This window comes from Rhinolophus sinicus, linkage group LG12 (genome assembly GCF_036562045.2).
Source record: "Rhinolophus sinicus isolate RSC01 linkage group LG12, ASM3656204v1, whole genome shotgun sequence".
Taxonomy (NCBI): Eukaryota; Metazoa; Chordata; class Mammalia; order Chiroptera; family Rhinolophidae; genus Rhinolophus; species Rhinolophus sinicus.
In genome coordinates, this window is record NC_133761.1 from 36,533,323 (window position 1) to 36,677,501 (window position 144,179).

The 144,179-nt window shown below is 37.8% G+C and overlaps 3 protein-coding genes across 9 annotated transcripts; 1 reads left to right on the top strand and 2 right to left on the bottom strand.

The window, feature by feature from the left end:
- Positions 1-15,505: 15,505 nt before the first annotated feature.
- Positions 15,506-21,916, bottom strand: LOC141567806 (uncharacterized). Its single transcript, XM_074316322.1, has 3 exons — positions 21,849-21,916; positions 21,475-21,763; positions 15,506-21,307 (listed from the first exon to the last, which is right to left on the bottom strand). The coding sequence occupies exons 1-3, from the start codon at positions 21,914-21,916 to the stop codon at positions 21,047-21,049; spliced, it is 618 nt and encodes a 205-aa protein (XP_074172423.1). The 3' UTR covers positions 15,506-21,046.
- Positions 21,763-35,696, top strand: CCNE2 (cyclin E2). Of its 6 annotated transcripts, none has more exons than XM_074316846.1 (12): positions 21,763-21,781; positions 23,194-23,233; positions 23,331-23,427; positions 23,508-23,564; positions 24,538-24,689; positions 25,553-25,688; positions 27,705-27,851; positions 29,652-29,747; positions 30,930-31,064; positions 33,023-33,134; positions 33,607-33,764; positions 34,166-34,428. In XM_074316846.1, exons 2-12 carry the CDS (start codon positions 23,220-23,222, stop codon positions 34,277-34,279), a joined length of 1,218 nt encoding a protein of 405 aa, XP_074172947.1. In that variant the 5' UTR covers positions 21,763-21,781; positions 23,194-23,219; the 3' UTR covers positions 34,280-34,428. The 6 variants fall into 6 exon arrangements, with proteins under 6 accessions (XP_074172947.1, XP_074172946.1, XP_019568910.2 ...); XM_074316845.1 differs by lacking the exon at positions 21,763-21,781 and adding an exon at positions 21,951-21,994; XM_019713351.2 differs by lacking the exon at positions 21,763-21,781 and adding an exon at positions 22,190-22,276 and having other exon boundaries at positions 34,166-35,696.
- Positions 35,590-83,772, bottom strand: INTS8 (integrator complex subunit 8). 2 transcript variants are annotated; one of them, XM_074316844.1, is made up of 28 exons: positions 83,485-83,749; positions 82,606-82,699; positions 82,057-82,231; positions 80,324-80,464; positions 79,944-80,015; positions 79,033-79,084; positions 77,652-77,834; positions 74,144-74,251; positions 72,067-72,222; positions 69,838-69,938; positions 68,360-68,501; positions 66,399-66,469; positions 65,847-66,022; positions 64,551-64,684; positions 62,584-62,694; positions 58,468-58,669; positions 54,994-55,115; positions 50,598-50,782; positions 50,164-50,197; positions 49,458-49,514; positions 49,318-49,379; positions 43,289-43,407; positions 41,868-41,971; positions 41,022-41,072; positions 39,444-39,517; positions 39,300-39,364; positions 39,134-39,177; positions 35,590-35,786 (listed from the first exon to the last, which is right to left on the bottom strand). In XM_074316844.1, exons 4-28 carry the CDS (start codon positions 80,440-80,442, stop codon positions 35,670-35,672), a joined length of 2,661 nt encoding a protein of 886 aa, XP_074172945.1. In that variant the 5' UTR covers positions 80,443-80,464; positions 82,057-82,231; positions 82,606-82,699; positions 83,485-83,749; the 3' UTR covers positions 35,590-35,669. The 2 variants fall into 2 exon arrangements, with proteins under 2 accessions (XP_074172945.1, XP_019568908.2); XM_019713349.2 differs by lacking the exon at positions 82,606-82,699 and having other exon boundaries at positions 83,485-83,772.
- Between the last annotated feature and the right edge of the window lie 60,407 nt (positions 83,773-144,179).

Here is a 144,179-nt window from a genome sequence, read left to right on the forward strand (position 1 = left end):
AAAAGACTAATGTATTTTATATTTGTAAAGCAAAGTGAATAAACTTAAGAATTATTTCTTGCATACCTTATCATAAAATTGGATTGGTAAAACATTAATGCATGAGGTCATAATACTTAGGGGAGGACTTGACAAAGAGTGAGATATTAGTTTCATGTTTCAACTAAAATTTTTGCCCTTTTTTTTAAAAAAACACAATTTATAATTCTTCTTTGACGTTTTCTACAATCTCTATAGTGCTGACATACTACATTTTGAGACAGGTTACTTAGCATGTTGCTAGGTAGACAGGGGGGTCCCGGTGGAATAAACAAAAAAGCATCCATATCCTGAGACTCCAGGCCCTGGAATGTCTCCTTCACTCCAGGACAGAGATGTGAAAATACGCCTTGAGGTTAGTAGATAATCTCAAATCCCTTCTGGCCAGACAAAGGAGCAGATCTGATAGATAAGAATGGATTGGTTCATTAATCCCTTCAGGGTGAACAAACGGGACAAATCTAATAGATGAATTTCATTAAAAGGCTCCAGCTTCCTTCCCCAAGCAGGTAAGGGAAGGTATAAAAGTAAAAGCCTTTTGCCTTAGCCAGTGAGCACCCCATTCGGGACCCCCTCCCACTCGGGAGCTGCAACCTCTTCTCCTGCCTTTAATAAACTATCCTTTTTTTAAAACTTTTTGCCTCTCCCTGGTCCGTGTGTCCATACTTTGGCTTCACGAGACACGATCCCAGCCCACACCCAGAAACTGCCAGCAGATCCAACATCATTTACATCAATTTTCTTCTTAGAGATTCTTTGTGGTTGTATTTTTTATTTTAAAACCTGTTTTGGGAAGTACCATTGCTAGTACACTAATTGGTAATTCAACCACATGGTTATTACACAAAAATAATCCACTTAAGACCCAAAACTTTATGTATTTTACTGTCATTTTAGCAGAACTCACTTCTATTTCTGTTTTTCATTGTTATATTGGGGGAAATATACTAGTCTGAAAACTGGGAAAAACGGATTCTAGTTGTATACCATAGCAATGCCTGTGTTGTACTTGAAATTCCAGTGTGTTAAAATACACTGGGGATATAGGCTAACGGAAAGGTGCTGGTAAATGGCTTTGCAGCTCTCACAGGAGGATACCCTGGTGTAGGCAGAAACCAGAGGACTTCAATCCTTAGGTTATTATACTGGGTTACTTTTTATTTTAGTAACTTATAAGTTGATACAACACTGTTCAGTGATTTGTCTTCTAAGTTTATCCTTTGTGACTGTTTTTGTTTTTTAATAGGTAGAATAAGCTAAAATTGGGCTGACTCTAGTAATTCCTTTAAATGTAATTACTAAATAAACTTCAGTGGCTGACAGAATGACAGCTGGGATGTAAGAGCAACTGGGTCATTTATGAGGTGTTAAAGGCAGGGCACTGGCCTTTCCTTCTCAGACTAGTGGACAATGGCTCTATTAATGAAGTTTTTTGCTATTGGGTGGTACTGATCCCACAGGATAAGGCCCTGGCTTGCCTCTGTGTTATTTGTTGTGCTGGGACCACCTCAGACTCAGTGTTAAATTGCTATTGAGAAACAGCAGAGGGAAAAGTATTGCATCAGGCTCTAAGAAAGTGCACGAAGCTTTATTTCTTCCCTTTTCTATACCATCTTGCTACTTCCCTCAGCTACTCAATGACCTTCAAACTCACCACACTTGTCTTCACTGCTTATGTTGTACACACCATTTCTGCTTACATGCCACTGACTAGAGTTCAGTCAGTGGCCCCTCTCCTACCTGCAAAGGAGAATGGGAAATTTAGTTTTTATTTCAGTTAAATAAAGAGATCTGTTCCTGATGAAAAGGGAGAGCACAGATATCAGGGAGGGGGTTCCTTAGCAATCTCCTCTACCCACCCACTATAATCCCACTCATCCTACAAAGTCTAGTACAGGCATCACTTGTTGTTAGGGTCATCCTGTTCCTTCCCTAATTCTTCCGGGGCAAACTCTTAATCACTGATTCCTCTGAAAGTCCCACTTTCACTTCTACTTGCTTTTTGCCTTATGAGTCCATGATCTGTGTACCTATTCAGCTCTCATTCTAAATTGTAAGTCCTGAACCATGGACACCAAGACTCACCTTTGTATGTGTGAATTCACATGTTATTCACTTATGTACTTTAAAGGACTGTACATTTATTTTTGTGCACAGAGCCTGGGACATATGTGGCAGTTTGTAGCCTAAGGCCCTTGGAATTCTGGTAAAACTGATAAAAAGAATCTGTGCTGCTCTCAAAATGTGTATTTAAACTACAATATACATTAAACCAATAAATTTTATGCATAACCTGATTTAGTAAACAAGTGAAGATCTTTGTTGTTTCTATAAATGATATCATTTCAGTGGTTAAGCTACATATCCACGTGAATCAGAACCAGTTTGGCAGTTGTATATATATATAGCTCCAAGGCTAAATGCGTCTCTGACTTAAAAAAAAAAAAAGAGTCACTGTCCTAGGTGCTCAGGAAACATTTCTTAATCAATGTATCAGGGAACTGATACTTCTTTCATTACATAAAAACTTTTCTTCCAAAAATTAGTTCTACGTTCCTTACTTGCAATTCTGAAATCTGGAAATCTCTTAAAACCAAAAGTTATTCCACAAGTTTGGCACAAAACTTATTCTGTAGCAAAACTTGGGCTTGAATTGACCTAAGAGTCAGCTGTGTCACAGCATTCCTCCCAAAGTATCGCTGAGTACTGGTGTTTTGTTGCTTTGTTGTTGTTCTTTCGTAACCATGAAAAAGTCAAATAGAGTCAAAAATACCTTCTGGTAATAGTGAAAAGATAAAAAGAAGAAAAGAAGAAAAGAAGCATCTCTCATAAACAATAGTATAGAGACTAAAGTTATTACAGAAGCTTGATCCTGGTGTCTGTGAGGCCATTTACTGAAGATTATGGAGTCGAATCATTACTATATATAATTTAAAAAGAAATTGTATAAGTTTTATATTGATGATGAACAAGAATTAATAAAAAATAAGAAAACTTGCATAGGGCAAAAATTTAAGATCTTGACCATTTTTTTTGTTGAATGAATTTAACAAGAGATGAATGCATAACTAGAATATAACTAGAATATGAGGTCAGATAATTAAGTTAACGAACTTGTTGAAATGATGTTGCTAAGCTTTTTTGGTATCAGAGAGATTATTCATTATGAATTTGTACCAACTGGACAGTTAGCCAAGTTTACTATTTGGAACTACTGAAAAGGCTGCGTGAAAAAGTTAGATGACCTGAACTTTTCGTCAACAATTCATGGCTCTTGCATCATGACAATGCACCAGCTCACTCGGCACTGTCTGTGAAGGAGTTTGTAGCCAGTAAATAACTGTATTGGAACACCCTCCCTACGCACCTGATCTGGCCCCCAATGACTTCTTTCTTTACCCAAAGATAAAGGAAATATTGAAAGGAAGACATTTGATGACATTCAGGACATCAAGGGTAATATGACGACAGCTCTGATGGCCATTTCAGAAAAAGAGTTCCAAAATTGCTTTGAAGGGTGGACTAGGTGCTGGCCTCGGTGCACACCTTCCCAAGGGGAGTGCTTTGAAGGTGACTGTAGTGATATTCAGCAATGAGGTATGTAGCAGTTTTTCTAGGATGAGTTCATCAATTTAATTGGCAGACCACATATACCGTACCATGAAGAATGGAACCTTTACGGTATTGTGTGAGCATTCATTAGCCTGGCTATAGAAGTGAATAAGGGTCATTGTGTAAAATAATCTGAAAATCAAGTGGAAAAACTTCTAATGATCAGGAAACATTAGAAAGTTAAAATTATGGATTTGATAAAATCATATCTGATAAAAACCTTATTCTTAAGCAAACTGACAATGCTGATGAGTGAACATCCCCAGGTAGGGGAGTGTGGGGTGTGGCCACATTAGATAAAATTGTCAGTGATTGGAAAGAGCTACAGCCAAGATTTTGGAAAGGTATACATAATTTGCCTGGGTTACTATGCCAGTAAGACATGAGTAGCCTGAGAAACACTCTGTAACATCCATCAGGATTTCACCTCAGCAGTGGGAGCTCAGGGTGGGCAGGCTGATTAGGAAGCTCAGTGAGGTTTTACTGTTTCTAGAGAAGAGCTCAACATGCCCATCCTGAACGTCTTGTGATGCCAATATGGAATTTTATCCTTCATAAAGAAGTAAAAGCAACTAAAAATTGAGCTAGGTGCTTGCTTGCTGCAGGGCACAAGAGCCTCAGAATCAAAACTTTTCCTGGAGAAGTTCAGTCTCAGTGATGCCATTAATACAGTTATAAGTCTTGGAATGATGTTTGTAAATCAATATTAAAAATGCTTGGCATTGATATGATGCGTAACTACACACTAATCATGAAAAAAAAATCAGACATACTCAAATTGAGAGACATTTTACAAAATACCGGACCTCAAAAGTTTCAAGGTCCTGAAAAACAAGGAAAGACTGAGAAACTTCTAGAGACTAAGGAGACATGATGACCAAATGTAATGGGTATTCTGAATTGGATCCTAGAACAGAAAAAAAGGTCATTAGTGGAAAAACTGGTGAAACCTGATAAAGTATGAACTTCAGTTAATAGTATTATATACATTTGTTAATTTCTTAGTTTTGACAAATGTACCATGGTTATTTAACATTAGTGCAAGGTATATGGAAACTCTGTACTACTTACTTTTGCAACTTTTATGTAAATCTAAGATTATTTCAAAATTAAAAGTTTATTTTTTAATATGCTTGGCATAAACTATTGTTTACAGTGATATTTGAAACTGAATCTACAAATAAAGACCGAAGGATCTCATATCATTGATGAGAAGACCACCTTATGCCAAAGGTTTATCAGCTAAAAGTATAAAACTGACATTAATATTCCACACTGTCAGTAATGCTGTTGTGTATGTCTTGAGTGGGGAAATTGAAGTGTTGTGTTTTTTTAAAAGATTTTGTGTGGACATATTATTTATTGTGGCAAAATATCTATAACATAAAAATTTACCATCTTAACCATTTTTAAGTGTACAGTTCAGTAGTATAAAAATACAAGGTGTGATCGAAAACTTAGGTTAATGCTGCTGTCAAGTGCCATCCAAAGGAAAGGCAGGGATCTTCAATGTGGGAAGCGGTGCTTCGAACCTTAGTGACAGTGTATGACAAGTTTCAACTTGTTCGGGGCAGTCAGTCAGGTGTGAGCTATGGTTGAGAGAAGGTGTGTTTTAAAGTGTGTCATAAACCACCCTCCATCATGACAATGCTTCGTGTCAAACATCGCTTCTGGTACAGCAATTTCTGTCAAATAAAGACATTGTGGTGTGTCCTCATCCACGTTATTCACAGGATGTGGCACCGTGCGACTTCTGACTCTTCCCCAAAGTTAAAATGATTCAGGACATCGAGGTAGCCACGACAGTGCAACTAAAGACACTCACAAAAGAGGACATCCAGAACAGCCTCCGAAACTGGCAAGAATGATGGAATAAGTGTATTCGAAGCAAGAGGGAGTATTTTGGGGGGAATTAATGGCAATGTGTCTTTTACTGTAATAAACTGTTTTCATTTAAACATTCACCATATTTTGTGATCATACCTCATATATTCATATTGTTGTGCAACCATCACCATCATCAATTCCCATAATTCTTCATCATGAAAAAGTGAAACTCTGTACTTATAGATAATAACTTCCAATTATTCCCTTCCCCACTCCCTGGCAAACACCATTACAATTTTTGTCTTTGTGATATTGACTACTATAAGTAGCTTGTATAAGTAGGATCATACAGTATTAGCCTTTTTTGTGACTGGCTTATTTCACTTAGCATGATGTCCTCAAGGTTCATCCATGTTGTGGCATTTGCTAAATTTCCTTCTTTTTAAAGGCTGAATAATATTCTAGTGTATGTATATTGTATGAATACATTTTACTTATGCATTCATCAGTCGATGGACACTTGGGTTGCCTTCATGTTTTAGCTATTGTGAATAATACTGCTATGAAAATGGGTGTACAAATATCTCTTTGAGACTCTGCTTTCAATCCTTTTGAGTATATACACAGAAGTGAAATTGCTGGGTTATATGGTAATTCTATTTTAAATTTTTTGAGGAACTGCTATACTCTTTTTCCAGTGAGTATACCATTTTATATTCCCACCAATGGTACACAAGGGTTCCAATTTCTCCACATACTTGACAACACTTATTTTTTGTTTTTTTTAAATAGTAGCCTTCCTAATGGGTGTGTGAAATGGCTTTAAATAATCATGAAGATAATAGTGATGATGAAGATAAAATTGTAAATGCAGGTGGAAAAAAGATCCCAAGATGAAATGGTGAAAATGTGTGATCAGTCAGTGACTGGTCTTGAACCATGAACATTTGTCAAGAAATGTGAGTTTATGGTGGTTTTCATAATTAAAGAGGGACTGCTTATGGAAACCTAAATTAATGGACAATTTGTCACAGGAAAAGTACTTAAAAAGGGTCCCTGTAAGAGGCTGTCCTTAATCCTGCTCCTGCAGTCATCAGATGCCATCCCTGGCTAGCTGCTGGTGATAGACACTGAGGTTCCTCTCCTCTGGGACACTCAAGCAACCAGAGGTAATAGGTGTTCATGGTTTGTGTACGTACAATCATCTTTAGGTGGATTCAAATATGCATATAGCTAAATATTTATAAAATGTTTTCTTTGTATATACTGTAGTAGTTTTATTTCTACCTGTATTTAATCCATTTCATTTAGCGGTTTATTATTATTTAAATAAACTACATACTACTTGTCCTACTGAATGTGTCACTGTAGAAATATTAATATGTTTGATTATGGTATGCTGCCTTAAACACTGTTGGAGTTGTTACATAACATACAGTATGTATACATACTATCTTTCAAGAAATCTGAAAAGTTCTGAATTCCAAAACTCACCAGGCCCCAAAGATTTTTGGGTTATAGATTGTTGACCTTACGTTAGTCAAAAAGCAAAAATATAATTGTAGAAATTCATTCCATTGTTCCAGACTAAGATCCTTTTTGAACAATTTCTAATGCCTATTACACTTGGCTATGCAGATTTCTAACTATAGGCAGCTACTCTATCTTTCTCTGATAGGATAAAGACCTTTGCTATATTTTGGCACTAATATACAAACAAAACTTACTTTTGAAGCAGCAAACTGAAACTTAATCATCTCTGGTAGTAATACTACTAGACTTTATCACACTTAATAAGGGGGCTTTACAAGATTGTATGAAGTATGAATTATTTTCTCCCTAACAATTCAACATCATCATTATGAAGATCAGTAATGAAGATCATTGTGAAAACCAGGCCTGGCGCCAGCCCATCTGGCTTCCTATGTTCTTGGGTTTGCATTTCAGTCTTCCATAAACCCTGGGCCCAGACCAGGCTGTCCCTCTTGACTGCTCTCAGGTGCCTGCCATAGCATCCTCGTTAATGTGCCAGGGCTGGTAAAGTTTGTTTGGGTTTTCTGAATAAGAATAAATGATCCCACAAGAGCTTGAACTTTAGACATCTATTTTGGCTATTCAGAGGCCCTCTTCCTTCCTTCCTACTTCTCAGCTGGGTTACTTAGAACTGAGATACCAGGCAAATAATCCCTAAAGGACCAAGGCACAACTATACATTAATTTTTACTTTGTCTCTGTGAGGATTAAGGGGGGAAACAGAGATTATCTCCTGGATATTTTTTTCCGGAGAGACACTAATCCACCTCTTTGGTAGGCCAGTGCCAAGTTGAGAACATCAGGGTAACGCACACCAATAGCACAGCCAACACATTTTGCATGTGTTTTAATATTCTACTCCAAATTGCTTGTGTAGAAGGAAAAAGAAACTAACATTTATAGAAGGATTACACTGTGCTACATGCTTTGTGTACTTTACTTCCTTTAATCAAACATCACGAGGTAGGTATTACCCCTTTTACAGATGAGGACTGAGCTTAAGTAATTTACCAAACCTCTCACAACTACTATTAAGTGATAGAAACTAGACTATAACCCATCTGGCTATCTCTCAAACCCATTCTCTCAAATATTTTTCACTTAAAAAAACCCCACAATATCAATACATACTAGTGTAATCAAGTCAAACAATACAGATATGTTAATGTCTCGTTCTCCATCCCAATCTACTCTCAAGGTGAAAAATTTTATTAGCTGAGATAGTATCCTGCCACTTCTTTCTACATGTTCATATAATCACACACTTACAAAGATTTACTTATTTTTCTCAAAAGTAAAATTATTCCATTAATCTTACTCTGCAACTTTTATCACTATATTCATGTAATATATTCATAGACAGCTTTCCAAGTCCACACATGTAGTCCTAACTCATTTAAAAAAAATAATTGCACAATATATTCTATATTACAAACTATGATTTATTCAACACTTCCTGATAGAAATTCAAATTGTTTTCAGGTTTTTCCATTTATAAACAAAGCTGTAGTAAACTTTCTTAAACATATAACTTTACAAACTGGAACCTTGATTTTCCCAGGATAAATGAATAAAGATGACATTACTGAATATAATCTCTTTTTTTTTAATAGACAGGAAGTTGCATTCTCAGAAGGTATGGCAATTCATATTTCAGCAGTAATATCTGAGAGCTCATTTTCTCACCCTCTGTCAGCACAAAATATTATCAATCTCCATAATTTTTTGCCTATTTGATGGTTTTTTCATTGCATTTCTTTGATTACTGGTAAAATGTAGGTTTCTGCTCTTCTGTTGTCAGGTTTTTAAAGAATGACATGTGAAGCCAAACAATGGGATTTATCTTCTTTAAGTACTGGTAAAGTCATTCCTACTGGGCAGAGGTGAGATTCTGTTAGATTCTGCACAATGTGAACCCTCCTTGGTTAGCCAGCGGGGTCTACACCAGGGAGCATCAGAGAAAGAAAGTAAAACAAAACTGGGCTCTGAGTTGTGAACACTTCAAAATCAGTAAATAAATGGAGAGTGAAGTGGGGTTATTTTTATTAGCTTTCAAACCCAGAGGCCTTTATCAAAACTAGATCTCATAGAGGGAGGGTGTAGGGAACCTTGGCTTGATGCCTCTTCCACAACCTTCATCCCTCACCTGGTAAATAACAGAGAGGGGAAAAAAAGGGCAAAAAGAGGGAGAGAGAGGATCAAATACATGGTGATGGAAGGAGAACTGACTCTGGGTGGTGAACATACAATGGGATTTATAGATGATGTAATACAGAATTGTACACCTGAAATCTATGTAACTTTACTAACAATTGTCACACCAATAAACTTTAATTTAAAAAAAAGGGGGAGAGAGAGAAAAACCAAGTTTCTGTTAGCAAGAGCCACAATCCTATTAGAAAGGGCCTGGGCTTTCAGGAGCCTCTGGTGCAGGAAAGCAGAGGTCAGCTTGGTTTCCCGAAGGTTCAATCCATTTTCCCAAGCTGAGAGTGAACTCTGAGGCAAGAAATGGAGAAGCAAGTTTCAGTGTAATTACTTCTTGCTGGAGGTGTGTCACAGAAACTCTCCAAAATTTATTTTCCTATTTTGAAAAATGGAGGAGTTTGGAATTTGTGATATGTAAGACCACTTCCAACTCTTAGATTCTATACTTCCAATTATAAAATGTTGATAGTTTTCTATCAATTTTGTCTCATCTTTAATGGGTTTCCATGAGAAAGTAAGATCATAAAATTTGGAATCAAGTCTTGGGTTCAGATCCCAACCTGCAAGCTATGCAATCTGAGACAAACCCTTTGATGCCTCTGAGCCTTTTCCTCATCTACAAAACTGACAAAATAAACCTCATAGGGATGTTGCAAGATTCAAGTGAGGGCATATTTGTGAAAGTACTTTTATAAACTCTAAAGGTGTTAACACAAGTGTAGCATAGCATTCTTACTAAATTTTACTAAATCTCATTTCCATTTCTTTGCTCAATTTAAACTTTACTAATTAAATACTTTAATCATTCAATCCATGAATATTGACAGTGTCTCCTGTTGTAGGCACTAGAGATACCTTAGTGAATAAAACACTGGAGGTCACTGACATCACAGAACTTGGACTTGAAAATGTTCTTTTTCTTTTTAATTAAAGTTTATTGGGGTGACAATTGTTAGTAACGTTACATAGGTTTCAGGTGTACAATTCTGTAATACATCATCTATATATCACATTGTATGTTCACCATCCAGAGTCAGTTCTCCTTCCATCACCATATATTTGATCACTTTTACCCTCATCTATCATCCCCCTCTCCCCTTACCCTCTGGTAACCACTAAACTATTGTCTGTGTCTATGAGTTTTTGTTTCTTCATTTGTTTGTCTTATTCCTTTGTTGTTTTCAGTTTTATATACCACATATCAGTGAAATAATATAGTTCTCAACTTTTTCTTTGTTGAGAAATAGAATAATAATCTCAAGGTCCATCCATGTTTTCGCAAATGGCACTATTTCATCTTTTATTATGTCAGAACAGTATTCCATTGTGTATATATACCACATCTTCTTTATCCAATCATCTATCAAAGGACACTTTGGTTGTTTCCATGTCTTGGCCACTATAAATAAAGCTGCAATGAACATCAGAGCACATATATCTTTACAGATAAATATTTTCAGATTTTTTGGGTAGATACCCAGGAGAGGAATTGCTGTGTCATATGATAATTCTATTCTTAATTTTTTAAAGAACTCATATAACTCAACAACAAAAAAAAAAACAATTCAATTGAAAAATGGGCAGAGGACTTGAATAGACATTTCTCCAAAGAAGACATACAAATGGCCAACAGACAAGAAAAAATGCTCAACATCACTAATCATCAGAGAAATATAAATAAAAACCACAATGAGATATCACCTCACACCAATAAAATGGCTATCATCAACAAGACAAATAATAACAAGTGTTGGAGAGGCTGTGGAGAAAGCCCTCATATACTGTTGGTGGGAATGCAGATTGGTGCAGCTGCTATGGAAGGCAGTGTGGAGGTTCCTCAGAAAATGTTCTTTTGACACCTGCATATGATAAGGAAATCTAGACATAAAAATATTTTAGCAAGATTCATAAAAGGCAAGTAAGCTGTATCCAGTATTGTAGAAATATGAATTCAATAAATATGTTGGAGTTTCTCCTACGGCCCCATACATAAAGACCAAGCACTATTTTAGGTATTGGGAGACTGAGCATTGAACAAGATAGACCCAGATAGGCTGTCTGCAGCTTACACTACACTCTATCAGAAAGGTTGCATCATTCAGACTATTGCTAATTACGTATGTATTGCTAATTATATATGGAAGACACAGTCAAAAAAAGTGTGAGAGTTAGGAAACATAGTTCTGAACCCAGAGTTTCTGTGCTCTTCTCTTGGCAACACTCAGTTTCCCTTTATCAGGCATTATAAACTCTGACATGCTCTCATCATGCCTCATTTCTCATTCCAGTTATTCCACTTGGACAAGTTAATTTAGCGTTTACCAAATAGTGAGATGTCTGAACATAGGGGATAACATAGCTATTTCTCAGCTGTGATCAGTTGTTATGACTTAATTAGATTTTCAAACAGCATGTATACATTCTGCAAAAGTATGATTCAGCTTTACGCATTTTTTCAGGCTCCTTTGAATCTACCCTGTGACTCACTTAATATAAGGACTGTCACAGCCAATAATAGATTATCAGTCTCCATCTCACCTGTCAAGTATTTGTCATTATGCATCCAGCTGTACATTCAACAACTGCAGATTCTTTTGTATAAGGTGTGTAGGTGCCAGGAAGCATTTACAATCACATTTGAAAACTTAAAAGAGAAACGCAAATAACTCAAAAACAGTATAAGTAGATGCCACGTGGTTAAATGAGATATAGTAGTACCAAGAAAAGAGACATCACTTCTAACTTGAATAACTAGGGCTAAGGAAGAGGCAGCTCTGATGACAGTGTACTTTGCGCCAGGCACAATCCTGGACAACATACATTGCTTCTCTCACTAAATGTAGCTTTATTTATAGCTTTTGCTGTAAAGATGTTGCTTCATTGCAGCTTTTTTTTACGGTGGCCAAGATATGGAAACAACCAAAGTGTCCTTCGATAGGTGATTGGATAAAGAAGATGTGGTATATATACACAATGGAATACTGTTCTGCCATAAGATATGGAAGGCTTCATGAAGGACTTGGAGTCTAAGACAAGCCCTTTGGTGGGAAGAATTAAGAAAGGCAGAAATGGAGTTTCAATTAATATTTATTGACTGCCTATCCTTGGCTATGCACAATGAATGCTAGGTACTAGGCACCCAATGGTGAACCAGTGCAGGTCTTGCAGTAAAGGGCTTTCAGTGGTGGATACAGGCAAATAAACAGTCAATTACAATTATCATAAAGTATAATGAACGTCACAGCAGTCAGTTGCACATGACAAAAAAGTTTCTTCAACTAAACTATGACGGACTGTCTTATATTACTAGGAACCTCAGGGTGGATCCAGGACTTAAACAAGGAAACTTTCTCTCTCCGCTCTGTGTCACCATATCCTTTCATTTTACAGATGGGGTGTTCCTCCAGATGAACATTCTTTGACACAGTGACCCGAGTCAAGAGGCAGGATTCTTTGCAAGCTCTAGTGCAGGAAGGCTCAGGGACGGACTCTGGCCCTGTTTGGACCAGTTAGCTTTCCCTGAAACTGCTGCCCAGAGAAGGGGCACCATGATTAATAAGCTCAGTTTATGAACGTATCCCTTTTGGTGGGTGGTGGGTACGTTCTGATATCAGAAGAAAAAGAGGGAAAGTACATGTGGGTCACCAGAAACAATGGCTAACACAAGGGGCCCTGAAGGGACCAATGCAGTCATGGGAAACAGCAGGGACACAGAGAAAGGGATGTGCATGAGTTCCTGGGATGGTAGTAGATTAGTTTGGCTGAAGCATTGGTCACCACTAAGAACAGAGAGTAAAACCAAGAACAGACTGTGGAAGGCTTTGAATGCTTGGCTAAGGACTCTAGACCAGCCTGATGGGAAGGTGGTAACAACTTTATTCAGAATTTTTCAATTTTCCTGAAAACCAGAGCAAGAAGAACAAAGGTATTAAACACCTACAAATTTACATCTTCAGTGAAACAAGGCAGTGAGAAAGTTCACAAATTTCATATTGTGTGTAGTGTCACCTCTGAACCAGCACAGTAAATAATGTGTGGTTTACCAGGTGCCATGGTAAAGATCAGAAATTGCACAAGAGTCCAGGTGGTGCGGGTCCCAGCAATCCCCAGGGAAAACTCAATGCCAGGCAGAGAGGATTCGGTGGGAACGGCTGTGAGCAGGACTAAGAAGGGAGAGGGCAGGAACAGTGAGAAAGGAACAAATAAATCCAGTAAGTGCCTGGAGGACTCACAGGTGCAGCTTAGGAAAGAAAGAGGAGCACGCTGGCAGGAAGAGGCAGGAAGACTTAGATTCAGTGGCTGGGGAAGGAACCAAGGAAGCTCCAGCCTAGTTGTAGGAGCCCAGCTGAGCTAAGTCAGGATCTATTCAGAGACTACACCCACGCGCCATGTAGTAAAGTATACATACTTGTAAGGACAGAAGAGGGAACCGTTGGGCTGAGACGCAAGGAAAGCTTCCTTACTCCCATCACAGGATTCTCTTGCTAATAGTTGTTTACAAAAATCCAACTCATTCAAAAATAAATAAGAAGTTTTAACTCAACATCCAATCGAAGTCACTGTAAGAAAAACTGATACAAAGGTACCATCAGAAAAATAAATCTACAAAGGAGGAAAACTTCCCTGCAGACTACAAAAACTCGTCAGAGATATGTGGTCACAAAGCAGAAGAAAGTTTTAACCCAATATCCTATTATGAATTTTTAATAACGTAACAGGGCAGTAGCAGCTGTGCAGGAAGCTGACAAAGCAGAAATAAAGAACTCAAGGAAGGGATGGTTAGGCAACAGAAGGTGCCAGACAACAGGACGACACAAAACAGAAACGGGTAGATTTAGAAAATAAGTGTAAGAAAAATACAGAAAGCTTTCAGAAATAAAAACCAAGTTACAAGAAACACAAGAGAGTGAAAACACTGTAAGGGATGCTGAGGAAGACACAGAAATAAAAGTGAAGATAAAACAGAAATGAATAAAAATCGTTAGAGATGAAGTGATGGAGAAGACAGACAAAGGAAATTGTACAAATGTAAAGTCAGTGTCCCTGAAGAAAAAACCCAAAGGAATGGGTACAAAACAAGTATTTTTATGTATAGTTCAATTTTAACTGGGGGTTAGAACTAGAATTGGAGGGAGAACTTGGCCCAGATCAGACCTAAGTTTAGGAAGTAGGTGGGGAAAGAAGGCCAGGAAGTTATCTGCAAGGCTGTAGTAACCCAGAGCTGGTCAGAGATGCTGCCTGCCAGGACCCTCCTCTCTGAAGTCTCTAAGGAGCTTCTCCTGAACTGTGGCAGCCACAAGAGGGAGACTCAGAAGTGGGGGTGAGCAACTCTGCTCCCCACATCCTGGTTCAGCCCAGTCTCAATTACCTACAGAAGTGGAGGGCAGGGGCAAAGTGAGTAAGTGAAATAAATACTTCAAAAGAGCCTTAGACAATTTTGCAATCAGAGAAACAAAAACTTCAGAGATTAATATAATGAACATGTATCTATCACCCAACTTTAAAAAATCTTAACATTTTACCATATTTGCTTCATAAGCTTTTAAGGAAATACAACTTTACTGATATAGTTGAAGCCTATTATGAGTCCCTCTGATCCCATTCATCTCCCTCCTCCCCATCCTGAGATACCATCCTGAAATTGATTATTTTTGCAAAGCAAGCTTTAAAACTGTTACTACATACTGAATGTTTTGATGTGAATTTTGCTTCCTCCCACATTGTTTTTGAAATTTATCCATGTTTATACACATAGCTCCACTTCATTTTAACTACTGCATTGCATTCCATAATGACTATATCACAGTGTATTTACCCATTCTTTTATTGGTGGACCTTTGGAAAAAGGTCTGACAGTTGTTGTTTTTTAATATATAAAACTAAAACATATACGTATCCTATGGCCCAGCAATTCTACTCTTAGGTATATACCCAAAAGAAATGAATATATCCACAAAAAGAACGTTCACACACAAGAATGTTCACAGCACCTTTATTCATAAAAGCTAAAAACTGAAAAATAAACTGTCCTATACATACAATGGAATAGTACTCAGCAATAAAAAGGAACAAAGTACTGATACATGCAACAGCATGGATGAAAGTCAAAAACATTGTATTAAGTGAAAGAAACTGGACACAAAAGGGTATATATGTATGATTCCATAAATCCATACATAGGTATGATATATGTGTGTGTGTGTATATATATATATATATATATATATATTTTTTTTTTTTTTTTTTTTTTTTTCTCTAGTATAGAACTAGTGAAATCAATCTATAGTGGAAAAAAATCAGAACAGTGGCTGCTTCTAGGAAGGTCGAAGTGGGGATTAACTGAAAAAGAAAACTTTCTGGGAGTGAAAGTAATGTTCTACAAATTGACAGGAGTTTGTCTTACACAATGTATTCATTAAGAATGTATATTTGGTGGCTCAAGCGGTTAGAGCTCCATTCTCCTAACTCCAAAGGCTGCTGGTTCAATTCCCACATGGGCCAGTGGGCTCTCAACCACAAGGTTGCCAGCCCGGTTCCGCAAGGGATGGAGCTGAGCTAGCCCTCCACAACTAAGACTGAAAGGACAACAACTTGACTTGGAAAAAAGTCCTGGAAGTACACTCTGTTCCCCAATAAAGTCCTGTTCCCCTTCCCTAATAAAATCTTTAAAAAAAAAAAATCCTTTCTAATCCTTGCTGAATATTTAAGTTTTCATAATAAAATGTAGAGGAAATTTTTTATCATTTAACCTGTCCAAATACAACTCTTGATTTCATCCTGCCCTGAAGCCACTCCTCCCTTCATCTTCCCTGTGCATCTATTTGCTCACCTTTGAGTTGTCTCTGTTTCATACATCTAATCCACTAGCACACACTTTCAGCTCTACCCTCAACATATATCCTGAATGCAGCCGCTTCTCATCAACCAGAGAACCCCATCCTGTTCCAGGCCACCATCATCTTCCACCTGGATTGCACTAGTCTACTAACTGCTTTCCCTGCTGGTGTCTGTTCTCCACACAGCAGTCACACGAATCATTTAAAATGCTCCATCTCACTGCCTCTCCTTCCACTCTCTGCCTTCCTCACTATATTCCAGCCATACTGACCTCCTTACTGTTCATTAAACATGCCAAAGTCTTCTGGACTTACTGTTCCCCTGCCTGGAATGTTCTTCCCTCTTATTTGCATGGCTTGTTCTCCCACTGTACAATTCTCTGCTCAAATGTCACACTAGAGAGGTCTTCCACGAACATCTAATACAGCACTTCCCATCACATCCCTTATGCTGCTTTTATTTTTCTTCTTAGTTCTTATTACTATTTGACATATGTTGGTTTTCTATGTCCCTCCCACTACAATTAAGCTCTGAGGGGGCAAGAATTTTCGTCACTTCACTACTGTGTCTTAGTGTTTGCTGAATTACTGACAACTAGATAAAATATCACCTGAGTCCTTCCCAGATCCCTCCACACCCCCTACAGCTAAAGTAGTCCCTCTATCCTATTACCCTATTTCATCTTTTCCATAATGCTTAATGATAATTATTTGTTACACATTTATTCTTTTCCCCACCCTAATAGAATGTAAGCTTTTATGGACAGGCCCATATTTTAACTGCCATATCCCCTCGCAGTTAACAAGCACAGTGACTGGCTCAGAGCAGGCCGATCAACCATACACCCTCCTACTTATTTCAACCTTCACCCAGAGATTCTGGATTTCCAGCACTGCCATGTCCGCACTGTGGAGTATCGGGAACCCTGAGGGAGCTGGACGGACCATCTCTAGGATGAGCTCTAGCTCTCACATCCTCAGATGCCTTCCTTCTCAAGCCTCCCGCCCTCCTGCGATGGCGGCCATGAGCAGCTTCCGCAAAGCCAGGTGCTCTCTGCCTCGACTCCTCGGTGCTCCTGGAGTCCCAGAGGCCAGGAACTGCTCTGACTCTAGAGTGCAGCGCTCAGCAGTGACCCCACTGAGGCCTCCAAAACGTCATTGCAAAGTCCTTTCAAGAGAGTATTCCCTGGAGTCTGGTTAATCAGGGCCGCCTCCACTGAGCACACCTCTACTGCACCCTCTATTCCTCCCACAACAGGGACTGTGGTCCGCCAGGCCCAAGGCCAGGCGTGAGAGTCCCAGCGGGGAAAGTCCCAGCCCCTGATGTTTCCCCCGCAGCCTGGTAAGGGCAGTGGTAGAAGCAAGCATGGCCGGGAGGGGAATGATAGGGGAGGAAAGGGTATAAAAGAGCGCCCTACCTCAATGCAGGGCAGGGCAGGGCAGGGCAGTTTTCTAGAGGTAGCCGTGTTTATTTGAGTATTATTGGATGTATTAGAGTTAGTTGTGGGGAAGCAGTGGGGGTGGTGAGAATAGGAGGTACAGGTGCAAAGGTCCAAGAGAGAAGGGCAGAGGTATGGAGAACAGCATGCAGTTGGACTTCCCAGGTGCAAGAGGCTTTGTGTTAAGTTAAAGGGGTTGGCCTTTAACCCAAGGTGATCCATAGCAGGGTGGTGGCAGAGTGGCAGATCTGTGCTTCAGAGAGCCTTGGCAATACCTTGGCAATACCTTGCAGATTAGAAGAGGCAACACATGTCAGGAAAACCAGTTAGGAGATTACTGCACTAATTGAAGAAAGATTGGATTCCTGAACTAGGGCAGAGGGGGAAAAAAAGAGGATTCTTCTGGAAATAAGGTAGTAATGGAAGGCAGCACAGCACAGGGGTGGCAGAGTCAGACTCCACTATGGGTCTTGAGCAAATTATGTTTTGCCTCACCTTCCTCATCTGTAAAGTGGGGATGACAGTAAATAGCACCTGTCTCATAGTGTTGGTGAAGGTTTACAGGAGTTCATACAAGGTAAAAGTTTAGAGTAGAGCTTAGCACATTTTACTCAGAAATGCTAACTATAATTATGGAACTCAGAAAAAAGGGATGACTCCCAGTATTCTTGTTTGGAAACTGGATCTGTAGTTCTCAAAGTTTAGACCTCCGGGGGTCCCAAAGACCTTTTTACGTGGACCACAAGGTCAAAACTATTTTCACAATAAAATTATTTGTGTTTTTCACTGTGTTGCTGTGATGATGCAAATGCACTGGTGCTTAAAATCGTTGGTGCCCTAGCATAAATCAAGATGATAGCTCCAAACTATACTAGTAGTCATTGTATTAGGTTGGTGCAAAAGTAATTGCGGTTTAAAAGGTTAAAAATAATAGCAAAAACTGCAATTATTTTTGCACCTAATACTATCACTCACCATGAAAAAAAAAAAGCCAATTTACTGAAAAATGTTTTTGATGAGGCGATAAAAGGAATAATCTAATGGATAATCTAGTATTAAAATTTGGAAGAATTAGATGTGTTTTGACTAAGATGGATAATAAGCAAGTTTAATTAAATGAAAAAAATATCTCCCATGCAGAAAAATTCTAAATAAATTATGTAGATACTTCACCCTAAAGGAGGAGGAGCATAACTCCCCACTCCCCAGGTGTGGGCAGCACAGTGACTTCCTTCAAAGAGTATAGTATGAAAAAAGGGGGAGGAATAACTTTACAAAGGAGAAACCTGACAAACACTACCAGGTGACCAAGGTCAACATCAACAGTCATAAACCATAATGACAGTATGTACCCTTGATATGAAGTGATGAAATGGCACTTTACCTCTGTAATCTTCCTTCAAAACCATAAACTCAATCTAACCATGAGAAAAACATCAGACAAATTCCAGTAGAAGGGCATCCTACAAAATACTTGACCAGGACTCCGCAAAACTGTCAAGGACATCAAAAACAAGGGAAGTCTGAGAAACGGTCACAGCCAAGAGGAACCTTAAGGAGACATGACTTCTAAGTGTGATGTTTGGATCCTGCAGCAGTAAAAAGACAGGGTAAAACTAAGAATCTGGGGTTCCCCCCCCTTTCTTCTGAAAATGAAAGCACTGTAGAGGCCAATACCATGGTATTTTAACTTTGCATGCATGTGGGGAAAATATACTGTAGAAAATGCCAAAATTTCTAAAATTATTACAAGTAAAAAGGAATTTCACCCATTTCAAAGTAAGTGAATTTTAAAACTGGGATAAGTGGGGAAAAGAGAGCTGAAAATGAACATAAAAAAATATGAAACAAAGATATATTCAATGCCTAAAATAGGTACCCAAAAGGATGACTACATGAACAAAATTCTGGGAAGCAGCAATTTCATAAATGAACTCTGTTTCATTCAGGATCCTTAAAATTACTTCTTAATTTCTATGGTATAAACTAGCAACAGGTGGGCAGGAGAGCGAAGAGCTACCACTGAGCACCTGTGCTCTGTAACAGGTACACAACTAAGAAAGGGTCTCTATATACATTGTCAAATGTAATCTCTTAAACAACCCTTGAAATGAGTATCTTGTTACAGCTTTTCTAAAGGAAACCCAGAGGGATCTGGTAAATTGCAGCAGAGCGGGATCGGAACCTCAGTTCACCTGACAGGTAAGCCCATGTTCTGTTTAGTTCCACTTGACCATTGACCAGATACTTGTAATATGGCAGAAGTCACCCTGTTGGTTTCCACACAAAGCAATCTTGGGAGTGTTTCTCATTTCTGCTTTACTGTGATTGCACTCTGTTCACTTCATAGTCAAGGGCATTGACCAAAGTACATTTCTAATTAGTGTTTTGTTTTTAAGTAATTTACTAGTTAGCCCAATGCTGGGCATTCAATACTCCAAGATTAATCCTACAAATGTTTTTAGTATATTTTGGTGTTTAGTATCGTGTTTCTCCCAAAATAAGACCTAGCTGGACAAGCAGCTCTAATGCATCTTTTAGCGCAAAAATTAATATAAGACCTGGTATTATATTATATTAGACTTGGTATTATATTAGACCTGATATTATATTATTCCTGGTATTATATTATATTGCATTATATTATATTATGTTAAAGACCCAGTCTTATAGTAAAATAAGACCGGGTCTTATATTAATTTTTGCTCCAAAAGACGCATTAGAGCTGATTGTCCGGCTAGCTCTTATTTTCGGGGAAACACAGTATATTTTGATTATCAAACTCATTCATTCAGGTCACCAGTTCTGCTTATGCTTGGCTAACACACGCTTGTTAGAAGACCACCCTTTTCTTTTCTTACAATCATGCTGTTAGCTCTCTAAGTTTTACACCGTAACAGCGTTTTGAGGTGACTGCTGAAGGGAGGCAACTCCTCCCCCAAAGAGAGAGCCGTCGTAAGCATTACAAATGGTATGAAGTTTCTTGGGACTGTCAAGATTTTGAGTCTCTTCTGATTCTATGGGCAAGACTCTTACATTTCCTCATGCGTAATTGTGGGAGAAAAACAATTACTTTGCTGGCGTCACAAGACTATTGTAAGAAGCGAAAAGTGTGAAAAACGACTCTTTTCTGGCCCGAAAACACGAACAGCACTCATTTCTAGGCTCTGAGGCCTGCACAGGCTGCACCAGCACAAAAGGCGCAGGGAAGGGACACCGGATGGATGGGTCCTGGCCGCCGCCTCCTGGTGCATCTCGGGAAGGGCTCCCGTCTCGGCCGCGACGCCGGGCCAACGGGAGTAGCTCCGTCTCCCGGCCCTCTCCCGTGGCTCACTCGGGGCTAGCGCAGAGAGACAAACAAGGCTGGCCCGCGTTTGGGCGGGGCTGCATGGGTTCAAGGAGACTCCTGTACCCCGGGGCTCTTTGTTCCATTAGAACAAGGCCCTCGCCCCACTGCTCCAGCCGCAAAACCTGTTCTTGGAGTATCATCGATATGTCCTCTTGGAGATGTCCAGTCTTGGAGCGCGGGCGTTAATAGAGGCAGCGAGGGGACTCCTAAATTTCGATAGGGGGAAAGGGAAGAGAATGCGTCGGACCCGCCTCCTCCTTTTCTGAAGCGGGCTGCTGCCTTCCGCGAGGGCCGCTCGCGCGGGCTCCGCTGGGCCTGCTGGCGGCGGCGGGGCGGGGCGGGCTGGTCCCCCGAGCCTGCACGTGGTGGGGCCGTTCTTTCCGCCGGGCCCCGCACCGGGAGAGGCACCGCACTCGTGGGGAACGTGGAATGCCATCCCTGGCTCCGCTCCAGAGGGGTGTTATATCCTTGGGGGCCCGGGAATTAGAGATTGAGAGAAGGGAGGGCGCGGGATAGCGCGAGCGTTTCCTGTACAGAGTGGAAAGCCGCCCGGCAGGGGCAGGGTGGCGAGGTGCGGAGTGGCCCACCAACGGGGAGGGTGAGCAGAGAGCGGGAAAATAGGGTTGATCCGTACCTCGGTCAGCAGTCTGGAACAAAATGAAAGATAGACATCCCTGAGCATGGCAGCGCTGGGATAGGGGACACAGCCGGCCTCCCGGGCCCCAGGAGCCCAATGGGGGACGCGCGGGGACACACGTGGCTCGCAGCGCTCCTGGCTGTGTTTACATTCTACCGCCTCTCCACGTTGTGCTGCCGTCCTCGCCTCCCATTGGCCAGCTCGCCAGCCGGAGCTGCGCTCCTCCCGCAGGGGCGGGGCCGCCTGGTCCCCGCGCCCAGAAGGAAAGAACCGAGTTCCTTGAGGCCTTGGCGGGACAGCCAGGGTGCGCCACAGGATGGCCACTTTCTAGCTACTCTATGCTTGCCCAAGCCACCTCCAGTTGGCCGTACGCCAGGGCTGAGCCACGGCCTGATATCCTCGGGATCCGGGAGTTCAGGGCGGGAGGGGATACGAACATATTGGCGGGAGGTGCGGAAGCCGAGCGACAGGGAGCCGCACCACGGGGGAGGAGCTTCTGAGAGACTCCCTCCCGCGGGTGGGCTTCATAGACTGGGAAGTGCAGGGCAGGTGGCAGCGGACCAATGGCCTGGGAGAGCGCGTCCTACGGCCCCTAGGGGTGGGCTGGTGCGGACACAGGCAGGGCGGGTACACGGGCCTGCGGGGTGAGCGCGCGGGCGCGCGGGGGAGGGGAGTGCGCTGGCCTGAGGTGTCAGTCTGAAGCGCATGCGTGCGGGGCGGGACTGGCCCGGCCTATATATTGGGTTGGCGCCGGCGCCAGCTGAGTGCGAGCGGTAGCGGGTCTGGCGCTGAGGACACTGTACGTAGGGCGGGATGCGGGAGGAAAGAAAGCCCCCCACGCCGGGCTGATCCATCCCGCGGGCGGGAGCCTGAGGGAGGAAAAGTGGGAAGGCTGTAAACTAGGTGGCTGGGGGTTGGGGTGGCTGGGTCCCCCGCGTTCGGTCCCTGTCAGGACCCTTGGCAGGGGGCCGGGAAATCAGCGAGAGATGGAGGCTACCCCTAAATGGGAGGCCACGGAAATGCCCCTCATCCTAGGGGCTTCTCCCTTCCACCCCCATTTGGGGAGCTATCCCGCAGGAGAGAGGTTGGGTGTCTGGGTCCCCTACACAGGGAGAAAAGTTTCCTAACCAGCAGTTTCCCTCTGTCATTAACTCCCTTTTTTTCACTGCCACCCCCTATCTGGAGCATGGATCCCCCTCCAAGAAAGGAGGGAAAGGAGGGAAGGAGGGAAAGGAGACTGAAGGACGTGACACAAGTCTCAGTTCCCTCCGCCCCCTGCTTCCCCGCCACCGCCGCTCTCCAAATTGGCGCGGAACCGGCTTCTCCACGGCATTCGCCTCCAAACCTCCTCTCTCCGCGACTGATCCAGGATGGGAGAGGGAAAGTGGGGGCGCTACCCAAGCTCACTCAGGGTAGGGTGGAGGATGCAAAGACCCATTTGGGGGAGATCTGCCTCCCTGCGCGTTCAGGGTGCTGTGATGTGCTTTGTAAATATTTGAAGACACTGGCGTCCCGGTTGTACAATAAGTTGAGGAAATGCAAGCATGTGTCCAAAATTAATACTATGAACTAATACAGTGTCGAAGACACCTTGGTAGAATAGCTCAGGCCATATCCTGAGGGGCTTAGTTGTAACCTCTGAATCGCGTCTAATTTTGGCATTTGGAGAATATGGATTACAAAGTATTTGACTCCGGTTTCCTCTTTCCCTTCCAGAGGTTTCATATACCTGAAAGAAGAAAATGTCAAGACGCAGGTAACATTATTTGGTTTGGAGATGTTTCGTAGTTAGCTGCTACCTTTGAGACGCACGACTTACTAATTAAACTTGCTTTTTAAAAAATTCATCATAGTAGCCGTTTACAAGCTAAGCAGCACCCCCAGCCCAACCTGACGGAGTCCCCCCAAGAAGCCCAGATAATTCAGGCTAAGAAGAGCAAAACAACCCAGGTGAGTTAAGGGGAGAGAAGGAGAAGAGGAAATTCCTTGCGGGGTCCTTAGTATAACCAATAGTCTTTTCTATTTTCCAGGATTTAAAAAAAAGAAAAGAAGAGAATGTCACCAAGAAACATCAGTATGAGATTAGGGTAATGCAGAACTGTGCTGGGTGGATTTAGGGAAAACAAATGCAGAACGAATAAGAATAAATTTGTTATTGCTTTGCAGTAGTAAGATTCCTCTGACACTTTTACTTTTGATGCCCCTAGAGGTCAGCAGGAAGGCGCTTAACTTTGGGTGGTTTGTATGGGCCTGAATCCTACTACATACAGCTGCAGAGTAAGTTAGCCTTGAAGCAGCTGGTTCCTCTTTGTAAATTCCCTCCCTCTTGGAGCTGCCCACTGCACCGGGGCCCCCTTAATCTGTCCAATGGTCTGCTCTTTGTTCCCTCTCTGACTATAGTGGAGGGTTCTAATAGCTGCTCCTTGGAGCATAAGTAGGATGTGAAGTCACTGAAAGACTGGCACCCAGCCTTTTGCTACCTATTCTTCCTATGTGTTGTACAGAAAACACTTTAGTGACAGTGGTTCTCTTTGAAACCAGCACTGATTGGGGAAAGGGTCCTTTAATCGTATTTAAGTAATTGATTCCACTTGCTTCCGTCTTTAAGGGATTGCCTGCAAGTAATCTAAGTATGGGAGCAGGCTTAAGGCGGTGGGTGGGGGGGAGGAGAAGATCTTATAAAACCAGGTGCTCTTACTACTTGCTAAATACAGAGAGAGAATTTCAATTTTATAATTTTGAAAGTGATTAGTATCTGACTGCAGATGCGTTTTGTTATTCCTCCCCTCCCCCAATACCTAATGTCTTGTAGTTCCAGAATTATGTTTTATTATCTAAAACATCCTATTACTTTTTATGAAGATTGATATGAGCTATATGGCTTATTTATAAAATAAAAATGTTAACTTAAACTAGATTGTCAGCAATGTTAGCTAACGATGGTGTTTGGGAAAAATTATAGACTGTTTAGAAATATTAGCTTCCATTTATGAAAGATCCAAGACAAAAGCTGGTTGTCTATTGCACTAATATATGTTCTTTTTATTTTTTAAATGACAGAATTGTTGGCCACCTGTATTATCTGGGGGCATCAGTCCTTGCATTATCATTGAAACACCCCACAAAGAAATAGGAACAAGTGACTTCTCCAGATTTACAAATTACAGATTTAAAAATCTTTTTATTAATCCTTCACCTTTGCCTGATTTAAGGTAAGAAAAATTTCAGTAATTTAATGTCAAAGATTAAAATTGTACTGATTTCATATGTGACACTACTTGGAGTTATTTTTTTGCCTTCCTTGTGAGATAGACAAATTTATAAAAATTGCTTTCTTTACTAATATTTAAGCATATATTATCTGAGTAGTGCTATTTACAAATGATATGGAAATTTAAAACATTGCTTTCTATAAAGTTATTTTCATTGCTTGCTATAGGCCTTATCTGAAGATGGAAGATTTTAACACGTTCAAACAGCATTTTCATTTGCTTAGTATGGTTTATACCTCTTTTTTCTAGTTAATGACTATGACTAAGAGATGCAGCTTATATAAAACGTCCAGTGTAGTAATTTATATTTGGCTTTAACAAGCAAATTAATGGACATTTAAACTCGCCAATCTTCCCCTTCCCCCCACTCTCCTACCTTACCCACATTGTAGGTGACTACTATTGATGACCGACCTATTTGGAGATGATTGAGATTTGTCTCGACTGGCATCATGTTTTAAATACTTACCATTTTTCAGTATTGCTCTTGAGAAAACACGGTTATCTTAAACAGGAATTTTTATTAAATTATAAATAAATGGGGACTCGAAACCACTCTTGAAATCTCAATTTAGATTATCGTAGTCCAAGTATAAATTTCAGGCTTCTACTTTTTCATGCTAAAGAAATGGTTTCTAAAAGTTAAGGTAGCAATTTTTTCCTAATTTAGTTTAAGAGCTTCTCCTTCTAAGTTCTAATTGAAAGTTGGATTTCAAAGTCTTAGAGTTCTTTTCTATGCAAAACAGATAACTTGTGTATTGTGTAGATCACACAAATTATTTCTTTTTACCCCCTTTCCATAGCTGGGGATGTTCAAAGGATGTCTGGCTAAACATGTTAAAGAAAGAGACCCGATATATTCATGACAAACATTTTGAAGTTTTGCATTCTGACTTGGAACCACAGATGAGGTCAATACTTCTAGACTGGCTTTTAGAGGTATGTTGCAGCAATACAAATTTCCTGTCTCTGTATGATGGAAAATATTTAGACATAAATGTGTTTTCAATGTGCCTTTCTGGTATACTATCCATTGCCAGAAGCCATCTTTTTGGGAGTACTTTGGTTGATACCAAAATGGGAAATAACTGTCTAATTTATAAGAGTAAAATCAGGACACAGCCATTACGTCCCATAAAATCCAAACTCAATTTAGAATTCTTGGTATTTGGGTATTGCTGTGTACCAGGCACCATTCTAGGTGCTGAGAATAGTCAAGATGAACAGAATATATAATTCACAAGATTTTGAATTTGTGCTATGCAAAGTGAAGAACCAGGACTATGCTTCATGGCCTTCAGAAGTCCTTTTCTGCATCACCAAAATCAAATTATAATGTGGAATCCTGACTTCTATGTCCGAAACAGTAAGGAGGCTTTGAATATTAAGCCCTCTAGGCTCCATGTGGCTTCCCCTTATTATATACCCCTATTCCTTTCAGAAATACACTGTATCACTAATCGAAGGGAATAATATCAACCCTGCGGTCCCTAAAGATGTGTGCCAGAACTTTCTCCTTTGTTTAGGCCCATTCCCTTTCTCTGGATTTTAATTCTAAAAGTCTCTAGAATTATTGAGGAAATGATCACTTGTGTTGATGACAAACTGATTTTTCTCTAACCCTTGAATATTTGCTTTGTAGTTTCCCTATCTCTAAGATAGATAGAGATGATGTATTCTAAAGGAGAAAGACTAGACTTTTTGGTGGAGTAACACATGGCAGAGTAGATCTCAGAAGCTATTCAGAAAAGTTTTTAAGACTACAAAATGTCCTTTTGAGTTAGGTCATCTTAATTTCTTATTCTGATTAGAAAGGAAGATTATATTTCAATCATGTGGGTATAAGAAGGTAGTTGGGTTTTGACCTAAGTGTCTAGTGGTCTGGGAAGCAACTTAAGCACAATTATGTTGATTTTATTTTTCTGTTTACATTAGATTTTTACCCAGTGGTTATTTGTCAAATTTATTCCTGTTTTCCCTTAAATATATGATTATATATGCAAAACCTTATAGAATATAATAAATCCAACAGTGTTAAACTCTACTTTGTCTTAGTATATACTTTCAGTCTAGGAATGCAAAAATGGTTCAACATTTGAAAATCTGTTTATTACCTTAACAGTTTAAAAGATAAAAATCATGAGTTCTCAATAGTGTAAAAGGTATTTTTTGAAATTCAATATCTATTCATGATTTTAAAGTATCTAGTAAACTAGGAGTAGGAGATTTCCTTAACAGATTGTTTATTAGAAATGCATGTATCTCTATCCCTGTTTCCTTATCTTCAAAATGGGGATAATGGCCCCTACACTTCATGGAGTTATTTTGGGAATTAAAAACTTTTCCTATAATCAGTGTGGAAATGACAGATACTATTTATTATTAATAATAGTGAAACATTAGTGGAATTCCCATTATAATCAGAAACAAGAGATGTGATATTTTGTCTATCGCCAACATTATTCAGTTTTCTTCTATAATCTTAGCCAATGCAGTAAAACATGAAAAATTAATGAGGTAAAAACATTGAAAGGAACACCATTGACATTTTTTTAGTTAAATGTCTACCGAAAATGATGAAGAGAATCAACTGATACTATTCAAATTAGTAAGAATATAAACTGGCATGAAAATGTACCCATTTATCAGCAATATACAATTAGGAAATTAGTAGAAGAAAGTTCTTATTCATAGTAAAAGTGTAAATGTATATGGGAATAAATACATCAAATCCATGTAGGAAAAAGCTATAAAATAAGACTTAAGTGAGGACAGCAATAGATTTGTTTATCCTATATTTGTGTATGTATTCCCCACATCCTAATCTTAGCTGTGGTATCCTAGAAAGCAAAGTTGGGCTTACAAAAGGATTCTAACGTCTAGTATGCTAAGAGATAACTTTCTAATTTGGAAATATTCATGGAATAATATTTAAATCTTTGGATTCTTCTCTAGGTATGTGAAGTATACACACTTCATAGGGAAACATTTTATCTTGCCCAAGACTTTTTTGATAGATTTATGTTGACACAAAAGGATATAAATAAAAATATGCTTCAACTCATTGGAATTACCTCATTATTCATTGCTTCTAAACTTGAGGTAAGTTCTCAAAGTTTATCCAGAGACATATTTACCTCAAACACTTTTTAAATCAACACTTTAATTCCAGAAAATATTACTACTTTAATATTAACTGCTTAGGAAAGATGAGTGGTTTTTTTCAGTACATTTTCTGAACATTATGATTTGGATGCAAGGGTAAATATCATAGTTCCCTTTTAGTATCTAAGTCTATTATAAGTCTCAGGTTTACATTCTGGAATTTGTATCTAGGTGAAATGTTCCATGGCTCATTCTGCCAAACAAATTATCCCATTGCTGTCCCTATACACATACTTATGGCACCTGGATTCAATAGAATGGTCTTTGAAAACTAATCAGTCAAATTAAATAAATGCTTTACTGCGTTAGAATAATGGTCTATATCCAGCCTAATACAGGTAACTGCCGTATACCATGGCACTTCTATAACACGGTTTCACTCTAACACGGTTCGAGAATTGGGGAAAACCCTCGTATAACATGGCATCCTAGAACACGGTTTCACTTTAATATGGTTTGAGAATTAGAGAAATCCCCGAACAACATGGAACATAAGAACTTTTAAAAGCAAAAGATATCGCATTTGAAATTTTTCATTCGAGTGTGGCTGTCGTATCAATTTGATTGCAGAATTTTAATTTATTAGAATTTTAAATTCATTTTGTTTGTGGAGTATTAGGTTCAGAAGACGAAGGTATCTTGTCAAAAAGAAAACGCCCTCGGATAATGGTGCTTAGTGATGACGAAGAAAATATTAATACATATTAATGTTACACTTTTGGTGAAAATTGCTTTAATAAAGATATTTCTCTTAATTATAAAAATAGTATGTTTTTTTAATTCTTGGAACCTAACCCCTTTTCGTACTAGTTCTTTGTTTCGTATAACACGGATTCACATAATGGCATTTTTTAGGAAACTAACAACTGTGTTATATGGGGGTTACCTGTATTTCTGTATCTGATGATGGTGCCAGGATAGAAGGCATCTCCTTTCCTGCCTGAGATTTTCCTTCACATAGTCTCGATCTACTTAAACAATGCATTATTTCATTAGAAACTTCATCTGAAATTTTTGAAGTCTGTATTGTTTTGAGTGTAGGAGAGGGACTGTGAACCATGCATTAATTTCCTTAAGTGTATTTTTCTTCCAGATTTCTTTTCAGCTTTAAGGGCTATCCCCAAATTCTGCCAAATTTGGTGAATACATTTGTATTCGGTCTATCCTTACCTGAAATCATACTGTTTCAGATCTCTTTTTAGACTGAAATCTTGATCTTTAGCCTGTTCCCATCTGTGGCAGGCACCTCTTCTCCTTTGATCATTATAGTTGTTCTCTGGACGGTTAAGGCAGACCTTTCATCAGCCAAACTGCACAAAGTATTTTGTGATTAACCATACTTTTGTGTTAGGGTAAAGGAAATGTTTTCAGTTTCTAGAACTTAATTTGTTGAGTGTCATTCTAGTCTGACCAATATACTAGGTAATCTTAAAACAAGTTTGACTTTTTGTGTTTTAACTGAAATGACTAGTTAAAATACTCGTTTATTACTAAAATTCAAAATCAATTCTATGAAAATAAGTCTCGACCTAGTTGACTAATTTAGGCCTAGATATGAAAAATATCTTTAAATGTAATGTTTTGCTTTGGCTACTGTGGAATTATTTTACTAAGATTTATAATCACTTTGTTAAGCTGTCCTTAAAAGTGAAGACTGTGTGTGGTTTGTATATCATTCTTTGTTTTAATCTCAATTTCAACTGTGCTTAACATTAATTTTAAAAATCCATTTTAAAGGAAATCTATGCTCCTAAGCTCCAAGAGTTTGCTTATGTCACTGATGGTGCTTGCAGTGAAGAGGACATCTTAAGGATGGAACTCATTATATTAAAGGTAATATATTATTTCTAGTTACAATTTAATGACTCAGTAATTATTACTCAGTCTCAGACTACAATTAAGTAAAACTGAGGTTTTAGTATTAGGATCCAGGCTAAGAGGCTAATGCAAAATATTGCCATGGTATGGATGGGAGAATTTACTTAACATGTAAACTATTTTTCTGTATCTTTCAAGTTTCCTATATTGAGAATATACCACTTTATTAATTTAAAAGTGATTAGGATTAACACTTTCAAAACATATAGGTAGTAGTTAGCATAGCATGTTTATTTAATTCCAACAATGATTCTCAAATCTTATTTTCCCCTTCTTCCAGCAGATAATGAGATTTCACTGCTTTTTAAATTTTTTCTATATGCAGAGAAAGAGCTCTGAATAGAAGGGTGGAGAAGAATAAAGATGTTTAATAAGGCCTTCAGTTAAAAAGTGAATATAAGCTACTAGAAAGTATGTTATTAAATTTGGATATCATAGGTTTATAAATAGGGCATACAAGAAAACCTAATCAGTATGACTTTCATTTAGAAATTGATATACGTTATAAATTTATAATTTACATGTTATATTTACAAACTGTAACGTTCACGTAACTCTTACAATGGGATCTTGTTGGCATGTTGATATTGTTCTATTAAAATTATCCAGATTCAGACTTTTATGTAAAGGGAAGATTGAATTCTCTGGGCAGCTCTACAGGCATTAAGACTCTCTTCTCTCCTAATTATTTTATACATCTTATAAATGGTAGTCTCATGGCTTCATGGAGGGAAAGATACAAATTAGAATTTGTTTTTTGTTTTGTTTTTAACTTTTACATTTTTGACTAGAAGTCATTGGAGATCACAGAAAAAAGCTTAAGATTTGGAAGACCAGGGGCTGTAAGAAATGTAAAAAGTAGGAATGAATAGGCTCAATGAACTTTGTAAATAAAGACAACTAGAGAATAATAAAGGGATCTATATCAATAATAGACTGTAAAACACAAGCAGCTTTAGATTGTGATGTATCTAAAAATATCTTTAATAAAAATAAAAGAGGTCAGAATAATAAAACACCTAAGAAAAAAGCCTAAAAGCAGAAAACATTTCTTAAATGACTAGTTTAAAATGTAGCTGTATAATGTGGTATGTATATACCTACATTTATTAACCGGCATTTTAATTTCATTAACAGGCTTTAAAATGGGAACTTTGTCCTGTAACAATCATCTCCTGGCTAAATCTCTTCCTCCAAGTTGATGCTCTTAAAGATGCTCCTAAAGTTCTTCTACCTCAGTATTCTCAGGAAAAGTTCATTCAGATAGCTCAGGTATTGACATTATTATTGAATATATGCTAATGTTATTGTTAATTACAGGTTTTGTTGAGTGTATTTATAGTCTTAAATAGGCTATACAACAAAACTAAAGCATATTTAATTAAATTCAGACTTTGACTAGAACAAAATTTCTGGTGCATAAAATTCTGTCCCCAATATTTACGTTGCTTAATAGTTCTAGAAAACAAGTTTTTAAACTATGAATTTAAATAAATTGAGTACTTTTCATTCTTTAGGAGTCCAAAATAATTAAATACTTCTTTTTCATATAAAATGGGGGAAAGTATTTATAAGCCAATTATCTCCCAGCTTTATAAAGATGAAATTATTCTGCATGATTATCATACTCTTAATATTTGAATACACAGGGTACCTATTTTACTTATTAGAATTAAAATCACATCAGTTACATTTTTAAAAAAATTTAAGTTCAAACCAAGTTTTCCTAGACCAGCATCTAATAGCTATGCTAACAAAGTAATTAAACAAAGAAGGTACCACTCGTGTCTGTCTACTTCTCATAGTATCTTAAGGCTGCTGTTAACTGCCATATATAAGTGAAGAAAATCTACATTCTTATTCTGTGTAGGATGTTAAAATCTTACTATGGAATTGAAGGAATTATGGTAGGAATTGAAGGATGAGTTTTAAGTAACTTAGGTTGAAATTTAACTTGTTTTAAATTTAGTAAACATATTATGAACACTAAAACTAAATAACCAGTAAATACATTGGAATTGTTTCATTCTGCAAAACTTTTTAATGCTTATTAATATTTTTTGTCAGAATTCCCAGCATCCCAAGTTGTCATAAGCAGCTATCTCGTATACCCTTTTGACAGAGGGCAAGTCTTTGATAAGTTGATAAACAATGTAGGCAGTTTCTAGAGGTGTAATAATTCATTTTCAACCCTTCTACTCATTTTTCTACCTTCAGGACCAACGGGGGCAAACATAATTTAAATTTTATTCCACTAGACAGATACCCGCTCAGGCCTTTGAAGTCTAGCCCTTTTACCGTGTTTCCCCGAAAATAAGACCTAGCCAGACAATCAACTCTACGTCTTTTGGAGCAAAAATTAATATAAGACCCAGTTTTATTTTACTATCATTTAAGACCGGGTCTTATAGTAAAATAAGACCGGGTCTTATATTAGTTTTTGCTCCAAAAGATTCATTAGAGCTGATTGTCCGTCTAGCTAGGTCTTATTTTCTGGAAAACATGGTACACCATTCCACTGCGCCTTGTTCAGCTCTCTCATTGCCTGGATTATGCTGCCTCTTAACTAACCTCATTGTTTAGAAACATGTCCCCTTTTTGTGTGTCTGCTTCACCATAGTCTAATGGATGGTTCTTATAATGTAACTTTCCTGATTTAAAATTTTCCAGTAATTTCAATAATCAGTCAGAACTCTCAACTTCTTAAAGACCCTTTATGATCCAATCTAGGCTGTGCCTCTCCAGCTACCCTTTTTTAAAAGTAAAGAATGAAGGTACTCCTTGCTTCGTATTTTTTTACTATAGGTGTTCTGAACTACTTGAGTTCTAAGGTAAAGTAATACTTTCTCACTTGCTTTTGTGAATGTTATTTCCTATACCTGGCACAATCTATATACCTCCCAATCTTCCTGGCTACCTTGTCTTTAAGATTCATTTAAGCAGCAGCATTCTTCCGTTTTCCCTACTTTGGATTAGTGCCCTTCCTACTCGTACATTACACTGCATTTAACAATCCTGTCTATTCACTTTTGACCTATAATCCTAAGACTCAACTTCCTTCAGGGTGGTGGCTTATTTATCTTTGAATCCCTTTAGTTTTTAGCAATTCTTAGCATCTGGTCCATATGTATCAAGAACACCATAAAATGTTAGTTGACTGATATTTAGTAGCGACATGTAGTAGTTACCCTTCTCCTGAATACTTGTACTTTTGCTTTCTCCTTTATTAGCTTTTAGATCTGTGTATTCTGGCCATTGATTCATTAGAGTTCCAGTACAGAATACTGGCTGCTGCTGCCTTGTGCCATTTTACCTCTATTGAAGTTGTTAAGAAAGCTTCAGGTAAGACATTCTTTCAACTTCTTACCTGCTCACAACCTTTAAAGAAACTTAAATTTATGAACTTTTGCATCCTGCTAAACAGGAATTTAAAATTTTAATGGAAAAAAATTTAGCAGTTTAGTGATTACCTTCCTTTCTGTTAGATGTACTTTCTAATCCTCAGTGTAGATCCACAAACAAAAAGTGAGGTCAAATGGAATTTAAATCCACACCAAGTTAGTCAACAGGATTACAGCTCTGCTTTCAGTTCTTTGGATTTTGACAATTTTAGTTTCGTATGTAGAAGGTACTGGTTAAGAAACTGTTTTTCTCCCTCAAAACAGTCACATTATAAATATAGTTTGAGAGTGATTTTTTCTTTTTATAAATGAGTTTTAAAATAACCTTAAATTTGGAAGCAGGAACAAATACATTAGGCATGTGTTAGACAGCTTCTGATGTAACCTTCACATTTGCAAACTTTTCTGTCTAGGTTTGGAATGGGAGAACATTTCTGAATGTGTAGACTGGATGGTGCCTTTTGTCAGTGTAGTAAAAAGTACTACTCCAGTGAAGCTGAAGATTTTTAAGAAAATTTCTATGGAGGACAGACACAATATCCAGACACATACAAATTATCTGGCTATGCTGGTATGTTTCTTGAGTTTTGGGTCTTACTGTGTAGTAAGTCACTGAAACTGACAAAATGATGCTATAGAATACTTCGGGCAGTTATATAAGACTCTAAGGAGACAGAAAATTTCTAATGGGCACAATGATTTCAGAATGCAAAAAAGTTAATAAAATAACTTTGAAGTCAAAGCAAGATTTGTGAAATTTCTCAAGTTGTCCAAGTTTTAAAATCTAGTTATAGCAGTTCCAATTGCTGAACCTCTTGAATATGATTGGTCAGTTACAATGACATAAAAGAGACTTATATTAGGCCTAAGTAGCCTTGAATTAGTACCCAAAAGTCTGTTTTGACTTTATTTTACTATATCAATGCTTTGTATTTAGCTGTTAATCGCTGCATTATTTCTTCCTATGTACAGGATGAAGTAAATTATGTGAACACCTTCAGGAAGGGGGAACAGTTGTCACCAGTGTGCAATGGAGGCATTATGACACCACCGAACAGCACTGAAAAACCACCAGGAAAACACTAACGTTAACTAGGCAAACAAGTTGCAATTGACCAAGTATTAAGTAGAATTTCATAGAACTGAACTATTACAAGTTTTACAGGAAAATAGTGCTGTGACTGTCATAACCAATTCAGAAATTTCACTGCCATTTTTTGACTTAAAAAAACCACTTAAAATTGGCACTAAGGAATAAATTAATTTCATTCCTGTTAGCTATTTAAAGAAACAACAGGGTTTGTTTACAAAGATGCATTCCCCAGGTGAATGGATAGAAGCCAGCCATGATTTACGCCATAAAAATTTTTTGATCTAGTGTTACTATGTTTATCTTGATAAACTAGGAATTTTATCATTGAAGTTTTGGACTAGATAAGTGCTACTTTAAAGGGTACATTATCAGAGTGCTTTGAATCTAGTTTTTAGATTCTCAAAATTCATATACTCTTGACTAGTGCAATTTGGTTTTTGAACATAAAATTTAAACTTGTTTACAAAGATTTAGTTTTGTAATAAGGTGACTAATTTATCAACAGCTGCTGTAAAAAGCTATTATAAAACTTGAATTTTTACAAATGGTGAACTTTAATGTTTTTTTAATTAGTTTATTTGCCTTACCATAACATTTTTAATCAGTAAGGCTTAGATGAACATGGTGTTAAACTATGCTCTAAACAGTGGGAATACCAAAGAAATTATAAACCAAATAAATGCTGTGGCTCCTACTTGGGGCTTTGACATATAGGTTGCTTTACAGTAACTTTTTTGTACATCACAATTTGGGTGCAAAACTTAAGTACTCTTTCAAACTATTTATATGAAAAAGTCACTTTATTACTGTAAGGCATCCCTAAGATTTTTTTTTTTTTTTTTTTTTTTTTTAAATTTAGTGTGACTAGGGCTTTATTTATGTTTGCGAAATTGTTAAGGTCCTTTTTCAATTCCTACATGAGTTAAGGACAGTGTCAAAGTGATTAAGCTTAACACTTGACCTAAACTATTTTCTTAAGGCGGAAAAGTATTAAATGTATACTGACTCCCAGAAATCTATTTATTAAAAAAACAAAATAAACTTGACATAATACAGACTAATTTCTACATAAATATTTGTTTTTAAATAATGAAATTTCAGCCTTACAGTGGATTTAATTAGAAAACAAATTATACTAGAGTGCCAGTTTATTGTTACTGGACATGTGAATCTCTTCTTTCTTTGAATAAATTATAAATTTAAGCTATTGTTATGATATGAAGTCTTCTGCGTAGTTTTTGTTTTTAAACTAATGTTTCAGTATTTTGTCTGCAAAGAAAACACCACTAAATGTGTATATATGTATTATATAAACGTAATCTTTTAATACTGCTTATTTTTAGCCCATTGTTTAAAAAATAAAAGTTGAAAAATTTTAACTGCTTAAAAATAAAGTTTTGCCATTGCTTGGAGAAACTTTTTTTTCCTTCTCTGCGCTGCTAGCTGTAACACTTCTTCTGGGTTGCTTGTGTTCAATTCTGTCTGGCCGATGGCTTTGATCTTCCAAAACAGAAAAGTGGTGTTATTAGAGGTCTGGTCAAAAATAAAGTCTTGCTAGTATACATGGTACAAAACTACCTACATGGTAACAATGATGAAGTTAGTTTAATGATTAAGTTTAATGATTAACAAACTAATTGCATATGCTAAGAGGTATGGAAAAAATTAACTTAAGACTGACTAGAACCACTCTTAAGGGAAAGATCAATTGCTGAACTACAGCTTACATAATTACCGTCAGTAGCATAAAGTACCTTCATGTAAGTTTATTTCACTAAAATATCAGTAAATAAACTACATGTAATTTGACACATGATGTTTTTATAGTTAAGGCTTCTATAAAAATAGTTTGAAAAAAATCTGAATTCATGTTTCAGGGCTTCACTATTTAATATGCAAAAACAGCTAGTTGCCCAGTACTTTATCATTTAGTGACTCACTTCTTTCATGATTGCAAAGAAGTATCTCAGACTACTAAAAATCCATAGTATTCTTCCACGGAGTGTTTCGTGACAGCATATTTTAGAATTACCTTTAGATTAAAAGGTAATCTACCTCTAGGTTTTTGGTTTTTTTTTAAATGAGAACTTAGACTATTCTGGTGTGTAGCTTGAAGAGAGAAGATTATCCAGAAATCACTTAGGGAGTAGGAAGAATTGCTAAATGATGCTATTTCAGTATGAAGGAAAACGTGGGAAAACCTGGTAGTGGGGTATAACTAAGTTATTCCAAGCAAAATATCCTGAAGACGACTAGCTATAAAAGTACTAAATATACAACAGAAGTTGGAATATAAGCTAGATATTTGAGAGAAATGATACATCCTACACAGGTAGTAGTCAAAACCATGAGTCAATGAGGAAAGGGTAAGGCAATCAGAAAATAACCTAAGGACTTGGGAAAACCAAGTAAGGGGTACACAGGGAGCTATCCGCAAAGAAGAAAAGGCAGAACAGTCATGAAAAAGGAAAAAAGTGATGTTGGGGAAGAGAAAGGAATAAAAAATTTCAAGAAGGGAGGAGATGTAAACAATAAAAGAAGGATTAAAAAGTATCCAATGGCTTTGGCATTTGGTGACCCGGAAGAAAAGTTAAGAGTGGTGATGGCAGAAGTCAAATTGCACTTGAAGAGCTTCGACACACTAAGCAGAGAAGGGATGAAGGAGGAGGAGGCACAGTCAAGAACAGTTTTTATTTAGGATGAAAAAGTTAATAGGCTATGGGAGAAGCTGACAATATAGGAGATGAGATAACTAATTAAAAGGTCACTAAAGGAACAATCAAAAGTAAGAACCTGCCTTCATCAAGGAGCAGCATGACCTTTTACTGACTAAAAGAGTGAGCTTAATGATGAGTAAAATTGAGGGTTATTTTAAAGGCAGAAAGCAGGACTTGAAACAGGAATTTGAAGCCGGCACTCACAGGGCCACAATTCCCAAGACTGTAACTTCTATTAGGATAGGAGCTGGTCAGTCTTTTCTGATCTATTCCAAACAGAGGCAAGGAAGTTACTGAAAATGGAAATGGGAGAAAGGATGGGCTTAACAGGAGGAAAGTCTACAAATAGCCCCTGAAAAGAACATTTTACCTACTGGTAGGTAAAACAAAAGATGAGGGGTCAGCTACAGTTGGGAATCATGGTTTGGTGATGGTACCAGTTTATATAGTTGTAGGCCTTTTCCGATCAGGACTCACTGCCTCAGATCAAAAAAGATTTTTGAACTCATTCACAGTTAGGACTTTTCTAGGTGAAGTGAAGGACAAAAACGCAAAGATAACTGAAAATATTGATCAAACAGTAGTTCTGACAGTCAATCATAAATAGCTGGGGTTCCCAAATCTGGTTTGTTAACAGACCTACCTAAGAAATTAAAAATTAGATTCTAGGGCCTCATCTCAGACCGACTGAATCAGATTTCTGAGGTTCACAGAGTGGTATTTGATGTACTCTTGGTGAGTAGGGAAGGAAGGGAAGCTGGGAAGGGCTGAGAGTCTAGGGAAAAATTGGCCATGAACTTGAACATCACACTGATCACAAGGAACATGGAAGCCAAGAAATAAGAGACAGATTCTTAGAACAATTGTGACTGACAGTAACACATGGCTGTGATACTGAGTGGCTGATGCAGGGTAAGGATGACATTGAACTTATAAAACTCGGGGTGCTGGATACATGGATCACAGATCTTTTGATGCATGTAGAGGAATAACCAGGAAGTTGCTTGAGTAAGGGAGTAAGGAGGTAGGTAAAAGCTTCGTAGGAGAAAGGGCTTAAAAAATGATACAAGGAGAGATGGTTTGGAAATAGCATCATGGAACTAGGAAATCTTCACTACTGCGTTTCAGCCCTGGATAAATTGGAAATATGGGAGAATGAGTAGCCTCAAATCAAGTGGATCTAGCTTCATGTTCTTATTCCTTTCTATTGTTTTGTTTTTGAAGATGCTACTATCCTCTAACTGATGGCTATACAATTTGGTCCAAGTACAAAGCTTTAAAAGACACTTAATAAACAGCATATACCTTTATAAACATGAGTGAAGAGAAAGTATCTATGGTGATACTGATGCAGCAAATGTTAGGCAAGTAAAAATGGCCATAAAATCTGTAATGTTTTGGCTCATAAGTCAAATTTCAATAAACAATTCATCTATTCTGTAACTATCGAGCATCTATCATGTGCCAAGCACCATTCTAAGTATCAGCTATGACAAAACCAAGTCGCTACCCTCATGGGGAAATAGCCAATAAATAAGTAAATACGTAGTATGTCAGATGTAGGTATGGAGAAAAATTTTTATAGGGAAATGAGAATAAGAGTATTAGAGGGAAAAGGGGGAAAGACATTGCAATTTCATAATATGGTCAGGAAAGGATGATTACTAAGAAGGTAATATTTGAGGAAAGACCTGAGAGAAGTTAAAGAATGTTCCTGGAAAGGAAAATTTCAAAAGTCCTTCAAGGTGATGAATGTTCTTGATGTATTCGAGGAAGAGTAGGAGTACTAGTGTAGCAGAAGTTAGGAAGGGGGAGTCAGATAGGCAGCTAGAAGTCAGGTCATATGTGGTCTTATAGGCACTGTATGGACTTCAGCGTTGTGTGAGGTGGGAAACCATTTAAACGTCTGGAGCAGAGAGATGACACGATCTAACATTTCAATATGGAATAAACTAGATGACTAGATGTAAAAGCTCTATGATCAAAATAGGATCTTTTAAAAAGTAAACACTGATAACCAAATTTTGGCAGTAATTAGGCACACAAAATCTTTTTGATTGGTCCAAATCTTAATGGTTCAATATTAGGGTAATTAAGTACATCATTGAAGAAAGGCATAAAATAACTTACTGCAATTTGTCTTTTATCTGTTTCTCCTCTTTTATGATGAAGATCTAAATAAATCAGTTAAGAATAATAAATGTGATACTATTAGATACTATTTAATACATCATATTAAATACTTCTTTAATTTACAGAAATAAAACTAATATCACATATGTTGATGAAAGGATACAAGTCAGGTATTCCAAAATGGTAACATCCCATATGTAGTCATAGTAGGAGTCCATAGCATCATGACTGAAAAACAGAATTCGGTTACTTCCTCTTTCTTAAGTAGAAAAATTTCAACTTCATTTTATTTTAAAATCATTCATACCTGTTTTGTTCCTGCAGTGATTTAAAGGCTGTTTTGTAATCAATTTCTCTGAGGAACTGACATAAAATTGCCACCTACATAAACAAAGATTTGAAAATGATTTCATGTAACTAGTGTCAACTATGACTCTCTTGGGTTTTTTTTTGGGGGGGGTAATTTTTAATGCTTCTTATATCAAGAAAATATCACTCAAGAGGCTTTGCAGATCACACTGTGTGAATCAGCTTGTATTGATGGACTTTGTTCAAATTTAATTGCAAAAACTTTTACACAAGTGTCTGTCTGCCTTTTCTTCATTGGTGATCTAAATCCTAAATTTTCAGAGCTTTATTTGGCAAAAAGCCAGGTCAGAAAAACTGAAGGGAATGGAAAACTGCCAACCAAGTGTCATGACATTCAAGGACATACAGAACACATGATTAAACCTTTTACAGCTGGCAAACACAGAGAAGTTCATTTTGGAAAAATTTAGGTTGCCAGTCTGCTTAACACAGAAAACAGATCCACTGCGATCAAGTTATGGAGATCATGATGCCGATTTCTTTTTTAAATATTTAAAAATTTTTAATATAATTCACATACCATAAAATTCATCCTTTTAGAGTGCAAAATTCAGTGGTTTTCAGTATATTCACCAAGTTGTACAATCATCACTATCAAATTCCAAAATACTTTCATTATTGTCCCTCATGTACTCCCCCACAAAACTGCATACCCGTTGACAGTCACTCTCCTCCCCCAAGTCTCTGGAAACCACTAATCTCCATTCTGATTCCACAGATTTGCCTATGCTGGACATTTCATATGAATGGCAGCATATAATAGCCTCTCGTATCTGGCTTTTTTCACTCAACATAACACTTGCAAGATTCATCCCTGTCACAGCATGTATCAATACTTCACTGCTTTTGATGGCTGAACAATATTTCATTGTATGTATATACCAAATTTTGTTTATCCATTCATCAGCTGATGAACAGTTGGGTTGTTTCTACTTTTTGGCTATTATAAATAATGCTGCTGTGAACATTCATGTACAAATTTTTCACGGACATATGTTTTCTATCATCTTGGTTATATACCTAGGAGAATTGCTGAGTGATATGGTAATTCTATTTTTAATTTTTTGAGGAACTGCCAAACTGTTTTCCAAAATGGTTGCCCCATTTTATATTCCTACCAGCATATGAGGGTTCCAATTTCTCTACATCTTCACCAACACGTTACTGTCTGTCTTTGAATTACAGCCATCCTAGTGAGTGTGAAGTGGTATGTATCTCACTGTGGTGTTGATTTTCCCTAATAACTAATGTATATATCTACTCTTATACATAAAAAAACATACTTGAGCATGCTTCTTTTCCATTTGGAAGGTTCAAAGATCAATGTTTTCTAACTCACACTTTCATTTTAGTTAAAATTCTATAAACTACTGAAAAAAACAATATGCCGAATTCTAAATACCATAAACTTAAACAATTATAAGGAAAATAAAAGCTACTTCCCAGTGCAATGCTTTATGTTTATTATAAACTCTAATACACATGAAAATATATCATTATAATATGATAAACTAACCTGTGTGTGGCAATTCAGCAAAGAACAGCACTTCATCATTCTTTTTATTACCTATAAAAATAATTCTATTTTTAAAATGATTATTGAAAAAACTAAAAACTAATTTAAAAAACTAATAAATTATTTAAAAAATTAACATCAACTGTCGCAAATGTATATTCTGATGTGGGATGTCTACAGGGGGAGGTTGAGTATGCACACGGATTGTGCATTTTTACAAAACTCCCAACCATAGCAGAATATATATTTGTTTTTTAAATAATTAATAAATACAATTTATTAACTAAAAAAATAGTTACTAAAAAATTTAAAATCTTATTTCAAAAGCCATAAGTATTTAAAAAAATGCTACTTCTTTTAAATTATGATACTGGTGGTCTAAACCAGAGGAAAGAGCAATGCATATCGACAGAAATTAATAAAATTCAAGATTTAGGAGGGAGAGTCAATACACCTTGAAGGCTGATTGGAATGTTGATAGGAGGGTCGGGTCAGTCAAGAAAAGAGGATGGCACTCAGTATTTGGGCTTAGTCAACTCAAATGGTTAAAGAAAGGTGTCTGGTATTGTGACGGGGTTTTTTGCAGGGCGGACAGGTGGTCACCAGAAGGGGAGACTGGTAAGGCAAGGGGCTGAAATTAGTTTTGGACAGGCTGAGTTTCAAGTGTTTTGGAAAATCAAAGCAGCAATGACTGTGGGCATTAGAAATATGGAGAGCGATCTAGTCTCCAGCAATCAGTTTTGAGAGTTACCATCACAAACGGAAATGAACACACTCACCCAAAAGTGACTCAGGAAGAACATTTAAAGGTAGACAAGACAAAAAAAAAAGCCAACAAAAACTTACTTGGTCTGTGTAAACATCAGGGGGTACAGCCTTATTAAAGAAATCAGAACACACAGCTCCAGCCTGGAGGTAATAGTGAAGAGCTGCCGAATACTGATTTGTTGCTGGAGTAGAAAACAGAGATAAAGAATTACCTACCATTGGATCTATCGATTAAAAAGAAAAGACAGGGCCTCTTTTGTGAAGTTAGGTATTTGTGAGTTGATAAAAGTAGATTCAAATCACAGACCTAGGGATAAAACTTAACCAGGACAACACTGAAAAAAAATTGCCTTTATTTTTTCAATCACTTTGAAGAAGCAATATAATAGATTCTTTGCTTTCTAAAACTGATTACACAAAAATTTAGCTCAGATTTCTTGACAAACGTATTAGTACAGAATTTAGTATTTGGAGGTATTTTCCAAATGTTCACTAGAAACGTATCTTAACTTTCTGAGGCAGTTTATAATCAGTAAATCTATTCTAAATATAGATATTAAGAACTTAATAATAAATCCTTTTGGGGGTTGGGGTGAAAATGAGCATTAAAACTGGCAACTGTCTGCTTCAAAAATAATCTGAGAGACAGCAGGATTAATGTAGGTGAGGGTACAGATGAAATGAGACTGGCCGTGAATTAATTACTGTTAGAGCTGGGTGGCAAATACAGGTGGGTTCATTATACCATTCTCTCTACTCTTATATTTTGAACTTTCTCTTTTAAAAAATAAACTCCTTAAAAACTGATCATGAAATGATACCAGTCAAAAATTTTATTTGATCTTTATAGTAACAGAAATATTCTAATCAAGTTGGAAATTATCACAGAAAATAGGGGGAAGAGTATCAATGTATTTCCAGGAATGAAAATAATTATCAAGTGTGCCTGGACACATGGGGATGTAAGGTACAGCATAGGGAACATAGTAATATTGTGACAGCATAGAATGGTGTCAGATGGTTGCTGGATTTATGGTGACCATTTCTTTGGGTATATAAATGTTGAATAACTATTGTGTATACCTGAAAGTAGTATTATATGTTAGCTATATTTTAATTAAAATTTTTTTTTTAAAAAAGAGTGCCTGGACAGATTTCAGAATCTTTAAATAGCAATTCTGCGAGCTAACCTTTAACCTTTTCTTAAGAATGTTTTACCAACTTACTAAATGAACATTCACTATTTAAAAACAAACAAAACAGAAAAAAATGGTAGTCAATATAAAATTAAAAGCATCGGAACCAAAGGCTCTACCGAGAAAAATGCATACATATAATTAGTTTTACTCTCTTACTTTTATTTAGGAAGAAGAGTTAGATAATGCCAAAAAAAGACTTAGGTTTAATAAAGTACTGTAATAAAATGTGTAATGTATTTTATTTTCCATTCTAAAAGTGTTACAAAAGCAAAACACAAAGCAACCATACATCTCACTTACCAAAATAAATGTCTGCCTGAATTGTTAACCAGGAATGGTTGTTTGGATTTATGCTGAGGGCATACTGAACTAGCTCTTTTACCGTGATTGCGACAGCTTCAAAGTCAACTGACTGGAGGCTAAAGAAAAGACAATGAAAATTAATCTCTATTTTAAGAGAACTTCAAGTTCCATACACATATTTATTAAAAACAAAAAGACACAGCCAAAATTTAGGTGACCATAAATATAATGCTAACCATTACTAGGATTAAATATATAAAAACTATCAAAACTACATCTGATAAAGTGTGATAAGCTAACTTTTTACAAGGGGTTGAAAACAACCGGATTTGTTTCCTCTTTTTTTTCTTTTCCAAAATGCCAAAAAAAGTTGACTAGACCGTTCTAAAAAAGTATCTTTAGATATTTTACAATATAAAGTATATAAATGTGGTAGGATAAACCCCTATCTCTGCTTTTTATGCACAATTTACAGGTAACAAAATTAAAGAAACAAACTCATAAAATTTCCCCAATTAATTTTTACGTTATCTAGAAGAAACCACAAAAAACAAGGGCTCACAGATTTAATGCAATCCCCATCAAAATCCCAATGGCATTTTTTAAAGAAATAGAACAAAAAATCATCAGATTTGTTTGGAACCACAAAAGACCGCGAATAGCCAAAGCAATCTTAATAGCTTGTTTGTGATGCTGGAGGTATCACAATCCCTGACTTTAGCTTGTACTACAGGGCAACAATAATCAAAACAGCATGGTATTCGCAGAAAAACAGACACCAGCTGACCAGTGAAATAGAACTGAGAACTCAGAAATAAAACCACATAAATATGGACAGATAATTTTTGACAAAGAAACAAAAAACATACAATGGAGAAGAGACAGCCTCTTCAATAAATGGTGCTGGGAGAACTGGAAAGCCACATGCAAAAGAATGAAACTGGACTGCTATCTGTCACCATGTACCAAAATTAATTCAAAAGGAATCAAAGACTTAAGCATAAGACCTGAAACAATAAACCGCATAGAAGAAAACACAGGTACTAAACTTATGGACCTTGGGTTCAAATAGCATTTTATGAATTTGATTCCAAAGGCAATGGAAGTAAAAGCTAAAATAAATGAATGGCACTATATCAAACTTAAAAGCTTCTGCACAGCAAAAGAAACCATCGACAAAATAAAGAAGCAACCAACTGAATGGGAGATTTTTGCAAACAGTGCCTCCGATAAGGGACTAATATCCAAAATATACAAGAACTCATGCAACTCAACAACAAAAAACAAAGAACCCAATTGAAAAATGGGCAGAGGACCTGGAGAGACATTTCTCCAAAGAGGACATACAAATGGCAAATAGACATATGAAAAAATGCTCAACATCACTAATCATCAGAGAAATGCAAATCAAAACCACAATGAGATATCACCTCACCCCAGTTAGAATGGCTATCATCAACAAGACAAATAGTAACAAATGTTGGAGAGGCTGTAGAGAAAAAGGAACCCTCATACACTGTTGGTGGGAATGCAGACTGGTGCAGCCGTTACGGAAGGCAGTGTGGAGGTTCCTCAAAAAATTATGAATAGAATTGCCATATGACCCAGCAATCCCTCTCCTGGGTATCTACCCAAAAAATCTGAAAACATTTATCCCTAAAGATACAAGTGCTCCAATGTTCACTGCAGCTTTATTTACGGTGGCCAAGACATGGAAACAACCAAAATGTCCTTCGATCGATGAATGGATAAAGAAATTGTGGAATATATATATACACAATGAAATATTATTCGCTGGTAAGAAAAGATGAAGTAGGACCATTTGTGACAACATGGATGGATCTTGAGATTATAATGCTAAGCAAAATAAGTCAGACAGAAAAAACAGAGAACCATATGATTTCACTGATTATGTGGTATATAAACCAGAAACAACAGAAGAACAAGACAAACAAATGAGAAACAAAAACTCATAGACACAGACAACAGTTTAGTGGTTACCAGAGGGTAAGGGGGGAGGAGGGTGGTAGATGAGGGTAAAGGGGATCAAATATATGGTGATGGAAGAAGAACTGACTCTGGGTGATGAACACACAATGGGATTTGTAGATGATGTAATACAGAATTGTACACCTGAAATCTATGTAACTTTACTAACAATTGTCACCTCAATAAACTTTAATTAAAATAAAGAAAAAGAAAAAAACACAGAACAACAAGGGCTCAAACACTAACAGTACTGCTATGTGGCCTTAAATCCAGCCTGTGGCTTCTTGTAAGAGTGACTCGCTCCCCTTCGTTAGTTTCACTGGCCATCACGGGATTAGGAGCTGGATGTGGCAAGGGTACGCCTTCAGTGCATTTGACAGCAGTAAGAGAATCAAAAAAAGGGTAGGGAAACAGGCCAGCTGCTCTGAGTCTGGTTAAACCTGGAAGTCTTGAGATACAGAATTAGAAGATGAAATGGAAGATAAAAGCCAGGCCAGCACCCAAGTTACACAGCTGATGGCTCCCACTCCCTGGAGTAAGGCACAATGGTAGAGAACACAGGCTCTGGATGCAGACACACATGAGGTTCAAGTACTGGCTCTATCATTTACAAGATGAACTTGGACAAAATACCTCTGTCCTGAGGGGTTAGACTATACCAAATATCACTGCTCTAAGTATATTGTGTTTCCCAAAAAATAAGACCTAGCTGGACAATCAGCTCTAATGTGTCTTTTGGAGCAAAAATAAATAATAAAAGTCATAGTAAAGACCAGGTCTTATATAAGACCTAATATAATAATATTAGAATAGAATACCAGGTATAATATAATACCTGGTCTAATATAATATGATATAATACCGTCTTATGTAAGACCAGGTCTTACATTAATTTTTGCTCCAAAAGACACATTACAGCTGATTGTCCGGCTACGTCTTATTTTCGGGGAAACAGGGTAGTGGGAAAGGAATTATGGTATTATGAGCAAAGACCCAATTATTTATTTAAAACTAAATGAGTTAATCTGGTTTATGATTTTGTAGAAATTTTAAAAATGCTATCAAGTCTAAGAATTCTATCTACATACAATCAATTTTGGTAATACTTTACCCATGCTATTCTCACACTATTCTTGGAGTCAATAAAGCCTCTTGCCCAAGAAAATACTTCTTCTGGTCAAATGTTTAGTCATATTTTATTTTCTCTTGAATTACATTCAAGTAATTTTACCATGAACATAATAGTTAAGCCTACTTCCATGTTTCCCCGAAAATAAGACCTAGCCGGACAATCAGCTGTAATGTGTTTTGGAGCAAAAATTAATGTAAGACCCGGTCTTATCCCTGGGTATTATATTATGTAAGACCGGGTATTATATTATATATTATACCCAGTATTTATTATTATATTATATTATATTATATTATATTATATTATATTATATTATATTATATTATATTATATTATATTATATTTATTATATTTATTATATTTATTATACTATATTATACTATATTATACTATACTGGGACTTGCATATAATTTTTGCTCCAAAAGACACATTACAGCTCATCGGCTGGCTAGGTCTTATTTTTGGGGAAGCACGGTATGTGCCAGTCCTTATTCCAAAAATTTAGTTTAGAAAATGTATTAACTTGCTTAATCCTCACAATTCTGAGGTAGGTATTATTCATATACCCACTTTACAGATGAGGAAACTGGCACAGAAAGCAACTTATCCAAGCTCATATACCTGATAACTGGAGTAGCTGGGACTCAAACCCTACAAGTCTGGCTCAGAACCTCTACAGTAAACCATTCTTTTTGTTCATTTTAATAAACACACACTGAAAATCAATCATTAGTTTACAGCTTAAAATTAGGCCAAAGTATTAGGTTGGTGTAAAAGTAATTGCTGTTTAAAAGGTTAAAAATAACCCCAAAAACTGCAATTACCTTTGCACCAACTTAGTAACACTACAGAGGTATTACAACCACCAACTAAAAAGGCAAAATGGTCTCTATCTGATTCTTGAACTATCTAATAAACTAATGTTATATAAAAATCTGCAGTCAAAAAGCTGTGAAGTGGGGCCGGCCCGGTGGCTCAGGCGGTTAGAGCTCCATGCTCCTAACTCTGAAGACTGCCGGTTCGATTCCCACTTGGGCCAGTGGGCTCTCAACCACAAGGTTGCCAGTTTAATTCCTCGAGTCCCACAAGGGATGGTGGGCTCTGCCCCCTGCAACTAAGATTGAACACAGCACCTTGAGCTGAGCTGCCTCCCAGATGGCTCAGTTGGTTGGAGCGCATCCTCTCAACCACGAGGTTGCAGGTTCGACTCCCGCAAGGAATGGTGGGCTGTGCCCCCTGCAACTAGCAACGGCAACTGGACCTGGAGCTGAGCTGCGCCCTCCACAACTAGGACTGAAAGAACAACTTGAAGCTGAATGGCACCCTCCACAACTAAGACTGAAAGGACAACAACTTGACTTGGAAAAAAGTCCTGGAAGTACACACTATTCCCCAATAAAGTTCTGTTCCCCTTCCCCAATAAAAATCTTAAAAAACAAAACAAAGCAAAAAAAAACCGCTGTGAAGTGTGCACATTTGCTTCATGAAGCATGGTGCTCCTTTGGGGAAAAAGCCTCAGTAGGTGGAGGGAAGGGTCACTCACCCATTTTTGACCATTCAATCCCTATATGAAATATAGAACTGCTTCTAATCTCGAAGACTGAGATGGAAGCAAATTACTCTCATTCTATTGCCTGTTCCCCTACCTACTGAAATCTTTTCTTCTTCAAAGATGTCACTAAAAGCAATAAAGGCCTAGGACCTGCCCTTCAGGCACAAAGTTAAGACAACTAGGGGAGAGGGAGAGAAGGAAAAATAACTTCTGGGGCCAGCCCGGTGGCTCAGGTGGTTGGAGCTCCATGCTTCTAATGCTGAAGGCTGCCAGTTGGATTCCCACATGTGCCAGTGGGTTCTCAACCACAAGGTTGCTGGTTCGACTGACTCCTCGACTCCCACAAGGGATGGGGGGCTCCGCCCCCTGCAACTAATATTGAACACGGTACCCTGAGCAGAGCTGCCACTGACTCAGTAGGTTGGAGCGCATCCTCTCAACCACAAGGTTGCCCATTCGACTCCCGCAAGGGATGGTGGGCTGTGCCCCCTGCAACTAACAACGGCAACTGGACCTGGAGCTGAACTGCGCCCTCCACAAGTAAGATTGAAAGGACAACAACTTGACTTGGAAAAAGACCTGGAAGTACACACTGTTACGCAATAAAGTCCTGTTCCCCTTCCCCAATAAAATCTTTTAAAAAAAAGAAAAGTAACTTCTGTGAGTAAACAAATGGACATGGATTCTCCTGAATGAGAAGTATCAATGCTATGTGTGGGAAGAGGAAAATGTAAAAGGTTTCTTATTCCAGAAAAAGTACACTTTCTTCTTCCCTAAAAAAATTCCCATCATCTTATTGTGAGTCTCAGGTGATAAAAGTAAGGATGAAGATTTCTCCCATCCAAGTAGTAACCAGGCCCAACCCTGCTTAGCTTCAGAGATCAGGCGCATTCAGGGTGGTATGGCTGTAGACAGGAGAAGATGTCATGAAGTAATTAAAGAGCTTCTTAATTAAAGGCAACTAAAAGGGATTGGGAGTCTCTGATAATCAGTGTTAGAAGAGACCCACAAAGAATTACAAAAAATAATTTTCAAATAGGTATTTGCAAAAGAGATAAGATGCTGGAAACTTGACAGAAAGTCATTCTTTCGTTAGTCTTGATTTTTTAATTATACCCTGTGACATGTAATCAGGACTAGAGATCTTCTGTTCTACTAAGGCTGGTAAACCTTAGCTCTTAAGAGTTATGCCTTATCCACATTTTTTGGAAGAGAATTACTATAATAAAAACAAAGTTAGCTATAGAATCTTAACAGATTGTAGATTTTTAATTAAATTATTCAAGGTTACATCATTCTCAATGGTTCTAAATACATAAATAATTTAATAAAATGTAAGCCAGAATACTTACTTGGGGATGGAGGATGGCCAAATAGAAATGTGTTCAGCTGTAATATCATTCACAATGTCCTCCTTTAAAAAAAAAAAAAAGTGTGATTTAAAAGGAAATTGCAAAGATTTTTTTTTTTAATGAAGTTATGAAATACTGACCCGAACATTGTGAAGTTTCACAAAGAGTGACAAAATAATAGTCAAAACCAATGGCTCCTATAGGAAAGAAAACACAGAATCCTTAAATATTATATATATATATTTTTAAATATTTCTCCCATCAACCTCAGGGATACCAAGTATTTTCTTTCAAAAGAGTTCTTACCCTTTTGAAATTTACATCTACTTTAGAGCACACTAAAGATCAGCTGTATTTCTAATTTCATGAAAGAAATTACGGCATATAACTTACACAAAAATTATCATTCTTAGGGTCTGGTTTATAATGCTCAAATCCTTACATGACTTTTGAAATTGAGTAAATAGATCTCTTTCCAACTAGTACTTCCAGCTACAACAAAAAAATTGATTTATTATTCCTTAAAGTAATAAAGGATGGAATTTGGGTCATGGCCAATAAATAAACATGACATTAATCCTATCAAACAAAATTAAAGCTAGGCTTCACACACCTAGCCCTATTATGAAGACTTCTTTACAATTTAAAAAATACCTGTTCCATTCAGTAGAACATGGTTAGAATAACGCAAAATAAATTTCTCCATTCAGACTATCCCATCCTCAACACTAAAGCACATTAATAGATCACCTAAATAATCATCACTTAAGCATTCAATAGTTTTTAGTCATATTCTACAAAAATCAGCAACAGCAATTAATTAGATCAACTTTTAATAAAACATACCCGTAATTTTTTGATAAAAGAAAGCAGTTCATTCCTACAAAAAAAACAAAAAATTGTATATACATTTAATATCAGAAATTAAAAATAAAACTAAGAATGTAAATTATAGGTGGTTTATTCCTAACTCTCCAGTTCTGAATGTATGAAAGAGTACAATATTCTACTGTCATGCTAATGTAATAAAAATTTTTCCCTATTCTAATTACATGTGACATCCTCAGTACTATCCAACCATATATATTAATCATATGATTAACAGTCTCATAACATATAAAAAGAAGGTATTTCCGAAGGTGGTCATGTTAGACAAGACCATCAGATATCAGCACCAGAGAATTCTTACATTATCCATCTTTATGGTATATAAGAATAATGGTAGATGTTCTTGAAATAGTACAATTATAATAACAAAAAATAAACTGATCAAAACATACCGATACATTATACCTAATGTAGATTCCCTCTGCTTTATTAAACTAACTCTGCCATCATTTCCCCGTTTGTGTTGACTGGACACACTACAGATCTGAACAACAACTTCCCAAAGGTCTTTAGCACTCCGTCTACTTTCTTTAGGGCCTGGAAGTTCTTTGATTGTAGCTGCCAAAAGCTGTCCAAGCTATAATACGAAAAACAAACAGGAAATATGTAAGAGATAATCTGTAATGTTACACGTTAGTTCTGCTATTACGGCACACTTAAAGAAAGATGGATAATTGCCCAATATACCAAGAACAGTCATTTTATGCTGTGCCTTCTATCCAACAACTGAGGAATTTAGAGCTCACTGTCTACTGACATATTTGAATCTGATCAGGGAAGTGAATTCTTTAGTTTTACCAAATTACAAACCTCATTATGTCTAAACAATTAAAATCTAATGAGAACAAATTGATAGAACACAAAGAGGTATGTAAGTGGAAAAAAAATTCAAGTTGCCAATTGTACACAGTATGATCCTGCTTTAAAAAAAAAGTGTCATGAAATGTATACACCACAACGTTAACTGTGGTAAAAGCCCAGAGATGAGATCTACATAGCGCTTAAATGTTATACACACACACACTTTAATCATTTAAAAATTTTTCTTGGCCAGCCCAGTGGCTCAGGCGGTTGGAGCTCCATGCCCCTAACGCTGAAGGCTGTCAGTTCGATTCCCACATGGGCCAGTGGGCTCTCAACCACAAGGTTACCGGTTCGACTCCTGCAAGGGATGGTGGGCTATGTCCCCTGCAACTAACAGCGGCAACTGGACCTGGGGCTGAACTGCACCCTCCACAATTATGATTGAAAGGACAAAAACTTGACTTGGAAAAAAATCCTGGAAGTACATCCTGTTCCCCAATAAAAGTCCTATTCCCCTTCCCTAATAAAAAATCTTTAAAAAAAAAATTTTCTTTCTTAATGAAAAAATAAGGGAAAAAACATAAATATTAAAGTTGGCAGAGTAAGAGAACAAAACTTAGAGCAACTTTTCTCTGGAGGCAGAATTAAAGGACAGATTCCTGAAAACCTTTTAGGAGTGATCCAAATTAAAGCAGCCTTAAGGCCCAAAGATGTAGAAAGGCCCAAAATGTAGAGAAAAAAATCAGACTTATACCAAATTCAGCATTTCTTTCCCTCTATAATTTCAAAGCAAGAGAGACCCCTTTATCCTTTGTTCCTATTAAATCTTACACATCGTTGCTCTTTTAGAGGGTGAGGTGGCAAGGATAATCTCAAGTCCATTAGGAAACCCCAGTTCCCTAACTGGACCTAGAAAATGTTAATCATGGGGTCCCATTGCTTCTTAAGGTGGCTTAAGAAAGAGGCAGTATTATAACAAAGATGAAAATTGGTGCTTTTCCCCCAAATTCTTTCGTAATAAAAAACTTCAAACACAAAAAAATTGAAAGAATAGTTCAATAAATACCCGTACACTTGACTTATTTTGAATATTCTGCCATATTTGTTTTATATGTATCTACACATACTGTTCATTAATTAAAGTAAGTTGCAGACACAAGATTTCACTCCTAAACACTTCAATATGTATCTTCTAAAGACAAGGACAGTCTCCTACATAACACAACTCCATGATCATACCTAAGAAAATTTACAAGAATACTGGTGCTTCCTAAACCTAGTGAAAATTATGTAAAAACCCTGGCTATGCTATAAAGGATATCAGAGGTCCACGGTCTAGTAGAACATTTCATCCTGCATGCTTACTGAACACAGTCTCTTCTCTGACGAGGATCACTATATATGCAGTTACTTACTGCAGTACAATGCAAGGCTATTGTAGCTCCTTGTCTCAAATTCATTTCTGTCATCAGGAATCACATACTTAGTTGAAGGTCACTACATTAAGTAAATTTACTTAATTAAAAATGAGAATTTTCAGGTCTTAGACCCCAAGTCAACTGAATTTCACATACATTCCTGAGCATCTAGTAAAGCACTGAGAATGCAAAAATTAACTGTTTTCAAGAAGATCACTGTTTTAGAGGGAAGACAGACAGGTGAACAAATAATTTATTATACAGTATAAGCACAACAAAATACGTCCACAGTACAACAGTAGCAGGACCAGTACAAGAGCACAAAGGCAACAAGAGGAGAAAGTGATTTATTTGTTGCGGAGAAAGGAATATAGGAAAGCTTCAAAGAAACCACACAAACAGGCAGGGTATCCAGCTAAGTCAACAAACAGCACGTGCATGAATGCACAAACATGAGACAGCATGGTGTGTATAGGGACCTGCGAGTACTCCTGGCAGTGCCGGCACAAAGCTGGCATGACAAGGAGCAGGGGAGAGGAGAGGAAACTGGAGAAGGAGAAGCTCTCACACTTTAAAATGTTATATAGTCCATATTAAACACTTGGGTCTTTATCCCCTACTATTACTGCTATTACCACCAGCCCCTCTTCCTCCTCCTAGTCTTTTTTAATCCAGGTGCCCATACATCCTGTGTACTTTCCAATGCACTACACTGCTTCCCATCCCGATCCAAAGGGGAGACTGGACAGGTCTGTATTATTTCAAAAGGATATATTTTAGTCACATGCTTAAGATTTCTTTTTTTTGTGATTATATAATCAATATTCAAATGAAGAAAATAAGTAACAGAATGGAAAATAAAATTAAAATCAGCTAATATTCCACTACCCAGAGATAATAACTCTTAAAATCCTAATATCCTTCCAGACTTTCTCCTACAGACCAAATTCAAAGTTTATTAACTACTCCAAATTGTATTATTTCCAAAACACAATCCCTTACTTTAGACTTCTTTCTCTGATTCCTTTTTTCTTGACATTAACAAGGGAGCAATGGGCCACCTAGGAATGGGAACACACAAAACCCTAACCCAGATGAGACAACGAGCTGCCTCAGGGACTCTTCAGTAAGGTCATCACAAATCCTTCCTCCTTTCGGGCTGGATCAGAGGGCACTACAGGAAGCAGTGAGATAACCTAGACCAAGGTTAGGAAACCTACAACACAATATCCTGTGCCTTTCCACATTGTAGGCCTTCAAACATGCACCCATCTCTCCTGGGGCGCAGCTCCACAGAATTCACAGCTAAGGAAAGTGAAGAAAGAAACTGTACTGCCTTAACACTAAGCAACAAGCTACAGTTCTAAGTGGAAATTATGGTCTTGGAACAAAATGATTCTCTCATCTGCGCGTTTACTAAAGACTAAGGGGACACTGATGGGCATAAACCCACAAGTACCCTAGATATTAGGAACTCATGTCACAGGAAGTTCACCAGAAAAACAGGTATCATCCAATGTCTGAAATTCCAAAAAGAAGGATTTAAGTATGATCATAAATGTTTATGAACAATTGTAAAGAAGACAAAAAGGAGGAAAAAACAAAAGAAATCAGTAAGTCTTCAAAGGGTTGAAATGAAATGAGCTCAGTTTTTAAAAGGACATACACGAAATAAAGAGGAAGAAACAAATAATCAAAGACAAATGTAAAAAACTGATACAGTCTTTTAAGAGTTCCCAGGTAACCATCCAATTAAGGGACTATATACTAAACATGAGATGAGGGTAGATGAAGAGTAACAAAAGGTGATACAAACAATAAGAAAGGAATAAGGAAACCTGAAGGAACAAATGTATGCAAAAAAATGTTACATTACTAAAAGTTTTGTTTTGTTTTAACTACAAGACCAGAAAGGGGAGAAAAGCCCACTACCTATTTAGGGTATACATAATATTAACACATGAAAGATATAATTTTAGGGACAACCTCCAGTCTCTCTCTATTTTTGATGTTTTCTTCACCCGGAAGCATTTTCAGTTGCATAGGAACAATATCATTAAGAAAGGAGATACTATCAGTTCACTGAACTTTCACATGGGTATAATTACTGACAACGAACATGTATACTAGTAAGAATCAGGCACATCAAATTCAAAGAAATAAATAGGCTCTAAAGGGTAAGGTGAAGTGCACCCCTGACTGATCCGTCAGTTCACACCAGTAATGTCTGTGTATTCCAGAGCTTAAAACTAGAGTCTGATTTTATCATTTACAGCAACAAAAGCTAACTCATCTCTCACAAGCTTAGGATTATACCAGAATTTTATCTGTTAACTACATAATTTTTGCTTGCATTCTCATGAACTATAGGGTATTAGAAAAAAATATTTAGGAAGGGCAAACTCAAGTACCTGAATTATCAAAACCTATACTTCTAACTACAAACAAGTATTTGTCTCATCTTACAGTGAATCATAGAAAATGGACAAGTTCCGATTGTAGTATAGATCAAAAAATTGGTACAATTATTTCATTCTAATAATTCTTTTATTTAAACACAAATTACCTTTACATATGGGTTGCTCTGAAGCAGAAATGCAGGAACTTGCAGTGTAAGGTATTCATTTTCCTTCCAGTTTAACATAAAAGCAACACACTCCTCAGCAATAACTTGACGAAGAGGAATATCTAAAAAGCAAAGAAGAAAATAGCTGGAATTACCATCACAACATTAAAATGAGAACAAAGCAAAATTTGCTCAGATTTCAAACATATTGAAAACAAGTTACAGATGAAAATTAGAAAAATACTAACATTTTATGCTTTTCTCTAGAAAGTTTAAAGTTTCCCAACAATAGACTGCCATGGTCCCTACTATTAATCAACAAAAGTATCCACCTAAGAACACCTTAGATGCCCAACACTCTTACTTGTGGACATTTATAATTCAAATGAGCAGAGAATAAACACACAAATGAAACAAGTACAAAATGGCATGGTATAAACTTTTAGTACATTTAGAGGACAGAAACAGCTAAAACCATACAATAAAACTACATTCTGAGTTAATATATCATTTTTAATATTTTTTTCTGACTGAAATGTAATAAATATTCCTATGAGACAAGTCATTCACTTTCAAAAAATGTTTACTGTACCAGAAACAATTTTAAATAAAAATATTAGAATTGTTTTGAACATTATTTCCTTTGAATAAAATTAAATATACCTTAATATTAAATATGCTGTGAATTTTTATAGCTCAAAGTATGGAATTAGGCTTTAATGCACAGCAGCAAAAAAGAAACCCCCATGAATGCTAAATAACAATGTTAAGACTTAAAATGGGAAGAGCTACTAAACTTAAGTAGCTGTATTTTTCAGTCTTTCTAAAAACACTGTGCTTGTGCCTACTTAATTTATGTCTCACCTTAATAAAAAAAATCTGGTATGACAAAAGCAGCCCAAGAACAGATCAAAATGAAATAAAAATACATTATCTGCATCATCTTCTTGAAGGAATGAAGACAGAAGTAAAATTAGTATCCCAAATGCATGCATGTCATTGAGTTCTATACAATTTACCAAAGGAAGGCCACACAACAATTGGCTCCAAGGTTTCATTTATTTACCAGGCACTTCTCATCAGTAATATGGCAATGGCTCTTAAAGATGAATCAGAGCCTAGAGAGTGGAGTACTGATACAGCCTGAGAGGCAGTGTTTTGGAGAGTAAACTTCCCTGTAAGCACCTGCAATACAATTATTCCTTATCAAAAAGTACAAGTCATAGGCAGTAACAGGCAGCCAGAGTAGGTCTAACATTCTATTTTGTTGAACTCCAAGGAACATTAACAAGGACATGTGTCTCAACAGAAAGCTACCTTTTAAAATAAAGGTATTAAAACTTGGGGGCTCTCTCCCAAAAGACATGGTTTTAGAATAATTAATCTGTAGCTCTTATTTCTATTTTAACTATAAGGTGGGATCTGTTGTTAGTTAAGATCACTTATTCCTGATAGAAAAGCCAGGTCAACACTGTGTTCCATAGAGGGCATGCATCTAACTCATTCAAACTTAGCCCATTATCACCAGGGAATAATTTTTTTTCCTTCAAAACGGAAGGAGAAGGTGGCCAAGACACCTTTTTACACTGCTCCCCCAATTCTGACCCATGGAGGCACCATCCTACCAACAGCTCCTCTCTCAGTGGTACTGGCGCGCAGAGTTGTAAGAGCATCAGAGCCAGAGATCTATGCTGAACTCAGGTAACAGTATGTAATTGAGGCTCGAAGTCAAAGACAAGGAACTGTGTCTGTAGGGAAAAAATCATTTCCTTGTTCCTCCTAACAATACATTACACCCTTTCCTTCTCATTTTAAATACCATTTATAGCATAAACTATGGGTCAAATGGCTGAAAACTTCATAACCTAGGAATTTAAACAAATTATGGGCAGAGCTATGAGACTTAAACAAAAAAAAGAAAAGAAAAAAGTGATATGAACCCTAAACTACTGACATGCCAAAAAGGTAGTATAAATAGACCACAATTATTTAGACATTTCCAGCCATTTCAGAGTAAGAGCATAGGCTTAAGTTGCACTCAAATCACAGTCGTCTCTGTTGTCTCTAACTGCATGACTTTGGCCAAATTCTTTATCCTCTCTGCACCTCAGTTTCTTGATTTACAAAATGGGGATAATTAAGTAAGTAGCTACTTCACAGAGCTGCTGTGAGGACTAAATGAGTTATGCATCTAAAGCTCTTAAACATTATCTGACATGTAGTTAGCACTCAATAAATGTTCGGGTTTTTCAATTCTTTTTGCTTTTAATTTTAGAATAACTAGGTATAAAAAAAACCTTCTACCTTTAAAAAGAACACATATACACAGTGGCATGTGTCAATTATAATAGTTGGTGCCAGCATATTATCAGATCAAGTCTTCTTATGATACTGAAGGGCACTGATGCATTAAAGCTCAAAGATATTCAATCAACAGAGTGCTAAGAAGTTGTAATTTCTACTAGAAATCAGAATGTAACAACAAACTCATTCAAAAGACCCCAGAGGGCCAGCAGCTATTTCTGTTTTGGCACATTATTAGCACCTTCCTTTACACTTCAATTTTACTCTTTACAACATTAAATGTGTACAATATGATTTAATTGCTCTAAGTACTTCTATTAAAACACGTGAAATTAAGAAGCTACTTTAAGCAAGATTTACATGTAACACAGATAATTTATATAAGCCACTTTTCATAAGATATTTACATTTGAATTGGACACACAAAGCTCTGTTCCCAAAGTGACCACAAGTGAGTTCCTGACCCAGTGGAAATTATTTTGAGGGCTTTTTCTGATGGTAATGGGGAAATAAACCTTCAACCTGTACCTTCAAGGACATTTTGATTCTTTTAACAGAGAATCTTCAAATTGCAATACAGTTTCTGTAGTGTAGTGTCCCCTTAAAATTCATGTTCACCTGAACCGAACCTCAAAATGTGACCTGATTTAGAAATGGGGTCTTTGCAGATTATTTCGTTAAGATAAGGTCATACTGATTTAGGGCAGACCCTAAATCCAATGACTGGAGCCTTGCAAGAGGAAACACACACGTACACGCATGTCACATAAAGGAGGCAAAGGCTGGAGTGATGCACCTACAAGTTAAGGAATGCCAAAGATTGCTGGAAGCCACCTGAAGCTAGGAAAAGAACAAGGATTCTCCCCTAGAACCTCCAGACGGTGCATGGCTCTGCAGACACTGTGATTTCAGACATCTAGTCTCCAGAAATGTTAGAAAATGAATTTCTCTTGTTTTAAATTGCCTAGTTTGTAGTACTTTATTATAGCAATCTTAGGAAATGAAGTTTCCTACATTTTCTCCAGTGTTCTCAAATGAAGCCCACATCTGAATGTTTTAGGAGAGAAATAACTTTTTACAGATGGTAAGAAGTAAATGTTCATTTAGATTTTTCACCACAATTATATGAGTACTGAATTTCTGAAAGGTAGCTTTATGCAACAGTCTTACCGGGAAGCCTCATTTCCAGATATCCCCGCACCCTACTAATAAGATCAGAAGGCGGTCTCTCTCCTGACTGCCCTGTCCCAGCTTCATGTGTATGAATATCCAAAAGCAGCATCTCATTCAGCATGACCTGACGAAGTTTTGGTGAGAACTCTGTTACCAACTCCAAACAAGCAGCAAATAGCTGTTTAGCATGGAAAAAGTCCTATAAAAAGAAATAACAGAATAACCTGGATCACCTTTCCTCTGGAGTCAAAAAACATACATATTTATGAGTACAGGGCAAAGAGGATTAAAGGTTAACACTGGTTACCTCGGGGAATGAGATTAAATTATCTTGTTCTTTATTTATCTCTATATTGATTTATTCCAATAAATACTAATTCTTTTGTAATTTTTAAAAAAGTCAATAATCAATATAAAATACATGCCATATTACTAAACAAGTTTTACACAAATTGTAAAATAACAAAAATTAAAGCTTTTACTAAATTATACATATTATATACATATATTACATATAGGTGTAAAATTCTATGACAAGTACCCTTCTCCATCAACCTAGGTATTCAGAATTAGACCTTGCATCCTTCAACAAGGTTTCACAATCTAAAATCTTTGCACACGTTATTAATCTATATTAATTGGCTAATAAATTAAATCAGCTACAACCCAAGCCCTTTCCTACACATCTCCTAATTTTTCCAAAGAGTAATCTTCGATTATCTCTCTCTCTTCACAGGCTTCCTTCACTCCTATAATCTGGCTTCTATCCCCCATCATGAAGAAGAAACAGCTCTCACTGAAATAACTGTTTTCTAATTGTCCAATCTACCGAACACTTTTCAGTTACCTTACTGGACTTAAGGGACTGCACCCCAGTGCTGTCCACTCCCTTTTTCTTGACATTCTCTATTCCCTTGGCTATTATGACTCCGCATGGATCTGGTCTTCATATTCACCATACCAGGTTTTCTTGGACTCAATGCTACATCCCCTAAACTCTGTATATGCTCCCTGAGTAATTTCTGATGACTCTCCAATCTGTATCTCCAGCCCAGACCACTCCCCAAGCTTCAGGCTCATGTTTCCAATTGCAGGCCCAAATTAAACATTGTAAAAATGAACTCATAATCCGCCCATCAAAAATGTTTTTCTCTACACATGCACATGTTGGCACTCCCATCTGTTCTCCAACACCCAAAGCAGAAACCTGACAATCATACTCGATTCTTTTCTCCCTCTTGCCTTCCACAGCAAATCAGTTAGCAATCAATTCTCGATTTTACCTCCTAAAGATTTCTCTAATATGTTCTCTTCTATCATTTCTAACCCTTGTGCCACTTACTACCTGTATGATCTTAGCCAATTTAATACCTTTGAGTCTTTCATACCTCCGTAAAACTGAGATAACACCTTTCAATTTGTTTTTTTTTAAAGAAAAACGCACATGAATATTGCACAAGTCTCTGAGCCCAATGTTAGTTATTTTAAGACTAGAAGGCGCAAAGTTCCCAATGACATGACTCTCTATTATAAACTTTTCAATAACTTAAACAATTGTCTACAGCTTTACTGTGCAATATGGTAGCCACTAGCTACATGTGGCTATTGAGCACATGAATTAAGACCAGTCCAAACTGGTAGGTGCTATAAGTGTTAAAATACTCACTGGATTTTGAGTGAAAACTTAGCACACACACTTTTTTAAAAAAAGGAAAATATGTCCATTTTTAGAGTTTACATGTTTAAAAGATAGTTTAGATATATTGGGTTAAAATATATTAAAATCTATTTCACCTTTTTTGTACTTCTAAAAATGTGGCTACTAGAAAATTATACATTACACATGTAGTTTGCATGGTATTTCCCTTGGACAGTGTCGGTCTAGAACAGCAGTTCTCAAACATTAGCATGCATCAGAATTACCTGGAGAACTTATTAAAACAGACTGCTGGGCCCATCCCGTTTCTGATTTAGTAGATCTAGGATAAGGTCCAACAGTTTGCATTTCTAATTTAAGTTCCCAAATATCGAGTATCACCAAAGCTGCTGGTGTAAGGACCATAGTTTGAGAACCATTCGTTTAGATCGCAGTCTTCAAAAGTCTTTGCTTACTTCCCTCTTAAAACAGTTTTATGTAAAAATTCACTTCTCTATATAAATTTTTAAGTTGAGAAGCATAATTTTTCTTAGCCAAAGTTTAAGGAGATGCTCAAGTGTAGTGTAAGCACTGGGTTTTTGAATAATGAATTATACTTTGTTCCTATTTTAAAACATACATCCAACAAAATGTGCAAGATTTGTGTGCTGAAAGTTATAAAACATTGATGAGAGAAATCAAATACATAAATAAATGAAGAGCTATACTATGTTCATGGACTGAAACACTCAATATTGTTATCAGCTGTCCCCAAATTGATTTGTATATTCATTGCAATCTGAATCAAAATCCTAGCAAGCTTTTTGTAATACGCATTGAAAAGCTGATTCTAAAATTCACATAAAAAAGCAAAGGACCTAGAATTGCCAAACTGTTTTTGAAGTACCGCTGGACCCTCAATTAATGTCCTCTTGTTATAAAGTTGATGACAAAAAAAATCAATTCCTGGTCTGGACCACTGTCTGTGTGGAGTTTGTCCATTCTGCCTGTGTCTGTCTGTATTTTCCCTGGTACTTGGTTTCCTCCCAGATTCCAAAGACATGCACATGTTGGGTTAATTGACAGGTGTTAATTGTCCCAGTCTGAGTAAGTGTGTGGGTATAAGTGAGCCCTGCGAAGGAAGGATATCCTGTTCAGGCATGGTTCCGACCTTATACCTTGAGCTGCCAAGATAGACTCCAGCCACCTGTGAACATGAACTGAAATACACAGGTTGGAAAATAATTTTTACTTGTTTTTATTAATTTTTCCCAAATGTATATATGGCTCGCATTTATTTCAATGTTTAATATTAGAAGTGCTTTGAGACTTTATTTAGAAGTTTGGTGATGTTTTTGTGACCAAAAATATGCCATAAGAACTTAACTCTCATGCATATCAATGATCTTATGGTAAAACTGGTTTCGTTACAGGTCCTTGAGTTTCGAGTTGCAATTTCTGAACCTACTAATAACGTTACATAGGATCTTTCTGTACAATAAAACTGAAGAACTTACAGCAGTTGGTTTTAAAACTTACTACGAAGCTAGATTATGGCTCCTTCCTGCCTCTTTTTAAAAGTAAGCTTCAAAAAGGATGACTGTGAAAAGGGAATGAAATGATGATGGGGAAACATGACATGTAAACCGTAAGAGTATTTTCAGGCAGATCAATTTTAGGAAAGAGTATAAAGAGAAATTGAAAAGTTGGGAACTACTTTTCTTAGAACTATGACATCCACATCTTGGACTTCTAGTTAGGAGATTGCTGGCCTAGAAAAACCAGCCACCTTAACAAAGCTTACAAGGGTCTCTGAAGACTGGGTCTTACCTCCCATCTAGCCTCATATCCTGCCTCACCTCACATAACAAGTAACATTAGCATATTGTTAATATTATTAGCATATTGCTTCCAATTTACTCATATACCATCCTGTATCTTACCTTTGAGCTTTTTCTCATGGTATCATCCTTCTTACCTAGGTAATTTATTTAAGCCTCAGGTTTAACTTAGGATCTTCACCTTCCAAATGTTATCTTCAACCTTCCTATAGAATTTACTGTACTATTAGTTATGCAATTATACTATATCATTTAACATATCCCTTTTGCCTCAACTTCCCAAATAGACTGCAAACGCCTTATGTAAAATAAACCACAAAATTTCAAGGGATTTTATTTCGTTTTTATAGCTTGGAACACAATCTTTACTAAGTGAATCCTAAAAAAATACAAATAATGACTTTTCATGTTATCTAGATATTTAAAAAGGAATAGAGCAGTATCTGTATGTCCAAGACCAGTTTGGTGTAGTTATGAGGGTAAGTAAAAAGAACAAAATACTTTTTCAAATATCGGTACAGGCCTATGACTATAATTTTAAGATCAGGAAAATATAACAGATTCTGATTCCTGGCTTTCATGCTAAAATTAGTAAAGCATATTCTTAACCAGTAGTTGACGTATACTTTTACTCACCTTAACAGTACTGCAGTGTAAACCTTTGGCCATAAGAATGTAAACCAAATCTCTTGTTAAATTGTCTTTAATTCCCAGGATAACACCACTATAGACAGCAGGTACTTCCCACTAGAAGAAAAAAATATAAATATACACACATAAAGAAAGCCAAATCTAGATAAGAATGTTTCAATAATCTTCAATCACATTTTTTAAAAAAATCATTCAAAGGTCATTTTTTTCCAAGAGAAAGAAAAATGACAGCCATAATAAAATGTTAATCAAAATGAACGTATTCACTATAATGAGCTAGTAACGAAAAATCAAATGGTTTGGTACTTTCTCAAGGATAGTCTATAGAAAAAAAGAAGAAAATACTCCTTATATGATGCTCACAGCAGTACTATGAAGTGGGTAGTGTTATCCTCTTTTTACAGATGAGAAAACTGAGGTAGGCAGATGTTAAAAAACTTGCCCAGGGTTATACAGATAGTAAGTATGCAACTGGGATTTAAACTGGGACAGTTAGTATCAGAACTCCCTCTCTTAACTATGCTATCCTTCCTCATCTATAAAAATGAACAGTGAACACTAATAAAGTTCAACTAAATGTTCAGAGCAACTTTTCATTTCATTGCACTGCATGTTCAAATCCCATGACATATACATGAATTGCTGACTGCTTTGTACTACATTATCAGCAGAGGAAGAATATGCAATTAGTTAAAAGGATTGCCATATTACTTTAATTTCTCCAGTATCTGTGGGCTATTTTCCCCTGTATTTCTAGCTATAGTCTAGCTAAAATGGTGTTTTAGAACTTATTTTCATTTGCAATTTCCATGCAGAAAAGCTGTTAAATAGACAACCTCAGGAACAGGTAAATTCATTAGCTGGCTATTTTTAAATGTATCTAAGGCCAAAAATGTCCTATATAAAGAAGTTTTAATGAATTGGTTCCAAGTTGTAGGCTTCAGACCTCAAGAAGTTATTAAAAAACAAAAACTCACAATGTAAATATATATATAGATGATATATTACGGAACTGTACACCTGAAATCTATGTAACTTTACTAACAATTATCACCCCAATAAACTTTAATCAATAAACAAAACAAAAATACTCTAAAGCATGTAAAAGGTATTAGCTACACACCGCCTAAGTAATATACCTTATAAATATATTTACAGCTATATTTAAAATATATGAAAGTGCTGTAAGTAGAATACTGTATAAACTTATTTTTAGAGATTCCTGAATTAGTATCTTTTTTGACATGTTTTATTTCTATGTCAATGAATGTTCAAAGTACAATACTTGTCATGTGAATGTCCTAAAATTGTTGACAAATGAAGAAATAAAGGGGGTCTTTATTCTCAAAAAGGTCAGGTAACTCTTCTACATCAGAAAACAAGGACAACTATTCTTTTTTTTTAAGATTTTATTGGGGAAGGGGAACAGGATTTCATTGGGGGACAGTGTGTACTTCTAGGACTTTTCCAAGTCAAGTTGTTGTCCTTTCAATCTTAGTTGTGGAGGGCACAGCTCAGCTCCAGGTCCAGTTGCCGTTGTTAGTTGCAGAGGGTGCAGCCCATCATCCCTTGTGGGAGTCGAACTGGCAACCTTGTGGTTGAGAGGACGCGCTCCAACCAACTGAGCCATCTGGGAGCTCAGAGGCAACTCAGCTCAAGGTGCCATGTTCAATTTTAGTTGCAGGGGGCAGAGCCCACCATCCCTTGCAGGAGTCGAGGAATCGAACCAGCTACCTTGTGATTGAGAGCCCACGCTCCAACCAACTGAGCTATCTGGTCAGGTCACCCGGGAGCTGAGCGGCAGCTCATTGACTTCATTCTAGTTGCAGAGGGCGCAGTTCGCTGGCCCATGTGGGAATTGAACTGGCAGCCCCGTTGCCCAGAGCTCACGCTCTAACCAACTGAGCCACCAGACCACCCTTCTTATCTGTTCTTGACAAAGGTTTTCTTACCTTATTAGACACCGTCCAGAATTGGCGCTCTGATGTCATACCATGTAATTCAATTAAAATCTGTCGAATCCTCCAGGGATCCACTGACAATATCAGCTGATGCTCCAACTGGCCAATGTTGACACTTGCCGAAGCTAAGAAAGGAAGAGATTTCTACTTCAGTTATGATTTAATTCAAGGGTATACATAATCCTATAAGTATGAGAATGACAGTTTATTGAGAGAAATTGTGTGTGTTTCTAAGTTAAAACAGCCCTCATCTTGAGAACTGATTCATCAACATAGTGTAACTTACATATTAACTTTTCCTCACTGAGAAAACCAAACACAATTTGTATTATGTCTGCATTTAATAAATGCATGTAATAAAGATGAAACTATAAACAGGTAAAAAATCAATAACTGGTTCATGGAAAGAACTATGCGATATATATGAAAAAATAACATGTATAGTCTACTTTTGAACATAATGGGTTAAAAAAGCATGTATAAATAAAATGTTAATTTGAGTAACAAATATTAAGAATGTTTGTTTTTTGAAGGGAGAAGAGAAAGAGGAGGCACTGCCTTCCCAAAGAAGCAAGAAATGATCACTAAAGTCCCTATTTACAACTCAGCTTTCAGCTAGTCTTCAATAATTCATTTCCAGCATTTTATGTGTGTTAATGTTATCCTTTTCCTTTACAACTGGATAGGCAATTTAAATCTAGTGAGGTTCAAAGCAACTAAAATTTTCCTCTTTTGTTAAACCAACAGCATTCTCTGTAGCACCTATATTAAGTTTTAAGCTTACGTTTTTTTAAATAAACAGCACTATATTTTCTACCGATATATTTATAAAAGCAAAAATGGAAGAAAATCATCAAATAAATTAAGGCAAAAATGGCAATATTGCCAAAGCTAAATGTTTAGCCAATAAATAGTATCACAGTGATATAGATGGAAATGCATGAAAGCATGTACTTTTTTTTTGGTCTTAGCACACTTGACCAGTCCCCTCCCTCCTCTTCTTGTTACCTACCACGAACATACTAGCAGTAGAGTCACCTTGGTCTAGGTCCCTAGCTAAAATCTTCTATGTATCTATGCCTAATTCTCCATTAACCATACACTCAGCAGAATCCCAGCACTTAACTTCTTAGACAGAGATATAACTATAGAAGACAGGTAAATTTCTATTAATTACTGACATAAGTATAAATTAAAACAAGAAGGCATCCTCAAATATGGTAAAGGGCAAATATTACTAGAGGGGCAAAATACGCCAACGTTTAGCTAGCAGACTAGAGAGCTAACCTGGGATATCATAAAATGAAGTTAGAGGTTTAATGCACAGATTTATTCTAGGGGATCTCTTCCTCATCTGATCAACAAGTAGCTTTCGTTCTTCATCTTTCAACAATGTAATGAAAAGCTCATGTGAAGAAATCATGAAAACATACTGCAGATCTTCCAACCCCAGACACACATTCCTAGATCAGTAAGAAATATCATAAAACAAAAAAGTATATAATTTAGTTTGGGAAAAACAATATTAACCAATTTTTATTAATAAACCATGTAACAAATCAACCATTTTATAAACTCCATTAACAGTATTCTGAAATAGATTTAAAATTTTTCTTTGGTCCTTATGTAAAACTGTGATGTGAATGACACAATGTAAGAAAACAGTAACTGATATAATCATAAACTTTGTGAGACTGCACAAATCTCAACCTTAACTAGTTCTCAAATATCAGTTACTGCCTGTTTTTAAGACATGCAGTTCAAACATGAAGAGTAATAAAAGACATATTTTCTTCACAGGACTAAGTTCAAAGGGGAAAAAGAAAAATAGGCACTTACTTTAGAAAAGCAGCCATTTTTCCTTTGAAAGCATCAGAAGCTTTTTCTAAATTTACTGACCTTGAACATACCTAGAAATATGAATATTTTTTATTTGAATATGGGCACCTTAAAAAATGTACATGGCAGTTTAAAAACTTTAGACTTAACAAATAAATTTTCCTTTTTCAACCATATATCAATCACAGATTTGATTAATTTAAAAGATGAGAACAAAAACAAAATCCATATGGGAAGGAGTGGAATCTGCTCATTTCAATAACTGCAGGTATTTGTATGTAGTAAAGAATAATCTATTTAGCATGGTACAGATTTCTCCCATAATTTATAAATTATGTTACTAATTATATGCAGATATTAATTCTTATTTTATCTATACACATAATTTTTCTTTTATTTTTATGCCTTAAGTTTTTAGGAACTGTCATATCCATGGCCATGGAAAGGTTGAGTTAATCTTACTAAGCAGCATAATGATAATAATTACTAACATTTTTTTATATTAGTTTCAGGTGTACAAAACAACATACTGATTAGACATTTACACCCCTCATAAAGTGATAACCCCAGATCCAAGTCTACTACCCCTCTGACATCATATATAGCTATTACAATACCACTGACACCAATTTATTTATGAGGCAAGCATGACCCTGATACCAAAATCAAAGGCAGGACAAGAAAGAAAAAAAACAACAGATGTATCAATCTCACACATAAATGTAAAAAAAGTTTTTAAATATTAGTAAACCAAATTCAGCAACATATATTTTTAAAAGACCATGTCATACACCTAAAACCAATACAATATTATGTGTCCATTATACATCAACTAAGATAAAAAAAGATCATGACCTAGTATTTATTGCAGACAAGCAAAGATAGCTTAACACTTAATTATTTCACATTACTAAATTAGAAGAGAAAAATTAAATTACGAGATTATAATAGGGAAAGCAGTGAATAAAATCTAAAAATCATTCGTGATTTAAAAAAAGGAACGCTTCGTGAACTAAGGATAGGTGGAAACTTCCTTAATCAGAAAAGGAGTAGCTATAAGAAAACCATACACACTCTAATGGTGAAACATTAGAAGGGGATGGGGTAGAGCGAGGAAAAAAAAAAGAAAAAAAAAGGGGCGTTCAGTAAATGGTACTGGAACAAATCGACAGCCATATGAGGGGAAAAAATGACATCAGACCCCTATTTCACATGACATACAAAAATCAATTTAGGTGGATTAAAGACCGAAATGTGATAGGAAGGCTAAGCTGTAAAGCTTTTAGAAGATAAAATATAAGACTATCTTCATGACCACAGGTTAGGAAAAGCTTTCTTAAACAAGGCACAGAAATCATGATTCTTTGTCTTTATGGAAAAGATTAATTTTATTGATATTAAAACTGTTAAAGAAAGAGGTAGAAAGGTCCAGTAGAAACACAGATTCTAGAACTCACATGAGAGGCTAGAAGTATGACTTGAGAGTTTTTAGTAAACAGGTATCTGAATAGGTAACTGATATTTTGGATGAGAATAAAAAATTACGCGAGAAGATGAGAGAGCCAAGGACAAAACTTTTGTAAGCAAAAATACTAAAAGGAGAGCAAAACAGAAGTCAATGAAGAATTAAGAAAAACCTAGTAAAGGAGAACTAGGAAAGAGACAAGGTAGGAGAATGTTGTCTGTCAGTAATACCATGTTTCCCCGAAAATAAGACCTAACCGGAAAATAAGTCCTAATTTTTCAAAATGACCATCCCCCGAACATAAGCCCTAATGCGTCTTTTGGAGCAAAAATTAATATTTAAGACCCGGTCTTATTTTCAAGGAAACACGGTATCAACTATTTGCCAAAGAGGCAGGTCAGATGAAGACAGAAAAGAGGGCACTGGATTTGGCAACCAAGAGGTCATTTGTAAGCTTAAAGCAAAATTGTGAGTCAAAAGGGAAAAAATGTCTTACCTCAAGAAGAAAGTCTATTTTCTCTTTATCAGGTCTAAGAAATAGCTGGTTAAATTGAACACTAATTGTTTTATCTTCCAGTATATCACGGACTGTGTTACAGGCACAGACTTTAAAACAGATTTCATCTAGGGCTTCATTTCTGTAGAGCACAAAAATAGAACCACTAATATTTTTAAATTCAAAAAAAGGTACATATTACAAAACTAAATTCACAAGAATGAGCCATTTATTCTTGAGAGGTAAGATTTTAGGATACTCAGGCACACTAGTAAATACCCAAGTAAGGGAGGAAAGCAGAACAGAAAGGTTTTGAATTTACCAAGGGACAATTTAGTTACAGATTAGGTAACAGAATCAAATTCTGCTATACATATTTTTCCCCAAGGCTGTTAAAACATGGGGTGTGATCAAACAATTCAGTGAATAAGACCTAACCGGAAAATTAAAAAAAAATTATCACAGTAAAAGACACATTGCTATTAATCCCCCTCAAAATACTCCTTGCTTCGAACACACTTATCCCATCATTCTTGCCACTTTCTGAAACAGTTCTAGAAGTCCTCTTCCGTGAGTGTCTTTAGTTGCGCTGTCGTAGCTGCCTCGATGTCCTGAATCATTTTGACTTTGGGGAAGAGCCAGAAGTCTCACGGGGCCATATCCAGTCAATAAGGTGGATAAGTACATACTGTGATGTTTTTATTTGACAGAAACTGCCATACACCAGAAGTGATGTGTGACACGGAGCATTGTCATGATGGAGGATGATTTATCACACACTTTAAAACACATCTTCTCTCAACTGTAGCTCACACCTGACTGACTGCACCAAACAAGTTGAAAGTTGTCACACACTGTTACTAACGTTTGATGCGCCGCTTCCCACACTGAAGATCCCTGCTTTTCTGTTGAATGGCACCTGACAGCAGTATTCACCGTATTTTGAGATCATGATGGAAGGGCTCCATGTCCCACATCGCTTCTGGTACAGCAATTTCTGTCAAAAACATTACGGTGTGTCCTTATCCACCTCATTCACTGGATCTGGCACCGTGCAACTTCTGGCTCTTCCCCAAAGTAAAAACGACATGAAAGGTAAACGTTTTGAATCAATTCAGGAGATCAAGGCAGCCATGACAGCAGAACTAAAGACACTCACGAAAGAGGACTTCCAGAACTGTTTCAGAATGTGGCACGAATGATGGGATAAGTGTGTTTGAAGCGAAGGGGAGTATTTTGAGGGTGATTAATGGCAATGTGTCTTTTACTGTAATAATTTTTTTTTTAATTTAAACATTCACTGTAGTTTTTGATCATACCTCATAGATTAGATGAACATTGAAGTGGTCCCTCTATGTCAACTTCAATATACTAACAAAAATGTAAGTGCTGTCAGACTTATTTTTGATAAAGCTGAAATGCACACTCGCTCTTTTATTCAAAAATCAAAAGGTAATTCTTCAATTTACTTAACTTACCTCTGTTGAGCTTTCTGAAAGAGTTGTCTTAGTACTGACTGTCGAAACTGAACAGGTAAACTGAAGGTTAAGTTATCTTCAATGAAAATCTTTATTAACTCCTAGGAAACACATAATATTGGATCCGTTTCAAAACTCATGGCCAAGTTCCTTCACTTTAAAAAAGCCCTTCCCCCCAAAAAAAAGTTGAAATAAATTTAAAAATGAATTTTTAAAAGTCTTTCTGTAATAAAAAACACAATGAAGAAAAATCATAAAAATATCTTATTAGGAAAATCTCTAAAATTTAAAAATTAGATTAAGAATGAAAAATAGCCCTCTCCCCTTTTTAAATTAAAAATCATGGACCAAAAATCGAAGTGAAAAAAAAAATCGAGGTGAGAAAAGAAATAAATCAGTAAGAAGCAGTGCAGTTATATATAGATGATGTATTACAGAATTGTACACTTGAAACCTATGTAGCTTTACTAACCACTGTCACCCCAATAAACTTTAATTTTTTTAAAAAAGAAGCTACGTTATTAGAAGTTTTAAAAATTCTTCCCATTCACTTCAAACATGGGTTCATACAACAAACTTTTTAAAATACTAAAACAATTTAAAATAATTCAGCTGGAAAAAACATGCTAAAAAACTATTCTAATAAATTTAAGTGTCTTAATATATTTACTGAATTACAGAAAATATCCACATTATATACACACTTTCTCAGCTTTATCAAGCAACAGAAAAGAAAAAGGGGTGACTGTGTGAGGAGATGGGAAGGAAGTTTTTCTGCAAACTGTTAGAGCTAATCAACTGCAACCAAAAAAGTACTGACAAAAGTGGTTTCAAAACTATAGAGCAACCAGTTTCACCTCAGTAGCCAAACTGGAGCAAGGGAGGACTACACAGGGCAAAACAGCCCTTCCCAAATATGAGAAGATAACATTTGTTACAGCTGTTTAATAACCACTTGATCAGCACAAAACAAAAAAACAAAAACTAGGAAGTTCATATAAAGAGAATCCTATTCAAATACTAAAAGGCTAAATATGATTTCTAAGATACTTCTGCATACAAAACTAAAGTGATAAATTTAAGAGGTACAACAAAATCGCTGTTTTCCTCTTCCTAGCTATCCATTACACTACTTTCTGTTTACACATTTTGGCACTTTACTATACTCACTGTAACATGTGCTTATTTATGAGTAGTATTTTTAAGGTCTTGTTTGCACAAACCACTCCATGCAGCTTCTTAAAGATTCTATGTCTTACCATAGTTGACCCCTATTGCCCATAAGCCTCACTAGGGATGTGCAATAGAAAGATCTCTAATCTTTAATAAATTCATCTGTATCTGTAATCCATCTTCAAGAAAGTTTAATTTTCTTCCCTAGGGCAAAGCAGAATTTGAAAAAGAGCCAGAGGGAGGGAGAAGTACTAGCTCCTCTCTTCTTCTATTTTCTATGGAAAAAAAATTAACTTTAGTTAAGAATAGTGAACTAAAAAGCTGGGCTAAAGCCCATTTGGAAACATAAAACTAAAGGTATGCTATAGGTTTGTCATTTCATGACTCCTATTTTGAGTTCAACTGTTCACTTTCTAGAATCAAGGTTTTCCAACAAAAATTTTTAAAGTACAAATTGTAATTCCCAGTGATTACTACTCTAAGAAGGGGCAATAAAAAATCTTAACTGACTACTTTTAAGTCCTTTTCATGAGTAAAACTAAAATGAGGACCAGGATCATTGGCAAAGTGGACTCTAACATACCATCCAAACCTACCAAAACCACTTTGCTCACTTTCTTTGTCAGTCTTAGTATTTGTTGTGGGAAACAAGGCTGGGCTACAAGGCTATTCTTTCAAATCAGACACACAACTTTAGGCACCATAAAACTAAAAGTTCTCCACCTGTAACTTTAAATGTAAAAGTTCTGCTTACAGAGTTTCTTACAAAATTTACTTAAAATGGGTAAACTCTGTACCTTCAAAAAAGGATATCAATAATAAGAAACCAACATCTATATACAGTGCTTTGCCTTTGGGTATAAACTATAACTTCTCACTTGATTCTCAATAGAAGCTTATGAATTGAGATAATTATTACCACTATTTTACAGGCCAATCTGACAATTTACCCCAAATCAAACAACTGGTAAATGATGGTGCCAGGATTCAAACTCAGTTCTGTCTGGCTTCCAAAATTTTTCAACTACACTACTGCATCCCCCTCATCACTCTTACCTGATAGTTGCCGGATCTCAAACAAATATGGACTTGACTATATGGAGTCAACTGTTGAGATGTACTATCAGAAGAAGGTACAAGAACATCACACGCTTGACAATAGCCAGCTAACCGCTTCTCATCTATGGTACAATGAAGAGATAATGAACCTATCTGTAAAGTAAAGAGGTATATATTACCTATCAATGTAACAGAAACAATAGTCTAGCACCCACTTAGTGCATTTGAACAGTATGAGAAAATGCTAAAAAAAATTCAGGGCTGGAGGAAACACAAAAAATATAAAGGTTAAGGCCCAATCCAGCCTGTGGCCTGTTTTTGTACAGCCCTTGAACTAACATAAAGGGACAAACAACAACAAATAAGGATATGCCAAAAACTGTGTAAGGTCCACAAAGCCTGAAATATCTACTATCTGGCCCTTTCCAAAAAAGTTTGCTGACTCCCAGTTTAGAGTTTTCAGGTCAACATACAAAAGGTAGATATTATTATAACTCTAAGTATTTATGACAATTGAGACATCGATTAACAAAGAGTGAACACTACTAAAAACAAACTTAAAATATTTAAAAATACATATACCTGGCAGAGATTTAGGGGGGGCGGGGGGGGGACAAACTAAATTTTCACTCAATTGGAAAGAAGTTTCTGTTCTTCTACCAGAACAGAAAAATTGTTTAAGACACAGTTTTTAAAAATTAAAGTTTTAAATCACTATACCTGAAATGCCGTAAAATTAGAAATCTGATGAGTTACCCAGGCAAAGTAAAATGGAGATTCCCCAATGGGTTTAGAGTAGATTTAAAGTAAGACTCTAGTGCATTTAATCAATTTCTCTGGTGAGGAAAGGAGAGACTGAAGAGGGAATTTTTCTAGGCACCAGGCATACAAAAACCTAGTTACGCACTTTAAATTTCAGTTGTCTGAACCATATAAAGAAAACTCCAAGTGCTAAACACATGAAAAAGTTTACCCTTACTAGGAATTAGAAAATGCAAACTTTTTAAAGATAGTATATTTCACATGTCAAATTGGCAATTAAAAAAAAAATCTTACAGAATTGTACACCTGAAATATATGTAACTGTACTAACAATTGTCACCCCAATAAACTTTAATTAAAAAATATATATCTTACTGTTGATTAGAGTACCCTGAAATAAAGTTACACGGAAAGTAATTCAGTTTCATATATTATACCGTGTTTCCCTGAAAATAAGACCTAGCCAGACAATCAGCTCTAATGTGTCTTTTGGAGCAAAAATTAATATAAGACCCGGGCTTATTTACTTATAGTAAAATAAGCCCGGGTCTTATATAATATAGGACCAGGTCTTACATTAATTTTTGCTCCAAAAGACGCATTAGAGCTGATTGTCCGGCTAGGTCTTATTTTCGGGGAAGCAGGGTAGCATTTAAAAAATGAATAACCAGGCAGCCGGTTGGCTCAGTTGGTTAGAGCAGTGCTCATAGCACCAAGGTCGCCAGTTTGATTCCCACATGAGCCAGGGAGCTGAGCCCTCCACAACTAGATTGAAAACAACAACTTGACTTGGAGCTGATGGGTCCTTGAAAAACACTATTTTCCAATAAAATTTAAAAAAAGAAAAAAGGAATAACCACTGGACATAGTAACTCTACTTGCAGGAATTTAACTTGAAACTATCTAAAATCCAAACAAAAATTTATGCTTGGAGATACTAATACTGCAGCTTTGTAATAAATAAAAACAGTAAACAACCTAAATGCCCAAACATTAGGGAAATGAAACAAATCACAGAACAGAATACATTTTAAATGTCTAGTCAAAGATTTAAGATACAAAATAATATATACAGAATGAGCTTAACTGTATAAAAACATAAAATAAAAACTGGAAGAAAATAAGCTCTAATGGCAAAAAGAGTTATTTCCAGGCAGTAGTAATACAGATTTTTAAAAATGTTTTCAGTACTTTCTTGAACTTTGAAAATTTACTACTACAATAAAAACTTGTTTATCAGAAAAATGAAAGCCAAAAATGTACAGATGTTGTAAAGGTCTGAATATTATATGCCGGTAATGAACGTATTTACCTCTGCAATTAGTTCTTTGGTTCTAAAAAATTTTTCTCTGGCATTTTCATAGACAGCTGAATTTGTAGAGCCTTGCTGGAAGTATGCTGCACCCAAATCATAACACACCTAAAATGGTAATGAACACCAATTTGCTTAGTAATTTTTCACATACTCAAGAGTTCACAAAACCAAAAATCATCTTTATCTCAGAAAAACACAGGTATATATACAGGGGGGAAAAACGCATTTTAATGAGTGGTGAAACAATCATTAACAATCAGTTTCTTAGTCACAAGCCACAGAAACCAACTATGACTGATACAAGAAGAAAATAGATTTACTATTAAGATTTCAAATGGCCTACAGAATTATTGGTAAGGCCAAAGCATCAGGCTTAGAAAACAAAAGGGGCAAGAGAGGCAAGCAGTCAGGACAAGAGCCACAACTGGTCTAATGAGATACCACTGCAGCTATTCCAACACTAGACTTCACAGCTCCTATCACCTACAGCCACCAGCACTAGACATTAAAAGCAGCAGCTACATACACTCTCAATCGTGCTGCGCCTGTAAACTAGATTTTACTGTCTCTGTTGCTGCTACTCACCATCACAATGGAGTCTCTATCATTCCCACTTCACTGACTTACTAGCTCCTGATGCACAGTCTAAATGTGTCTGTCACCTATGTGACAAGCTTGCCCTCAAGCAGGGTACGGCTAGAGAAAGCGAGTATTTGGAGTTTTCAGTTCTGTTACAGGAAGCAAGTTCTGCCTCCCACCAAGTCTCAGAAGGTAGAGAGTTCTTCAAACACAGAAGGGAACAGATTCTGGGGAATCTCTCCAAAAGCAGGGGGAACAAAGGGAGCAAATGTCTACTATAACAGGACTGGCCAGAGTAAAACATTAAGAAATTTGAATGACTATAAAATAATAGTACATTTCCAGTTATCTTTTTCTAACAGAATCTGTATATTTTTTCTAAGGACTTTCTTAAATTGATGCCTAGCTTCACCAAGTGCAGAACTCAAAGACTCAGACTGTTCAATTTGGCTATTTAATGGACAGGGATACTAAGGCTCAGAAAGTGTCATGTCTGCTTAAAAGCATATAACCAAGTACTAAGAGAGCCCAGGCTTGAACCCAGAGCCCTAGAGTCCTAATATCCCGTCTCAAGTTTATTCTACACATAGCTGACAGATCAGTCTTCTTGATCTGACTTTCTTAAAAGTCTTCAAATTATTCCTCCAAGTGAGAGAAAGTTCAAACCCCTTTGCCTGATCGCCGAGGATCTCAGAATCTGGACTAATTTCTCTCTTCAAACCTCTGTATTCTTCTCTGCTTCAATCATATCAGTCTCCTCAATTCCCCATTCACATCAGATCCTAAAAATAAACTTCATTCCACATCCCTTATTTCCATTTATACCAAACCAACCTTAGCCAACAGATACTTATTTCTCCTCCAAACTCCTAAGCTGTATAGTCTCTGGTACTCATTATGGAGCTACTCTTTACTGATATGCATTATAGGTATTATTCCATCCTGTTCAACAAATCAGAATTAATGCTTCTCAGCCTCTAGAATACTACTTTGCACTATTTAGTCTGCATTTAATGGCTGATTTTCATTCTAGAAAGTTTCCTCCTATCTAGAGTAAAGGGGTGTGCTAAAAAAGTAAGAAAAAAAAGTTTATATATATATATACATATATATAGATGTGTATATATACATATATATATATATATATATATATATATATATATAAAGAGACTGAGATTGATTGATTTATAGACACACAAACACACATACATATGCATACGTTATATATAGTTATATATAATTCCCCTTTCCAGGCAAAGACAGAGCTTAAGATTTCAAGAAGACATTTTCAAGTATGACTATACTAGCTGACTAGCCACTAAAATGAGTTAAATTCTGCAATTAAGAGGTGATTGATAGGTTAAAATAAAACAAAACACCTAATAATGAAGTAGCCTCAAGAACAGGTATACTTTTGGTTTTACTGGGGGAAAAAAATGTAAAGATTTTTCTTTTGAGTCAGATAAATTTTAGTAAAGAATGCACTTTAAATATTAACATGCCAGGAAATGAGTATTCCTACCAATTTGCCATTCAAAAAATAGGAATTATGACTCAGCTATGTAATTAAAAGAAAATTTGAGTTTACTTAGCACATCTAGATGTTTTATAAGAATTTTGTTTTGCAGGTTATATCACTCACTATACTGTGAAAATTGGAAGTGTTACCAGTAACTTTTAAACAGATTCTCAGCAATTATAAGATACTACAGTCCCAGAAAACCTCCTATATGCAAGTTTCATTAACAGTTTAAAGAGGTTACCAATTGTCTATGCCTCATTATTCCTACTCCTACTGTATTCTCCATCTCATCAGGTCTTAAAAAAGTGATTACCTTCAATTCTAGAACAAGCTAACCTGAAAAGACACCTCCTAACACTTTGTCATAGCTACTTCTGCCCTTTTTGGGAATGGGAAATAGTGAAGTAAAGAAGTCATGCTAACTCACAAAGAAAAAAGCGTATAGAAAATAAAAGACACTATCCTAGTGGCCTGCTTTAGGCAATCATCAATTATTTTTAAATTTCTGTTATACTCAAGGTTCTGCGCTAGAAAGTGAGGAAGATACAAAATATATTTTTTTAAAAAGAGAGCGAGAGACCTCCAAGTGTCTATAATCCAGCAGGGAAAAAGAAAACATGAATAAACATCTAACAACAAACATCAACTGAAAGCTGTCAAAGAAGTAGGGCCCAAGAGTTACCAAAAGTAGACAACCTTAAGATCCTTCAAACATGAGGTATTTTTTTCTAGGAGCCTACATTTTTCAAAGTCTAACACAATTAGTTGTTTGTTTTGTATGTGTGTGGGGGGTCTGATTAGATTTCTACTAATATAAATGAACTGTAAATCAGTTATGTATTCACTACATCCTCAGGATTTAAACTCTGTCTCCTAAATAGAACTGGGAAACAGTCTGTCTATTTGTCTATTTCAGAGACAAAAGTTCAAATGAAATTTCCCTTGCATGTCTTTTAGAAAAATTTCAAGTGAAGTCATACAAAATTCACAAATTAAATGCAATGCAGTTTTCTGTTTGTTTGGTTTTTATTTGTTAAGGATTTATTGTGAGCAAGCATGTATCCAACAGGATTCCCTTTAATCTCCTAAGAATCCTGTGAAGAAGATATTAAGACCCCCCATTTTTCAGATGAGAAAATTGAGGCATAGAAAGATGAAGTAAAAGCACATTAAAAATGGGATTTGAACCTAAGCCTCTTTCTATTTTGCAGTAACGCATATCAACTCATCCTAAGAATAACAGAATCCTGCAAAATATGATAATGCAATGCAGTTTTAATAGCATCTTAAGTCAAAATCAAAGAGACAAAAGGAGAAATAAATTCTAGTTAAAAACACTAGGATGATCTCATATAAGATTTTCCAAAAATTTGCCATGCACTGATTAAATACTGAAATAAATACCTGACACTGCATCTCCTCAGTTTTGATTTTCAATCCAGCAGCAGAACTCTCAGTTTCTCCATTTACCATGCCTGGCTCCATGGCCAATAAATCTAATGTTCTCATTGTGTGGACATAAAGATCCTTATTTAATTTAAGGGCTGCCTCTAGTACCAAAATAGAATCCGAAGCTTGTTCTTTGAGCTAAAAAATTCAATAAACAAATTATTAAAATACAAAAATGGCAGCAACAGACTATATTAACCAAAATACTATAGTTACAGGATACTTAGTAGCTTAGTGTACAAGACTATTAAAAAAAAATTCAACACAGGAGAAGTGCAATTAAATTTGTTGAAATAAAGTTATCTTAAATGTTTAAAAACTATAGTACGTTCCTATTGTGAAATTAGAAAATACAAATTGGAAAAGATTATCTTTTTTCTACAGAAAAGTTAATAAAGAAAAATGCTTTTAAGATTTGCTGTTCTGAAACTCATAGACACAGACAATGGTTTGGTGGTTGCCAGAGGGTAAGGGGGGTGGGGGGTGGGGGGTGGGAGATGAGGGTAAGGGGGATCGAATATATGGTGATGGAAGGAGAACTGACTCTGGGTGATGAACACACAATGGGATTTATAGATGATGTAATACAGAATTGTACACCTGAAATCTATGTAATTTTACTAACAATTGTCACCTCAATAAATTTAATAAAAAAAATAAATAAATAAATAATAAAATAAAATAAAACCTAAAAAAAAAAAAAAAAAAAGATTTGCTGTTCTGTTGATTTATGCAAGAAATGTTTGTATGCTTCAATGTGCCAGCCATTTAATAGGTACCAGGTAACAAAAATGCAGGTTTTTGCTTCCACATTCAAAATACTACAACATATTTGGTTCATATAGATGAAGACTGTTTCTTATCTTCCCTCTCCTCTCCTAGTCCCTGCATTTTACATGGTATCTCTGGCATATTGTAAGTATTAAATAAAGAATTAGAGATCATTTTTAAATTATGGAAACTCTTACATTTCTATTTTTACATTAACTAGATCAATAAAAAAATAACTGCTGCATTTTTCTGACTACAAAATTATAAAATGTTTATTTAGAACTTATGGAACATATAGAAGAATATAAAGATACCATTTATAAGAATAACTTCTCGTATCTGCTATAGTGTCATGAAATACTCAACAACAGAATTGGTGGTAAAGCACTCACTCTATCATCAACACTGAAAATCTGTACAATTTAAAATATTACCAAACTATGTTCTCACAGTGAAAACTTAAATGTCATTGTATCTACACCTTGCCAACTCTCATACCTAAGGTTAGGAAAAGCGTCTAACACACTCTGTGTCCCAGAAATGTTAAACTGATGTCGATACTCACCACTTTTAAAATATTTTCTGTTAACTCTTTCTCCTGTTGCATCTGATTCATACTAAAAGAGAAATAATTGAAGAGTATCAAATGTTACTCAAAAGACTGAAAATTCAAAACTTTTGTAAACGAGGTTGAATTTAAATAATGTTTTTAATGCTGTTTCTTCTCATGCTGAAAAAAACAAAAACTCAATTATAATCATGCTCAATTTATTTACTATTATTTTCTCATTTGCTTTGCATCAAAAAAAAAAAACCCTTCAACTTAAGAATGAAACTTAGATATTATGATGTACAATGTATGTGATGTACTATGTACAATGTCAGAGGGATAGACATCACTTTATGAGGGATGTAAATGTTTAATCAGTTTTATACACCTGAAACTAATTAAAAAAATTTTTTTTTAAAAAAGAATGAAACTTACTGGCAGCAAAAGCTCATTTATATAAGTTAAAAAACTCTCTCTCTAGCTCCAAATTTGGGTAAGTTGCTACCTGGAATTTAAAAATTAGGTTTACAACTCCACATATGATCAAACTTTTATAACTTTTGTACTCTAAAATATTTACATACATCAAAATAATTTTCCCACATACAGAACAAATGTTATCTTCAAGTAAATTTAATTAAATGAAAAAAATTTTCACACTTTGAAGGCCAGCTAATTCTTATTAAGATGAAAGGCACAATTCACAAAGTACTTTTCTTCTTTTTCAGAGCTCTCTACTCTAGCTATCCAAAGTACTACCTGATTCTCTCACCCTCTAATGCCTCCAAACCCACTTTCCAAAGCAGGCCTTCTGCCTTCCGATTTCTGCTCTACTCTTCTGTACCAGAGGTTATTAAAAACTTCAAAATTTTTTTTTTTTTTTTGATGAAAAAAGTGCCGAGTGAGTATCATATGTGCCAACTTACACACTTAACTGAGGAGGTCCAGGTTTTGCCTGTTTGACAGGAAAACTACTTTGAACAATTGTCCTAATTGCCCTGAAGAAAATACAAGAAAAAGAAAATTTAATACATTATAAATGTCACTTCAGTTATTTTTCAAGTACTCCTTGGAAAATTTGTATTATAAATTACCTGAAATTGTAATTAACATATAATAAAAACTTTCTAAATCATCCACATACTTTTTAATACAATGCTTCTCATTTATGCAGTCACAAGTTTTCTCCACCAGACTCACAGTTCCCAAGATCCTCTGTGAGAGCCCCTTAAAAACATCCTCTGAAAGCCAGAGTACAATTAAACAGAGGCTGTACAACACATTTTAGGTTTATGAAAAAATTTACCATCTATTGTAGAGCAGTATAGCCATGGCAGTGGTTGGAGGTAAAGTGGCCAGATCCATGTCTACATGCTTTGTCCCAGGAGGAACTTTACTGATGCATAGCAGTTCATTCAGCAGCATATTCAATACTGGAACAGACAAACTTAAAAGGAAGAAGCAAAAGGTACATGTCTGCATATTAGCTGCATAAGAAGCACAAATACACAATTCAGTATCTTCACTGACAATAATTACATTGTTGAAAGACTAAATCTACAAGGCCATTTTATTCATCTGTCTCAACTCACATGAAAATAACACATTTTAAAAGATTTTTACAACTTTTATTATGAAAAGAATTTAAATGTAGACAGAATATAATGAATCCCCATGCGCCCATCATCCAGCTTCAACAATTATCAACTGATGGCCAATCTTACCCTCTTCCCTCCTTCCCAAATTATTGTGAAGTAAATTCCAATATTAAATTATTTCTTCCCTAAGTACTTCAGAATAGGTCTCCCAAAAATTGACTCTTACCATATTCACAGTATTTTCACATCTAAAAATTTTTCAATTACTTATCATCAAATATCCAATCCATGTTCAATTTTCCAACTGTATCATAAACATACTTTTTTGTACATATTGCTATCTGTTCATATGCCTCTTGAGTCTATTATTGGATAGGTTCTCCTTCAGATTAAAGAATAAAACTTTTTTTAAATTGTAATATGTAATGCTGGAGAATGGGTGATGAAAAAGTGTTTAACTACTACTGAGTATAAACTAGTACAATGCTCTTGGAATGCAATCTGGCAATATGCAACATACGCCTTAAAAATGTTTATACCACCCAACCCAGCAATTTAATAATCTGAACTAAGGATATAACTAAAAATTAATATAAAATGTAAGGACAAAGATACTTAAGGCTGTGTGATTTATAAAAATAAACTAGAAAACAAAATGACTATCCATGAAGAAACAGTTAATAAACTATCCATACAATAGAATTATCTCCAAAAAATAAAATGGGGAAATGCTCGTGATACTCTATTGGTGGGGGGGGGGAAAGAAATCAAAACAGTATATAGGGTGTGCTCACAACTTTGTTTAAAAAATAAAGTTAAAGCAACAAAAACTACAAAAAATGTTAAAAACACTTCTCTCCCCTATTATTTCCTATTTTCTGAAGTTTTCTATAAGGTATTTCTTCTTAAATTGTGAGCGGAGTGAAGATTTAAAAAAATCCTTTTCTAAGCATAGCCTTGAAAGCATTTATTTGTAAACAAATAAGCAGTGATTCTAATAAGATATTTTATATAGTTTGGGAGACAGTGACTGATTTGTGACCAGTAAAATTAACTGAATTATTCAGTAGCAAATCATTCAAAATATTATGGAACATCCGTCATTAATTTTTATCCATTTAATTCAGATATGAAAAGGAAACAGAAACTTAAGTGTTTAGGTGTGGATTTTCTCTAGTCACCACATCAAATCATCATCGTCATCAACGCCTCATTATTGATAACATCAAGTATATACTTTTTTTCAAATTTATACTTTAAAAGGTGATTTAAATTCATCTAGTATTCAAGTACTTTCTTATAGCTTTTGAAAAATATTTGCATATTTTACCAAGAATGTAAAATAATTCTCATTTTAAGGGCTATTATATAAGCATATGTAGAAATAAACCAAAATAGATATACAGTACTTCAAAATAAATTTAATTTAAATCATGTATACCTTTTTTCTAATATGTCCAAGTCCCACTTCAAATGTGCAGCAACTTTAAGAGCAAGTAGTTTTAAAATACGATTTCTCTTGTTATCAGGTGGAGGTTGAACTTGGTTTTGTTCATTAACTGAAGGTTTGGAAGCTTGTTCCAAAAACTGAACTATAAGTTGAACTGGTGCAGGATCTAGGATTTAAAAGAAAGTAAATTCTCAAATTTAAATTTTAATTATGAAGATGGGAAAGGATTCACTGTATTCGTTTATGGCAACAAAAGGAATCCAAACAGCTGTGTAGTTACCACTAAGGAAAATGATTTATAAGTGTGCTTGCGAAATAAAGGGGAAGAGCAGGAAGGGTGGTAAGGAGGAAGGGAGAACAGATTCATGCAGAAGAAAGCACTTGACAGGGAAGAACAGAATGGTTACAGATTTCCAGTTCAGCAAATAACCAATGTCAATTAGAGGAAAGAGATGCTGTCTTTAGAAACGGTGGGACTTGCATCAACTCACCTCTCTACACCTGTTTCAGTCAATGCACAATAGAGATAATACCACCTACCTCATAGGATTATTGTGAAGACTGAATTAAATGAGATAACAGATGTGAAGCATTAAGCACAGTGTCTGGCAGGCAGAAAGCAATCAACAAATATCTGTCAAAAGCAATGAATTAAAAATATATAATACAGGTGGTAAAACTACCCAAGTACACTAACTTCTTGCACAGTAGTCTCCATCAGTTAAGGCCAGTCTATTAGACTGAACAAGCCAAACCTGGATTCAAACTTTATCAGCAGAATCCTATTCAAGGAACTTACCTTTTCATGCCAGTATGTACCTCTTTTCAGAAATGTCTGGAAAACCTCCTTCTCTAATAATTCATTAACTGGGAGATTGTTTTAATATAATGATCATCATTATACAATAACCATCTTGCAGATGCATAACATTTCCTGTTTTCAAAGATTTTCTCATTTTAATTTACTGCCCAACTTTGGAATATATAACTAAGTCAGTAAAATCCCCTCGCTGAAGAACAGTTAAATAAGAATCCAAGATATAACTAATTGGCGTCAGGATTAGCACCGTAAATTTCATCCCCATCTCCCCAAATTAATCACAGCCAAATGTTCTGCAAAGAGAAGGGTTCGAGCCAGCCTCCCCAACCCAAGCAATGTCACAAGACCACCTCGCAGTTGCTAAAACCCTAAAAGGGTGAAATGGGAAGGTCCTGTTTTGAGCTTTTCTTTGGCCCCCAACGTCGGAGCCCCAGCGCTAGGACTCTTAATGCTCCGCGACGGGGCCCGGCCAGAGCTTGGCTGTGGTCCGTGCCTCTTAGGCCGCAGCTTCGTAGCCCAGAAGGCGCGGTCGTGGGAGCCCAGCGGGCAGTGCCGGTGGCCGTGTCCCGCTCTCCTCCGGCTGCATGCGCCACGCTTACCCGGACAGGGCTTGCGCAGATGTTTCTCCAACAGCGACTCCTCCAGCAAGAACTCAAACCAGCAGGTCTGCGGCGGGGTGCAGGGCCGGCTGGAGGTGGCCGCCTCCCGGTCCGCCGCCTCCGCGCTCATCCTGCCCCCGCCGCTGGTACCCCCAGGGACGCTTCCCGGCTCCAACCTGACACTCGGACTCGGGAGCCGGGGCTGTGACCCACCGAACTACTAGAAGCAAAAAGGTTGCACTCGAAATGTCCCGGAAACCCACACAACCCAAAATGGCGGCGCGGCTCTGCTGTAAGGGCTCTTGGATCCGCCTTCCTGCGCACCGCCGCTCCTCCGGCCAATCGTGGTTTGAGTTGGAGATAGAGAGGGCAGGACCGTTCCCCACACCACGCCTCCTCCGGTTACCATAGGAGATGATTGGGGGAATGCTGGGTCCTCGTTGGCTTTCGCGTTTCCCCTGAGAATTTCTCTGTTCGGGAAAGAAACAACCTCATCTAGGTTTGCAGTGGGTCTCAATGTCTTCGTAAAAGACGATGAACACTACAGGTTGAAACTGTGAGCCAGTTTGTCTTCGGTGCTTTCAATTTCCCCGTTTCCAATTCTGAAATTTCTTTTCTAATTCTGAAATTTCCTCCCACCTAGGTCCTCTGGGCAGATACTCCCCTTACCGTCTTGGGCACTAGTGTCCTAACCGTCCCCTCCCCCTCAACAGACGACAAACTAGTGAGATCCAGGCTTTCTGTTACTTCTCAGGACTCTCAATATTTAGCGCCTAATTAATTTTCCTGATATCCCCGCTGGAGGTATTGTTCACCTCATTTTACATTTAGCTACATTCGGTAATGTTCTTATGTGGGGTTTTTTCTTTTTCTTTTTTTGCAGTTTTCTAGTTTTGTTTTTTATTATTAGTTTCAGGTGCACAAAGCAACATAATAGTTAAATATTTACACCCCTCACAAGTGATAATCCCCCTCCCCCAAGCTACTATGCCTCTGACATCTTATGTAACTGTTACAACACCATTGACTATCTTCCTTATGCCATACTCCACCTCCCGTGACTATATATATACATACATATATATATATATATATATATATATATATATATATATATATATATATATTTTTTTTTTTTTTTTTAATTTTATTTTTTTTTTCCTTGTAGTTGACATACAGTATTATTCTACTTCAGCTTCAGTTGTACAGCACACAGGTCAGGCATCTACACAGTCTATGAAGTGATCCCCTTGATAAGTCCAGTGCCCATGTGGCACCTTACATAATCTTGACAACATTGTTGATTATATTCCCCATGCTGTATTTCATATCCCCATGACTATACTGCATCTACTAATTTGCTCTTTCTAATCCCTTCACTTCCCCCATCCCCTCCCCCCTCCTAGCTAGCAACCAAGAGTTTTTTTTCCTATATCTGAGTCTATTTCTGTTTTGTTTGCTCATTTATTCTGTCCTTTAGATTCCACATATAAGTGAGATCATATGGTATTTGTCTTTCTCAGTGTGACTTATTTCACTTAGCATAATATTCTCAAGGTCCTACCATGTGGTTGCAATGGTAAGATTTCATTCTTTTTTCTAATCAGAGAAATGCAAATAAAAACCACAATGAGATACCACCTCACTTCTGTCAGAATGGCAATCTTCAATAAATCAACAAAAAACAAGTGCTGGCGAAGATGTGGAGAAAAGGGAAACCTAGTGCACTATTGGTGGGATAGCAGAATGGTGCAGCCACTATGGAGAACAGTATGGAAGTATCTCAAAAAATTGAAAATGGAACTACCTTATGACCCAGGAAGTACACTCCTGGGTATCTATCCAAAGAAATCCAAAACACTAATTTGAAAAAACATATGCATACCTGTGTTTATTGCAGCACTATTCACAATAGCCAAGATATAGAAACAACCAAAATGTCCATGGATAGACAATTGGATAAAGAAACTGTAGTACATTTATGCAATAGAGCATTACTTGGCTATAAAAAAAGAATGAAATCTTACCATTTGTTCTTGTTTTTTTTAATTAACAAACAATTAAAATGGAAAAAATGTATTCATAAATGATTCACACACTAGTGCAAACTCCAGGTTAAGCTTCTTAACCTCTATGAACCTTAGTTTTCACATTTATAAAACAGGAATAGGGGCCGGCCTGGTGGCTCAGGTTGTTAGAGCTCCATGCTTCTAACTCGGAAGGCTGCCAGGTTCGATTCCCACATGGGCCAGTGGGCTCTCAACCACAAGGTTGCCAGTTCAATTCCTCGACTCCCACAAGAGACGTGGGCTGCGCCCCCTGCAACTAGCAATGGCAACTGGACCTGGAGCTGATCTGCACCCTCCACAACTAAGATTGAAAGGACAACAACTTGACCTAGAAAAAAGTCCTGGAAGTAAACACTGTTCCCCAATAAACTGTTCCCCAATAAACTCCTGTACCCCTTCCCCAATAAAAAAAAAAAAAACAGGAATAATAATGCCTAATCTTAGGATTGATAAAAGAATTAGAAGCATCAATACATAATTGTTAGCTAACATCATATAGCGCTTTTAAATTTGCAAATTATTTTCATATACATGATTCTAATTTTCTCTTATAAACAACCCTATCATACACCTTTTAACCAATGAAGGAACTAAGATTCCAGAGTCATGATTTGCCCAAGGTTTCCCAACAAACAAGGGGCTGAGCCAGCATTTTGGTGAACTTCCCACTGTACCCAACCTGCTTCCAATATTGGATAGAGAGGAGATCTGATGGCTATGGTCTTTTCCAGAATGAAGAGGGAAGGCTTTGAAAAGTTTTAGGAAAGATAAATGGGAATAGCTCCTCCATAAAAGAAAGTAAATCGAATGCTTCAATAGCAACAATTGCCTTGTTATTCTCTTTCTGCACAATCACTTTTCTGGGCTCTGTGCTGCCTCTCCCCACTTTTTCATTTTGGTGTTCCCTGATGTCCTGTTCTTAATCCTCTTCTCACTGTAAGAACCACCCCTGGTCACTCTTCCCACTCTTGCAATTCTAGTTCTTGTGCACACCTAATGTCCAAACACTCAGTGTCCACTGGACATTTCCATTTTGAACCTCACAGGTGGTGCACAGTCAATGTTTCCAATGTGAATTTTAAACCTGTCACTTAGCTATGTCCTATCCTAATAGAGGGCAGACACAGATCATCCACCCTGTCACTGGAGTCAGAAATATGGAAATCATTTTTTCTCCCTTCATTTTTTATGCCTAACTGGTGAATAAAACATGCCAAATCTTCCATGAAAATAATCTCCCTATTGGTATTTATTAGTTTAGGCCCTCATGATTTTATTAGCATAATACATGATTTCCAAACTGTGTTCTTTAGAGTCTGAGGGGTTTCTTGGAGCTCCTTTAGAGAAGAAAAAATAGCTCTGTGGTGTGTGTGTGTGTGTGTGTGTGTGTGTGTGTGTGTGTGTGTGTGTTACAGCATATATAGTCCCTGTCCTCACAGAGTTCACAGTGTAATGGGAAAGCCAGCCATTAAATATAAATCCCAGAGTTGCTAAATCCTAACAAAGAGGAAGTCCCAAAGTTGCTAAGTCCTAACCAGATATTATATTTAGTAAAGAGACAACCTAGTTTGAGGAACAAAGGAACATGGAAGTGATGAGTGTGGAAGTCTCAAGCAGAAATCTGCAGTAAGTAGAAGTTATGTTAGGTAAGGGGGACAGGAAAAGCTGCTGGGGTCAGAGTGTGTCAGGGGAAAGCATACAAAGAATTTATGACATTTGTATACAGGCCTAAAGAAGGACATGTTAGAGAAATCAAAATAATTCTAATACAACCAGACCGTGGTGAGAAAGGAATAGAATGGTATGGGGAAAAAATGGAGAGGTTGGTAGAGGCTAAATTATCTAAAGCCAAATAGGCCATGTTAAGATTTTGGACTTGATTTTTTTTTTTATTAAATCCATTATTGCTGCAATATAGAGAATAGGTTAGAGAAGTTAAAAGGTTTCCACATGTTCCAGAAAAGAGGCCTATACACTGAAGCCAGTGAGTCAGAGAGAGAGAAGACAAGAAGAAGTAGGAGAGGGGTTAATTCTGCAAAGCTTATACATCATGGTGATGATTTGGAAATTTATTCTAAAAGCAATAGGAAGCCATTGGAAAGATTTTAAGAGGGCATGCCATGATAAGTTTGATCTTTTAAACAGATTATGCTGACTCATGTATAAAGAATGGATTGGACTATGTTAAGAGTGCAGGTGAGAAAAAAACAGAAAATAAAATAGCAGAAAAGAAAAAAAAAGAGAGGAGGTGGGGTTAAGGGGGATTTTTTTTTCTTTCACATTCTTATTTTTCTTGTTTAGTAAAAAGATCTAAATATGTTTAAATATTGATGGTAAAGATGCAGTAAAAAGGGAAAAGTCGAAGACACAGGAATGTAAGGAGATGATTTATGAAGGCAGGATGCCTGAGAAATGCACTGGTGCAGAACTGCTATTGATGAAAGACATGTCTTCCACTGGAGTAGGAAGAAAGGAGGCATCTGGACTCAAAAGGGTTTTTAGCTTAGCTGGTGGGTAGTTGAGGTTTCCCTTCAGATGGCTTCTATTTCTTCTGAGATAACTACTCTTTCTCTAACGACACACAGCCCGGAAGAAAGGGGGGGGAGAAGAAAGGAAGGAAGGAATGTATATAATTGTGAGGGTCTTCCTCCCCAAATCTTTAAATAGAGGTTTAATAACAAAGTGAAAGATAAAGGGGAGTAATCCAAAATGTGCTCAGGTAAACCCCAACGAGGGGAGCTTCCTTATATTAGTTAAGACGGATAACAAATAATCATTTTTATTAGCTACTAATGTAATATTATGACAAGGTGGTTCTCAAATATGAGAATTTTTACAACTCTGTCCATTGATAACAAGATGGAAAAATCACAGTCAATTAAAAATACCACAGTACATAAAATTCATATCCATTCACTGTAGTCCATACAGATAAACATGTTCAAAAGACTATAATAATCCTATATGTCATTAAGGTTTAAGAAATCAGTACAGATTAACTTTACATTTTGACATAAATGTTTATGTCACATACAAAAAAGTAAGTTTTTTTAACACTAAGGAAGAGTTGATGATTCCACTACCATCTAACATAATAACATTATACAATTTCAATAGACTCCTAGGTACTTTATTTAGACTCAAAGATGTCCCACCATAAAAATGCTATAGGGCTGAACTTGCCTTTTCAGATGGGTACTTGAAAGTTCTCAAAGATCTTCAAGTTTACAAAACTTACAGTCCCATTCTTTGAGGTAGTCAGGTAAGTATTCATCAACACTGAAGGAATCTAATAAACTCAAGCTTCCAGCCAGGGGCCATTGTTTCTCTGAGCAGTACATGTGGAGGGTGTCTGCCAGGAGACACTGCAAATCACCATCTGCTTTGCTCTGATGCAAGAGACATATTTTGTGAAGTCTGGAACTTTGTAGCCATATTAGCTTTCCCAGGTTTGGGGTGTTTGTCTCCTGTCAGCGGCACACATTTCTCTCTCAGTATGCAGCAATCCTGGTGTGAGTGTTCTCAGAAAGGTGCCCCCGGAATGTCTAAAAACAGGCTTTTTAACTTGTCTGCATAATAGGCTTTCAGCAATAACAAAGGCTGGGGAAACATTTCCATTTTAAATGTAATACACTTACAAAGATTGCATCAGGAAAGTGAAAAGTGAACCCACACAGTGAGAGAAAATATTTGCAAATCATATATCTGATAAAACAATTAAACACAATGTATAAAGAACTCATAACTCAACAATAAAATGACATGTAACAAAAATGAAAAATGGGTAAGGGATAGAATAGACAGTTCTTCAAAGACGATATACAAACGGCCTCATGAAAAGATGTTCAACATCATTAGTCATTAAAAGAAAGGCAAACAAAAACTGCATGAGATACTGCTTCACATCCACAAAAATGGCTATGATCAAAAAGACAGTAAGTGTTGGGAAGGATATGGAGAAATTGGAATCCTTATATACGTAAAATGTAAAATAGTGCACCATTTCTGGTCAAGATGGCAAAGTAGGTAAATGCTGTGCTTACCTTCTCACGACCACACAAAATTACAACTAAACAACAAACTAACCATCATTGAGAATCGCCTAAAATCTTGCTGAATCAAAGCCCTATAACTAAGCCACCTCAAGATGAGTGGGAGGGGCAGAGAGGCAGAATGGGCTGGTCCCACACCTGTGTGTGACCGTTAAAAATTGGGAGGGATATCTCAGCTGTGGAGGTCCACCCCGAGGAGCGAGGAGTTCAGCCTCTCCTTAGCCCAAAATTTCAGTGCTGGAAAGAGAAGTCTCCATACTTTCTGGTTGTGAAAACCAGTGGAAATTGTGACTGAGTGAGACAGAGGGCAGCTGAAGTTCCAGGCGCTCCTCTTAAAGGAACCAGCACAGACTTACTGACTGACGGAATCACTGGCTCTGAGCTCCAGCACTGGGGCAGCAACTGGAGAGGTGGCAGGAACATATGGGGGTGGGGGAGTGGGACTTAGTTGTCTGGCTTCAGGATAGGGCCTGGAGAGGCAGCTTTATCCTGGACAGAGGAGCCACTAGACACCATTATTTCTTTGTTGAGCCCTCCCCTTTCCCTGCATGTAGACACAGGTGCCACCATATCTGAGTCTCTGCCATTCGTTCACTGTACCCTGGTGATTCAAGACCTTGCCCAGACCAACTTTTGGGCACACCCAAACCACTTCCACTGGCTTTTTCATACAAACCACCTGCTTTGGCTCATGCTGCTCATGCTAGGGTCTCTCAAAGGTTTGCAGAATAAGACAAGCAGCATCTGGCTGGAGCATGTCCGGTACCTCGAACTGAGCAGCCCTAACCCTGGCACAAGTGGCAGCCCATCTTGGTTCCTGGCTTGGCCTCTCGAGGTACTTCCAAGCATGGCACGGGCAGTGGCTATCTGTTAGTTGCTTTGTGGTTTCTGTTGGGTGGGCCTGAGTGGGACATGGGCTCCAGCTACACCTGACCTGCAGAGGGTTCCGTCCCAGTCCCAGGTAGCCCTGGGGCTGGTGCCCCCAGTGGCCAACTTCTAAACTAGCTGGAGCATCATCCAGCTGCCTCCAAAAATGACACATCCAAAGGGCAGACTGGGCAGGCACTAGAGCCCTGCTGAGGCAGATCTTGCTCTGTGGGGTAAGCCCCTGCACTACAATTCCTCCACTGTAGTCAAGGCCAGTCCTCACAACCAGTGAGCCCAAGGGTCAGTCCCTCCCATTGACGTGCAATTATCAGCCAAAGCTTAACTACAAGAGGAGAGCACATACAACCCACACAAGAACATACCTGGAGTGCATGGCTCAAGTGACCAGGAAGATTGTGCCACTGAGCCCCACAGGACACGTACTATATAAGGCCACTCTACTTAGACCGGGAGACATAGCAGTTCTACCTAATACATAGAAACAAACACAAGGAGGCAGCCAAAATGGGGAGACAAAGAAACATGTCCCAAATAAAAGAACAGAACAAATATCCAGAAAATGGAGACAAGTAATCTACCAGAAGCAGAGTTCCAAATACTGGTTATAGGGATGCTCAATGATCTCAGGGAGAACTTCAACAAACAAATAGGAAACATAAAAATTGAGCTAGAAAACATAAAAAAGAACTAGTCAGAAATAAAGAATACAATAAAGAAAATGAAGACTACATTACAGGGAATCAACAGTAGAGTAGATGAAACAGAGAATAGAAACAGCAATTTAGAAGATAAGGTAGCAGAAAACACCTAATTAGAACAGCAAAAAAGAATCCAAAAAAATGAGGAAAGTTTAAGGGACCTCTGGGACAATATCAAGCGTACCAGCATTCGCATCATAGGGGTACCAGAAGGAGAAGAGAGAGAGCACTGAATTAAAAAACCTATTTAAAGAAATAATGACAGAAAACTTCCCCAACCTGGAGAAATAGATATACAAGCCCAGGAAGTGCACAGAGAGTACCAAACAAAATGAACCCAAAAGGCCAACACCAAGACACATCATAATTAAAATGCCAAAGTTAAGGACAAAGAGAGAATCTGAAAAGCAGCAAAAGAAAAGCAGTTATTTACCTACAAGAGAGCTCCCACAAGACTGTCAGCTGATTTCTCAACAGAAACTTTGCAGGCCAGAAACGATTGGCACAAAATATTCAACATGATGAAAAGCAAGGATCTACAACCAAGATTACTCTACCCAGCAAGACTAGCTTACACCTTGACCTTGGTGTTTTAAAGTCAAAAAACAGATATCGCTCCTCTGCCTTTTGGCTAAGATCAAGTGTAAAGTCAAAGAACAGATAAAGAGCTTCCCAGACAAGGAAAAGCTAAAGGAGTTCATCACCACCAAACCAGTATTACAAGGAATCTTAGAGGGACTTCTTTAAGAGGAAAATCAAATTAAAAATATGAATAATAAAATGGCAATAACTACATACCTATCAACAATTACTTTCAATGGAAATGGATTAAATGCTCCAATCAAAAGAAGGGGAGCTGAATGGATAAGAAAACAAGACCTTTCCATATGCTGCCTACAAGAGACTCACTTCATATCGAAAGACACACAGACTGAAAGTAAAGGGAGGGAAAAAGATATTTCATGAAAATGGAAATAATCAAACAAACAAAAACTGGGGTAGCAGTACTTATACCAGACAAAATATACTTTATAACAAGAGACAAAGACCTAGTAATTTCACTTCTGGGTATTTATCTGAACAAACTCAAAATACTTCCAGAGGACGTGCTCATCCATATGTTCATTGCAGCATTATTTACATAAACCAAGATATGAAGGCCACCTGGGTGTCCCTGAATGGATGAATGGATAAAGAGGAGGTGGTACATATATATAATAGCATATTACTCAGTAGTAAAAAAAAAAAAAATGAAATCTTGTCATCTGTGACAGCATGGATGGACCTAGAGGGCATTGTGCTAAGTGTAGTAAGTCAAACAACGAAAGACAAATGTCATATTTTTTAATTTATAAGTGGAATCTAAAGAACAAAATAAACAAACAAACAAAACAGAAAGAAAGTCATAGATACAGAGAACATTTTGAAGGTTGCCAGATTGAGGGGTCAGCTGTTAGGGGTGGGTGAAAAAGGGGAAAAGATTAAGAAGTACAAACTGGTTGTTACACAGTAGTCATGGAGATATAGAGTATAGCATAAGGAATATAGTCAGTAATATTGTATTAACTATGTATTGTATCATATGTGTACTAGATCTATCAGGGTGATAGATGGGAGAGTGTTGGGGGCAGGGTATAAAAGGTGAAGGGATTAAGAAATACAAATTGGTAGTTACAAAATAGTCATGGGGATGTAATGTAAAGTATAGGGAATATAATCAATAATACGGTAATAACTATGTATAGTGCCAGATAAGTACTAGTCAGGGGGATCGTTTCCTAAATTATATAAATGTCTAACCACTATGCTGTACACCTGAAACTAATATAAAATAATGTTGAATGTCAACTCTAATTGAAAAATTAAAAAGGGGGGGAAGATAAAGAAGAATAAGAGGTTCAAAGTTCCAGATATAAAACAAATAAGTCTTGGGGATGTAACATATAGCATAGAAATATAGTCAATAATATTATGATAATATGGTAGTGTCAGATGGTTGCTGAACTTATCATGATAATTACTTTTTTCACATACGGAATATAATCAATAACGTGGTAATAACTGTATAGTGTCAGGTAGGTACTGTTGAATAACTATGATGTACACCTTAAACTAATATAATATTATATATTAGCTATATTTTAATAAGAATCTTTCTTAAAAAATGGTGCAGTCACTTTGAAAAACAGTTTGGCAGTTTCCCCAAATGTTAATCATAGAATTACCAGATGATTCAGCAATTCCCCTTCTAGGTATCTATCCAGGAGAACTGAAAACACATCCATATGTAAGAATTAGGGCATGAATGTTTATAGCAGCAATATTTGCAAAAGATAAAAAGTGGAAATAGAAACTAATTTTCAACAAAAGGGTCAAGAATATAAAATGGAGAAAGGAAAGTCTCTTCAATAAATGGTGTTGGAAAAACTAGACGGCCACATGCAAAAGAATGAAACTAGACTGCTATCTTATACCACACACAAAAATTAACTCAAAATGGATTAAACACTTGAATGTAAGACCTGAAACAATAAAATACATAGAAGAAAACATAGGCAGTAAACATATGGGCCTTGATCTCAGAGGTGTTTTTGTGAACTGGCCTCAAAGGCAAGGGAAACAAAAGCAAAAATAAATGAATTGGGACTACATCAAACTAAAAAGCTTTCGCACAGCAAGAGAAACCATCAACAAAACAAAAAGACAACCAACTGAATGGAAGAAGCTATTTGAAAACAATACTTCCAGTAAGAGGCTAATACCTAAAATATATAAAGAACTCATACAACTCAACAACAAAAAGCAAACAATGTAATTAAAAAATGTTCAGAGGATGTGAATAGACATTTTCCCAAGAAGAACATACAGATGATCAACAGACACATAAAAAGATGTTCAACATCACTGGTTACTAATAGAGAAATGCAAATCCAGACCTCAATGAGATATAACTTCACACCTGTTAGAATGTCTATTATGAAAAAGAAAAGAAATGGTAAGTGTTGGAGAGTATGTGGCAAAAAAGGAACCTTCACACAGTTGGTGGGACTGTAAATTGGTGCAGGCACTATGGAAAACAGTATGGATGTTCCTCAAAAAATTAAGACTAGAACTACCATATGATCCAGCAATACCTCTTCTGGTTATTTACCGCCAAAATATAACAATACTTATCTGTAAAGATATATGTACCCCACCCTGTTCACTGCAATATTATTCCCAATCATCAAGATATGGAAACAATCTAAGTGTCCATCAATGGGTAATTGGATAAAGATGTTTTATATATGTGTGTGTGTGTGTGTGTGTGTGTGTGTGTGTATTGCAATACTACTTAGTCATAAAAGAGATGAAATATTGCCATTTACAACAACATGGATGAATTTTGAGATTATTATGCTAAGTGAAATAAGTCAGATGGAAAAGGACAAAAACTATATGATTTTACTCATATGTGGAATATGAAACAAAAATAACAATAAACTAACAAAACAAACAAGAACAAACTCATAGATACAGACAACAGAATGGTGGTTGTCAGAGGGAAAGGGGGTTGGGAGGAGGGTGAAGTGGTTAAAGGGGGTCAAATATATGATAATGGAAATAAATTAGACTTCAGGTGATGAGCATGCAATAGAGTACACAGATGTCAATTTATAATCTTGTACACCTGAAAATTATATAATGTTATTAACCAATGTAACCCCAATAAATTTAATATTTAAAAAATGGACACTCAAGTGTCCATCACCTGGCAAATAGATAAACAAAATATGGTATATCCATTGTATTAGTTTCATGTGGCTGCTGTAACAAATTACTACAAACTTGGTGGTTTAAAGCAATAGAAATTTAACCTCTCATAGTTCTGGAGGCCAGAAGTCTGAAATCAAGGTTTTAGCACGGCTGCTGTACTCCCTCCAGAGGTTCTAGTAGAGAATCATTCCTTATCCCTTACAATTTCTGATGGCTGTGCCATTCCTCTTCGGCTTGTGCCACATTACTCCTAATGTCTGCCTTCATCTTCACATGGCCCTATGCCTGTCAAATCTCCCCTGTATATCTCTTATAAGACAACTTCTCATTGATTTAGAGCCCTCCTCTCCAAATAAACCATAATGATCTTTTCATGTCAATATCCTTAACTTATTACTTATACAAAGACACTTTTTCAAATAAAGTAACATTCACAGCTTCTAGGGATTAGGATGTGAACATATCTTTTTCAAGTCACAATTCAACCTGCTTTATCCATGCAATACTATCCATCAATAAAAATGAATGCCGTACTTGCTCAGTAGGCAGGGAGTATTCCACATCTATATTATGTATGTACATATATAATTAAGGGTCTTAATATATTCCAGAATCATCAACTTTAAAATATCAACTCTTATTTTACTGTGGTGATATACACATATAAAGATGAGGCTGTCTCTACTTTGTGTCCAGTACATTCCCAAATTCCCACTGAAGTTTTGTTTTAAATAAATTTTAACTGTCAGCTAAAAAAAAAAAAAGAAAAGAAAAAGGAATGCAGTACTGATCCATGCTACAACAGGGAAAAAACATTAACATTATATTCAATTTTTTAAAAGCCAGAAACAAAGAACACATATTGGTTCCATTTATATGAAATGTCCAGAGAAGTAAAAAAAAAAAAAAAAGGGGAATGGTTGCCAGGTACTGGGGAGAGGTGTGATGGCTAAAGGGTATGAGGTTTCTTTTTGGAGTAATGGAAATTAGAATGCAGTGATAGGTACACAACTCCATAAATATCATTAAATTGTATACTTAAAATAGGGGAATTTTATGCAATGTAAACTATATCTCAATAAAGCTGTTTTTAAAAAGTAATGGAGTCTATTTGCAAAAACATATGTAACAGACAGATGATTAATGTAGAGAAAAATAATAGCTAATAATACTAGAGAATGCTCATTGTGAACTCATTACATGTGGGTACTCATTTAAGCACTTTTAAGTCTTAGTCAGTTTAGGCTGCTATAACAAAGTACCATAGACTGAATGACTTATAAAACAACAGAAATTTATTTCTCGCAGTTTTGGAGGCTAAAAGTCCAAGGTCAAGGTGTAAGCATAGTTACATTCCAGGGAGAGTGCTCCCAGTTGCAGACTGCCAACTTCTCATTGTATCTTCACCTGGCAGAGAGCAGTAAGGGAGCAAATTCTCTTGTGACTCTTGTAAGGGCATCAACCCCATTCATCAGGATTCTACCTTTATGATCTCATCTAATCCTAATTATTTCCCAAAGGCCCCACATCCTAATACTACCAAAATAGGTGGCAGAGTTTCAATATATAAATTTAGAAAAGACATGAACATTCAGTCTGTAGCATGCTTATTTTCTCACTCAAGCCCTATGAGGTAGGTTTCATTATTAGCTTCATTTTCAGGTGATAAAAGAGGCACAGAGATATTTTTAAAACTTTGCCAAAGTCACACAGCTATTGAATGCCAGATGCTAAGTATGAAATCTTCCCCCTTCACTACCGTGTTTCCCCAAAAATAAGACCAGGTCTTATATTAATTTTTGCTCCAAAAGATGCATTAGGGCTTATGTTCAGGGGATGACATCCTGAAAAAATCATTCTAGGGCTTATTTTCCGGTTAGGTCTCATTTTCAGGGAAACTCGGTGTGTGCCTCTCTAATAAGAAACAAACAAACAAAGCAACCAAATAGAAAACTGGGCTGAGGTCAGGAAAATGCAATCTACAAAAGAAGATATCTGAATCACAGATAAACATTGAAAAAAAATAAAGCTCATCAATGATCAATAAAATGCAAATTAAAATAGCAGAGAACAGCATGTGTCACCCATCAGATTGACTGAAATATCAAGTGTTTCCAAGAATGCAGAGAAATGGGAGATTTCATACAAACTGGTGGGAGTATAAACTGGAAGAGCTACTTAAGGGAACTGTGACAGAATCTAGATAAAACGAAAAAAATGTACATACTCCAAAGGCAGTAATTCCACTTCTAGGTTTATACCTAGAGAAACTCTTGCATGTGTATGAGGTGTGATCAGAAAGTACGGTATTAATACAGAATTGTACAACTGAAATCTATGTAACTTTACTAACAATTGTCACCCCAATAAACTTTAATTAAAAAAAGTACGGTGAGTGTCTAAATTTAAAAATTTTTATTATAGTAAAAAACACATTGCCATTAATCCCCATCAAAGTACTCCCCCACTCTTCCAACACACTTATCCCATCATTCTTGCCACTTTCTGAAGCAGTTCTGGAAGTTGTCTTTCATGAGTGTCTTTAGTTGCACTGTCGTGGCTGCCTTAATGTCCTGAATCATTTTGACTTTGGGGAAGAGCCAGAAGTCTCATGGTACCAGATTCGGTGAATAAGGTGGGATAAGGACATACTGTAATTTGACAGAAACTGCCATATACCAGAAGTGATGTGTGACACAGAGCATTGTCATGATGGAGGATGATTTATGACACACTTTAAAACACATCTTCTCTCAACTGTAGCTCACACCCGACTAACTGCACTGAACAAGTTGAAACTTATCATACACTGTTACTAAGGTTCCACGTGCTGCTTCCCATATTGAAGATTCCTGACTTCCTGTTGGATGGCACTTGCCAACAGCATTAACCGTACTTTTTGATCACAACAAGAAAGACTCTGTCACACATCGCTTCTGGTTTTGCAATTTCTGTCAAATAAAAACATGACGGGGGCCAGCCCGGTGGCTCAGGCAGTTGGAGCTCTGTGCTCCTAACTCTGAAGGCTGCCGGTTCTATTCCCACATGGGCCAATGGGCTCTCAACCAAAAGGTTGTAGGTTCAACTCCTCAAGTCCCGCAAGGGATGGTGGGCTGTGCCCCCTGCAACTAGCAATGGCAACTGGACCTGGAGCTGAGCTGTACCCTCCACAACTAAGACTGAAAGGACAACAACTTGACTTGGAAGAAGGTCCTGAAAGTACACACTGTTCCCTCAATACCGTCCTGTAAAAAAAAACAAAAACAAACAAAAAAAAAACATTACGGTGTGTCCTCATCCACCATATTCATTGGATCTGGCACCGTGCGACTTCTGGCTATTCCCCAAAGTCAAAATGATTCAGGACATCAAGGCAGCCACGACAGTGCAACTAAAGACACAAAAGAGAACTTCCAAAATTGCTTCAGAAAATGGCAAGAACGATGGAATAAGTGTGTTCAAAGCAAAGAGGAGTATTCTTAGGGGGATTGATGGCAATGTGTCTTTTACTGTAACAAACATTGAAAAATGTAAACGTTCACCATATCTTTTGATCAGACCTCATATATAAAGAGAGTTTGAGGGGGATTGCAGCATTGTTTGCAATAGCCAAAAAATGGAAATCAGCACTATTCAGCAATAAGGGAATGAATAGCTAAATTATGTAATATTTAAACACTTCAAAAGGAATGAACTAGATCTACATGTAGGAAAATAGATATATCTCAATTGTAATCAAGTCCGATTCAGCAATCTTTTCCTTTAAGAAATCTTTCCCTAACCAGTTCATAAAGATAGCATTTTATATGCTTTCTTCCAGAAGCTTTATTGTTTTACATTTCATATTTAGGTCTACAATACATTTTCAATTGCTTTTTGTGTATGAGTCAAGATTAATTTTGTTTCCATGTCATCATTTTTTGGAAATACTATCTTTTCTCCCACTGCATTGCTGTTCTGACTGTCAGGAATCAGATGAATTCACACGTGAATCTGTTTCTAGATTTTCTGTTTTGTTTCTTTTGGCCTATTTATCAATCCTCGGACCAATACCCACTGTCCTTTAATGTAGATTTCTAGTAAATCTTGATATCTGGGAATACATGTCTTACAATTTTGTTCATCCTCTTTAAGACTGCCTTGGCTATTCTAGGTCCTTTATATTTCCATGCAAATTTTAAAATAAGCTTGTCAAAATAATTCTCCTGGGATTTTGATGAAAAATACATCAAATCTACGGAAAAATTTGGGAAGAATTCACATCTTACTATTGAGTCTTCCAATCTGTAAGCATGTCATATCTTTCCATTTATTTAAATCTTCTTTAATATCTGTCAGCAATGACATAATTTTTCCAATAGAGATCTTGTCATTTCCTTTAGATTTATTTAACTTCCTTTTTATTTATTTGTGAGCTGAACTAGAATCTTTCTAATGAAATACCATTTTTACTTGAAAGAACGAGGACAGACCAATTATCACACTTAGATATTTAGCAGACATTGCCTCAAAATTGATCAAAGTAAGCCTGTCACTTCATGGAAAACAACTGACAGTATAGCCAATGATATCATTTGAGTTTTCAAGTAAAAATTAGAATTTTGGAAAACTGTGAACATGACAGCTTCCCAATGCTTAAAGAGTTTTCTGATGAGATAGGTGGTAATATTTTTAATGTTTTTTGATAGTGTATAATAAAATGTGTCAATTTTTGAATAATCATTTTAACTGAGCAAACCAATCAATATCTTCATGATGTATGGGTCCAAGATCCATCAAATTACAAGATAGACCAGTGGATTTTAAGGACAGGGTAGGGAGAAGGGGGAGGGGAGAGGATGGAAACAAAGGGAAGGGTCATAGGTGATGCAAATATATCTGTAATATTTATATATTTTATATAATATTAATGTATTATTAACATATATAGTTAACATATGACTATTTGTGTATTTATTTATTTAAAGGATTAGTAGTGCATATGACAAACTGTTAATATTTGTCAATTCTGAGTGGATGAGAACAGGTGTCCAGTATATCATTTTTATGTACTTCTCTAAATGTTTTTAAACTCTCAAAATATAAAACAATTTAAGCAAAACATACTCTTAATGTATTAGTACATTAGTACATAGTACAAAAATGTATTAATGTTGGATTCAAGATGATGGAGTAGATAAACACTGCGCTTGTCTCCTCCCTTGACCACATTAAAATTACAACGAAATTATAGAACAATCAACCTGGTGAACAATCTGAAGTCTAGCTGAACGGACATTTTATAACTAAGGATATAAAGAAGAAGCCACATCGAAACAAGTAAGAGGGGCAGAGATCGGGAACAGACAGACACACAACTGTGTGTGGTGGTTGAAAGTCAGGAGGGATATCTCAGCCACAGATGTCCCCCATTCCAGAGGAGTGAGGGACCCCAGCCCCATATCAGGACACCCAGCCCGGAGCACCAGTGCTGGGAAGAAGAACCCTCACAACACCTGACTCTGAAAAACAGTAGGGATTCTAACTGACTGGGTAGGACAGAAGGCTGTGGAAAATGCAGACATCCTCTTTAAAAGTCTGCACACAGACTCACTTGCTTGCAGACACTCGCGTTGGGCTCCAGAAGAGGGACAGAGATTAAGGAGTCATCAGAGACATATAGGGAGAGACTGAGTTGTGTGGCTTTAGAGCAAGGACTGCAGGGACAGTCACCATTTTCGCTTTGTAGAATCCTCCCAATTGTAGCAGGCAGGTGGGCTCCATTTCTCCTGTGTTGAGCCCACATGAATCTGCATTCGACTGGTGAACTCAGCTTGCCTCACTCTGGTAACTCCCTGGGACCCTATCGCACCCAATTCATGAAATGCTGGAGGCAATTGCTCAGTGAGCAGTCAGAACAGTCCACATTGCATGCTTTCTTGGAAAACTCTCAGGGGTCTACAGGCCCCAGGTGGGCAGTGACTCACCGCAGTGTGCTCTGAGAATTTTGCTGAGAAGCTCCAGGCTCAGCACTGGCACCAAACCAGAATCAACATTAACCTGGTGATCACCACTCGTCCCACACTGATGACTCCCTGAGACCCCACCTCACCCAACTAGTGTACTAATTAGACTCTATCAGCAGCTGAGCCTTAAGGGACCCAGCAGGCTGAAGCAGGCCTCTGGGTGCCCTGGGCTACCCCACTATCAGTACTGGTGACAGCCTTTCTCAGTTTGCAGCATGGTCTCTCTCATGTGCCTCCTGGTCCAGTAAAGGCATCAACCAACCACAGATCACTTTGTAGCTCTTACCAGGCAGTCCCTGGCCCTACACAAGCAGTGGCTGACTGGGACTGCAGCAGAGACATTCCGAAGAGGACCCAGAAAAATCATACCTGGAGATCACCTTCAGACAACAGCAAAGCAAGACCAAATTACGACCTCAATCAGCACATCCAAAGAGCTTTCTTAACAGGCACCACAGCCAGCTAGGGCAAATCCCACTTTACAGGTTAAGCCTCCTACACAGCAGCCCTTAAGCTGTAGATGTGGCCAGACCCCACAGCAAGTCAGCCTGAGAGTCAATCCCACCCACGATGTGCCAATAGCAATCAAGGTTTAACTATAACAGGAGGGGCACACAAAACCCACACAAGGGAAACCCCTGGAGCACCTGCCACAGGTGACCAGGAAGACTACCCACTGGGCCCCACAGGGCACCTACTACATAGGGCCACAAGGCCAAACCACCAGGCAAAGACTGGGAGACATAGAAGATCTACTGAATGAACACATAAGAACAGACACAAAAACAGCCAAAATGAGAAAACAAAGAAATAATTTTCAAATGAAAGAAAAGGAGAAAACAGCAGAAAAGAGAAATAAAACAAAAACATGAAATGAAATGGAAGCAAGAAACCTACCAGATACAGAGTTCAAAACAATGGTTATAAAGATGACGTCATTAAAAATGGTGGCATGAGGTGAGCCTCTTAAAATCTCTCCTGCAATTTACAATAAAGTGAACAACTATAATTCCACAAAAGACTACCTGCACAGCAGACAGGCAAGACTAAGAGGCCCACTACTGAAATCATCTAAAGGTGGGTAAATTGCTCGAGCAAGGGAGGAGAAAAGGGTCAAGGGCAGAGCCGGGGATGCATGGGTGCAATATGCAGACCTAGCTTGGTGCTCTGAGCTTGCTGCATTCCAGAACTACTACAGCTGTGGGAGAGGGAAGAACTCGGCCTGCTATGTCTCTGCTTATGGCCCACAGGGCTGATGGAACAGCATATAACAGGACTGAACCCAACGCTCATGGCAGAGACCTCGAAGCAAAGACTGAGGGAAGAATGCTGAAAACAGTGGTTTAAGCCCTCACTGACGAGCAGAGAATGGAAGCCTTAGGCACTAAGCCTGGCAACCACCTCCCTACCGTTCCAGAGCTCACCCTGCCAACACCTGCCCTGTGCTAGAAGCGGAACAGTAGTAGCGTCAGATCAAAAGAACAGAATATTTGCTGTTCTGAGAACTGTGGTCCACAGACACGGCCTTGCAGCCCAACTAGTTCCAGCAAAGGGGAAGGAACCGTGGGAACAGGACTCCCTGTGGTGGTGATCGCCGCCATTGCTCAGGGACACCTCTCACAACCCACCCCGCCCCTGTCCCCAACTATCTGGGTGGATCCCTGCAGGAGTAAAAAAAGCTGCTGAAACACAGGGACTCTGAATCTGGTACAGGAAAAGCTTTGGAATTTGAGAAGCTCTCCACATCCCCCCATGGAGGCGATGCCCTATGATCCAGCAAACTATTCACAGAGGAAAAGTCCACCTTCCAGGGAATCCCCCCATGGTGTAATAACCCGGAATAGTGCAGAGAAAATATAACACTACAGTGTGAGAGAGAATAAAAGACTGCAGTTGGCGGGAAAATAAAATATTCTAACACCTACTGGAAAACCAAAGAAGGACCTCTTCCTATCAACCTGTTGCAGAACCCACTCCTATAGATGTCTAGGAAGAGAAATAATAAGTCATTAATTGCCATGAATAACCAAGGTAACAAGAGAGCTCAGAAGGAAAAGAAAAAGTCTTCAGAAAATGAACTTAAAAACATGGAAATATGTGACTTAAATGACAGAGAATTCAAGATTGCAGTTCTTAAAAAACTCAATGAGATGCAAGAAAACACAGACAGGCAGTTTAATGAACTCAGAAACACAATCAAAGAACAAAATGAACATTTTTACTAAAGAGATTGAAATTTTAAAAACAACCAAATAGAATTTCTGGAGATTAAGAACACAATAAAAGAAATGAAGAATGAAATAGCCAGCTTAGGTAGTACAGTTGACCACATGGAGGGAAGAATCAGTGACATTGAAGACAGAAATCTGGAAATGATGCAGATGGAAGAAGAAAGAGACTTGAGACATAAAAGAAATGAAAGAACACTACAAGAAGTTTCTGACTCCATCAGCAAGAACAATGTAAGAATAATGGACATACAGGAAGGAGAAGAAAGAAAGAAGGGGACAGAGAGTATATTCAAACAAATAATTTATGAGAACTTCCCAAAATTGTGGCAAGAATTGGATCCTCGAATCCAAGAAACAAATAGAACACCTAATTACCTCAACCCCAACAGGACTTCTCCAAGGCACATTGTACTGAAGCTGTCAAAAATTAACGAAAACTTAAGAAAAAATCCTCAAAGCAGCCATGGAAAAGAAGACAGTAACCTACAAAGGAAAGCCCATCATTAGATTATCATCAGATTTCTCAGCAGAAACTCTATAAGCCAGGAGGGAGTGGAATCAAATATTCAAACTATTGAAAGAGAGAAATTATAAGCCAACGATAATATATCCAAAAAAGATATCCTTCAGACATGAAGGAGGAATAAAGACCTTTCCAGACATACAGAAGCTGAGGGAATTTTCTAACACACGACCTGCACTACAAGAAATACTGAAGGAGGCTATTCGACCAGCATAAATAGGGATAATTTGTGACAACCAAAAGATAAAAGGGGGTAGAGTGAAGGCCTGAACTGGAATATGGGAATGGAGAAGGTAAGCATGCTGAAGAAAATGGAATATTCTAAATATGAAACTTCCTTTTGCATAAACTTAATGGTAACCACTCAAAACAAGCAAACAAACAAACAAACAAACAAAAAACCCAGAACTGAAATATATAATGTAATAAATAAAGAGGGAAAAATCATAGAATACCACCACACAGAAATAATAGACAACAACAAAAAGGCAAAGAAACAATGGAGACACAGTCTTACCAGAAAACCAAAGATAGAATGATAGGAAATCCTCACATATCAATAATCACCATAAATGTAAATGGACTGAACTCACCAATAAAAAGGCACAGGGTAGCAGACTGGATCAAGACACTAAACCCAACTATATGCTGTCTCCAAGAGACACATCTCAGCTACAAGGACAAACATAGATTCAAAGTGAAAGGGTGGAAATTGACAGTCCAAGCAACTGGTATCCAGAGAAAATCAGGTGTAGTCATACTGATATCAGATGAAACAGACTTCAGGATGAAAAAGATAACAAGAGACAAAGATGGACATTTCATAATGGTACAGGGGACTATACAACAAGAAGACATAACAGTCATCAATATTTATGCCCCCAATCAGGGAGCACCAAAATATACCAAGCAACTACTAACAGAACAAAAGGGAGAAATTGACCAAAACACAATTATAATAGGGAACTTAAATACATCATTGACAGCTATGGATAGATCATCCAAGCAGAAAATAAATAATGAAATAGCAGCCTTAAATGACACTTTAGATGAAATGGACATAACTGACATTTATAGAGCACTTCATCCTAGAATATCAGACTACACATTTTCTTCTACTGTACATGGAACATTCTCAAGGATAGACCTTATATTGGGACATAAAACTAGCCTCAGCAAATTTAAGAAGATTGAAATCATACCAAGCATATTCTCTGATCACAAGGCTCTGAAACTGGATATCAACTGCAAAAAGAAAGCAGGAAACACCACAAATATGTGGAGATTAAACAACAACACACTTTTAAAGAACGACTGGGTCCAAGAAGAAATAAGAGGAGAGATCAAAAGATACATAGAAACAAATGAGAATGAAAATATATGTTACCCAAATTTTGGGGATGCAGCGAAAAAAGTTTTAAGAGGGACATTTATATCATTACAGGCTTATCTCAAGAAACAAGATAAATCCCAGATAAATAACCTCACATTCACCTTAAAGAACTAGAAAAAGAAGAACAGATGAAACCCAAGGTCAGCAGAAGAAAGGAAATAATAAAAATCAGAGCAGAACTAAATGAAATAGAGAACAAAAGGACAGTAGAAAAAAATTAATATGACAAAGAGCTGGTTCTTTGAAAAGATTAAGACAATTGACAAACCTTTGCCTAGACTCACTAAAATTCAAAGAAAAAAGACACCAATAAACAAAATCAGAAACGAAAAGGGGGAAGTTATCACGGATGCCACCGAAATATAAGGATCATCCAAGAATACTATGAAGGACTGCATGCCACTAAATTCAATAACCTAGAAGAAATGGACAAGTTCTTAAAAACATGTAGCCTTCCTAGGCTGAATCACCAAGAATTTGAAAATCTAAACAGACCGATCACCAGTAAGGAAATTGAATCAGTCATCCAAAACCTTCCCAAAAGCAAAAGTCTGGGACCAGATGGCTTCCTAGTGAATGCTACCAAATCTTCAAAGAAGATCTAATACCCGTCCTACTCAAACTCTTCCAAAAAGTTGAAGAAGAGACAGTACTTCCTAACTCATTTTACGAGGCCAACATTATCCTGATACCAACATCTGGTAAGGATAACACACAAAAAGAAAACAACAGACCAATATCTCTGATGAATACAGACGCAAAAATTCTAAACAAAATTCTAGCAAATCAAATTTAAAAATGCATTAAAAAGATTCTTCATCAAGACCAAGTGGAGCTCATCCCAGGGGCACAAGGATGGTTGGTTCAACATACACAAATCCACCAATGTGATACATCACATAACAAAATAAAGGACAAAAATCATATGATTATATCAATTGATGCAGAAAAAGCATTTGACAAGATACAACATCCATTTATGATTCAAACACTTAATAAAATAGGCATAGAAGGAAAATACTTTAACATAATAAAGGCCATACATGACAAACCCTCAGCTAATCTCATAATTAACGGTGAAAAACTGAAGTCCTTTGCTCTACGTTCAAGAACACGACAGGGCTGTCCCTATCACCTCTGCTTTTCAACATAGTGTTGGAAGTCCTCGCTAGAGCAATCAGGCAAGAGAAAGAAATAAAAGGCATCCAAATTGGGAATGAAGAAATTAAATTGTCACTCTTTGCAGATGACATGTTTCTATATATAGAAAACCCTAAGGACTCCACCAAAAAGCTATTAGAAATAATCAACGAATACAGTAAAGTTGCCGGCTACAAAATCAACGTACAAAAGTCCATTGCATTCCTATACACTAACAAATGAAATATCAGAAAAAGAAATTAAAGAAAAACCAAAAACAATTCCTTTTGCAATTGCAAAAAAAAAAAAAAAGGATAAAATACCTAAGAATAAACTTAGCCAAGGATGTGAAAGAGCTCTATACTGAAAACTATAAGACATTTTCAAAACAAATTGAAGAAGACACAAAGAAATGGAAAGACATTCCGTGCTCATGGATTGGAAGAATCAATGTAGTTAAAATGGCCATATTACCCAAAACAATATACAGATTTAATGCAATCCCCATCAAAATTCCAATGGCATTTTTTAAACAAATAGAACAAAAAAATCATCAGATTTGTATGGAACTGCAAAAGAACCTGAATAGCCAAAGCAATCCTAAGAAAAAGAACAATGCTGGAGGAATCACACTCCCTGACTTTATCTTGTAATACAGGGCAACAATAATCAAAACAGCATGGTGTTGGCAGAAAAACAGACATGTAGACCAATGGAATAGAATTGAGAACTCAGAAATAAAACCACATAAATATGTACAGATAATTTTTGACAAAGAAGCGAAGAACAGGCAATGGAGAAAAGACAGCCTCTTCAATAAATGGTGCTGGGAGAATTGGAAAGTCATGTGCAAAAGAACGAAACTGGACTGCTATCTGTCACCATGTACCAAAATTAATTCAAAATGAATCAAAGACCTAAGCATAAAACCTGTAACAAGAAACTGCATAGAAGAAAACATAGGTACTAAACTTATGGACCTTGCTTCAAAGAGCGTTTTATGAATTTGACTCCAAAGGCAAGGGAATAAAGGCTAAAATAAATGAATGGGACTATATCAAACTGAAAAGCTTCTGTACAACAACAACAAAAAATCAACAAAATAAAGAGGCAACCAACTGAATGGGAGAAGATTTTTGCAAACAGTGCCTCCGATAAGGGGCTAATATCCAAAATATACAAGGAAAAAATATACAACTCAACAACAAAAAATGAACAGCCCAATTGAAAAATGGGCAGAGACATTTCTCCAAAGAGGACACACAAATGGCAAATAGACATATGAGAAAATGCTCAACATCACTAATCATCAGAGAAATGCAAATGATAACAACAATGAGATATCACCTCTCCCTAGTTAGAATGGTTATCATCAACAAGACAAATAGTAACAAGTGTTGGAGACGCTGTGGAGAAAACGGACCCCTCATACACTGTTGGTGGGAATGCAGATTGGTGCAGCTGCTATGGAAGGCAATGTGGAGGTTCTTCAAAAAATTAAGAATAGAATTACTATATGACCCAGCAATCCCTTTCCTGGGTATCCACAACAAAAATTTGAAAACATTTATACATAAGGGCAAGTGTGTTCCAATGTTCATTGCAGCTTTATTTAGGGCGGCCAAGACATGGAATCAACCAAAATGTCCTTCGATAGATGGATGGATAAAGAAGTTGTGATATATGTATAAAATGGAATCCTGTTCAGCGGTAAGAAAAGATGAAATAGGACCATTTGTGACAACATGGATGGATCTCGAGATAATAATGCTAAGTGAAATAAATCAGACAGAAAAGTAGAAAACCATATGATTTCACTGATATGTGGTATATAAAACTGAAAACAACAAAAGAACAAGACAAACAAATGAAGGAACAAAAACTCATAGACATAGACAATAGTTTAGGGGTTACCAGAGGGCAAGGGGGAAAAGGGGGACTCTAGAAGAGGGTAAACTGAGTCTGATATATGGTGATGGAAAGAGAATTGACTCTGGGTGGAGAACACACAATGTGAGATATAGAGAATGTATTGTAGAATTGTATACCTGAAATCTATGTAACTTTACTAAAAATTGTTACCCCAATAAACTTTAATTTAAAAGAAAACAAAACAATGGTTATAAGCGTGCTCAAGGAATTTAATGAGAATTTAAATAAACAGATAGCAAGCAAACAAAAGGACATAAAAGCCATAAAAAAAAGAGTCAGAAATGAAGACTACAACAACTAACTGAAGAATATACTAGAAGGAATCACCAGCAGACTAGATGAAGCAGAGGATGGAATCAGCAATTTGGAAGACAAGTTAGCATAAAACACCCAATTGGAACAGCAAAAAGAAAAAAGAATTTTTTAAAAAATGAGGATAGTTTAAGAGACCTCTGGGAAAACATCAAGTATAGCAATATTCACATCATAGGGATACCAGAAGAAGAGAGAAAGCAAGGGATTGAGAACCTATTTAAAGAAATAAAGACTGAAAACTTTGCTAACCTGGTGAAAGAAATAAACATACAAGCCCAGGAAGCACAGAGTCCCAAACAAGATGAACCCAACAGGCTCACATCAAGATACATTATAATTAAAATGAAAAAGGTTGAAGACAAAAAGAGAATCCTAAAAGCAGCAAGAGAGAGGCAACTAGTAACGTACAAGGGAACTCCCATAAGATTGTTGGGTGATTTCTAAACAGAAGCTTTGCAGGCCAGAAGGGATTGGCACAAAATATTTAAAGTGATGAACAGCAAGAACTTATATCCAAGACTATTCTACATGGTAGGGCTATCATTTAAAATTGAAGGACAAATATAGAGCTTTCCAGACAAGAAAGAGCTAAAGGAATTCATAACCATCAAACCAGTATTACAAGAAATGTTAAAGGGACTTCTTTAAGAAGAAAAAGGGGTGGGGGAAGAGAACATAAAGATGAATAATAAAATGGCAATAACTAGATACCTATCAATAATCACTTTAAATGTAAATGGGTTAAATGCTCCAATCAGAAGACCTAGAGTAGATGAATGGGTAAGTAAACAAGATCCAAACATATGCTGTCTACAAGAGACCCACTCGAAAGACACACAAGACTGAAAGTGAAGGGATGGAAAAAGATATTTCATGCAAATGGAAACAAAATAAAAGCTGGGGTATATCATACGAAATAGACTTTAAAACAAAGGCTATAATAAAAGACAAAGAGGGATATTACATAATGGTAAAGGAATCAATTCAATAAGAGAATATAACCCTTGCAAACATTTATGCAGTCAACATAAAAGCACCTAAATATATAAAGCGAATATTGGCCAATATAAAGGGAAAGATCGACAGTAACACAATCATAGTAAGGGACTTTAACACTCCATTGACAACAATGAACAGATCTTCCTGACAGGAAATCAACAAGGAAACAGTGGCCTTAAATGACACACCAGACCAGGTGAATTTAATTGATATTTTTAGAACATTTCACCCCAAAGCAGCAGAATATACATTCTTTTCAAGTGCACATGGAACATTTTCCAAGACACACCACTTAAACCATAAATAAGTCTCAATAAATTTAAAAAGATTGAAATTATACCATGCATCTTTGCTGACCACAATGGTATGAAACTAGAAATCAATTAGAATTGTAAACTGAAAGATACACAAACACGTGGAGGCTAAATAACGTGCTACTACATAATGAATGAGTCAATAATGAGATGAAAGAAGAGCAAAAGATACCTTGAGACAAATGAAAATGTAAACACAATGACTCAAAATCTATGGCACACAGTGAAAGCAGTCCTAAGAGGGAAATAATTCATAGCAATACAGGCCTATCTCAAGAAACAAGAAGAATCTCAAATAAATAATCTAATCTTACACCTAAAAGAACTAGAAAAAGAACAGCAAACAAAGCCCAAAGTGAGTAGAAGGAAGGAAATAATGATCAGAACAGAAACAAATTAAATAGAGTCTAAAAAAAGCAATACAGAAGATCAATGAAACCAAGAGCTGGTTCTTTAAAAAAATTAACAAAATTGATAAACTTTTTTTTTTAATTGGGGAAGGGGTACAGGACTTTATTGGGGAAGAGTGTGTAATTCCAGGACTTTTTTCCAAGTCAAGTTGTTGTCCTTTCAATCTTAGTTGTGGAGGGTGCCATTCAGCTTCAAGTTGTTGTCCTTTCAGTCTTAGTTGTGGAGCTCAGCTCCAGGTCCAGTTGCCATTGCTAGTTGCAGGGGGCGTAGCCCACCATCCATTGCAGGACTCGAGGAATCGAACCGGCAACCTTGTGGTTGAGAGCCCACTGGCCCAAGTGGGAATCGAACTGGCAGCCTTCAGAGTTAGGAGCACGGAGCTCCAACTGCCTGAGCCACCGGGCTGGCCCCCAAAATTGATAAACTTTTAACCAGACTCATCAAGAAAAAAAGTGAGAGGACCCAGATAAATAAAATCAGAAATGAAATAGAACAAGTGACAACTGACACCACCGAAATACAAAGAATTTTGAGAAAATATTACAAATAATTATATGCCAACAAATTGGACACTCTGGAAGAAATCAATAAATTCCTAGAAACATACAATGTTCCAAGACTGAATCAAGAAGAAACAGAAAATCTGAACCAACAGATACCTACTAATGAAAGTGAATCAGTAATTACACAAACACACACAAACACACACACACACACACACACACACACACACACACACACACACACATCTCCCAGATGGCTTCAGAGATGAAATTTACCAAACATCCATAGAAGAATTAACATCTATCCTTCTCAAACTATCTCAAAATATTCAAGAGGAGGGAAAGCTCCCAAGCTCATTTTACAAGGCCACTATTACCCTGATTAAAAAACCACACAAAAACATTAAAATTATAGGCCGATATCCCTGATGAACATAGATGCAAAAATCCTCAACAAAATATTAGCAAACCAAATTCAGCAATATATTGAAAAGATCACGCACCATGATCAAGTGGGATTTATTCCTGGGATGCAAAGTTGGTTCAGTATATGCAAATCAATTAATGTGATACACCACATAAACAAAATGCAACATAAAAATCATATGATCTGAAACTTAAAAGCTTCTGCACAGCAAAAGAAACCATCGACAAAATAAAGAGGCAACCAATTGAATGGGAGAAGATTTTTGCAAACAGTGCCTCTGATAAGGGACTAATATCCAAAATATACAAGGAACTCATGCAACTCAACAACAAAAAAACAAACAACCCAATTGAAAAATGGGCAGAGGACCTGGAGAGACACTTCTCCAAAGAGGACATACAAATGGCAAATAGACATACGAAAAAATGTTCAACATCACTAATCATCAGAGAAATGCAAATAAAAACAACAATGAGATATCACCTCACCCCAGTTAGAATGGCTATCATCAACAAGACAAATAGTAACAAGTGTTGGAGAGGCTGTGGAGAAAAAGGAACACTCATACACTGTTGGTGGGAATGCAGACTGGTCCAGCCATTATGGAAGGCAGTGTGGAGGTTCCTCAAAATATTACGAATAGAATTACCATATGACCCAGCAATCCCTCTCCTGGGTATCCACCCAAAAAATCTGAAAACATTTATAGATAAAGACACATGTGCTCCAATGTTCATTGCAGCTTTGTTTACAGTGGCCAAGACATGGAAGCAACCAAAATGTCCTCTGATAGATGAATGGATAAAGAAGTTGTGGTATGTATACACAATGGAATACTATTCGGCGGTAAGAAAAGATGATATAGGAACATTTGTGACAACATGGATGGATCTTGAGAGCATAATGCTAAGCAAAATAAATCAGACAGAAAAAACAGAGAACCATATGATTTCACTGATATGTGGTATATAAACCAAAAACAGTAAAAGATCAAGACAAACAAATGAGAAAGAAAAACTCATAGACACAGACAATGGTTTAGTGGTTACCAGAGGGTAAGAGGGGTAGGGGTTGGGAGATGAGGGTAAGTGGGATCAAATATATGGTGATGGAAGGAGAACTGACTCTGGGTGGTGAACACACAATGGGATTTATAGATGATGTAATACAGAATTGTACACCTGAAATCTATGTAATATTACTAACAATTGTCACTCCAATAAATTAAAAAAAAGAAAAAAATCATATGATCATATCAATAGATGCAGAAAAAGCATTTGACAAAATCCAGCATCCATTTATGATAAAATCTCTGGGCAAAGTGGGAATAGCAGGAACATGGCTCAACATAATTAAGGATATATATGACAAACCCACAGCTAACATCATACTCAATGGGGAAAATCTAAAAGCATTCTCTTTAAGATTGGCAACAGGACAAGCATGCCCACTCTCATGACTTTTATTCAATGTTGTATTGGAAATCCTAGTGACAGCCATCAGACAAGAAAAAAATAAAAGGCATCCAAATTGGAAAGGAAGAAGTAAAACTGTCATTATTTGCACATGACATATACTGTATACAGAGAACCTAAAATAGTCCACACAAAAATATTAGAACTGATAAATGAATTCAGTAAAGTAGCAGGATACAAAATTAATATTCAGGGCGTGGCCAGATGGCTCAGTTGGTTAGAGTGTGAGCGCTCAACAACAAGGTTGCCGGTTCAATTCCCACATGGGATGGTGGGCTGTGACCCGTGCAACTAAAGAACTAAAAATGGCAACTGAACTTGGAGCTGAGCTGCACCCTCCACAACTATAATGAAGGACAACTACTTGGAGCTCATGGGCCCTGGAGAAACACACTGTCCCCCAATATTCCCCAATAAAATTTATTTTAAAAAATTAATATTCAGAAGTCAGTTGCATTTTTACACACCAATAATGAACTGTCAAAAGGAGAAATTAAGAAAACAATCCCATTTACAATTGCATCAAAAAAAAAAAAAAACACCTAGGAATAAATTTAACCAAGGTGGTAAAAGCCTGTACTTGGAAAACAATAAGACACTGAAGAAGGTGTAAATAAATGGAAGCATATACCATGTTCATGGATAGGAAGAATTAACATTATTAAAATGTCCATACTACCCAAAGCCATATATAGATTCAATTCAATCCCTATCAAAATACCAATGGCATTTTTCACAGGACTAGAACAAATAATCTTAAATTTACATGGAACCACAAAAGACCCCTAATAACCACATCAACACTGAGAAAGAAGAACAAAATTGGAGGTGCCATGCTATCTGATATCAAACTATACTAAAAGACTATAGTAATCAGAACAGCATGGTACTAGCATAAAAACAGACACGTAGATCAATGGAACAGCATAGAGAACCCAGAAATAAACCCACACTTATATGGTCATTTAATCTATGCAAAGGAGGTAAGAATATACAATCAAGAAATGACAGTCTATTTTAATAAGTGGTGTTGGAAAAACTGAACAGATACATGCAAAAAAAAATGAAACTGGATCACCTTCTTACACCATATATAAGAATAAACTCAAAATACATTAAAGACATAAATGTTAGACCTGAAACCATAAAACTCCTAAAAGAAAATTTAGGCAGTAAACTCTCTGACATTGCCCTTGGAAATATTTTTTTTCTGATATGCGCCTCGGACAAGGAAAATAAGAAATAAACAGATGGGACTACTACAAAAAAGTTTTTGCACAGCAAAGGAAAACATCAACGAAATGAAAGGACATCCTACTGAATGGGAGAAGATCTTTGCTAATGATACATCTGATAATGGGTTAACATCTAAAATTTATAAAGAACTCATATAACTCAACACCAAAAACCAACAATCCAATTTAAAAATGGGCAGAGGACTTGAATAGACATTTCTCCAAAAAGGACATATACATGGCCAACAGACATCTGAACAGATGCTCAACATCACTAATCATCAGAAAAATGCAGATTAAAATCACAACGAGATATCACTTCCCACTTGTCAGAATGGCTATCATCAATAAATCAACAAACAAGTGTTGGTAAGGATGTAGAAAAAAGGGAACCCTTGTGCACTGTTGATGGAATTGCAAGTTGGTGCAGCCACTGTGGAAAACGGCTTGGAGGTTCCTCAAAAAATTAGATAGAACTGCCTTATGACCCAGCAATTCCACTTCTGGGTATTTATCCAAAGAAACCCAAAACACTAATTGGAAAATATATATGCACCCCTATGTTCATTGCAGCTTATTTACAACAGCCAAGATATGGAAGCAACCCAAGTTCCTGTCAATAGATGATTGAATAAAGAAGAGGTAATATGAGGTCGGACAATTAAGTTCAGGAACTTTTTGCAACAATGTTGCTAACCTTTTTTGATATCAGAGGGATTATTCATTATGAGTTTGTATCAACTGGACAAACAGTTAACCAAGTTTACCATTTGGAGGTGCTGAAAAGCCTGCGTGAAAAAGTTAGACCATCTGAACTTTTCGCCAACAATTCATGGCTCTTGCATAACGACAATGCACCAGCTCACAGGGCACTGTCTGTGAGGGAGTTTTTAGCCAGTAAACAAATAATTGTATTGGAACACCCTCCCTACTCAACTGCTTTGGCCCCTAATGTCTTCTTTCTTTACCCAAAGATAAAGGAAATATTGAAAGGATGACATTTTGATGGCTTTCAGGACATCAAGGGTAATACCATGACACAATTCTGATGGCCATTCCAGAAAGAGTTCCATAATTGCTTTGAAGGGTGGACTAGGCACTGGCAACAGTGGATAGCTTCCCAAGGGGAGTACTTCAAAGATGACTGTAGTGATATTCAGCAGTGAGGTATATAGCATTTTTTCTAGGATGAATTCACGAACATAATTGTCAGACAGTGTGTATACAATGGAATTTTACTCAGCCATAAAAAAGAATCTTACCATGTTTTTTCCCCGAAAATAAGACCTAGCCACACAATCAGCTTAAATGCATCTTTTGGAGCAAAAATTAATTTAAGACCTGGTATTATATTATATTATATTATATTACGACTCAGTCTTATAGTAAAATAAGACCGGGTGTTGTGTTATGTTATGTTATGTTATGTTATGTTATGTTATGTTATATTAGACCCAGTCTTATAGTAAAGTAAGACCAGGTCTTATCGTAAAATAAGGTCTTATATTAATTTTTGCTCCAAAATACGCATTAGAACTGATTTCTCCGGCTAGGTCTTACTTTCGGGGAAACACGGTACAGTATTTATTTGGAATTTATGTACCAGGCACTATGACAAGTATTTTATACATATCATTTAAGCCTCAAAACAACGCTACAACAGGTAGATACAATTGACAGTAATATGACCATTTTACAGATGAGGAAAATGAGTTTCAAAGGAGTTAAGGAACATGTCCAGTATCACATACCTACTTAGTGGTAGAATAGGGGTTTGAGTCCCTATTTTATCTGATCCCAAAGCCCAAACTTACTGCTCTACGTCATCAAGAAGATATTTGCTATTGTGTTTTTGTTGGTTTGTTTTTTAAATACTTGTAAACCTACAGAAAAGTTGCAAGAACTCTTACATCCCCTTCACTCAGATGTCTCTGTTGTTAATATTTTACCATACCTTCTCCATCACCCTCTCTCCACAACCTCTCACTCCACCACCCTGTTTTCTTGGACACCAATAAGATGACCAACTCATCCTGGTTTGGCATGTGTGACAATACTCCCTCACTTTGCCCCTGGTTGTCTGGATGTGGGGTGTTGACATTTCTACTTGGAAAAGGAGGATGGGAAAGGAAGCTTGTAGTTTTTTATTAATTAATCATATTGCCTGAGGTATGTCAGAGGACCTTAAAGGTACTAGAGCATTCAACTTCAGATCAAGGAAAAATTCACAAATGAGATGGTGCCAAGTTTAGTAACATCCTAAGAATAAGTTGGGGCATCCAGATGGCTCAGTTGGTTAGAGCGCGAGCTTTCAGCAACAAGGTTGCCAGTTCAATTCCCTGCATGGGATGGTGGGCTTTGCCCCCTGCAACTAAGATTGAAAACAGTGACTGGGGCCGGCCCTATGGCTCAGGTGGTTGGAGCGCCGTGCTCCTAACACCCAGGTTGCTGGTTCGATTCCTACATAGCTGCGCCCTCTACAGCTAAGATTGTGAACAACAACTCTCCCTTGAGCTCCGGGCTGCGGTGAGCAGCCAGAGGTTGGCGGGAGCTGCGGGGAGCTGCGGGGAGCTGCGGGGAGCTGCGGGGAGCAGTGGGGAGCTGCGGGGAGCTGCCTTGGGCTGCTGAATGCTGCTGCGGGCTATGGGATGCTGGAGCGGCAGACTGACCATGAAGGACAACGACTTGGAGCTGTTGGGCCCTGGAGAAACACACTGTTGCCTAATATTCCCCCCCCAAAAAAAAAAAAAAAAGTTTAAAAAAAAAATGAATAAGTGAAATTCTAGCAAACATTTTACAGTGATTATATAATTACAGAGCACTTTACAAGGTTCGTATGTTCAATTATTGAAGTAGGAGTTTCTATTTTATGTTAATAGACAGTAGTACCTTGTCATATTCTCTTCTTCCTTCATGATAATTTAAAATATTTTCTCTTACATTCTCTCAGCTTGTTCTTTAGGTAGGTCATAAACTCTTCCCTTCTGAAATCTTGGCTTCCCCTACTGACTACACTGTAGGAAACCAGAGTTACAATGAAAAAAAAAAAATGAATAGATACTATTACTATTATGCACCCTAATGATGAAGATATTTTCGTAAAGTTCCTCTGATAATCATATAAATAAAAACAAATTTGAATTAGTCTTTCCCTATTTTTATAAAAGCAAATGCAATACAATTCAATTATGAACAGATACTTTAAAACTTTGCTAAGTATTTGGGGGGAACTATGCCGTCTTGTGGCCTTTTGGGGTAGTGTCCATATCTACCAGACTAGAAGGGATCACCCTTTCTGATACTTCTGAGGATGGAAGAAGGTATAAGACAGGAAGCTTGTGATTGGAAGTAATCTATTTCTTATATAAGCTATCCTGCAACATCTAACCGAATCACATCTTCATAAGAACTTCCAAAAACAGGTCTTTCAAGAGAAATAATAAGTGAATCTTGTAGCTATTAAACATTACTTACTTACACTTAAAATTAACTTTCTCTGTGGCCTTTCCTGACTCCTTCATCAGATAAGCACCCTGTTATATGCTGCCATATCACTGTGCATTTCCATCCTGGCATACATCTCACCTCCTTGCAGTTACTTACTTAACAGTCTAGACCAGGGGTGTCCAAACTTTTTTCAACGTTTTTTACCAAGGGCCAGATGCGGTAAAATACACAAACATCCGGGCCACTCACTCAAGGTGAATTACGTATTGCCTCACCTGGTTTATTTAAGTAAACTAAATATATTTTTGGAATTTGCTGCTGGCCAAAAATGGATTGTGGGCTGCAGTTCGCCTGCAGGCCACAGTTTGGACACCCCTGGTCTAGACTCTAAGCTTTCATGGGGGACAGGGGAAGCAACATAGTAGTTGCATTGTTAACTCGTACAGTCCCTAGTACATAACAGGTACCCAATAATTATTTGCTAACTAAATAAATTGTTTTATTGAATATGTAGTACCTGCAGCTCACATGCATGTGCATGCTTCCCTGTAAACCAGATCTATAAACGTTTACTAATCTCTCCTTTATCTGACCTACAGCATTACTAAACAGCTCCTTAAAATTCACTCCTCTGTTCTAGGTTTTACAACCAGCAATGAACTTAAAACACTTATAAGTCAGTATCCATGTCACAAACATCTGACTTTGTATTACCCATAAATAATTCCTAGCTGAATGCATGACCGAATGTAGACCTTAGTTGCCTAAGAAAAGGAACAGGCATGTGGTGATTGCCACAATGGAGCCAGAGCTGAGTCCCTGAGTTCTTTCCACTTTCACCTGGACAACCTCACACCACTTTCCTTTATAACTTTTTCTACACTGGCAAACAAATTTGATCATATACTTGTTCTGACAGGTGCTTCTATTTCTGCATTTCCAGATTTCACAGGGAGAAGGTGCACAACCCTTCTTACTGGCTGGTGGTCTATCACTTCCATTTCCATTCTGTCAGCTGGGCATCTGGAGAACAAGAAATCACGGGAACTGTCATTTTTGTCTATTATTTTGTTTGACTTCCAAGTATTATACTTTTACACTAAAGTTTTCAAAGCGTAAAAAGCCCTCTGTACATAAATAGGACAATAATTCAAGGTATACTTTTAGAATTGGACCCCTGAACTTTACTGACATTCTCAGTATCTAGAAAAGTACTGTTATATTAATGTACCAACCATGTCACCATGGGCCATATTCATTCTCTATTTCCTCATGCTGTTGAAGAATCATCAGTGACTAAGGCAGGTACTCAGCTCTTAGCAAGCAGTTGATGCCACTGAATAATATAGCATAAGCTGAGTTTTCAAAGTCTTATCCACACAATCTCAGAATTAGAACAAATGAGCATGTGGTAGCGAATAATGTGATTTCTTTACATGCTCTGCTTTCAGACCATATATACACACAAGTAGAGAACAGATATGTAAAGTGTGGTCTGCAGACAGGTATCAGGCCACAAAATGGTCTGCATTGAGCTAAGTACTAGAATTGAAAGCACAGTTTGGAAATGTTTATAGCCATTGGTTATTGTCCTGACATCCAAGCGCATGATCAGTGGCCCCATCTAGTTGAGCACATGTAGAAGAATTTGGGTGCTGCGGAACTTGGGTGGTGAATTCAACATGCAGTATGAGCTGTGAACTAGTCCTAAACAGTAGGACTACATATCATTCTGTGGTGGATTGGAAATTAAAACCCACAAAAAAACTTGTTCTTCACCATATGTGTTCAAGAAGCACTGTTCTAGAACTTACATGAAAGGAATTCTCAGCCACATTTAACGAGCTTGAAGTTCACTATACCCAATAAACAATAAAATCCATGAAGGACCTCTATGAAAGAGAAGTAATCCAGTTTGTCATTTCAGCAACACCAAAACTGACACAATTCCCTCATATACTTCTTTAGGAGCCACATCACCTCAGTCTGTTGGCAAGGTCAGCAGCGAGGAAGGAAAGAAGGATGCTCTGCACACCTGCACTCATGCTTTCTCCACAAGTCCACACAGCAGAAAAGCCTATGACAGGATTTAGTGTGGCCGACTGAGGAGTAGCAACCAAGTATGATGTCCTGTCTGTCCACAGCCATAGCTTCAAATTCTTGCTGTCCAGAGGCAAAGGTCCTCCATTTAGCTGCACACCACACATGCAACCTAAATTGTGAGAGAAAAACACAGGACTTGAGATGAGGAGCTACCAGACTTTTATGGGCAACTAGAAACCTAGATGCTGGAATGATGCTGACCCAGCCACACTGATTATCACCAAGAGCCACATTCCTTTTGCAAATGTGTAGGGAAGCTAACTCTTGGCATTAACTAGGAACAAAGCAGAGCTCTCCTGGTGATAATAGAAACAGGTCATCTGTGAGACTCCAACCTACTCTCCTCTGACAGTTTGGTAGTGCCGCCTCCCAATTCTCCTAGGAGAGACAGGAACAGTCACCTAACTCAAGGGCTAGTCAACATATCACATGCCTTCATTGGGTGCACTCAGGGGCCCAGAGACTAATGTTAACTTGTGGTGGGCCCTCGAACCAGAAAATCATGAGGATGAGGGGCTGGAAGCAGTCATTTATAAGCAGAGGAAATGGGTCTACAAAGAGAAGAGAATGGAACAGACATGCAAAAAGAAACAGAGATAAGAAACCAACTTTAGCTTCTATGACAAAGAGAGTAGCTTTACTGCCGAAAGACTTTTTTCAGTATCAATTTCAGGCCTACTGCTGGGCAGAGAATTAAAGGGTCTTTAAGCTTATGTTGCACCTACCTGAGTTTCCTGTCCTCAGATTCCTTGAGATTTGTTTCTTTCCATGCCCATAACAATTTCTGTTCTTTGTAATCCCTAAAACCTTAGCATACCTCATTGTTGCCAGTTACCACTGCATCACAAGAATGCTTTGTCCCTGTAATAACTCAGTTATCCATTTCCACGAGGCGTTCATTTTATAATGCAGCATTTCACAGTGCACCACTGGGCAAGGGTTCTCAATCAATAGAATGGCATTGCCTTCAAGGTCCATGACACATTTCTTGCTTTCAAGAGTCCATTTTCTTACTGAAGGTAAGACTCATTTTATTGCCACATGATTTCAGCTTCTAAATGCTGATACAGTGAACTTAATTAGATAGCATTAACATTATAGCAATGAAATTCCCATAGAAATGTTCTAGAAAAACATACTGAATTAAATTTAGACCAAGGGAAAATTCACAACGGAATTCACGATTCTATCATAGAAAGAGAAGAATGTACTCCTTGCTGATCAGTGAAGTTATTGATGGCCGGGATGATTTATGTCTCATAATCTGCCACTCAAAGGAAATTAGGGGATTTTAAACTGTGTTTCCTAGGGTGTGGAGTATAATCCAGCAGAATTGCCCAAGGAGTCCTTGAGTCTCACTAATATCCCAGCAGCATTCACCTTTTCCCCTAAAAAGACAAAATAAAAAAGAGTGAGATATGCTGGCTCTCTAGACCAAAAATTATCAAAGGGAGTGCTATCAGCTTCAAAGAGCTGAAAACTGGTTCTTGGAGTAGTGCAAAATTCTTTTTTTATACATAAAGCACAATATACATTCAGTACATAAACAGATATGTCTGTGGTATTACATTTTCATGGGGGAGGTCATTCTAAAAATAATATCTGAAAAGGAGCCAACATCTTCTGAGACAAATGTTTCTAATTAAGGGAAAGAAGAATGTTCTAATACCATCATGAGTTTTGTTATGAGGACAGAAATCAATCAGTCTCAACTATGAAATGAGCTAGCTTACTATTATTATAGGATAAATTCCTTTGGGCATTTGTAATTTTGGGGAAAATGATTCTGGATAAAATTTTATACTTTTATAAAAACTTAATCATCTTGTTTCATTACCAGTGCATTCAATTTCCAATGTTCATCCATTCATCCCTCCACTTTTTTCCTAAAAGAATTTAAGGTGGCTTCATTCGCTAATGTATGTCACATATGGGCTGATCATTAAATACCATTTGATTCAAGGGGCTAATGACAGTACTAATACTTTCCATGTATTTGTGGATAAAATTCTATAGTATCCAAGGTTTCTTGTGCTTGGAGAGGAGCATTCACTGCTATTTGTACTTTATTTCTCAACTAATTACATCTATATATCTAATAAACACATTTTTTTTTTTTGATGGGCAATCTTTTTTTTATTGGCAAAGTTTTTCAGAAAAATTTTTAAATGTAATTAAACCATCTGAATCTGTCGTTCTAGTCCTGTAAATTCTAATCAAGGTACCTTGATGGTTGTATGTGGTATTGTTTACACTGTTAATATTCACATGTAAAGCCATTACACAAATAAATAATCAATGTTAAAATTCAAACAGTTTATCTTATTTCACTATAGGAGTAAAAGGTCAGAGAACTGTGAGGTCTACATTTCAATCCGCATTAGATTTTAACAGTATCCAAAACTTCATATAGGAGAATGGTTTATTATAAAAGACTGTACATAAAATTTAGACGTTAAATACAAAATTAAGAGAATATTCCACTCAAAAAAATGAAGAAGGTAGCTAGCGGAGCACTAGTGATACTGCAATTATGTTTAAAATTAACAAAGGCAAAATGCATATGCAACAGTCATACTGATTTGGTAGCAATGGTCTTTAATTTGCAGGAATTAAATATTTTGCACTAGCCTTACCATTTACTATGTTGTTGTAAGTCTGTAACGCCCAGTAACTGTAATTAGAAATCCAAACAATTCCTCAATACACAGAAACCCACACTTGGGTGCTCTACTTTAACATCCCAGGCAATACAGAATTATACACAAGAGAAAACATCCCTCGAAACCTCCCTTAAATTAAGAGGAGACACACAAAGTGCATGTGTTGCATTTCAATTATGTCAAAAGACAATACAAATCTGTTGGTCAGGTATATCCTTGTTTGCTGATTAATATATGATCTACCTTTTTTCCCAATCATTATAAAAATCTTTATGCTGCTAGTGCCAAGTAATGGATTAATTTGTGCCTATTCAAAAATCAATCGCATTCACATCTACAAAACAGTATGTAAAAGATACTTATAATTTCCTTTCGTCAAACCACTATGCAGCAGTCCACTGGAAAACTGAAAGACTCGTAACAGCAGTGCTTAAGAATCTTACCCACAGAATGTATAAACACATTTTTGTAAACCAATTTTTCTTAAATACTTCAATATTAATTACAATTTAATCTTTTTAAAAAGTGAACTACAATTAATAAATTTAGTGTTGTGTCATTGGAATTAACCCCTGGTCATTCGCAAAAGGTAAAGGAATTCACAGCCTCAAAAAGTAAGAGATTAAGGAAAGTTTATTCAAGAAGAAAGACGCCGGCATACAATTTGCCAGGGCAGACAATTGAACCTAAATTTAGGTTAGCTTTTTCTTATATAGGAAAGAGTAGGTAAATTTCCTTACAGCAGGAGATGTGACATATATACAGGTGATTTGAATGGCATATGTTGGTTATATAATTAGTTTCTTTCTGTACATGCTGTTACCCAGAATGCATACAGAAAAACCCATGGGGGTGGGGGGCAAGCCTTAATGTTCATTTTATTTTAATTGTATTATAATGAAGCTAGAGTTCAAATAAGGGACAGCTTCCAGCAGCGTATGCAGGCTTCAAAACCATATTACTCCTGTTAGGGTCTTATCTCCCCCTTTTAGGGGCGTTTAGACACTCTTGATTTATTCCTAGCAGATGACCCAGGGTGGTTCCTGGGGAGAAGATGCAAGCCTGGGCAGTCCCCCTTCAGGCTCACTTTTATTAACCCTTTTTTACCTCATCATTTAGTATGGCTAATTCAAGTACTTTAAAAAGCAGTGAAAACATAAAACAATTACAAAAAGTATTACTCTTTATACTTAAATCTTTATTCTAAAGTACTAATTAATTTAACACTTAATTAAGTATTAATTAATATCTTCATTCCCCCCCTATATTTGTTCAAATGCCTGCCTAGGATTATAATACCTATATTGCTATTTTGCTGAAGTTACAGTAATACTTATTTTCATACCTCCTGGAGGTAACAGAAATCTTACCACACAGGAGAAAAAGAAAGAGGATAATCTCTGACCCTAAGAGGTCACAGGTTTGGGGATAGGACCTAGACTTAGTTGCCGTTCCGTAGGTGATTCAAATATAAATTGCAATCATGTCTGGGTCCATTTTATATTTGACCTTTGCATGCTGATAAAACTTTCAGTTCCATGCCCCTGATTTCCAGGAAGGGAAAAGGAGCTTAAGATTGAATCAATTGCCAGTGGGCCAATGACTTAGTCAATTATGACTACATAATGAAACCTCCATAAAAACCCAAAAGAACAGCTTGTCAACCCTTTTCCAGAGAGCTTTTATGTTGGGAAACCAGAACACTTCCATGTGCCACTGTGCCAAGCTCCAAGTTCCACAAGGACAGAAGATCCTTCGTTCAGGACCTTACCCTACATTATCTCTTCATCTGGTTATTGATACATATATTTTAATATCCTCTGTAATAAATCAGTAATCTGGTGAGTAAATCAGTTTTCTTGAGTTCTGTGAGCTATTGTAGCAAATTAATTGAACTAAAGGAGGGGTTCATGGGGACCTCTGATTTATAGCTGGGCTTGTGACTGGCATCTGAAGTAGAGGGGGGATTCAGTCTTGGGGGACTGAATCCTTTAGCTGTGGAATCTGATTTTGTCTCCCTATAAACAGTGCCAGAATTGAGTTGAATTCCCAGACGCCCTGTTGGCATCTGAGAATTGCTCGTTAGTGTGAGGAAGTTCTCTACACACATTGGAATTAGGTCAAGGAACACTTTCACTGTGGTAACTGGAATTTTATCTGTATTGTTGGTGTATTGGCATTATTTAAACCATGGTAACTGATATCAGTGCATCTCAGAACCATGAAAAGCAAGGAAAGGGCAGGGAAATGAGGACAGGTTAGCAAAAGGGCACAAACTTTTTGCTATAAGATGAATAAGGTCTGAGGATCTAGTGTGAAACATGGTGACTATTGTTCATAACACTTTTGCATAATTAAAATTTGCTAAAAGAGTAGTACTTAAGTGTTCTCTCTCACACACAAAAAAATAAATGTGTGAGGTTATGGATGTATTAATTAACTAGATGGGGGGAATGCCTTTCACATTGTATATGTATATCAAATCACCATGATGTACACTTTAAATATCTTACAATTTTATCTGTCAATTATACCAATATAAAGCTAAAATTTTTAAAAATTCAAATTTAAAAAGAAGAAAGCCTATATATCTTTCCAGTCAATTCATTTGTATGCATAATTCTTTTTTAAAATTAGACCCTTGTGGCATTTACAATAAATCAGCTAAACATCACTCATCCCAGTGAACTTCTACTGGCTTCCTTTCTGTAGAAAAGCTAAAATCAACATTTCCTACCTTTGTGTCTAGGGCTCTGCATGTGACCTAACGTCATAGCAGAGGCAGTAGGATTTGTTCTAGCACTCATCCATGGTGTGGTTGTTATTTCTCCTGGCTATCTTGTTCTAACTCTTCCTGAAATTTCCTTAGGGCTATAAAGCAACAGTAACCAAGACTGTGGTATTGGTGAAAGAATAGACAAGTAGATCAATTTAACAGAACAGAGAGCCCAGAAATAGACCCACGTAAATAGTCAACTAATCTTTGACAAAGGAGTAAAGGCAATACAATAGAGCAAAGATAGTCTTTTCAATAAATGGTATGGGTATACTGGAACAACTGGATTCACACATGCAAAAAATATGAATCACAGTAGTAGACGTTACACCCATCACAAAATTTAACTCAAAAAGGATCATAGATATAAACGTAAAACACAAAACTATAGAACTTCTAGAAAATAACATAGGAGAATACCTAGATAATTTTGGGTATGGAGATGACTTTTTAGATAAAATACAAAAGGCATGATCCATGAAAGAAATAACTGATAAACTAGACTTCATTAAAGTTAAAAACTTTTGCTATACAAAAGACAATGTGATGAGAAGACAAACCACAGGCGGGGAGAAAATATTTGCATCTGATAAAGGACTGTTATCCAAAATATACAAAGAACTGTTAAAACTCAACAATAAGAAAACAAACATCCAGATTTAAAAATGGGGCAAGGACGTAACAGACATCTCACCAAGGAAGATAGTATACAGATGGCAAATAAGCATATGAAAAGATGGAGCCATATCATATGTCATCAGGGAAATGCAAATTGAAACAATAATGAGATACTGCTATACACCTATTAGAATGGCCCAAATCCAGAACACTGACACCACCAAATGTGGTGAGGATGTGGAGTAACAGGAACTCTCATTCACTGCTAGTGGGAATGCAAAATGGTACAGTCACTATGGAAGACAGTTTGGGGGTTTCTTACAAAGCTAAACATACTCTTACCATAAAATAACTCCCTTCAACAAGGGGTTGGAAACTTATATCCACACAAAACCTGCACACAAATGATTATGGCAGCTTTATTCATAAATGCCAAAACTAGGAAGCAACCATGATGTCCTTCAGTACGTGAATAGATAAAAAAAAACTGTGGTCCTTTCAGATGATAAAATAGTATTCAGTGCTAAAAAGTTATGAGCTGTCAAGCCATGAAAAAACGTGGAGGAAACTTAACTGCATATTACTAAGTGAAAGAAGCCAATTTGAAAAAGCTCCATACGGTATAATTCCAACTATATAACATACTGGAAAGACAAAACTATGGAGACAGATCAGTGGTTGCCAGCGGTTGAGGACATGAAGAACATGTGGAGCACAGAGGGTTTTTTAAAGCAGTGAAAGTACTCTGTATGATGCCATAATGATGGGCACATGTCATTATACAAGGTCCGACAATTAAGTTCACAAACTCATCCTAGAACAATGGCTACATACCTCATTGCAGAATAACACTACAGCCACCTTCGAAGTAGTCACCTTGAGAACTATGCACCAATGCCAGCACCTAGTCCACCCTTCAAAGCAATTTTGGAGCTCTTTTCCCAGAATGGCCATCAGAGCTGTCGTCGTATTACCCTTGATGTCCTGAATGTCATCAAAATGTCTTCCTTTCGATATTTCCTTTATCTTCGGGTAAAGAAAGAAGTCATTAGGGGCCAGATCAGGTGAGTAGGGAGGGTGTTCCGATACAGTTATTTGTTTACTGGCTAAAAACTCCCTTACAGACAGTGCCAGGTGACCTGGTGCCAGCTGAGCTGGTGCACTGTCATGATGCAAGAGCCAAGAATTATTGGTGAAAAGTTCAGGTCATCTAACTTTTTCACGCAGCCTTTTCAGCGCTTCCAAATAGAAAACTTGGTGTCGTGCGGGAGACCCTGCTCGCTGCGCCATTTGTCGTGTGGGAGACCCTGCGGGGTCTCTGCTCCCGCTCCCCACATAACGCAGGATATGGAGAGGCCAAAAAGGAACACCCACGGAGCCACAGGTAGGGGAGTCATACCACTATATTCTCTCTGGCGGCACTATACTCTCACTGGAGGCTGGATCCACACTGTCCGCAAACCGCCATCCACGCTTGCCAGCCCAGCCGCCATCCTCTCGCCAGCCTCCATTCTTCCTCTCTTCTCCTCTCTATAGTCTCACTGGAGGCTGGATTCACACGATGTGCGACCTGCTGTCCGCTTTTCTGCCAACTGACCGACTCGACTCTCTTTCACTCTCCTCCACTCTCCTCCGTAGCCGCAGCTGTTATATTAGCGGCTAATTGGCTAACTGGCTACAGCTGACGGCCAATCAGCCACAGCTGACGGCCATCTACTACCCGAGCCAGCACTCCTCCACGTGAGGCCGAGAGCCTGTAAACTACTTTCTGGGGCTCTGTCCCCACACTTGGTTAACTGTTTGTCCAGTTGGTATAAATTCATAATGAATAATCCCTCTGTGTAGTCATACAACAGCCTAGCCAACTGTCACCCTGTCGTGAGGGAGACCCTGCTCACTGCGCCATTTGTCGTGCACGGAGGCCTTCTCGCCGCGCCATCTTTCAGGCGGGGCGGCCTGCGGGGTCTCTGCTCCCACTCCCCACACAAGAAGGCAGGATATGGTGAGGCCGAAAAGGAACACCCACGGAGCCATAGGTAGGGGAGTCATACCACTATGGTCTCAGTGGAGGCTGGGCCCACCGGACGCGTGACCTGCCGTCTGCCTTTCCGCCAAACGACCAACCGACGACTCTCCTCCACTCTCTCGGCCCTCCTCTTCCGCTCTCTTCGGCTCTGCTCGGCTCTGCTCGGCTCCTCGGCAATCCTCGTAGCTGCAGCAGTTATACCAGCGGCCAATCGGCTAACCGGCCACAGCCGACGGCCAATCAGCCACAGCCGACGGCCATTCACCACCCAAGCCAGTACCCCTTCACATGAGGCCGAGAGCCTGTAAACTACTTTCTGGGGCTCTGTCCCCACACACCCCGTGTCTTTCCTTAAGGAAAGAAGAGTCTGTGAGACTGTGCCTTTCTGGGACTCTGTTCCATCCTTGTGTTTACACCTTACGTCTCTCTGTCTAGTCCCCAAAAGATGGTTTGCAGCCAAAGACGGGTACAATATCTCACGGGAGATACAACCTAAGCCAGGCGGAACCGAGTGGGGACCCCGAATGAGCTGCCTTAGAAAAATATGGGAAGGGGCCTTGCCTCCCCTTCCCCCTGCCTGGGAAAAGCTGTTGCCGGCTCTGGCTTTTCCCTGGCACCTGTTTGTGAGAGAAGTCACAAAGACAATAAAGATCAGTTCTCTCCACTTATCTCAACGGAGCTGTTACAATTTGAGAGACTTGACCCTGAGAGGGTACATACCTTAATTAAGACATCATGGGACCTTGTGCTTCGGCTGTTGACAGACAAAGGGTGATTGGAATAAACATTTTTCTGCTATGATGTATGAGTCTCACAGACCGTGTAAGAAACAATGTTACTTTCTTGTATTTGTATACCTATCAATAAAAACCTTCAGTTGGCCTTATTCTGGGCTCCAGTCCTCTGAGACTGAGAGACCCCCGGCCTTCTGAGAGATTTAACTGCATTAAGTCTCTGTTTGTTTCTTTCTTAAAAACATAACCCAAGCCACCCCTTCTCCCACCCTCACTGCCTGTGTTGCGCTGGATGCGACACCTCTGATATCAAAAAAGATTAGCAACAGCATCACAACAAGTTCACGATCTTAATTGTCAGATCTCGTATATTTGTCCAAACCCATAGAATGTACTAAGTTAAGAGTGAACCACAATGTAAATCATGGATGATAATTGTGGGGGCAGAGCCCCAGAAAGTAGTTTCCAGGCTCTCGGCCTCACATAGAAAGGTGCTGGCTCAGGTAGTAAATGGCCATCAACTGTGGTTGGATGGCCATCAGCTGTGGCTAGTTGGCCGTCGGCTGTAACCAGTGAGCCATTGGCCACTAATATAACTGCTGTGGCTACGCTAGGAGAGAGAGAAGGAGAGAAAAGAATGGGGGCTAGCAAGAAGATGGCGGCTGAGCCTCAAAGCAGAGCAGTGAGGGTTGAGAATTGTGTGGCTCCTGTTTCCTGTTTCTCCAACCCAGCCACCAGTGAGAATATAGTGGTATGACTCCCCTATCTACGGCTCCGTGGGTGTTCCTTTTTGGCCTCACCATGTCCTGCGTTCTTATGTGGGGAGCGGGACCAGAGACGCTGCAGGCCGCCCCGCATGACAATGATGCTATATCATTGTAGGTTATTAATAGTAACAAATGTACCCCTCTGTTGGGGGATGTTGATAATGGGGAAGGCTAGGCATAGGTGGGGGCAGGAGGATATATAAGATATCTCTGCACCTTCTCCATTTTACTACAATAGTAAAATGTCTTTTAAAAATAGTCTAAAAATACTGAGGGCTTCATCTCACAGGCTGAGATTTTTTTAATTAATTGGCCTGAGCATTAGGAGTAATTTGTAAAAGCTTCCCAGGTGGTTCTAATTTGCATCAAACTTTGAGACCAAATTGCTATTATGCATGCATCAGAATCACCTGGTGATTTTGTTAAATCCCAGCTCATTGGGCTCCATGCCCAGACTTTCTGATTCAGTAGGTTTGGGTGGAGTCCGAAAATTTGCATTTTCAGGTGAGACTAATGATGCTGGTCCAGAAAGAACACTTTCAGAATCACTGTTTGAGAGTAATGCCAGTTAACCACTTTTTCTACCCAGTTGTTCCTACCTCTCACATCAACCCCCTGACAACTAACAGATGACTCTCTTAGTTTAATTATATCGACCCAGGCAGAGGGCTTTTAGTTTAGGAAAGCTGTGTCATGAATAAGGTTCTGTTTCAAAGTAGGGAGAAAAAGTAGGAAACGACACTAGGAAATTTTTTTTTCTCATTTATTTCTCATAACTTGAGTGGAAGTGATGCGTAACACTGGGACAAGTGGGAGGATGAGGCTGAAAAAACATCTCTCTTCCTCTGAGTTGGTTAGTCTGGAAACCAACTCCATCACCCAGGGCTTCAGTAATGGTTTGCCCTTAAATTGCATTCTTTAAGGAACAGAGACTGATTTCTGCCCTACTTACCATATTCTATAGTTTCAATATTCCATGGTAATAAGAGTGGAGGATACTACAATGCTGCTCCTTAACACTTGTATAACACTACTGTGATTCTATGGGGCTCTGTGGGGACAGAGTCCCGGAAAGCAGTATCCAGGCTTTTTCGGCCTCACGTGGAAAGGTGCTGGCTTGGCTATTAGATGGCCATCAGCTGCAATCAGCTGGCCATCCACTGGGGCTGGGTGGCCATCAGCTGTTACCGGTTAGCCATTAGCCACTAATATAACTGCCGTGGCTACGCGAGGGAGTTGGATGGTTGGTTGGTTGGCAGAGAAGCGGACAGCGTATTGCAGCTAGCAAGTTAGTATTTTGATTGGCAGAAAAGCAGACAGAAGATTGCAGTTCCTGCTTCCTGTGTCTCCAACCCAGCCACCAGCGAGAATATGGTGGTATGACTGCCCTATCTATGACTCCATGGGTGTTTCTTTTTGGCCTCACCATATCCTGCTGTCATGCGGGAGACCCTGCTCGCTGCGCCATTTGTCATGCGGGGAAGCCTGCGGCGTCTCTGCTCCCGCTCCCCATACAAGAACGCAGGATATGGTGAGGCCAAAAAGGAACACCCACGGAGCCATAGATGGGGGAGTCATACCACTATATTCTCTCTGGCGGCACTATACTCTCACTGGAGGCTGGATCCAAACTGTCCGCAAACCGCCATTCACACTTGCCAGCCCAGCCGCCACCTTCTTGCTAGCCCCATTCTCTCTCTCTCTTCTCTGCTAGCATAGCCACAGCAGTTATATTAGTGGCTAATTGGCTCAATGGCTACAGCTGACGGCCAATCAGCCACAGCTGATGGCCATCTACTACCCGAGCCAGCACCCCTCCACGTGAGGCCGAGAGCCTGTAAACTACTTTCTGGGCCTCTGCCCCCACACCTGCGTTCTTGTGCAAGGAGCAGGACCAGAGACCTGCATGACAGGCTCCATTTTGTATCCTTTGAAACATTTCAGTGGTGCTTGAGAAAAATCTATTTCTTTAAATCTAAAATCACTTTTTGCTAGAGAATGACATTGTGGAGTTAGGATGTGTTTTATCAGTTTGCTCATTTTCTTTTTTCTTCAAGTCTTCAAAACACTTGCAGGGAGTCAAAACTCAGACTAATGTTGTGGTTATTAGGCCAACATTATTAGGCCACAACAATGTTGTGGTTATTAGGAAAAGTGGTAAAACCAGTTTTCTGGTTGAATATAAGAATACTGAGAAATAGCCTTTGTGTAGTTTTAAATTAACACAAATTTATTTCATCAAGTTTTCATTTTCCTCTCCTGCAAAACTAGAAATCAAATCAACATGACTACTTATTACTGATACTTATATAATGAAATACCCCAAAACTTAGTTAAAAAATAAATATTATCTTATACTTTGTGTGGTTCAGGAATTTGATACCGGCTAAGCTGGGTGTTTCTGGCTCAGGGTCTCTCAAGAAGTTTCAGTGAGGATGTTGGCAGGGTCTGCAAGACATCTAAGGAATGATTGGGACTGGAAGATCTTTCCAAATGGCTCACTCACATGACTGTTGGCAGGCGGCCTGTCCCTTACCATGTGAGTCTCCTCAAAAGACTACTTGAATGTGCTCCATAACATGCCCATCCCTGAATCTGGGAGTGAAGTCTGAGTCCTTGGTTCTCCAGAAAAGAGTTGGAGTGCTATGGTGTGGGAACAGAGTCCCAGTGAGCAGTTTCCAGGCTCTCGGCCTCATGTGGAAAGGTGCTGGCTCGGATAGCAGATGGCCATCAGCTATGACTAGTTGGCCATCAGCTGTAGCTGTAACCAGTTAGCCAATTAGCCACTGATATAACTACCATGGCTACGCTGTTTGGTTGGTTGGCAGAGAAGCGAATGGCAGGCTGCAGATTGTGTGGCTCCTGCTTCCTGTGTCTCATCCAGCCGCCAGCGAGACTGGGGTGCAGGAAGACCCCTTGTTGGGGTACTGGCAGATGTTTGCTCCCTGTGTCTCCAACCCAGACACCATCGAGAATATAGTAGATTGACTCCCCTATCTATGGCTCCGTGGGTGTTCCTTTTTGGCCTCACCATATCCTGTGTTCTTATGTGGGGAGCAGGACCAGAAACCCTGCATGATATATACATTTTAATTACAGTGTGATAGTGTTCTGATAGAGGGGGCCAAGAAATAGAGTGAAGAAATAAAATGGAGTCAATATAGTCTAGCTGCTAAATGATTAAAATCAAGTAGGTTGAGGTATGATGAAATTATTCTTGTTTTAACCAGCCTGGGAACTTAAACTTTTGAACATTTTTCATGCGGGAGACCCTGCTCGCTGCACCATTTGTCGTGCGAGGCGGCCTGCGGGGTCTCTGCTCCTGCTCCCCACGTAAGAACACAGGCTATGGCTAGACCAAAAAGAAACACCCACAGAGCCATAGATAGGGGAGTCATACGACTATAATCTCACTGGAGGCACTATACTATCACTGGAGGCTGGATCCACACGACCTGCAACCTGCTGTCTGCTTCTCTTCCTGCAAACCAACCGACTGACCAATCAGTGCAGCCGCGGCAGTTATATCAGCGGCTTATTGGCTAACTGGTTACAGCTGACGGCCAACTAGCCACAGCTGATGGCCCTCTACTACCCAAACCAGCACCTTTCCCCATGAGGCCGAGAGCCTGGAAACTGGGACTCTGGGACAGAGTCTCTCTGGGATTCTGTCTCCACAACTTCCAGTCTTGTGTTGTTTACTGGATATACATCAAACCTTCAGATGACTCATTGATTACACCCCTCCCAAAGGACTAAGGAAAAGTGTTCAGGTATCCAGACCACCTAACATCTAGTATTCAGACCACTGTTCATCTTAGACTAATCCAGAGGCTAAGAATGCAGGACTGATTCTTCTCAAGAATGTACTTTTTACTATAAGAACCCTCGGTTTCCCTTTCTTCTTCAGAACACTTTGGGTAGTGCCTAGTTGTGTTTGTATTTTGCAAACTCTAAAACCTTTAAATAAATCTTTATTACTTATTTCTAGCAAAGCCTCCAGACTCTTCTTTGAGTTTGTTCAACAGAGCTGTGAAAGCACAGGATGGGGAACCTGACAGGTCAGCAGTGGGGAGAGGACCAAAACAGGCCATGTCTGAGCTGAGTCATTCTCATGGTAGATGACATGTTCTCCAGCAGAGAGGCCATGAGGATAAGGGAGTGTGGCACCATTAGGAAGCAACAGGTAGGCTCCTGTGGCTGGATCAGAGTGTAAGGTATAAAAACCACAACAAAACCAGAGATCAATGGGCCGGCCCGGTGGCTCAGGCGGTTAGAGCTCCATGGTCCCAACTCCGAAGGCTGCCGGTTCGATTCCCACGTGGGCCACTGGGCTCTCAACCACAAGGTTGCCAGTTCAATTCCTCGAGTCCCACAAGGGATGGTGGGCACCGCCCGCTGCAACTAAAATTGAACACGGCATTTTGAGCTGAGCTGCCGCTGCGCTCCCGGATGGCTCAGTTGGTTGGAGCACGTCCTCTCAACCACAAGGTTGCAGGTTCGACTCCCGCAAGGGATGGTGGGCTGTGCCCCCTGCAACTAGAAAAAAAAAACGGCAACTGGACCTGGAGCTGAGCTGCGCCCTCCACAGCTAAGACTAAAAAGACAACAACTTGAAGCTGAACAGCATCCTCCACAACTAAGATTGAAAGGACAACAACTTGACTTGGAAAAAAGGATTGGAAGTACACACTGTTCCCCAATAAAGTCCTGTTCCCCTTCCCCAATAAAAAAAAAAAAAAAAAACAGAGATCAAAGAGATGAACCATATCTGGCAGGCCTTGAAAGCCCTGCTGGGAACTTTGGATTTTACCCTCAGGGAGATTCAAAGTGATCTGATTAATATCAGGAAAAGATCCTATGGCAGCACAATGCTGGAGGGATGGGTGAAAATGAAAGCAGAGGGACCAGTGAACTGGTTATTGAAGCAATTAGGTCACATGTGATAAGGGCTTTAACTGAGGCAAAGGCAACTACAATGGGGTGGAGACAGGGACAGGAGTAGAGAAGAAAATCTGGCCAGTTTGGTGTGGCAGATACTGCTAATTGTCTGCCAAAACCCATTTTCCCTTTACAACAGAATACTATCTCTGGGTAAACAGAGATAGTAAACAACACAATACTATTTCAGATGGGCACATATTTACCCAGAATCATGACTACATTTCCCAGCCTCCCTTGAAGCTAGGAGCAGCGGCTATATGACTGTTTGCCAATGATATATGAGCAGAACTGGTGTGTGCAACTTCCGGTGTGTCCTTAAATGAAATGGTGTGTCCCCTTTTGTGTTCCATTCATCTTTATGCTAGCTGGAAAGTAAATAGGATGGTTGGAGTTGGAGTAGCCATCCTGTACCATGAGGTGAATACCACATGCTGAGGATAGCAGAACTACAAAGATGAAAGAAGCCTGGGCTTCTGACATTTTACTTCTGGGTCTCTTTCCTACAAGAGATAAATGAACTTCTGTCTTGATTGATTCTTATTGTTTTGGATTTCCTATCACTCACAGATGAACTTACTCCTAAATTAACAAACTCGGGAAAGACCCACATCATTTATTCATTCTGACTTCCTGTCTTCTGACAAAACTCCTTCAAACCATTCTAAATAGAGACTAAACTGCTATTTAAGAATATTTTAGAGGGGATTTCCTTATGAAACCTCTTTTTCTATTCATTGTTGCTTTTTAACAATTGTTTGATGTAAAGTGCTTAAGACAGTGCTCAGCACATGGTTGTATAGTTAATGTGAAATGAAATTACACTCTGGAAGAGGTATCTGCACCCCCATGTTCATTGCTGCATTATTCACAAAAGCCAAGACATGAAAACAACCTAAGTGTTTGTCATCTGAGATATACACACACACACACACACAAACACACACACACACTGGAATATTATTCAGCCATAAAAAAGGAAATCCTGCATTTTTGAGAACATAGATGGACCTTGAGGGTGTTATAAGTGAAGTAAGTCAGAGAAAGGCAAATACTATATGTGGAATCTAAAAAGTCAGGCTCAGAAACAGAGTAGAATGGTGATTGCCAGGGGCTGGTGGTTGGGGGAGATGAGGAAATGTTGGTCAAAGGGTACAAACTTTCAGTTAGAAAACAAGTTCTGGGGATCTACTGTACAGCATGGGGACTGTAGCTAATGCTGTACTGTATAGTTAAAATTTGCTAAGAGAGTAAACCTCATCACTCACACAAAAGGTAACTACGTGAGTTAATGGATGTGTTAACTAACTTTATTGTGGTAATCATTTCACAATATATATGTGTATGAAATCATCATGTTGTACACTTTAAATTTATACAGTTTTATTTGTTAATTATACATCAATAAAGCTGGAGAAAAAAACCCGAGCGTGATACAACTGAGAAGAACCCACAGAAAATAAACATACTCATATATGTATTTTGCATTTCCAAGACTCTTCTATTGCACTGTCTAAATATTAATAAAATGTTTTGTTTTAAAAAAAAAAAAACACTGTGAAAACTGCTAAAGAATGAGAAAGTTGTGATTAGTATCTGTGATTCCACAACTCAACTCACCCTTGTTAAGTCTGTGGAGATAGTTTACCCCAGGGCTTGACTTCCTCTTGAAGGACTGGAGGATGATTTAAAATCAACAGCTCTTCCAGTGCAAGTGTCACAACTGGTTGCTGCTTTCCTGGAATCTGGAATGTGTGGTTGGCATCCAGGCCACTGACAAGCATGGTAGCAGAGGCCTAATTACATCCATCTCCACATTGGGGGCTCCCAGGCCTCCCCAATTTATGAATGTGACTTACAGTGTGCTTGTTCCAGAAAGCACACCAGCAAAGGAGATGTAAGCATAGCAGTCAAGACCCCAATGGGAAACAGGTGGCACACTCAAATGAATAATTGAAGAGAGGTGTGGGTGGCCATAAGGGACACACAAAGGATGAGGGAGTACCCAGAGCTGCCACTGTCAGCCATGAAGAGGCAATGGGAGGAGGGATGGAGGAGTGTTATCAGAATCTGGGGAGAACTGCAGCCTGGAAGAGGGGCAACCAGACAGGTGCCACAGACCAAAGTAAGGCACCACTAGAAGAGAGTCCATAGGGGTGGGCAGGAAATGAGTATTTGACCTGTCTCCCCTTCCATCTCCACTCATGTCAGTGCCTCCCATTGGCTGAATCCAACTGGAAGCCAAAGACAAAGGGACCCCAGTTATATAATCCATAGACATAAGTCCTATAGGGTGCTGGGCTGGATAAGAGTGGAAAATAACAGAGAAAATGGAGGACAGTTAGCTCTGTAAGTGAAAAATAGAGTTCAAAAAATGCTGTTTTTAGATTTCTGGTCAAGATGGCAGAGTAGGTAAACACTGTACTTACCTCCTCTTACAACCACATCAAAATTACAACTAAACTACAGAATAACCATCACTGAGAATTGCCTGAAATCTAGCTAAACCAAAGCCCTTGTAGAAGTAGGGAAATACAGAAGAAGCTGCCTCCAGACTGGTAGGAGGGACAAAGATGCGGAATAAGCTGGTCCCACACCCTTGTGTGACCATTAAAAATAAGGAGGGAGGGTGGCCAGATGGCTCAGTTGGTTAGAGCATGAGCTCTGAACAACAGGGTTGCCAGTTCGATTCCCACATGGGCCAGCGAGCTGCACCCTCCACAACTAGATTGAAGCCAACGAGCTGACACTGAGCTGCTGGAGGGATGGCTGGATGGCTCAGTTGGTTAGAGCGCAAGCTCTCAATAAAAAGGTTGCCGGTTGAATTCCTGCATGGGATGTTGGGCTGCACCCAATGCAACTAAGATTGAAAACGGTGACTGAACTTGGAGCTGAGCTGTGCCCTCCACAACTAGATTGAAAGACAATGACTTGGAGCTGATGGGCCCTGGAGAAACACACTGTTCCCCAATATTCCCCAATTTAAAAAAAAAAAAAAAAATTTTTTTAAATCAAGAAGGATATCTCAGCTGCAGAGGTCAGCCCTGGAGGAGTGATGGGGGTCCCAGCCCCACACTAGGTTCCCCAGCCCAGAGTTCCAGTGCCAGGGAGAGAAGTTCCCATAACTTCAAGGTGTGAAAAGCAGCAGAGATTGTGGCTAAGTGAGATGGAGGGTAGCTGGAGTCCCACGAGTTCCACTTAAAGGGCCCACGCACAGACTTACTCAATGACAAACTCACTTGCTCTGAGCTCCAGCAATTTGACAGCAGCTCAAAAGGCACTAGGGACATGAGGAGAGAAACTGAATTGTCTGGCCTCAGAGCAAGGGCTGGAGGGGCAGCTTTCTCCTGGACTGAGAAGCTAGAAGAAGTCATCGTTTCTTTGTTAAGCCCTCCCCATCCCTGCATGCAGACACAGGCAACTGCCATATCTGAGTCTCCATCAACTTGGCTGACACCATTCATTTGCCCCACCCTGGTGATTGCCCTGAGGCCCTGCTCCACCCAACTTTCGGGCACAACCAAGCCACTTCCACTGGCTTTTCCACACAGATGGCCTGTCTTGGGACATGTGTCAGACTTTCCTAAAATCTCTCAAAGGTTCACAAAAAACAAAGAAGCAGCATCTGACTTCAGCGTGTCCTGTACCTCTTGCTGAGCATCCCCAAGCCTGGTACTAGCAGCAACCAGCCTCCATTTGTGGTTTGTCTCTTAAGGCACCTCCAAGCCTAGTGCATCTGGCAGCCATCTGCAAATTGCTTTGTGATTCATCCCAGGTGGCCATGGGCAGGGCACAGGCTCCAGCTGAACATGACCTTTATGGGTCTCCTCCCAGGAGGCCCTGGGACTAACAGGACTGGTGGCCAGCTTCAGATCCACCTGGACCATCACCTAGCCACCTCCAAGGAGAACACACCCAAAGGGCAGATTGGGCAGGCACCAGAGGCCTGCTAGAGTGAATCCTGCTCTGTAGAGTCACCCCTGCTCAACAGCTTCTCCACTGTAGTCGTGGTCATTCCTCACAAGGAATCAGCCTGAAGGTCAATTCCTCCTGGCTGGTGGTATGTATAATCACATGCAAACAACCAAGGCTCAACTACAACAGGAGAGCACATACAACACACACAAGGGACACACCTGCAGCACCCAGCTCAGGTGAGCAGAGAGACTGTCCCACTGCACCCTACAGCACACCTACTACATAAGTCCACTCTACTAAGACCAGAAGGCATAGCAGTTCTACCTAATACATAGAAGCAAACTCAGGGAGGCAGCCAAAATGGAGGGACAAAGAAACATGTGCCAAATAAAAGAACAAAGCAAAGCTCCAGAAAAGAACTAAACAAAATGGAGACAAGTAATCTACCAGATGCAGTGTTCCAAACACTGGTTGTAAGGATGCCCAGTGATCTCAGTGAGAACTTCAACAAACAGACAGGAAACATAAAAATTTAGCTAGAAAACATAAAAAAGAACTGGTGAGAAATAATGAATATGATAATGGAAATGAAGAATACACTATAAGGAATCAATAACACATTAGACGAAGCAGAGGATCAAATCAGCGATTTAGAAGATAAGGTAACATAAAACACTCAATCAGAACAGCAAAAAGAAAAACGAATCCAAAAAATTGAGGAAAGTTTAATGGGCCTTTGGGACAACATCAAGGGTACCAACATTCTCATTATAGGGGTAGCAGAAGGAGAAGAGAGAGAGCCAGGAATTGAAAATCTATTTGAAGAGATCATGACAGAAAACTTTTCTAACCTGGAAAAGGAAATAGATATACAAGCCCAGGAAACACGCAGAGAGTCCCAAACAAGATGAACCCAAAAGGCCAACACCAAGACACATCATAATTAAAATGCCAAAGTTAAGGACAAAGAGAGAATCTGAAAAGCAGCAAGAAAAAGGCAGTTAGTTACCTACAAGAGAGCTCCCACAAAACTGGCAGCTGATTTCTCAACAGAAACTTTGCAGAACAGAAGGGATTGGCACAAAATATTCAACGTGATAAAAAGCAAGGATCTACAACCAAGACTACTCTACCCAGCAAGGTTAGCATTTAAAATCAAAGGACAGATAAAGAGCTCCCCAGACAAGAAAAAGTTAAAGGAGTTCATCATCACCAAATCAGTATTACAAGGAATCTTAGAGGGACTTTTTTAAGATGAAAAAAAAATCAAAAATGTGAATAATGAAATGGCAATAACTATATATCAATCAATAATTACTTTCAATGGAAATGGATTAAATGAGCCAATCAAAAGAAGGGGAACTGAATGGATAGGAAAATAAGACCTTTACATATGCTGCCTACAAGAGACTCACTTCATGTCGAAAGACACACACACACTGAAAGTAAAGTGATGAGGAAAAAAATATATTTCATGTAAACGGAAAAGAAAAAAAGCTGGGTTAGTAATACTTAAGTCAGACAAAATAGATTTCAAAACAAAGGTTATAACAAGCGACAAAGAAGTATCCAGTAATCCCACTTCTGGATATTTCTCTGAAGAAACTCGAAATGCTACTTCAAGGGGATGTGTGCATCCATATGTTCATTGCAGCATTGTTTACAATGGCCAAGATGTGGAGGCAGCCTGGGTGTCCGTTGATGGATGAATGGATAAAGAGTAGGTGGTATATATACATTGGAGTATTGCTTGGCCATGGAAGTTATTGCCATCAGTGGCAGCATGGATGGACCTGGAGGGTGTTGTACTGAGTGGAGTATGTCAGACAGAGAAAGACAGATGCTGTTGATTTCGCTTATATGTGGAATCTAAAAAACAAAATAAACAAACAAACAAAACAGAAACAAACTCATACAGAGAACATTTTGATGGCTGCCAGTTGGGAGAGGTAATGAGGGTGGGTAAAAAAGGGGAAGGGATTAAGAAGTATAAATTGGTAGTTACAAAATAGTCATGAGGATGCAAAGTAAAGCATAGGGGATATAGTCAATGATATGGTAATAACTATAATGACAGGGTGGGTACTAAACTAGTCAGGGGGATCACTTATTAAATTATATAATCTAACCACTATTCTGTACACCTCAAATTAATATAAAATAATACTGAATGTCAACTGTAATTGAAAAATTAAAAGTGGGGGGAAGGTGAAGGGGAATGAGAGGCTCAAATTTCCAGGTATAAAACAAAAAAGTCATAGTGATGTAATATACAGCATAGGGAATATAGTCAATAATATTGTGATAGTGTGGTACGGTGTCCAATTGTTGCTGGATTCATCATGATGATCACCTCTTTAGGTGTATAAATGTTGAACAACTATGATATACACCTGAAACTAATATAATAATGAATGTTAGCTATATTTTAATAAAAGTCTTTAAAAAGAAAAGAATCTGACCGTACTGTGTTTAGTAAGCAGTATGAAATCATTCAATAGTTTCAGGAAACAATTCTAACATTGCACCCAAGTTCAGAATACATCCAAATAATAAATTACTTTTATCTTTAATAAACAGTTTTAAATAAAAATATTATGCCTATTTTTAATAGAAATAACTTTATTTTTAAAATTTCAACTTTCTTTTTAATATAAATAACTCATTTTAGTTGAAACCAAGCCTTTGGATTCAGACATAGATTTGAATCCTAGCTCCATCATTTTCTAGCTGTGTGACCTTGAGAAAGCTCGACCCAGGGTCAAGAAGGGCACACAGGAGGCCACATAGATGGGACTCCTCCTGGCAGCCCTGAACACTCTGCTTAGTCTCTTTTTTGGGGGCCCCTCTGAACATGGCCCCTCTGGCCCCAGAACTCCAGTCCTCTCCAGCAGGAGTCATAGGTCAGCTTGCTTCAGTGACTATCTCCTTATAAGACCCTCTGAGGAGGTGAATGGCCAAGGGTTTCTGCTGACTTTTCAAGGCCTGTCATAAAGCAGTAGACTTCCATCTCAAACATCCTGTTCCTCTGGCAGTCAGTTTTAACCACTTCTGCTTTTAGTAACTTTGGTGGTTGCAGGTCATGGCACACCTAACCTCTGAAAATGACTGCAGCCCAGGTTTCCAGCAGTCCATCTGCAGCCAAGAGAACATTGCTGGTAGACCTTTGCTTCCAGGTGAAATCTTCTTTCATTTTTAAGTATTTTATTACCAGTCATTATGGAGAAAAAAAATTGGAGGAAACTAACCTGTCAACTATGGATACCGTAAAAAGGTCACAGATAGTTCTAAATTGAGTGACGGGCTGGTTGGGGAGAGGATGAAACTAGAGCTGGATGGGACTGTGGCTAGGAGAACTGGCCAGCTGGCTCTCCTGGTGGGAAGGCAGCAGTGCAGAGGGCAAGCCCAAAATCCAACTGAAGCTTGTTTCATTGAGGCTAAAAGAGGGGGTTTGGGGTTGGGGTCTAGTGTTGTAAATAGCCCAAGGGTTTGAGGCAGCAAAACTCCTAGTCTCAAGTGGCTGCCCCATCCTGTTGTACTGCGCTCTGCCCATGCCTAAGGATGGTAAACATAGTACTCTAATTAGACATTCATTCGTTCATTCAACCACTGCTCTTCTGCTTCTGTCAGGCCCTGGGCTTGATACAGAGGTAGGTGTGGGTAGGCATGCCATAGAGATTAAGTGCTAGAAGGAATGTGGTGAGTGGGGGGAAAACAAAGGTCCTTGACCTTGAGGCACACCCAGCCACACCAGTGCTGTATGATGTTAGTGCAGGAACAAAAGATTATAAACAAGATGTTTACTTTCTGCTAAGGAAGGGAAAAGTCTATTCACATTAAGAGTGACAAATGGAGGAGGACTGGATGAATGTAGGATTCATTAAGGCTAAGGAGGGGGTAGGGGAAGGTTCTTCCCCTTTAGACCAAAAGAATGAAAGTGTTACCAAAATTCTAGAAAATGTAAAAGCATCATTTATTTATGTATTTATTTACTGGTGGTTTCATTTAAAGCTTAAAAATATTGTTTTATGCTCAAATTTTTAACATTTAGAAACGGGGGGTTTCATCAAAGACTGTTGACCTAAAGAGGGAAGCAGTGTGTTTAGTGGTCAGGACATGGGCATGAATCATGGCTCCATCACTTTCTAGCCAGGTGACATTGAGTCAGTTAGCCAGCTCCTGTGGGCCTTGGTGTCCTCGTCTATAGGAGACACACAGTAAGCACTCAGCCATTGTGAGCTATCATGATGGCACTTTGTATTATTAACAAAGATGGCATTAAAAACTCAGCCTTTCAGGCTGAATTCCTCCTCTAGGAAGAAATGACATTTTGACTCCAAAAATCTGATCCACAAGAAAATTTAAAATGGAATTATTAACTTTGTGTCTTCTTGGCATTATAGTTATTTGTGTGTGTGTGTTCTATATTATAATAACAATATATGGCAATGAACTTATATATTGAGGGCTTCCTTTTCTGGGGTAAATTGTTTCTCATTCGCTTGTCCACTGAACACTTAGTGAGCATTGACTATGTGCTGATAACCTAAAACTAAGGCCAGAGCAAGGGATAGCAAGTATTTATTTGAGACCCAAAAAAGGGTAGCTATTCATAGAAGCACTGATTCAGATAGAAACCCAAATAGTGTTTTGATTAGGAGAAAAAGGCAAGGGGTATTTATGAGAAAAGGTAGGGAAACAATTACATCAATAGAAGGAAGACATTTCAATTGATATAGATAACATAACATAGTGATGCTAATTCTAAACAACATTTTAACTTTTCAGTCCAGTAGCCATCCAGTAGTCATAATATCTGCTTTCTTGTTATCCCTTGCAAACAATTCTAAACAATCGGCTCATTCGGAAAGTTTTAATGTTTATTTTTTTTGCATATAACATTGGGATATAGTTCCTATTGTATTGCTTTACTTATCCTTTATTTATTTGTTTGTTTGTTTGTTTGAAGGGGAACAGGACTTTATTGGGGAACAGTGTGTACTTCCAGGACTGCAGGTCCAGTTGCCGTTTGTAGATGCAGGGGGCGCAGCCCACCATCCCTTGTGGGAGTCGAAACCAGCAACCTTGTGGTTGAGAGGACACGCTCCAACCAACTGAGCCATCTGGCACTGGTCCATGTGGGAATCGAACTGGCAGTTTTCAGCGTTAGGAACATGGAGCTCCAACTGCCTGAGCCACCGGGTTGGCCCTATTTATTTATTTTTTAATCCCATAAGAATACTACTGCTAACAACAATGGACATGGGCACCAGAGCATAAAGCTAATAATGCAGGCAGCAGAAGCCAAAAGCTGACATTGGACTGGAGCTACTACAGATTCTGGAAGCTGGATGTACTGTCACCTCTGTTCCCAGACTTGCCAGAGTGGATTCTGTAGAGTTCTTCATCCTTCAGATCATTGGATTCCCATTCAAACAGCAGCCAGTGCATCTGATTAGCAGAACCTACATCCTGAGCCCTGGCTGCAAGGGAACTGGTGGGTAGAGGGTTTCTATCAATTTTAATGTCTAGAATGGGAGGTGAGCTCTGCCCTCACAAGATGGAAGATTCCAGATGCTGGATTCTTTGCACTTCTTTTTGTTCTGCTAGAGTCTCCTGTGTGTGATCCTCAGGACTTTATGGGAGTTTTCCTTACTACCTAAAATTGTATGAGAAAAGCATACACTAGTGCTCAAATGCCTTAGGCAAGCCTAGTATCAGTCACAATGTCAACAATCTCATTCACCTGGGACTTCTTAGAGGAAGCTTATTATTAATAGCTAATTAATAATAACACTTGTATTCTTTTTTGTTTTTGTTAGTAAGACAAAAATACATTGCCTTTATTCATGCTAACCCACAGACTTTATACAGAGTACTTGCCACAATTATCTCACCATTCCTATAAATATTCATCTTGGGAAGATTAAATTTGACTCAGCAAATGTTTATTCAGCTCATAACAAATGCAAGGCCTTGGGCTAGGTATTAAGGGATGACAAATTCATCTTAAATTGTCACTGTGGTGACTAGTTATGGTAGTTATTATTTTAATTCCTTCATCATAGAAAAATTGGGTATTGACTATTCATGCTCTACTTTTAGTTTTCACTGTCAATTTTCCATTGTTTCCAATTCTACATAAGAGCTCCAAAATCTCCACAGTACATTTTTAGAGGTCAGCCTTCACTGCAATTTCTCGCTTGTTTATGTTATGAATGTCATTTTGGAATCCAAGCAATATATATTTGAATATAAAATGCAATTGTTAATGATGTTAATTATTCATATACAAAATGTACTACTATTACTATTATCACATAATAACATTAGAAA

Coding starts and splice junctions, on each gene's coding strand:
- LOC141567806 (XM_074316322.1), bottom strand. CDS start 21,916: ATGTTCGTATCCCCTCCCGCCCTGAACTCCCGGATCCCGAGGATATCA. Junction 21,764..21,848: donor GGCCGTGGCTCAGCCCTGGC/GTACGGCCAACT, acceptor TGTCCCGCCAAG/GCCTCAAGGAACTCGGTTCT. Junction 21,308..21,474: donor GTTCCAGACTGCTGACCGAG/GTACGGATCAAC, acceptor CGGGCCCCCAAG/GATATAACACCCCTCTGGAG.
- CCNE2 (XM_074316846.1), top strand. Junction 24,690..25,552: donor TCACCTTTGCCTGATTTAAG/GTAAGAAAAATT, acceptor CCCTTTCCATAG/CTGGGGATGTTCAAAGGATG. Junction 33,135..33,606: donor AGTTGTTAAGAAAGCTTCAG/GTAAGACATTCT, acceptor TTTTCTGTCTAG/GTTTGGAATGGGAGAACATT.
- INTS8 (XM_019713349.2), bottom strand. CDS start 83,614: ATGAGCGCGGAGGCGGCGGACCGGGAGGCGGCCACCTCCAGCCGGCCC. Junction 82,232..83,484: donor TCTGCGCAAGCCCTGTCCGG/GTAAGCGTGGCG, acceptor TTTAAATCCTAG/ATCCTGCACCAGTTCAACTT. Junction 68,502..69,837: donor TTTCAGAAAGCTCAACAGAG/GTAAGTTAAGTA, acceptor TGTGCTCTACAG/AAATGAAGCCCTAGATGAAA.